The 144,179-nt window shown below is 36.9% G+C and overlaps 1 protein-coding gene across 4 annotated transcripts; it reads right to left on the reverse strand.

Annotated features, from left to right (window-relative positions):
- Positions 1 to 47,688: 47,688 nt before the first annotated feature.
- SLC27A6 (solute carrier family 27 member 6) lies at positions 47,689 to 119,871 on the reverse strand. 4 transcript variants are annotated; one of them, XM_030926738.1, is made up of 11 exons: positions 119,307 to 119,871; positions 118,387 to 119,130; positions 102,776 to 102,979; positions 99,306 to 99,464; positions 97,892 to 98,016; positions 72,495 to 72,689; positions 64,577 to 64,667; positions 54,598 to 54,796; positions 53,517 to 53,614; positions 51,639 to 51,769; positions 47,689 to 48,219 (listed from the first exon to the last, which is right to left on the reverse strand). In XM_030926738.1, exons 2-11 carry the CDS (start codon positions 118,865 to 118,867, stop codon positions 48,043 to 48,045), a joined length of 1,860 nt encoding a protein of 619 aa, XP_030782598.1. In that variant the 5' UTR covers positions 118,868 to 119,130; positions 119,307 to 119,871; the 3' UTR covers positions 47,689 to 48,042. The 4 variants fall into 4 exon arrangements, with proteins under 4 accessions (XP_030782598.1, XP_030782600.1, XP_030782599.1 ...); XM_030926740.1 differs by having other exon boundaries at positions 119,644 to 119,827; XM_030926739.1 differs by having other exon boundaries at positions 119,312 to 119,554.
- Positions 119,872 to 144,179: the final 24,308 nt, after the last annotated feature.

Consider the following 144,179-nt stretch of genomic DNA (forward strand, 5'->3'; position numbering starts at 1 on the left):
TGAACTGCCAAATGAAATATTATCTTTACTTTCCTCATCAGAATAACCTATCCAAAACCAAGTTCTGTAATCAGACACAGGTTTCTTGGAAATACACAGTTAGTGGTCCTCAAGCTGTTCTAGTTTGTGGTACCTCATAGTGTGAAATTTGGCCATTGTCTTGGAACACTAATAGCAAACACTTTTATAATGCTTAGGATATTACAGTGTGGGTCTAAGTATTTGTATTAGTTTTTCCTGTGGCTGCTGTAACATATTACCACCAACTGGGTGACTTAAAACAACAGAAATTTATTCTTTCTCAGTTCTGGAGGCCAGAAGTCCAAAATAAATACCACTGAGCCAAAATTAAGATGCAGAGCTCTGCTCTCTCTGGAGGTTCTCAAAGATAATTCATTCCTTGCCTCTTCTGGGTTCTGGTGGCTACCAGAATTCCTTCATTTATGATCACATCACTTTTTATCTGAGTCCATCTTCACACTACCTTTGTCTATATCTGCCTGTGGTCAAATCTCCCTCTGTTCCCTCTTATATGAATACATATGATTGCATTTAGGGTCCACCCGAATAACCCCCCCCCCATCTAAAGATCTATAACTTAATCATATCGGTAAAGACTGTTTTTAACATAAAAAGTAACACTTATAGTTTCAGGATTCAGGAATTAGGACCAGATATCTTTAGGAGCTATAATTCAGCCTACTATGGTATTTTATGCATATAACTCACTTAATCACACAGCAATTGAGTTATATATTGTGATTATTGTCATTTACTGATGAGAAAACTGGGGCAGAGAGAGATTATACAACTTACTGAAGATCCACTAATTACTAAGCAGACTTGTCTGGATTTGAACCCAGTAAATTTTTTTTTTTTTTTTTTTGAGACGGAGTCTCGCTCTGTCGCCCAGGCTGGAATGCAGTGGCCGGATCTCAGCTCACTGCAAGCTCCGCCTCCCGGGTTTACGCCATTCTCCTGCCTCAGCCTCCCAAGTAGCTGGGACTACAGGCGCCCGCCAACTCGCCCGGCTAGTTTTTTGTATTTTTAGTAGAGACGGGGTTTCGCCGTGTTAGCTAGGTTGGTCTCGATCTGCTGACCTCGCAATCCACCCGTCTCGGCCTCCCAAAGTGCTGGGATTACAGGCTTGAGCCACCGCGCCCGGCCGAACCCAGTAAATTTTTGACCTTAAAAATTTGCTATCACCAGAAGTAAGTGAAAAAATAATTCATATTGGAGAATTCCCCAGACACACTGTGTCAAGATAGAAGTCAAATGACAAGAGGTTTCTCCTTTAAAGGCAGTCTTCCTAGGTTATGGAATTTCCCCACTTTCTCATCTTTGGCAGGACTCCTTGTTTCATCGTGTACTTTATCATCTTATACATACACAATCAGTTTAAGTGCAGGGCTTTTAGAGTAATATGAGAAAAGTATGCTGTACAAACTGTATGCAGCTGAGATATTTTCTGAACTAATGAATTCTTAATCTATCAAAATAATGCCATGTTTGAGTTGGAAATAAGCAGCATCCAAACCTTTCTAGATATTCCTTTTTTTTTTTTTTTTTTAAACACAGACCATTCTAAAACAGCTTGCTAGTCTCCTGTACTCTCAATAACCCAGCTATTTATAGCTTCTTCTGCAACCCCTAGATCCCAGGAAAGGGTTTTGTAAACTAAACATCCGTGGACTCAAACTTGTCAAATTCCTAGCAGGCAACCCCATAAATTTTGGACTAAGAAGACATAAAGTCCCTGCCCCTTATTATATTTGATCTGCTTTTTGCTCAAGTCAAAGATATACTCACTTTGAGCTTTAACCCAGAAGCAATATCCATCACTACCCCTGGCCCACTGATAAAAACTCATCATACACCTACCTACCTGTAAGAGAGGCTGGGAATGTAGTCTAGGTATATGTCCTAAAACAAGAGAAACTGAGCTTTTGCTGATTAACTAACAACCTCTCCCATATAGCACCTTCAAAAGAAATATGCCTGAATATTATACCACAAACATAGTAGAGAGATAATGTAGACCCAGTACTGAGACCACACAATCTTCAGGGACACACAGGTAGACTCAGATTTGAATGCTGTCTCTAGCCCTTACAAACTGAGGCTCCTAGCCAAGTTACAAATTGTCTCATCTTACAGTTCAGATAATTAACTCTCAAGGGGACTTGGTGAAGATTAAATAAAATAGTGTGTTTAAAGTACTTATTGAAGTACTCATTCATGTAATCATTTAATAAATAATTACTATTATTATTACTAATTTAAAGTTTTATATACAACTTGTTGCGGGAAGTCAGGGACCCCAAATGGAGGGAGCAGCGTAAGTTGTGGCAGAAGAACATAAATTGTGAAGATTTCATGGACATTTATTAGTTACCCAAATTAATACTTTTATAATTTCTTACACCTGTCTTTACTGTAATCTCTGAACATAAATTGTGAAGATTTCACGGACACTTATCACTTCCCCCATCAATACCCTTGTGTTTTCCTATGCTTGTCTTTACTTTAATCTCTTAATCCCGTCATCTTCTTCATAAACTGAGGAGGATGAATGTTGCCTCAGGACCCTGTGATTGTGTCAACTGCTCAAATTGCTTGTAGAGCATGTGTGTTTGAACAATATGAAATCTGGGCATCTTAAAAAAATAACAGGATAACAGCGATGTTCAGGGAACAACAGAGGTAACTTTGAACTGGCCGCCGGTGAGCCTGACGGAAGAGAGCTATATTTCTCCTCTTTCATAAGCAAATAGGAGAAAGATCGCTAAATTGTTTTTCTCAGCAAGGAACATCCATGAGAAAGAGAATGCGCCTTGAGGGTAGGCCTATAAATGGCCCCTTAAGAAGCGTGCCATCTTTTATAGTCGAAGCAGAAGGGATGAAATAAGCCCCTGTAGCACCGGTCTCCTGTAGCACTCCCAGGTTTATTAGGCGGAGGAAAATTCTCGCCTAATAAATTGTGGTCAGACAGGTTGTCTGCTCTCAAACCCTGTTTCCTGATAAGATGTTGTCAATGACAATGGGTGCCCGAAACTTCATTAGCAATTTTAATTTCACTTCATCCAGTGGTCCTGTGATCTCGCCCTGCCTCCATTTGCTTTGTGATATTTTGTTACCTTGTGAAGCATGTGATCTCTGTGACCCACACCCTATTCGTGCACTCCCTCCCCTTTTGAAAATCGCTAATAAAAACTTGCTGGTTTTACGGCTCAGGGAATATCACGGATCCTTCTGCCATGTGATGTCTCCCCTGGACACCCAGTTTTAAATTTCTCTCTTGTGCTCTTTCTCTTTATTTCTCAACCCAGCCGAGACACTTAGGAAATAGAAAAGAACCTAAGTTAAACATCGGGAGCGGGTACTCCCGATACAACTGTATCTATTACAGATCTTCCTGTTGAACCAGAGCAACCTAAATATATGAGTAAATTAATCATGGTATATGCATTCAGTAGAATAGACTACAGGCATTTAAAAGTTATTATTACAAAGGCTACATAATACTACTGAAAAGTGTTTATAAAATGTTTTAAATTTTAAAAGTAGAAGACATTTGGAAAAATGATACATTTAAATAGGTTAAAAAATTTTTTGTCACTATAATGTATGAGTTTTTTACTTTTGACTTTTTTATGTTTTTGAATTTTTAGTGACTATTTTACTGTTGGGCTTTTTTTCCTTTTACCTAAAACTTTAATAAAATATTACAGATATCATTGAAATTCCTTTTACAATCCTAAATAATACTACTCATCAATTTCACAGAAAACCATTTCTTGAGTTTGCATATGTCTTTCCTGACTAGGTATTTTACTGTTTATGCAAGTATGTTTACATAAAATATAACATTTAGATTTTTTAAAATTATATGAATGGTATCCACTCTTGCTTTGTTTTTTTTTCCATGAAATATTATGTGTCTAATATATATCTGCAGTGATTCTCTAGATCTAGCTTCTTTATTTTAACAGTTCCATAGTAATTCATTGAATGATTATACTATAATCCATTCATTCATCACCATAGTTGGATGTTAAGGGGTTTCCAATTTTTTGCTATCCCAAAGAAACATTGCAAGTAACATTCTTTTAAATATCTTCTAATGAACATATGTGATAGATTCCCTAGCATATATTATCAGAAGCAAAATTTCTAGGTCATAGGACATGGTAATACTGAGGTTTATTAAATATAGGCAAATCACTCTCTTACTGAATCATTTTCCTCTAGGAATATAAGATCCAATTTTCCATAGCTTTTTGCCAGTTCTTTTAAGTGCCCCCCACCTTTTCCTTCTGCCAATCCTATGTTTAATGATCTCTTTCTACGGTTTTAATTTTCCTTTCACTGATCAATTATGAGGTTTTCATTTTACATTTTTTAATTTTTTATATGTTTACTGGACATTTAGATTTCATATTCTCTTAACTGTTTAATCCTTTCTTATTTGTATTTAACTTTAACTCTGATTTGCAGGGTTCTGTATGTTATAAATATCTCAAATGCCATTGTCTATATTGTGGCCTTGATAAATTGTTTAACAAATAAAGTTAAAAATTAAACGAATATTTGTTTACCCTGGTGGGAAATTATAATTATTTCCAAGTTGTTTTTATTGTTACTAATACATGTGGTTCACTAAAGGCATTGCTGAGGGCAAATGCATATTCCACGCAAATCAAAGAGACAAGCGACAGAACCACTTGCAGTTCACTTTTCCTGCAGCTAAAGACAACAGACTCTAAACATGTGGCCAACTGTCGAGGATTTTCATGCTGCTCATCCAGGCTTAAATATCTGCTAATTTAGATGATGGCTGCAGTCCATTAGTTCATAGTATTTACAACAAAAACATATGTCCAGTACTTGGAAGGACAGTCATTAGCTAATGTGAGTCATTTACGGATGACATAGAGATAATTCATATTGTCAGTATGAATTCGTATTGAGTATTTGACATCTACTAGTGTTGACCTTAAGAATAGATGTTGATAGTTATTTATGTATTGACCATTAAGGTTCTCTTCAAAAGTCAACTCACCCATCACCCAGTTATGAGGTACAGACTGAAACAAACACTACAGCTTTAAGGAAATTGGAGAGACATGAGAAAAAGAAGATGGAAAGAGTCAGAAAGGACTAGGAGGACAGAGATTGGGCAAATTAAAGTCCAGAGGTACTAGGTCATATTGCAGTAACAAATAATCCCTAATAATAATGGCTTAACCCAACAAAATTGTTTTGTTGCTTATGTCATAAGGTCTCTGCCCAATGTAGTTACTCAGGAGCTAGACCCTACTGAACACCAGAACTTCCTCCTCAAATTGATATACAGTTGACTCTTGAACGATGTAGGGGTTAGGAGCACCAACTCTTACACAGTCAAAAAATTCAAGTATAAATTTTGACTCTCCCAAAAGTAAACTAATAGCCTACTGTTGACAAGAAGGCTTACTGTAATATAGTCAATTAATGCGTATTTTGTATGCTACATATGTACAATCTACTATATTCTTACAATAAAGCCAGACAAAAGACAATATTAAGAAAATCACAGAAGAGAAAATATATTTACTATTCATTAAGCAGAAGTGGATTATTCTAAAACTCTTCCTCCTCGATGTCTTCACATTGAGTAGGCTAAGGAGGAAGAGAGAGGATTGATCTTGCTGTCTCAGGGGTGTTAGAAGTAAAAGAAAATACATGTATAAATTGACTGGCACAGTTCAAACTTGTGTTGTTCAGGGTCAACTGTATATCATTTCTGATCACATTTGGTTGTCTAAGGCAAGTCTCATGGCCACTGGAAACTTCAGGGAGAATTGATGTGCCTGGAAAGAGGTATACTGGAAATACTTGATAAACAGCATAGTGACTACCAGCAGGCACTATTCTGATTACCAGATATTGGTTCAATTGGTTCACACTCTGTTCCATACACAGAATATATCTATTCCCACCCCAAGAAAGACAACCCCAAAATCACACTCAGTCATAGCTCAGTATTGTGGACCACTGTGTTAAATTTATCAGCCTCTGCCTCAAGTTTGGATGTGGCAACTTTTGATATGGAGACTTAACAACAAAAAAAGACAAGTTAACTTCCAATGCGCGCGCGCGCACGCACACACACACACACACACACACACACACGTGAGTATAGCAGAAACAGACAACCATACGGTGGGAAGCAGCAGAAGACCAGTTCAGGAAGTTAAGAACTGCTGCAAACTGCCAATTCAGAGTTTTTTTTCTGTGAGCCTTCCCAGTGAGCAGGATCAGGAGGCTACCTGGTACTTCCTTCACTGATCCTAAAATAGGCATAGGATGATACCTGGAAAAGACAGATACAAGGAGCTCCCCAACTCAGTGCTTTGTCAAATTAACCCAACAAATTAAAAACCGTATGTACCATGAAAAGGCAGATAGGCGCTAGAATATGACACAGTTTACTTTTTAGCCTAGACTCGTCTTTCATTTTCTAGATCTGCAAATTAAATTCCCTTGTGGACTAATTTATACTCCGACTCCTTTAGCAAATGTAGTTCTCATCTATTTTCTCCTCATCTTCTTCCTGCCTGTGCAATTGGCAGCCCATGAGCTCATTTGGACTGAAGTCTAATATCTGTGCTTCTGGCATCTAGTTTGTTTTGTCCCAACAGAGCCTTCCTTTTACAGAAAATAGATTTATGAAAACAAAGGGACATTTATTTTAACATAGAAAATGTTGGTTAAAGGCAAATACCTAATATCACAACTGTTTTCAATAACTGTGACACAGTGGCTGAAAAATAAATTCTAAATGAGAGAGCACGGGGTATTTTTCAAGATGTAGATTATACTGTTCTTCAACAGGAATAACATCAAGAAATGATGGGACAATCTAAAGAGAAATACAGAATGCCACACACCAAAGGGAGTAGCCCTTGAAAAGAAAGGCGTGGGGAACTTTTAAATCGAACCAAGTAAAGGAAGCGCCCCCTTGCTATCGAAGTGTAGTTTGCGCACCAGCGGTGTGGGCATCATCTGATGGTTTGGGAGAAAGCTGACTTTTGGGTCCTGAAATTTACAGAACCAGAGTCTGTGTATTAACAATATCATCTGCTGATCTGTCTGTGTTAATGTTTGTATTTATCTAAATTGCAAATATTGAAAGTTAAAAAATAGAAAAATATAATTTGTTCAGATATTCTTGCACTCTGAAAGCATCACAGTCCTGACAAGTAATTAGTTTCAGTAACCAGTAATTATTAAAATCAAATAGCCTCTTTTGTACTGAAAATAATGTGGAATATTATTGCCAAGAAAAAGTTTATGTGAATGGCAAAGCATTTAATATAAAATTTGAGAAAATTAATTTAGCCAGAAAAATGCCTTATCATTTATATTTACATATATCTGTACATGTACAAAGATATAGAAAATGCAATATAAATAAAACTTGTAACCTTTGTCATATAAGCATCTTCATACAATAAAGGATATTTAGATACAGAGAAGTTATCCAAGGTTATAAAATTTGTTAAGTGGCAGAATATAGAATAGAATTTAGTTCCCCCAGCCATAATCTTACATTATATTTGAGACAAATATTTTTATTAAGATTGATTCCAACATATTCCATGATGAATTTTAAATAAGAGTTGTGTTACAGCTTGAATGGTATGAGTTTTATTCTCATGTTCTACAATTTTAAAATTAATAACAAATTTTAATCTTGTAATTAAATATTTTTTATAATTTATAATAATATGTTCTAAATATTTTATGTTGTTTTATCATTATGGACTTACTCTTCCACTTTCCAAACAAAATGGGAGGGTAATTAATTTAAATATTAAGGCTTTAACTCAGAAAAATTTTTATTTCACTGAAGGTTGTCACAAAGTTTAAAATGTGAAAGCTTTTCTCATACGTGATTGGGTTTTAATCTATTCAGTTTTGATAATGGAAACCATAAAACATATGAAGTGTTTAAAACTATTTTATTAAATATTTCTCATGTGTCATTCACTTGTCCCATACTTTTTTGTATTCATAAATGTGAAGCTATCTTTGGATATCATCTTTTCTTTTTGTTTAAAAGATTAATATATATTAGCTTCAAATATTTCTATGAATAAATAATAACTTTTTGTTTAGATCTATGAAGACTTTAAAAATAAAGTAGGAAACAAAAATATATTTGTTAAAACATCCAAAATTGCATGAATATCATGATTATAATATTAAAACATTCATGCACAAAGGGTGAAATGCAAAAATAAAAAGGCTATTTTACTAATATAAGGTTATAACTTTTTGTCATTCTCGTTATTCACTTAGGATTATATATTTTTTCAATAAAAAGTGAGCTCTCTCTGTCTCTTTTTAAACATATCATTATATGTATATATACACACAGGAAAAGTGCTTTCTAATAATATGCTGTGGCATGAATTTTCATCTTAATGATAACTTTAAAGAAATACAAGATCTTAATTTTAACTGAATTAGAGATATTAATCTTTTCCTTCATATTAATAGCCAGTGTTTGGGTTCTCTTTAAAATTTTTCAAATCCTTAGTTCATGAAGATATTATATCATTTAAGAACCTTATTGGCCGGGCGCGGTGGCTCAAGCCTGTAATCCCAGCACTTTGGGAGGCCGAGACGGGCGGATCATGAGGTCAGGAGATCGAGACCATCCTGGCTAATACGGTGAAACCCCGTCTCTACTAAAAAATACAAAAAACTAGCCGGGCGACGAGGCGGGCGCCTGTAGTCCCAGCTACTCGGGAGGCTGAGACAGGAGAATGGCGTGAACCCGGGAGGCGGAGCTTGCAGTGAGCTGAGAGCCGACCACTGCACTCCAGCCTGGGTGGCAGAGCAAGACTCCGTCTCAAAAAAAAAAAAAAAAAGAACCTTATTGACCTTTACATTTAGATTTGCAATCAATTTGTAACTTCTGATTACGGCTTATGGTATTAAAACATATTTTTATTCTTTTTCCATATGAATATTCAATTTTCCCAGCATAACATTTCGCAATCAATGTCATTTCCTCACCATTCTCCAGTGCTTCTTTTCTCACAAATCAAATGTCCATATGTGCCCAGGTATATTTCTGCGTTTCCAAGCCTCATCATTGTTCTATTTAGCTGTCTTTACATTATTATGACAATATCCTAATTATTATAGCTGTATATTATCTTTAATTATAGATTGAATCTACTCAATAGAAGAATATTTATGTTTACAATTTCTTTATCCATTTCTGTAAGTTGTATTTTTCTAGAAATTCTAACATACATTTAACTGAAGTCCCAGAAGGAGAAAAAGAAAATGAGAAAGAAAAATATTTGAAAAGATAACAGCAAAAACTTTACCAAAACTAATGAAAGACTTCTTTCTTCATTCAGTCCATAGATTTAAGCAACTGAAACTTATTTCAAGGTAAAATTCATGTTAGAGGAAGATAAATGGGTAGAAGGTAAAAGAAGTCACAAAATTTAGAAAAAGAACAACAAAGAGGCAGGATATATAGAAAGCGAATACCAAGATTCTAGGCTTTAACACAGACACTATTGATTTAGTTATAAACTCAAATACTAGTTACATTAAATGTAAATGTACTAACTGCTAGAATTGGGATTTCTTTTAGAAGTTCTCAGCTGACTTAAAGCTATTGTATTGTCTCTGCAAGAGCTGATTCATTTCCAGTTTACCCTTCTTCCTAGAATGTAATCTTTTGAACCCTAATCTAAAGCATTGTGGATTTAAAAGGGTCCCCACCATTGATGGGCTATGGAGTCCAACTTTTGTCTCATGTGTCAAAAATTATTTCAGCAGTGCTGCTGAGCTTCCCTGGCACCGCTTCTGGGGTGATCGAAGGGGCCTGGGCCAAAGCAGCCCCAGATGCCATTCCTGAATTTCTGCTTTCTTGTTTGGTAATTCATTACTACCTTGTTAAGATGCTGATCAGGTCAAGTAAATTTTTTAGAACATTTTATGCAGGTTTTCTAGGTTTTCTTTCAGTGGGAAGACTGTCCTAATTATCTAGTTTGCTGCTAACAGTTAAGGGAATTCCTCTCTCTCTCTCTTTTTAACCTGGCATAAAGGCTCTCATTTCACCTCTTTCAAACCACACTAAAATGGTTTCTTCAATTCTTAAACTTCTTAAAAATAATAGTGTAAAAATCTCATTAAAGTCAGAGAATCTCTTAATTCAATCATCAGTATTATATTTAATATTTGCAGACTTTGACATTCTTGAGCACTTATTTTATTGACATATTTTGAGCACTTATTTTTAACATTTACAAGTCAAGAGTTTAGTGGATTTATTCTGTACATTCTCCAGGACCCAATTTCATCAATATTAAAATGGGCACATGTCTTATACAAGGATGTTTAATATCAGCTTCTTTTAACTTAGCTAACCCTAAGCAAAAATATAATAATAATAGATAAAATATTAGCAATTTGCAGCAAGTGGACTCCAACTACTTATAATCTGAAAAGAGCACCAAGAAGCTGAAAGGAAGTGCAGAAATGAAGGTGAATATGTAGAGAAGACAAATTCCACTTTTTCTCAGTTTTCCTAAGATCTATTGTTGCTCTTTGGATCTGCTCTCAAATAGTTGGCAGTTTAGCTAGTATGCAAATAATGTTGAATTGTAGGCTCATTTGACATTTCCTTCCCATCTAAGTTTCATAAGTTGTTATGCTTGGTTATTCTTGATAATGAAAACAGAGCCAGATGGTAACAGGCTCTGTGAGACATATACCATAACTTAAATGTTCTTAAGGGAGTTAGTCTTACATAATTCAAAGGATTTTGGTTGCTTTTCTTAGTGTGAATAAAAAATGTGCAGTCAGAGACGAGAGGGACTCAGTTACTTTAATACCACAAACTTTGCTTAATGCAATTCTGTTTGGAAACTATGGAGTAGGAAAGATTTTCAGGCAAAAATCAAAGTTCCTGATGACTACTGAATAAAGACTGTGATTAGCAAGGTAGTGAATAATGTTGAAAAACAATAATTAATGAAGGAAGATAATTAAGAGATATTTTAAGGTCTTATGTGAAAAGCAAAGAACAGTTTCTGACTTGAATGATTAGGTGTATGGATAATGATGACATTTGCTATTATCAGAAATACAGTAGGCTGAAATCCTGAGATCTTTTAATCTTTAAGAAATGAATTAAAAAAGAGGGGTAAAGGCCTTTGAGATAAAACAGAGGAGAACTGGAAGAAAGTTATTACCGAGAAGTCAAGACATTAGAGTTTCAAGAAAAATAAGTGCTCAAAATGTCAAATGAAGTCTGTATATCTAAACAGAAAATACTGAAAAGCCGTTGGATTTAACAATATGTTTATCATTAAGAACTTCTAGAGAGAAATTTTAACATCACTATGGCATCAAAATACAAGATTTCAGTGAGTTAAGATGCAGAGGAAGTAAGGAACTGGAAGTAACAAGGGCATAGAAGACTTTGGTAGCTATAAAAGGATGCAAAGTCAAGGGAGGGCTATTTTTTTCCCCAGAAGGAGCTAAATTTGGAGATGAAGGTAGACCTAGGGGACTTGGAGGATAAATATAATGGAAAAAGTTTATAATTGATAGAAAAAATACCAAGTGAGAAAGAGGACTCTTGATAGAAAGCAATGAGAGTGGTTGGCCATGAAACTGTAGTACATTTTAACAACAGAAGGTAGGCAAAAGTCGTTTAATACAGGTACACATAAATATGTACAGAAGGTTAGCTGTGTACATGAGGCACTATCATACCCTAAACTATGCAAGATACATTGATTAAGCAACACTTGGAAATATCAGTTGAGGTTGATTTATAATATAAATGTTATAAACAAGAGAAATAAAGTAATTTTAATAGTCATCCACATAATGAATACTTAAATTAATTTGTGAACAAATTTAACAAGATTTTAAGGAAAGAATCTATGCATGATTGAGCTTGATTATGTTATGAGACGAAAGGGAGTTCTGAAGTTCCAGAAAGGCTATATTCTCATCAGTAAGACTGCCCTTAGACTTCAAGGACATCCAGTCTATCAACCAAAGCAAATGTTAGTGGTAATTATAGGGTGAATATGTGAGATGGCAAAAGCAAAAAAGGAGGGCATTCCCAAAAGTGTGATACAAAATAACAGCTGAGAAAAGGGGTTTTGAGGTATTAACTACAATTCATGGCATCTGGTAATCTCTAGTATTTACACTGGTCTTTGGAATTTAGATTAAAATCACACATCATTGTTTGCTTGGTTTACACATTAACACAGCATCCTGTCCCATTTAGCACTTGTCATATGGTGATCCTAGATTTTGGCATACCTGGATGAACCTTAAAACTAAGAAAGATAGTGCTAGAGTTGAGTAAATATGTTGAGTTAGAATAGCTAAGAAATTTTTGAATTGAAGTAACTATGTCCTTTGGTGTTTGCTTTAAATCACCCCCAGCCAATATATTTTGCCTTAATCTAATTTGACTTTGATGAACATACTTGGTATTATAAACTTGGCTGTTAAGACTATAGTAAATTAGCTAAGGCTGAACTATTGACCCATGATGAAAATACAGGGAAGAGGCCTAGGAGGCTCATAAACCCCTAGAAGCTTTCTCACAGCCTCCTGATAGTCTCCAGGTTAGAAGCCTATGCCCTAGAAAGAAATACATTTTCTTCAGCCACAAATGATCAGGAAAGGATTGCACTTATCGTTTTTAAAGGAGAAAAAATAAGAAAAAGAAAAATCAAGTTATTTTCTCCTTTTTCTGTTAACTTGCTTTGCCTTCATTCTTTCCCCTTTCCATCTCCCTCCCACTTTGGGAAAATTAACCGCTAATTTAACTATTGTTTTCTGAACACAGAAATCTATGCAATATGCTCTATTGGCAGATAGAGAGGTCAGTGGTTCTCAAACTTTGGAATTAGAAACACTAGAAGGGCTTATTAAAATACAGATTACTGAGCTCTGTCCCCAGAGTTTCCAGTTCTGTAGGTAGGTCTGGAGTGGAGCCTGAGAACTGCATTTTTAACAAGTTCCCAGGGGATGCTGATGCTGCTGGTGCAGAATCACCCCTGAGAAGTGTTTCATAGCTCTAGGTAGCTGCTCAAAATACTCTTTCCCTTGCATGTTACTTAAGAAACTGATTGCTTCCCCCCACCATCTCACTGCTTCCTAGATTCAATGAAAATTCAGGCCTGTATTAAAATCCCAGAGCCCTCCCAAATAGTTATGTGCCTCAGGAAATTCTCTGACCTTCAGGGAATCTTGTGGAAATTAAATAAGAACCTGTTGAGTTAAATGGCTACCAAGGTGACTCGCTGCAAATCCAGAAGTCCACTGGTTACTAACACAGTGCCAATAGGAGTCAGAAAAATAGCCTAAACCAGAGCATCTCCCGTTGCTATGGGAGTTAAGTGTGTATCACTTGGACACCTAAGCAAGCCCTAAAAAACCTCATCTGTAGTCTGGAATTTGAGAGTCTTCAGTTTTTTACCCCTGGATGTGTTATCTCCCCTCTATTTACTTATATTTGTCATTGAAATATCATTTCCCCATATGGTTGCAATTTTCCTGATAATCTGCAATTTTACAGATTACTTATATTTACATGTAAGTATTATTTATTTTGTTGTTGAAATGTTTCCTCCTACCATTGCAATTTTAACAATAAACTTCAATTTTACAAATTACTTAATAAAATTAAATAAACCTGAATCAGAAATTAAATAAACCAGAATTAGAATCGTTGTTCTAATTGTGTAGTTCTTAACCTTTTTTTAAGCCCTCCCTGGACTTATTTTGGGAAACTGTGGAAAGCTACAGATACTTTCCCCAGGTAAACGCACACAATTTGTTGGGGAAGCAGAGATCTCCTGAGGGATCTATTTTCCAAATTAAGAACTCCATGCTGTAGGTTCTTCGTATTGCTTGCTTCCTAGTGAGTGAGCCGTCTCACAATCCTATGATATGAAGCACCATTTCCAAGAAGATTTAAGAAACATGAGGTAGGCCCCTACTGACCTGACATAGACCTTGGCGTCTATATTAGTTTTAACTGTTGTGGTGAATTCTCACAAACTAAATGGCTTAAAAACAACACAAACTTATTATCTTACAGCTCTGAATGTCTGTGGAACTGCATTCCTTCTGCAGGCTCTAGGGGAAGAAGCTGTTCCTTGCCTTTCCAGCTTCTAGGGGCCACTTGCATTGTTTGACACAGGGCACCGGCCTCCATCTTCATGGCCAACAGCCTAGCATCTTCTAATCTCTCTGCTTTTATCTTTATATTCCCCTTTTTTTCTGAGACGGAGTCTCCCTCTGTCACCCAGGCTGGAGTGCGGTGGCCGGATCTCGGCTCACTGCAAGCTCGGCCTCCCGGGTTTATGCCATTCTCCTGCCTCAGCCTCCAGAGTAGCTGGGACTACAGGCACCCGCCACCTCGCCCGGCTAGTTTTTTTGTATTTTTTAGTAGAGACGGGGTTTCACCGTGTTAGCCAGGATGGTCTCGATCTCCTGACCTCGTGATCCGCCCACCTCGGCCTCCCAAAGTGCTGGGATTACAGGCTTGAGCCACCGCGCCCAGCCTGCTATGTCATTTTAAAAAGAATTTTAGGTTTATATAACCTGGAGGGATTAATCACATCGCAATTATAGGAAAAGAACTAACTTTTAAAGTCAACAAAATCAGTGTACAATAATCTCTCTGAATTATTAAATCTGCTTATACAAATGTATTAGCAAAAAATGCATTACAGTAGTTTGTTTATTATCATCCAGGTCATGCATGTTAAGGCTGTGACCCATCTGCTTTTCAAATATTCAAACATCGCCATCAGCACATTTGAAAAGAGTTTATTTTTTCTTTCAATTTTTTATGTTCTTCCCAAACATCTCTCACTCTGAACTATAATCACTTATAGAATTTATATTCTGTTATTTTTAAACAAACTTTCAGTATACTGCAATTTTAAACTGTAATAAGAGTGTTCTATTATTAAGTGAGGTGTTTTAAAAATTAATTTTTAAGCCAATCCACGTGCACATGATACTCCAAATTAACTCAATATTTTCCACAAATCAGGTTCAAATCCCTTTTTCATTATTAGACTTCAGATACACACATATTCTTAAAATTCTGAATTTGATAAATAAGTAGGCAGACACTATTTGAGTTAAAAGTTTTACAACAAAGAAGTAATTAATTCCTATCCTGCAGCAAAGTAAACATGGGAGAAGATGAGAAAACCTAAGTAGTGACTAGTGAGTGTATCAGGTCACGAAGGTGCACAGGAGATGAAATTAGTCCTTGTTTACTATGATAACTTCATGCTGGCATCTGCTGAAATCTACCTCATCATATTATCCCATCTAGCCTACATCACTTGCAGCTCAGTCTCCTCCCCATCCTTAAAGCTTTTTGTTCCAATTGTTTCATTACAGCAATGCCTCTCTAGAGAGCCTGGAAAAATACTCCAAGACTGTACTCCCAAGCCATACTGGTACAAAAATAATGCTCCCAGGCTTTCTCAGACCCTTTTTGCTCAGACCTGCCACAGGCAACTCCTGCCCACACTGTATATACCATGTTGGATGCAGGGACCCTTGGGATCTTGCTGTTGTCCAAGGATTTACTTGAACTTCTGTTCAAAACTTCCATCCTCTAATTAGGGTTTCTGTTCTTCTTTTCCCTGGCATTTGGCCTGAGATTTCAGCCAGGGCACAGAACCTTGTCTCTGGGAATCACGCCAACAGCTAACCCTATTGTATCCACCCATTTTCAGTCTGGCAAACTTGAATATTATCTACTGAGACAGAAAACACTGGCTGTGACAGACTTTGCGGCTTAAGCTTCTGAAGCTCATAAACTAAGTACTGACTTTTTTCTGTGTTCTGCCATAATTAATAAGCCTACCTGGAGGTAATCGATACTTCTTGCCCTACCTGCTTAAGGGGTGTTGAGGACGGAAGAGAAGGGGGTCATTCCTGGGATAACTGGGCGAGAAATACAAGTGTGAAATCTTATTCTCAAATTCATATAGACAAGGAAAAGGCAAGTATAAGAGTGAATATATGTAGGGGAAGCTCTTTAAATGATGTGGAATTCTTGAAATTAGGTGAATTGTGAAGCGAAAATGTCTCTACTTAAGAAAGCAATGAAATCAACAATTCACAAGTTTTAATTTGTGAGTGATTCTAAGTAGCGTGGTGAAATCTCATGCCGTCCCACTCTGTCCTACTCTGGGAGTGAATCCTCCCTTTGTTCAGCATCTCCGCGCTGTAGAGACCACTCACCTGTTAGTAGTCACATAGTAGCCCCGTGGGTTATCAGATCAACTGTGGTGGTAGCTCAGTGGTCGGCTTCAGGTATTAGAGAGCAAAAATATTCAGGTTAGAATAAAAACTTATCTGCACAGGTGAGAGACAGAAATGTGAATATTAACCAGTTATTTTGTGTATGTGTAATTTTATTGAATTTTTTCTTGATGTAAGTTAAATTTTAGATTTTTAAAATATTATGAGGAACGAAATGTGCTGAGGCAGAAAATAATTCACACCTTTACAGCTTGCTCTTTTCTAGTCACAGTGGTTGAAAGTTTAAACCTCAGGAAAAAATGCACAAAAATAATTAAAAATGGATAACTCATCCTCATCACCCTTTCCTTATTGAAGGCCTTCAATCCTAAACCTCAGATGTTGCTAAATAATATGAGTGGAACTTCTCATTCTCTCTTTCATTAAATTTATATTTTTGAATTTTTGTTGAAGTAATAATATTGCTTTTGCTAGACAACTGTATTTTCAAAGTAAATATTATTCTATATGGTAACAGGAAAAGAATTCAGGCACCTGCCCATGAAGGTGTGGTGTTTTCCTGGTGTAAGTAATTAATAATACAGAGAATTAAACTCTATGAGGGGAGTTGTATATTAACAAGGCAGGAGGCATACAGTAGTTCCCCTTTAGCCCCAGTTTTGCTTTCTGAGATTTCAGTAACCTGCAGTCAACCATAGTCTGAAAATCTTTTTTTTTTTTTTTTTTTTTTTTTTTTTTGAGACGGAGTCTCGCTCTGTCGCCCAGGCTGGAGTGCCGTGGCCGGATCTCAGCTCACTGCAAGCTCCGCCTCCCAGGTTTACGCCATTCTCCTGCCTCAGCCTCCCGAGTAACTGGGACTACAGGCGCCGCCACCTCGCCCGGCTAGTTTTTTTGTATTTTTTTTAGTAGAGACGGGGTTTCACCGTGTTAGCCAGGACGGTCTCGATCTCCTGACCTCGTGATCTACCCGTCTCGGCCTCCCAAAGTGCTGGGATTACAGGCTTGAGCCACCGCGCCCGGCCCATAGTCTGAAAATCTTAAATGAAAAATTCCAGAAACAAGCAATTCACAAGTTTTAACTTGTGCGTGATTCTCAGTAGCATGATGAAATCTCATGCCATCCCACTCCGTCCTGCTCTGGGTGTGAATCCCCCTCTGTTCAGCATCTCCACGCTGTAGAAAACACCCACCTGTTAGTCACTTCTCAGTCCTGTGGGTTATTAGATCAATTGTGGTGGTATCTCAGTGGTTGGCTTTAGGTGATCCTCAATTTACTTAAAAAGGCTCAAAGCCCAAGAGTAGTGATACTGGCAATTCAGATATGTCAAAGAGAAGTGATAAAATATCTTTTTTTTTTTTTTTTGAGACGGAGCCTTGCTCTGTCGCCCAGGCTGGAGTGCGGTGGCCCAATCTCAGCTCACTGCAAGCTCCGCCTCCCGGGTTTACGCCATTCTCCTGCCTCAGCCTCCCAAGTAGCTGGGACTACAGTAGGCGCCCGCCACCTCGCCCGGCTAGTTTTTTGTATTTTTTTTTTAGTAGAAACGGGGTTTCACCGTGTTAGCCAGGATGGTCTCCATCTCCTGACCTCGTGATCTGCCCGTCTCGGCCTCTCAAAGTGCTGGGATTACAGGCTTGAGCCACCGTGCCGGGCCGATAAAATATCTTTTAAAAGCTGAAAATTCTCAATAAGGAAAGAAAAATATATGCTGAAGTTGCTAAAATCTATAGTAAGAGGGAGTCTTTCATTCATAACATTGTAAAGAAAAAAAAAATTCATGCTAGTTTTGCTGTCACACCTCAAGCTCCAAATGTTATGGCCACAGTGCATGATAAGTGTTTAGATAAGATGAAAAAGGCATTAAATTTGTAGGTGTAAGACATGAACAGAAACATGTTTGACTACATATGCTGCACTAAAAAGCCTAGAAAGCATTGAGCCTGTAAGACTTAAGCAACAGATTCCCTTGAAATGAGGGAAGCAAGGCATTTACTGCAAGTAAAAGATACTTGGATTTAAGCATGGGTTTGGACTGAAAAATATAAAATTGACTGGAAAGGTGATATCTGCCAGTGAAGAAACTGGTACTACATTTCCAGCAGAGTTGAAGAAGCTGTGTAAGGGGAAAGGAAGCCATCCAAAGCAAATCTCCAACTGTAGTGAAACCACACTGTTCTGGAAGAAGATGCTCAATAGAACCTAAATACATAAAAGTGCAAAGGAGGCTCCAGGGAATCACATGAAAGGACAGATCAACTGTGGTACTAAGTGGAAATGTAGGACATATGATAAAATCAGGCACAGTGTAGAAAGTGTTCTCAAAAACAAAAATTAATGGCCCCTGTTATGGCTACACAATAAGAAAACATAGGTGACAGCCATCTAGTTTATGAGATGGTTCTACCACTGTTTCATCCCAGGAGTGAACAAATACTTGGAAGAGGAAAGGTTGGCATTTCAAATCTTATTAATAATAGACAATTCACCTGGCCATCCTGAATCTCTCTGCCTTGAAAATGAAAATGTTGAGATTGACCTTATCCCTCTAAATACAACCTAACTGCTTCAGCCCCTTAACCAAGGCATGACTTGGTTTGTCAAGGTCACATTTACCCACCTGGTATTTGACTTTTAATAGATCAGCAATTGATGCAGACTATAATCTGGATATAATTTAAGGTTGGATAGCATTCACTATTTCTGATGAAAAAACATTCATCAAAGTTGCAATGGATGAATTAAAACCAGAAGCTGTAAATGCCTGCTGGAAGAACTTACAGAATAACATCATAGTCATGAATGATTTCAAAGGTTTTCTGGGAATGTATAGAGAAATTAAGAAAATCATTCATGTAGCAGTTGTTTGAGCTTTATGTATATTCTGATTATTAATTCCTTGTCAGGTGGATAGTTTTCAAATATTTTATCCCATTCTGTGGGTTGTCTCTTCACTTTTTCGTTTCCTTTGCTGTTCAGAAGCTTTTAAAGTTGATGTGATGCTATTTGTTCATTTTTGCTTTGGCAGCCTGTGTTTATAAGGTATTACTCAAGAAATATTTGGCCCATTGAATATCCTGGAGAATTTCCCCAAAGCCTTCTTCTAGTAGTTTCATGTGTTACATTTAAATCTTTAATCCATTTTGATTTGATTTTTGTATATGGTGAGAGAGACAGAAATCTAGTTCCATTTTCCTACATATGTATATCCAGTTTTCCCAGCACCCTTTACTGAAGAGACCGTCCTTTCCCAAATGAATGTTCTTGGCACCTTTGTTGAAAATGAGTTCACTGTCAGTATATGGATTTGTTTCTGGGTTCTCTATTTTGTTCCATTGGTCTGTTTTATGCCAGTACCATGCTGTTCTGGTTACTATGGCTCTGTAGTACAATTTGAAGTCAGGTAATGTGATTCCCGTAGTTTCATTCTTTTTGCTAAGGACGGCTTTGTCTATTCTGAGTCTTTTATGGTTCCACATAAATTTTAGGATTTTTTTTCTATTTCTGTGAAACATGTTATTCATATTTTGTTGGGGATTGCACTGAGTCTGTAGATTGCTTTGGGTGATATGGACATTATAACAAAATTAATTCTTCCTGTATAAGAACTTGGAATGTTGTTCTATTATTGTGTGTGTTCCCCTTCAGTTTCTTGCATCAACATTTTATTGTTTTCATTGTAGAGATCTTTCACTTCTTTGTTAAGCTTATTCCTTGGTATTTTATTTTATTTTTAGCTATAATAAATGGATTACTTTCTTGATTTCTTTTTCAGATTGTTTGTTGCCGAAGTAAAAATGCTGCTCATTTTTGTATATTGATTTTGTATCCTGCAACTTTACTTAATTTGTTTATCAGTTATAATAGTTTTTGATGGAGTATTTAGGTTTTTTCAATAAGATTACATAATCTGTAAAAAAGGATAATTTAACTTCTTCTTTTCCAATTCAGATGCCCTTTATTTCCTTTTTTTTTTTTTTTTTTTTTTTTTTGTGGTCTGATTGCTATAGCTAAGATGTCCAGTACTATGTTGAATAATAGTGATGAAAGTGAGTATCCTTGTCATGTTCCAGATCTAAGAAGAAAGGCTTTCAGTTTTGCCATATCCAGTATGACACTAGATATGGGTCTGCATATATGGTTTTTATTGTGTTGAAGTCTGTTCCTTCTATATCCATTTTTTGAGGGTTTTTTGGTCATGAAGGGATGTTGAATTTTGTGAAATGCTTTTCAGCATCAATTGAAATGATCATATGGTTTCTGTCCTTCATTCCGTCAATATGATATGTCAAAATGATTGATTTGTGTATCTTGAACCATTCTTGCATCCCTGGGATAAAACTGACTTTGTCCTGATGAATGATCTTTTTAATGTAATGTTGAATTTGGTGTGCTAATGTTTTGTTGAGAATTTTTACATCAATATTCATCAGGGATATTGGCCTGTAGTTTTCTTGCTTTGATGTGTCTTTGCGTGATTTTGGTATCAGGGTAATATTGACCTTGTAGAATGAGTTTGGAAGTATTCCCTCCTCCTTTATTTTTTAGACTAGTTTTGAGTATACTTGGTATTAGTTCTTAAGTCTTTGGGAAAATGCTGCAGTGAAGCCATCAGTTCCCAGAACTTTCTTTGCTGAGAGACATTTTATTAGGGCTTCAATCTTACTGTTATTGATCTGTGCAGGTTTTGGATTTCTTCATGGTTCAATCCTGGTAGGTTATGTGTGCCTAGGAATTTATTCACTTCTTCTAGGTTTTCTAATCTATTGAGATATAGTTGCTCACAGTATCCTGTAATGATCTTTTAAATTTCTGTGGTCTGAGTTGTAATGTCTCCTTTTTCTTCTCTGATTTTATATATTTCAGACTTCTCTCTTTTTTACTTGGTCTGGCTACTGGCTTGTCAATTTGGTTTATCATTTTTAAAAAACAACTTTTTATTTTGTTGATTTTTTGTCTTGTTTTCTTCATTTCAATTTTAATTCTGCTCTGATCTTTGTGATTTCTTTTCTTCTATTAATTTCAGATTTGGTTTTCTCTTGCTTTTCCTTTTCTTTAAGATGTACTTTTAGGTTATTCAATTAAAATTGTTTAGCTTTTTTATATAGATGCTTATCGCTGTAAACTTTCCTTTTAATAGTGCTTTCACTATTTTCCAAAGGTTTCGATATGTTATGTTTCCATTATCATTTGTTTCAAGAAAATGTTTAATTTTCTTCTTAACTTTTTCATTGACCCACGGGGCATTCAGGAGCATATTGCTTAATTTCCATGTGCTTGTACAGTCTCCAAAATTCCTCTTATTATTGATTCTAGTTTTATTCCATTGTGATCAGAGAAGATATTTCATATATTCTCATTTTTTTTGAATTTCTTAAGACTTGTTTTGTGTGCTACCATATGATCAATCCTTGAGAATGATCCATGTGCTGAGGGAAAGAATGTATGTATATTCTGCAGCTCTTGGATGAAATGTTCTGTAAATATCTATTAGGTCCATTTGATCTACAGTGCATATTTAAGTCCAGTGTTTGTTGCTTTTGTGTCTGTAAGATCTGCCGGATACTGAAAGTAGGGTGTTGAAGTCTCCAGCTATTATCTTATTCTGATCCATATATCTCTTTAGCTGTAATAATATTTGCTTTATATACATGGGTTCTTCAGTGTTGGGTGAAGATATATTTATAATTGTTATATCCTCTTGCTGAATGATGGCATTCTTTGTCTTTTTATGCAGTTTTTATCTTGAAATCTATTTTGTCTTACGTAAGTATAGCTACTTTTTCTCTTTTTTAATTTCCATTTTCATGGAATATCTTTCCATCTCTTCATTTTCAGTCTGTGGGTGTCTTTATAGGTGAAATATGTTTCTTATAGGCAACAGATCATTGGGTTCTTTCTTTTTAATTCATTCAGCCATTTTGTGTCTTTTGATTGGAGAGTTTAGTCCATTTACATTCAATGTTATCATTGATGAATAAGAACTTACTCCTGGCCGGGTGCAGTGGCTCATGCCTGTAATCCCAGCATTTCAGGAGGCTGAAGCGGGTGGATCATGAGGTCAGGAGATTGAGACCATCCTGGCTAACATGGTGAAACCCCATCTCTACTAAAAATACAAAAAATTAGCTGGGCGTGGTGGCATGCACCTGTAGTCCCAGCTACTTGGGAAGCCGAGGCAGGAGAATCGTTTGAACCTGGGAGGTGGAGGTTGTAGTGAGCCAATATTGTACCACTGCACTCTAGCCTGGGTGACAGAGCAAGACTCCATCTCAAAAAAAGAAAAAAAAAAAAAAAAGAAAAGAAAAGAAGAAAAGAAAAAAAAGAACCTACACCTGCCATTTTGTTATTTGTTTTCTGCTTGTTTTATGGTCGTCTCTTCATTCTTTTTTTACTTCCTTTTTTTTTAGTAAAGGTTATTTTCTTAGGTTTTAATTTCTTGCTTTTTATTTTTTGTGTATCTGTTGTATTTTTTTTATTTAAGGTTACCATGAGGATTGCAAATAATATCTTATAACCCATTATATTAAACTAATGACAACTTAACACTGATTTCATAAGCAAAAAAGCACAAAAATAAAACTAATAACAAATCTACACTTTAACTTTGTCTCCCCACTTTCAATGTTTTATTCTTTCAGTTTATATCTTATTTTAATGTCTATTTGTAGTTGTTATTTTTGATTGGTTCATTGTTTATTCTTCCTACTCAAGGAATGAGTAGTTCATACACCATAACTATCAAGCTATAATATTGAATGTTTTTCTGTATACTTACTATTACTGGTGAGTTTTGCAGCTTCAGATGATTTCTTACTGTTCATTATTGTATTTTTCTTTCATATTGAATAACTCCCTTTAGCATTTCCAGTAGTACAGGTCTGGCGTTAATGGATTCCCTCAGTTTTTGTTTGTCTAGAAAATCTTCATTTCTCCTTCATGTTTGACATGAAAGCCACAAGACAAAATCTTTTCCACTCTTCCCTCCCCTTTCTGCAAGCAAGGAAGTCTCTCCCCATGGCCACCACAACCTCAGGCCCATAATTAGTACTGCCTGGCTACTGATGATGTTCACTCAAGGCCCAAGGGCTCTTTAGTCAGCTTGCAGTGTATGCTTCCAGGCTTGGGACTCTCTACTCAGGGCAGTGAGCTCCCCTGTGGGCCAGGACATGTCCAGAAATGACATCCAAGAGCCAAGGCCTGGAATTGGAGACCCCAAGAGTCTACTTTGTGCTCTTCCCCACTGTGGTCAAGCTGGTACCTAAGCTACAAGACAAAGTAGCCTTTACTTTTTCCTCTCCTTTTCTCAAGCAGGAGTTTCTCACAGCCACCACAGTTGGGAATTTTCTGGGTCGCACCTGAAACCAGCCCACCTCTGAGTCTTACCAAGGCCCAGAGTAAGTACTGTCTGGCTACCACTGCTCACTATTCAGGGTCCAAGGGCTCTTTACTCAGCAGGTGATGAATCCTACCAGGATTAGGCCCTTCCCTTCAAGGCAGCAGGTTCCCTTCTGGCCCAAGGTGTGTCTAGAAATGTTTTCTGAGAGGTAGGGCTTCGAATGGGAGTCTCAGGACTCTGCCCATTGTCCTATCCTACTGTGGCTGAGTTGGTATCCAAGTTACAAGACAAAGTCCTCTTTACTCTTCCCTCTCTTCTCCTCAAGCAGAGGGAAGGTGTCTTTCCTGGAGTTGCAAACTGTGCTGCCTGGGGTTGAGGGAAGGGTAGTACAAGCACTCCCTCGACTGCCCAGCTGATATCTCATTAGGTCACATGCCCCCTATGTTCACTGCCTCCAAGCCCAGCACCCCCACCTGGACCTGGCCAGGAATTGCAGTCCTTGTGGCCTAGGTTGCCTTTCAAGTTTATTCAGGGTCCCAGAGCACTTTAGCCCATGGTAGTGAGGCTTGCCGGAACTCAGGTTTCGACTGCGGGATGGGTGATTCTACTCTGCCTAGGGCTAGTATAAGTATTCCCTCCACGGGTGTTGGCTGAATTCTGCCAGGTGTCACTTTTCGCCATGATGTCAGAACTGAGTTCCAATGCAAAGTCTCATAGTCACTGTGCTCTCCCTTCCCCAAATGCACAGGTTCTCTCTCTGCCCCATGTGGCCACTGCCACATGGAGGAGTGGTGGCATCAACAATTCAAGACTGTCTTTCCTACCCCCTTCAGTGCCTCTTTCAGTGATATAAGTTAAAATCAGGTACTGTGACCACTCACCTGATTTTTGCTTCTTATAAAGGTGCTTTATTATGTAGATAGTTGTTCAATTTGGTGTTCCTGTGGGGAGGATGATCAGTGAATGGTTCTATTTGACCATCTTGCTCCACCTCCTCTTCTCATTTTCATTCTTAATAAGTCACTAGTGAAGAGAATACCAAGACCAACAAGTTTTACCCTTCAAGTGAAGGTCAATTACACAAACTTTATTGTTCCTTATTAATGGAAGAGGGTAAAATCATCATTATCATTATCACTGCCGCCACTTAAGATAGGCTTAGGAAATTAAACAAATTGGGTCTTCATTACGTTTTTGTTTTGTTTTGTTTTGTTTTTTGGAGTTAGAGACTCTTACCCTTGTATCTTGCCACTCACACTCCAGTGAACTATTCCATCAGCAAGGAGCTTCAAGGAGTATCTTTCTAAATTTCCTTCTTTTTTTTGTTTTGAGACAGAGCTTTGCTCTTGTTGCCCAGGCTGGAGTGCAATGGCATGATCTCGGCTCACCATGACCTCCACCTCCCTGGGTTCAAGCAATTCTCCTACTTCAGCCTTCCAAATAGCTGGAATTCAGGCGTGCATCACCACACCTGCCTAATTTTGTATTTTTAATAGAGACAGGATTTCTCCATGTTGATCAGGCTCATCTTGAACTCCTGACCTCAGGTGGTCCGCCCGTCTCAGCCTCCCAAAATGCTGGGATTACAGGCATGAGTCACTGTGCCCAGCCTCTAAATTTCTTATGTCCAACTCATTTCTTCTCTTCTCATGTTCCTTCTTCAACCCTTTCCCAACCAAGCACATTCCCTCTTCCTGGAGTCTGCTAAGTAAAAGTAAATAAATGTTATATACGCTATTCATTCCCGTATTAACTTGCTGATTGTTGGATATGGAATTTAGATAGGTTTGTAATGAATAATACTGAGGAATATAATTTGTTTTGTTAATTATGATAATTGCTATAATATATTGATTAATAAAATTTGAGAACTCATCCCTTCAGGAATGTTATTCTCCACTATAATTACATTTTTATGGGAAAGTAAATGTATCTTTCATCATTTCTGCTGCTATAAAGTCAATTATTGTCCAAATAAGTCAATGGCTGTAAATTTAAGTATTATTTTTCTAAATTAATGTGTCCATTGATCCATTCAATTGAAATGACATTGCACAATGTAACCCTGAGATTAGAAAAATGGGCATCTCTATTTTTGCAAAATGAAGGCTAAAAACAATTTTTATGTTCTGTAGATAAATGCAACAAACTTTTGAGCATATTCAGGGCCTTTATATCTTTTGTTAATTTCATCGTTACAATATTTTTTAAGGTAGACTTACAATCTGTATTTTACAGATGAAGAAAACAAGGCTCAGAGAGGTAACTTGTTAAGGTCACCCAGCTGGTAAAAAGGCAAAGCTGTGATGACAGAGAACAGAGAAATCTTGACTCCAGTTTCACTTTATTTATGAAGTCTATGACTTGAAACAACTTATGAGTTTAAATAGGAACTCATAATTGCTAGACATCAGATAAAGTCAAGGTGCCAGTGAATCTAATTAGCAGAAATTATTAATTAAAAGAAAATATTTGCTACAGTGTTAAACTTATGCATCTGCAATGTGGGCCAGTAGACAGATGGCACTGTTTGACCAGAAAAATCTTTAAAAAAGTAAAAAAAAAAAAAAAAAAAAAAAAATCACTATCAATAATAATCAAGAACAATTTCTATTGTTTATTTTTAGTTTATAGAATATGTTCAAATGATAGCTCTCCTACGTGAAGACAATATATTTTTCAAAAGTGCCCAATATATAAGTAGATAAAATTAAAATTCCAATTATACAGACAAGCTTAGGTAACATATACTTTTTCAAAAAGGTATCTCTAACTTTAGCCAATTTAATTTCTGTTTAATGTAGCCTCCTAACTTTCATTTGGTGCTGATGACTTTAAATCAAAATCATACACATTGAACAAATACTTGAATATTAATATGCAGAACATATATGCAGAATCACTAAATGCTTACTATACCCTTGAACCATGGGGGAAGGATGGCCAAGTAAAAGAACATCCATGGATTGAGAGGCCACAGATATACAAAGACAGAAGACTGGAATGACCCACACGGGTAATGATTTAGAGTTGGAGTCCTAAATCTGAACTAATATTTAGCTTAACATAAATATATATGATTACACACAAAAAAATTCACAGATACGTGTATATATATAGGTTAATATACCAGGTATATTTCCTTGATCTGTCAGCCAGCTGGCAGGGCCTAGAAGCAACAAAACACCAGTAACATCCCAGTCCTTAGATTCTTCTATTCTCCAATAAAAGGAAAGAGGAATGGCTGATGGCCGGACTGAGGCAAGTAGTAAGCAAGTTGAGCCTAGAGTATCTCTTGTAGTGCCAGAAAGTAAACCTGAAAACCTTAGAGAAGGGGATGGATTTACTGAGCTGTCATAAAAACATTTATTAACTGTTGACCCTCTGAAATCATGTTCATACTGCAGTACATTAAACAGATTCACAGGATTTTTTTAGAGGGGGGGAATTTTTTTAAAATAAACTTTTTATTTTAGGATACTTTTATATTTACAGGAAAATTGGGTCATATAGAGAGCACCCATATATATGTCCAACACCCAGTTTCCCCTATTATTATATCTTAAATTAGGGTGATATATTTGTGAAAATTAATGAGCAATATTACTATATTATTATTATTTATTCAATTTTCCTTAGTTTTTACCTAATGTCCTTTCCTGATCCAGAACCCTATTCAGGACATCATATTACATTTAGTTACCATTTTTTTGTTTTTCCTGACCTTGGTGGTTTTCAGGAGTGCTGGTCAGGTATTTTGTAGAATGTTCTCAATTAGGATTTGTCTGATGTTTTCTCTCAATAAGACTTGGGTTATCTATGGGTTGTGCACACAGTCTTTTTTTAGTCCAGTGTCGATAAGTAACATTTCCTATAAAGCATGTGAGAAACCTGATTTATTACTTTGTTCTTTTATATAATATATATAGAACTTCCCCCAATTTTCTGAAAAGCAGTTGATTTCTTTTAATGCAAAGTCCATTTGATCCAAATGTCTTTTCACGCTTTCATATAGCACACAATCAGATCATAATAGCTTCAAATAATGTTCTCATTTTTTATTTAAATAGGCTACAAAGTTAAGGAAAGAGAAAAATCAGATACTTTGATGTTGATAAAAAGCATTTGATCATTTATAGACTTCCTTTGTAAGTATAATAGCTTGGCTTGCTTTTTAATCATGAAAATATTTGACTAATGCAAATTTATGAAAATAGGTTTCATCATTATCTTTCATTTAAGCCAGTTAGATCACATTTCTCCCTTATTGGGTTTCTGTGGTAACATCAAAAAAGAAGTGTTTTTTTGTTTGTTAAACTTAGTCTAACAGGAATTTGTTCATTACACTTTTGCATTTTTGGCATAAGCTTTCATGTATCATCTTCAATATTTTTAGCTTGTTTGAACAATAATATTATATATGGTCTGAATACTGCTACTCTTAATGCATTGATATTTTAATTTTCCACAATTTTTAAAACCTATGTGTGTAGAAAATGACATATTTTTGGCTCAGACATCCACTTATAAGTAATAGTACATTCAATAAATAGCACAAAGTAGAATCACAGTGAAAAAGATAGCACGAGTTCCCTGATTATTTGCATTTCCAATCTGTTAGCATAACGTTATTATACGACCTGCCCTTCACTGGTATGTGTCCTGTGTTCTCATCCATCATGCACACTGTGGCTTATAAAATCTCTTGACTGCTCCTCCCATCCCAGTCCTAATTTACAAACAGAGAGAAAGAGGCAAAATATCTGTCAATTCTAAGAGATCCACCTTGTGCATCATACCAGAAGTTCCAAGAAGTACAAGTGATTGATAGATGATCCTCTGAGTATCTATCTGTAAAGATTCATTCAGGCAATTTTTCCTGTATGTTAAGAATTAAGTTACCCTCTGGGGAATTTAAATTTTACTTCTTTTTTTTTTTTTTTTTTTTTTTTTGAGGCGGAGTCTCGCTCTGTCGCACGGACTGGAGTGCAGTGGCCAGATCTCAGCTCACTGCAAGCTTCGCCTCCCGGGTTTACGCCATTCTCCTGCCTCAGCCTCCCGAGTAGCTGGGTCTACAGGCGCCACCACCTCGCCCGGCTAGTTTTTTGTATTTTAGTAGAGACGGGGTTTCACCGTGTTAGCCAGGATGGTCTCGATCTCCTGACCTCGTGATCCGCCCGTCTCGGCCTCCCAAAGTGCTGGGATTACAGGCTTGAGCCACCGCGCCCGGCCTAAATTTTACTTCTAACCACAATTAATCTAATTTCCATTTTGAAAAGCAAGAGAACAACAGTTAATTTTGACCTTCTTTCTCCTAACCATTTCCATGGACATTAGGTCTCAGTTCTTGAGAGCGTGCGAAAGACATTTGAGGAAAGATAGCCTTGAGTTACCAGCCATGCAACAGTCTCTGAAACAGTCATTGTTTTATTTAGTTCCCAAATATCCACACAGTTAGCCACTGAAATGCTCCTCATTTCCAGCCTCCAGGCCTCTTGAAGTCCAATGTCCTTCTCACTGATTTACTGCCAACATTGGAGTCGTAGTATTCATTTTGTTTCTTAAATATTTTTTATCACTTCTCACGTGTCTCTCCTTTGCTAAGACTGGAAAAACTCTTCTCTAGATGAAAGTCCCATTCTTCTTGAACTCCTCTTTTCTACATTCTCCTAAGGACATTACTTATCTTAAAAATTAAAATTGGAAAGTCACCTTTCCCCCCTTTTTTTTGTCCTGGCAACTTGGATTTTGGCAGGAATTCCATTTCTCATATTCTTCTCCTCTCCCTCATCTTCACACTGCTTAAAGGAGCATTTGGGGAAGCCAATCAGTATTTCTTATTCTTGCTGCCCCCTCCCCTGAAGAACTGCACAATAACCCCTTTTTGACTGAAGAGCCTGGGTCCCCATGAAGAAGGATCCTGTAATACTTGGGCAATTATATAGAGTAGTAAATTCCTATTCTCCTCAGAGACCTATGGCCATTACCTTATGGGGAAAGAATACCCAAAGTTTTTTTAGGACTGTTGAATCAAGGACTGATTTTAATGTACTGAGAAGTGCCGTAAATCATGGCCCATGTGTTGGAATAGGAGTAAGTAAGAATCAGCAGTTAAAGTGATTATTGGCTTCCCAGTGGCTCAGATGGGTTCACAGACATACCCTGTGGTCATTTCCCCAGTTCTAAAACATACAATAGGAATGAATATATCAAACAAGTGGCACAAACCATATAGTGCTTTCTTCACCTAAAGAGTAAGATCAATAGTACTAGGAAAATACAAGTAGAAACCCTTGAATTCTGTGTCCTCAGCTTAAGATATACATCAAAATTAAATTTGATTTTTACATCCCCGGAGGAATGACAGAGATTTGTACCACCCTCAGAGACTTAAAGGGTAGGAGTCTCGATCACACCCCCAAACAATTTATCAGTTTGGTGCCTGCATAAACTAGAGCGATCATAGTGGATGACAGTAGCTTACTTGTAGTTTTGATCACGTATCATCCTACAGAATGATCAAAAAAATGTCAACTATGTTGGAAGCCTTGCTTCCATTTGTTACATTAACTTTAGAAGGTAGAAGTTTCAATCTTTGTAGAAATTCTACAAAGATTCAAGGGCCTCACGTATCAGTGAAGTTTTTAGAGGTACAGAAGCCCAGTTGTAAGGAATGTCCTATTGAGATATTCTCTCCAAAGTAAAGGACAAGTTACTGTTTTTTGTAACTCTTACCACTAAGAAAATAGTAAAACATGTAGGAAGTCTCCTAGGGTTTTGGGAGCAATTGCACAATTTCACACTCGTGAATATTGCTTTGACCCATTTATCAGGTAGTACAAAAGACTTTTGGGTTTTTTATGGGTCTTAGAGAAAAAAAGGGATTTGCAGCAGATGTAGGCCAAAGTCTGAGCAGCTGTGAAGCTGGCATCATATCTGCAATACTTTATGATTCAAGAAATATCTTTAATGCCTGAAGTTTTCCATTTAACAATATATTTGGGAGATCTTTCCAAATTAATATACAGAGAGTTGCTTAATTTTTATTGTAGTTTTGATGCATGTCTCATAATTTATTTAAGCAGCCACTATTAATGCACTCATGGATTATTTCCAAGATTGTGCTATTACACATCATGGTGGAATTAATGACCTTGTAAATATTTCTTTTATAAATACAGATGCATCTATTGAATATATTCCCAGAAATGAGAATGCTGGGTCAAAGACACATGGTATTATAGTGCTGATAGATATTGCTAAACTGACTTCCATACAGTTAGATAATTCTGTTCCCACGAGCAATGTATGAGACCATCTGATTCCCCATTTCCTTGATAAGTGTGATTTCAATAAGTATTTATCTTACAATAAATAAAGTTGGACTTTTTTACACCCCTAGGGATTATTTTGTCTACGTTCATGCCTTTTCCCCATTTTTCTACAGTGTTACTGATCTTTTTTTTTTTTTTTGAGACGGAGTCTTGCTCTGCCGCCCGGGCTGGAGTGCAGTGGCCAGATCTCAGCTCACTGCAAGCTCCGCCTCCCGGGTTCACGCCATTCTCCTGCCTCAGCCTCCCAAGTAGCTGGGACTACAGGCGCCCGCTACGTCGCCCGGCTAGTTTTTTGTATTTTTAGTAGAGACGGGGTTTCACCATGTTAGCCAGGATGGTCTCGATCTCCTGACCTCGTGATCCGCCCGTCTCGGCCTCCCAAAGTGCTGGGATTACAGGCTTCAGCCACCGCGCCCGGCCACTGATCTTTTACTAAACAAGACAGAAGAGATTTGCATTTAAGAAATTACCCCTTATCTGTGATGTTAATTGCAGATATTTCCCCCAGTTTTTCATTTGTCATTTGACTGTATTTCTGTCATAGTTACCATTTGGTTGTATTGCTCTAGCAAGGTTAATGAGTGATCCAAAAAGCTGCTTGTCTTAAGTGGGTCCCAGAGCAAGAGAAGGCTCTGCAACAAGTCTAGGCTTCTGTGCAAGCTGCTCTGCCAGCAGATCATTGTGCCTTATGATCCAGTATGTCCAGTGGTACTTGAAACATCAGGGGCATGTAGGAATGCTATTTGGAGCCTTTGGCAGGTCCCTATGGTTGAATTACAGGCCTGCTGCTAAGTGTTAGTAGAAAATGCACACTTGATCATTGGCCACCAAGTTACCATGTGACCTGAGCTTCCTATCATGAACAAGGTGTTATCTCACCCATCAAGCCATATGGGCAACCACAGCAGCACTCCATCATTAAATAGAAGTGATATATACGTTATCAGGCCCTAAGCAAACTCTGAAAACACAAGTAATTTGTATAAAGAAAGAGCCTGAATGTACATGGTCCTGACTCCTGCTACACTGCCTTCTCTCTCCCACTCTGCACTCTCAGCTTCATGGATAGTTACCTATTAGTTGACAGAGAAAGAGAAAACGTCAGCCTGGCTTATAGATGGTTCTGCAAGTACCATCCAAAAGTGGATATCTGGAATTTAGGGGCTGTACTCAATGGTTTTGCTTGATGGTCAAGGACTAAGGAACATTATTAGAAAATTGATGACAAAGAAATTTAAAAAGAGGTATACAGATGGATCATTCTGAATGGTCATGAAGCCACTCTGAATGGTCAATAAACATTCTGAAAGGTCAAGATGTTTGTGTTCTACATAAATGCTTATCAGGGGTAAATTCAGCAGAGGAGTATTTTAATAATCAAGTGGATATTGTGACCTGATCTCTGGCTACCAGTCATCCTCTTTCCCAGCCACTCATTCTCATAAACGAAGTGGCCATGGTGGCAGGGATAAAAATTATGTATGAGATAAGCGATATAAACTTCTATTTACCGAGGCCAACCTGTCTACAGCCATCACTGAGTACCCAATCTGCCAGAAGCAGAGACCAACACTGAGGCCCAACATGGCACTATTCCCCAGGCTGATTAGCCAGCTACCTGGTCACAAGTTGATTACATTAGTTCACTTCTTTCAAGGAAGGGGTAGCATTTTGTCCTTACTGGAATAGATACTCTCAATACAGATTTGTCTTCCCTACATATAATGCTTCTGCCAAAATTATCACCTGTTTATTTATAGAATGCCTTATCTATCATCATGGTATTCCACAATGTATTGCTTTGACCAAGAAACTCACTTCACAGACAGAGGCAAGGCAAAAGGCCTAGATTCATGGAATTCATTGTTCTTATCATGTTCCTCACTATCCTGAAGCAGCTGGATTGATAGGACAGTGCAATATCCGATATTTGAAGAAACAGTGATACTGCCAGCTAGGTGACAATACTTTGCAGGACTGGGGCAGAGTTCTCCAGATGGGTGTATATTATCTAAGTCAGTGTACAATATCTTTCTGTCATAGCTGGGATTCATGAATCAGGAACCAATGAATGGAAATGAGAGTGGCACCACTCATCATTACCACAGTGACCTACTAGCAAAGATTTTTCTTCCTGTTCCCACAGTTTTATGTTCTGCTGGCCAAAAGGTCTTAGCTCCAGAAGAAGGTGTGCTTCCATCAGGCGATATCACAATAATCGTATTATACTGGAAGTTAAGACTGCTACCTGGCCACTTGGGCTCCTCATGCCTTTGAGTCAACAGACCAAGAAGGGATTTATGGTGTTGGCTGAATACATTGTTTTTTTTTTTTTGTTTATTTTGTGTGTGTGTGTATGTGTGTGTATAATATCTTTTGTTTTCTTTCTTCTCTTGTTCTCTATATAATGTATAAGATGTATTAACCTTATGTCAGTACTTAAGCATTGCTAATTATATAGTATTTATATTATGGGATATAATAAAAAGAGTTAATATCACTCAAATTCTTTATCTTCTCTTCTGGGAAAGGAGTCTGTGCTTTTTCTGTTGTATGCAGGATAACTGTATCATGTCAGGTGGTATTATGACCTTGTTATTGTATTTATTTGAAAATTAGGTATGGGTTAAGGAGTGGATTTAGGTACCAAGTTAATAAAAGGTAAACTTGTGTTGGTTAATTTTACCATGTCAATTTGACTGGGCTAAGGAATATCTAGACAACTGGTAAAACATTATAACTGGGTGTGCTATGATAATGTTTCTAGAAGAAATTAGCATTTGAATTAGTAGACAGAGTAAAGAGTATCGGCCCTCACAAATGAAGGTGGGCATCCATCAATCCATTGCAAGTCCAAGTAGAATAAAAAGATGAAGGAAGGGCAAATTTCTCTCTTTCTTCTTGAGGCAGGACATCTATTTTCTCCTTTTGTATATTATAGCGTCTGGTTCTCAGACCTTAGGATTCCTGGACTTAGAACAGCACCCCCAAACTCCCACTCCTGGAGTACTTACGCTTTCAGACATGGACTGGGATTTACAACATTGGCTCCTCTGGGTCTCAAGGCTGAATTGCATCATTGGCTATCCCCCTTGTTCTGCACCTGGCAGATGGCATACTGTGGGACTTTTCAGCCTTCATAATCACATGACCCCATTTCCATAAGTTTCCTATTTATCTGTTTCTCTCTCTCTCTCTCTCCCTCCTATTGGTTCCATTCCTCTCTCTCCCTCTCTCCTATTCGTTCCATTTATGTGGAGAACCCTGATCAATATAATGTGATTTCAGTCTTCTTAAATTGAGTAACATTTGTTTTGTGATATAACATGTGATCTATCCCGAAGAATGTTTTATATACACTTGAGAAGAATGTATATTTTCCTGTTGAGTGAAAGATCTATGTATGTCTGTCAGGCCCATTTGGTTTGTAGTGTTGTTCTGCTGCTTCTTTGTTAATTGTTTTTCCTGGATGTTCTGTCCTTTGCTGAAAACGGGGTAATTGAAATATTCTATCGTTGTATTGCTATCACTTTCTCCTTTTAGATCTGTTAGTATTCCTTTATATAGTTGGGTATTCTGATGTTGGGTGCATAGATATTTACAATCGCTATATTTTCCTGTTGAATTTACCTTTTTATCATTACATAATGATGCTGTTTGTCTCTAGGGACAGTTTCAACTTTAAATCTACTTGTCTGATAAACATATAGCCACTCCTGCATTATTTTGATTATCATTTGCATGGAATATCTTTTATTTCTTTACTTTCATTTTGTTTTTTAATTTAAAGTGAATTTCTTGTAAAGAACATATAATTTGAACTTGCTTTTCATCCATTCAGTCACTCTACATCTTTTGATTGGGAAGTTTAATCCAATTACACTTAAAGTAATAACTGATAGGGAAGGATTTACTATTGCCATTCTGTGAACTCTTTTGGTTTGTCTTGTAATTTTTTGATTTGCTTTTTCTCTTATTGTCTTTGTGTTTTATTGCTTTTTTGTATTTATAAGTTTTAATTCTTCCTTTTCCTTTGTGTAATGTCTATAGTTTTTTATGGTTAACATGGAGGTTACATGTGATATCTTTTAGTTATAACAGCCTAAGCAGATAACAGCTTCACCTGCATGCACGAAGTGTACACTTTTACCTCTTCTGACTCCCAAAAATGCTATTGATATCACAATTTACATCTATTTATCTAGTGCACCCATTAACATAATTTAGTTATAGTTATTTTTAACACTTGTTTTTAAACTTTTATACTAGAATTAAAAGCAATTTACCTACCATCATTATAGTAGTATTATCTATATATTTATCTTTGCCAATGAGTTTCACACTTTCCTATGCTCTTCTTTTGCTGTTTAGGGTCCTTTCATTTCAACTTGAAGAACTTTGTTTAGTATTTCTTGTAAGGTAAGTCTAGTGGTGGTAAAATTCCTCAGCTTTTGTTTGTCTGCAAAAGTCTTTATCTCCTCATTTTTGAAGGACAGGTTTTCCCCACACAGTATTCTTGGTTCGCAGTTTTCTTCCTTCAATACTTTGAATATATTCTTCCACTCTCTTTTGGTCTGCAAAGTTTCTACTGGGAATAAAAAACCACTCATTGTCTTATTGGGGTTTCCTTGTACATGATAAGTCAGTTTTCTTCTTGCTGCTTTCAGAATTCTTTGTTTTTAACTTTTGAAAATTTGATTATAATGTGTCTTGGTGTGGGGCTCTTTGGTGTCATCTTATTTGGTGTTTTGTCTGGGGCCTTCCTGGATATGGATGTTTATTTCTGTACCTAGTTTTGGGAGGTTTCCAGCCACTATTCATTTGAATAAACTTTTTCTCCTTTTCTTCATTTTCTTCTAACAGTCTCATAACAAATATACTGTTTGGCTTGATCGTGTCCCCTAAGTTCCTGAAGCTATCCTCATTTTTTATTCTTTTTCTTTTTGTGCCTATAACAGGATGATTTCAACGACCTGTATGTATTTGAGTTCACTGATCCTTTCTTGTGCTTGATATAGTATGCTTTTGAACCCTTCTACTAAAATTTTCAGTGCAGTTAATCGTATTTTTTAGTTCTATGATTTCTGTTTGGTATTTCTAAATATTTCCTATTTCTTTGTATCACCTGGAAAAGTTGTGGTGCTAGATGTGTGGCCCAGCTTTTTTCTGTCCTGAGGGAGAAGCTGAAAGTGGGAGTTTATTGCTGGCTGGCTCTGCACTGAGCTGAGAAAGGGAGCTGTGACAAATGCCTGCATGCTCATTCAGATTGCATGCACTTTCAAAACATTGCCTTGTTCTCTGTCTCCCCACCAGCATAGCAAATGCTGGGCCCTATCAGTTTACAAAGACAGGCAGATTAGAGGCCAGTCCCTCAGAGAGCAGCCAGAAAAGTTGAGTGGGTGGTATAGATGTATGGTCCAACTATTTCCAGGGAGAAGCTGGAGGCTTGTTTTTATTGCTGAAGGAAGCTGGAAAAGAGAAGCCAAGGAAGTGAGCACATGCCCATTCAAGTGCCCAGAGGACTAGTGATTGCCTGCCCTCTCAGCTCCCAGATGAAAGCTAGTTAGAAGCCAGATGCTCAAACAGCTTCTGGAAAAGTTGGAAGTTTAGAGGTACAGTCTACCTTTTCAGAGAGGAGCTGAAAGCTGGGCTTTATTGCCTGCTAAGTCTGCACTGAGCTGGAGAAAGAGGTGTGGGAAGTGCTTGCACACCTGTTTGAAACTGCCATTTTGTTCTCTGTGGTCCTGGGGAGGTAGTGAATACTTGAGTTTTATTCACTCATTCCCCATCAGCTTCCTGAGTTAGTCAAGTCAGGGGCTAGTACCTCGGGACCCTTCACTCCTTGGGGCAAAGCTGGGAAATGGAGGTTCCTTCCACATTGTATGCTACTGTGTTAGGGGTAGGGTTAATGATAAGACTATCTCAGTTTTTCTTGCCTGTTTTGATGTATTTTCTAAGTTGTCTAGTGTGCAGGAATCCCTCAAGTAGTTGCTGGATCTTTCTCAGAGGGTATTGATCCAAGTGTAACTGTTTATTTGGTATGTCTGTGGGTAGAGAGAGAGAGAGTCCTGAGCCTCGTATTCTGCCATCCTGCTGACATTTAGAAATAATTCTTGAGAGAGGGAGAGAAGATGAGTTTTGAAACATAAATTATGAGCATGCCCATTTTTTTTTGTTGTTGTTTTTTTTTTGAGACGGAGTCTTGCTCTGTTGCCCAGGTTGAAGTGCAGTGGGGCAATCTCAGCTCACTGCAAGCTCTGCCTCCCGGGTTCATGCCATCCTCCTGCCTCAACCTCCCAAGTAGCTGGGACTATAGGACTCCCGCCACCACACCCTGCTATTTTTTTGTATTTTTAGTAGAGACGGAGTTTCACTGTGTTAGCCAGGATGATCTCGATCTCCTGACCTCGTGATCTGTCCGCCTCGGCCTCTCAAAGTGCTGAGATTACAGGCGTGAGCCACCGTGCCCGGCCGAGCATGCCTTTTGATAACAAAAAGACATTCATTTCATGGCAAAAAGAATAAAGGTAATTGGCATATATATGTAAGTTGTTTAGGATATTATGAAAATGATGGTGTCCCCATCTGATGACTTGTATATTCTCAATTAAGAACAAGGAGAGCCATCAGCTGAACATAGTGAGGTAGGTGGGAAATGAAAGATTGGAAAAGCATGGGAAAGTATGTTGTAGTCAAAGTGGAAAAAACCTGAGATGATTAGATGGAGATTGGTATTGGCTGATCATATGAATTAGGGTGAGAAGAAAACTGTGGACCCTTTGATGAGCTTGTCAGAAAATGAGGTGTAAGGACCAAGAGGCGAGTACATTGCAGCAAAATGGCAGGGCACTCATAGGTGCAGGAAGCATAATAGTCTAGAAGGGACCATGAGGTACAAGGAACACACCACCTCTTGACAACAATATATGGTGTACAAGAGTTAGAGCCTCCACTTTAGTGGAATTAAATGGTATCCTCCAGCGACAGCAAGGCTTTTTTTTCTTTTCTTTCTTTTTTTTTTTTTTTTTTTTTTTTTTTTTTTGAGACGGAGCTTCACTTTTGTTGCCCAGGCTGGATTGCAATGGCATGATCTTGACTCACTGCAACCTCGTCCTCCTGGGTTTGAGCAATTCTCCTATCTTAGGCTCCCAAGTAGCTGGGATTACAGGTGTCTGCTATCATGCCAGGCTAATTTTTTTTTTTTTTTTTTTTTTTTTAGTTTTAGTAGAGACGGGGTTTCACCATGTTGGCCAGGCTGATCTCGAACTCCTGTCCTCAAGTGATCTGCCTGCCTCGGCCTCCCAAAGTGCTGGGATTGCAAGCGTGAGCCACCGTGCCCAGCCAGAAAGGTTTCTAATAAGGTAACTAGTTGGAAGGATGGCTTTGGGAATACACTGAAGATTTATAAGGAATTTGATGTACTTAGTCAGGTCTGGGGTTGCAAGAGGGCCCAGAGGAAAATCTGCGAGGCAGAGACAGAGAATGAGAATAAAGAAGTAGAATATTATACATGACAAGAATTCAAAATCCTTGTTAAAAATACAAGTTCCCAAGGGCTTACACGCAAGAGTTTCTGATTTAGTACATCTGGGTGACAACCAGGAGTATGCATTTAAAAAAATATCACAAAAGTTTGGTTTTGCATTCTAGCCTTGAGAAACATTTATGTTTTGTTGGATGCTGGGGAGGAAGGTAATAAAGACTTCATGTAGTGATTTTATGGGGAAGGAAGAGCTATCACTGTTTACAAGGTTAGGTGTGTTGAACTGAGAAACAGTTATTCATTCACATTTTCAAGTCTTTCACCTCATTGTTGAAATGTGACATAGTACACAGATAGTAATCATGAAGATATGATTCTATCTCTAAAAGGATTACAGTCAAATAGTTTACATAGATTAAATGTCAAGCTACATTAACTCAAGAAACCAATATTCTGAATAAGGAAAAGCACTGCAAGAAGTTCATAAAATAAACTCTACTGACATTTTTAGTGCTGTATTTTAGCTTTGATTTTAATTTACTGAAGACATTGCTCCAAGTTTCTTTGTATAAAAGCCACAGTTCCAGTAATAAATCCCTTCACTAGTAAAACAGCAACAGATATAACATGACTTCAAAGAAAGATCATCTTGAATGTGGTTCAAACTTGGCTTTTGCTATACATGTTAAAATTGACACACAAATTTATGGCAATTTGGGGTGAATCAATAGCTAGAGTATTTTTCCTCATAAATTAACTCTCATGTATAAGATTTGTTAAAAATATCAGATGTTTTGTAGTCTCCTTTTTTTTTTTTTTTTTTTTTGAGACGGAGTCTTGCTCTGTTGCCCAGGCTGGAGTGCAGTGGCGCGATCTCGGCTCACTGCAAGCTCCACCTCCTGGGTTCAAGCCATTCTCCTACCTCAGCCTCCGGAGTAGCTGGGACTACAGGCGCCTGCCACCTCGCCCGGCTAGTTTTTTGTATTTTTTAGTAGAGACGGGGTTTCACCGTTTTAGTCAGGATGGTCTCGATCTCCTGACCTCCTGATCCGCCCGTCTCGGCCTCCCAAAGTGCTGGGATTACAGGCTTGAGCCACCGTGCCCGGCCCTGTAGTCTCCTTTTTAATGGTCTTAAAATAATTCATCTAAGTATGTCAAACAGTGGTGAAATCTGTAGTAAAATGAAATATAGCAACAGAGATAATATCAACTTAATATTTATTTCTACTGAGAAATGGTTGAGTATCTTAAATTCCCTCCTATTAATATAATACCTCTTAATCAATTTCTTGCTTTCTGCTTTATATTTTTCTTAAAGAAAGCAATTTATTTGACTTTTCTAATTGTCTTAAAAGAGCACATAAGCAGAATACAGCAATTTTTAAATTCAAATAATACAAAGAGTATAGACTAAAAAGTAACAAGTCACCTATACTCCATCCAACTCCACACTTCTTAATTAAAATTGTTTAAATTGTCTTTACAAATACTTCTAATTCTCAATGTATTTTTAACAAATAAATAATAAGTACTCTGTACTCTTTTTTTTCCTCCCCTTTGGGATACAGCATGGGTATTATTCCACATCAGTATATGCTGAGATGTCAGTCACTGTAATAATTGCAGAGCATAACAAAGTATTGATTTTATCAATTTTTATTTAACTTTTTTTAGGTTGTCTCCAAATACTATTATTAATAAATGCTATCCTTAATTGAACATATTTTGACATAAATCCTGGCTCACTATCGAAAGTGATTTTTTTTTTTTCTTTACTCCTACAAATAGAATTGTTGGCTGGGTGCAGTGGCTCATGCCTGTAACCCCAGCACTTTGAGAGTTCACGGCAGGCAGGTCGCTTAAGGGCAGGAGTTCGAGACCAGTCTGGCCAACATGGCAAAACTCCATCTCTACTAAAAATACAAACATTAGCTGGTGTGATGGTGCATTCCCATAATCCCAGCTACTAGGGTGGCTGAAGCACAAGTATCACCTGAATCTGGGAGGCAGAGGTTGCAGTGAACTGAGACGGGCCACTGCAATGCAGCCTTTCTGTCTCATAAAACACACACACAAAAATCAAACAAACAAAAACCCTTTCAATTAGAATTGATGAGTCAAAGTTATCTGTGTTTTATGTTCTCGTAGATACTGTTTTCCAGAACACTTACACTCATTTATACTGCACCCATTTACATTCCATCAACAATGCCTATAAAAGTCCTATTTTTTATATATTGTCAGATATAGATAGATATATTATCTTTATTTCAAATTGAAATTTCCTAATTTAGTCATGAGTTTTAAGATTTGTTTTCTGTTGCTGAATAAGTATCTGTTATTTTCCATTGGATTTACCATTCTTTATGTTTATGGTTGCCATGTGTATTTCATCTATGGTAAGTTTAAACCAAGAAGACAATGTTATGAATTTTGCTTTAAATAGTTATATACTTCTGTTAAATTGAGAGAAATAAAATAATATTTTCTATTTACCCACATATTTACCATTTCTAATAACTATTTATGTCTTCCTGAAGAGATAGGTTTCCATCTGTTTTTTTTTTTTTTTTAGTCTAAACAGCCTCCTTTAGCATTTCTTTAGACAGGACTCCTAGCTATGAATTCTTGTAGATATCTTTTATCTGAAGCTGTCTTTATTTTACTTTTATTGTTGAAGGATATTTTCATTGCCTGTAGGATTCTGCTTTGACAGTTTTATGTTTATCTAGGATCTTAAAGATATTGCTCCGTTTTCTTCTGTCCATCCTACCTTTGATGAAAAGTCAGACATATTTCAAACTGTTATTCCATTATGTAATTTTTTTTCTGACTCCTTTCAAGAATTTGTTTTAAACTTTATTTGCCAGCAGTTTGATTTTAATGCCCTTGGTATGGTTTTCTTTGCACTTTTTCAATTTTAGGTCTGCTGAGTATCTTCGTAAGTTTGGGCTTCTGTAACAAAATACCATAGACTGGGTGGCTTAAACAACAAATATTCCTTTTTCACAATTTTGTAGGCTGGGATGGATAGAAATAATAGAATAGATGTATCCTATTTGTTAGGATAGGACCTTTTTTCTGGTTTACAAATGGTTACTTTCTTACTGTATCCTCACATGCTTGAAATTACTTTAAATATTATATCTATTACTTGTTTTTTTAAATATTTCCCATTTGAATTCTACTTTATAAGAAGTAAATGCCATGACTCCTGCTTTTTGTCATTGTGGTTATCACTAGTTGATATATAATTTAGCTCTTTTCTATTTATTAGGTTTATTGTAATGGTAATGCAGCTGTATTTATAGAGCAAATCTTGCTCTCTTTTTTTACCCACATTCTAATTATTTTTTAATTCAAGAAATTTTTCCACTATAAATGTAAATTTGTGATGGGAAAACCTTTATATAATAATGAAGGTCATTAAATAAATGTTTCCTCTCATACATTTCTTAAATTGTTCAGGTGATATATTTTATCATAAAAATACTTCTAAAGTATATGATATAAAAGTGTAAATGAAAGAGAATTTAAACTTTTACATCGTATACTTTAGAAGTATTTTTATAATAAAAGTATTTATATTACCTGAATAATTTAAAATTTACTTCCTTCATCTTCCTTCCATTTCTTTACAACTCTCCACATTTCTCAATGCCTAAATACAACTTTCTTCACTAGAGATAAACACTGTTATTAGTATAATATTTTTCAGATACTTTTCTATGTATTTATACATGCATATATAAAATAGTTTTATAGAATGTTTACATAACTTTATCTTATTGTATGAATTGTTCAGCAATATGAATTTTTAAATTTATAGTATGGCTTTATGAATCAGTATATGTTAGCTCACCTTATTATGATCACATAATATTCTACCATATGACTGTATTGACATTTATTTTTCTTTCTTCTGATGTATAATTTTTTTATTAAAAGAGATAAAGATTCATTAAGACTCTTTGTGCACATGCGTACAATGTATTAAAGGTATTACATGTTCTCTAGAAGTAGAATGCCATGTCGGATGGTATACACTTTTAGCATTTTAATAAGTACTGCCATATTGCTTTCCAGAATGGCTGTACTTATTTATACCCTCAACTGAAGTACTGGTAAGCTAAAATTTCCCCACGTTGCCTGTTCTCACATTTTTCTCATTAAAAGTATTTTGCCTTTATATTTGTAAGTGTTCTTTATATCCTATAAATGTAACAACTATTCTCCCTAGTTTCTAGCTCTTTAAAAACTTTAATCTTTATTGTCTTGTCTTAAAGAAGTTTTTAAATTAATGACATATTATTTTTATGTCATGAATTATTTTGTCTGATGCTAGAAGTTTTCTGTAAGTAAGAAAAAGGCAAGAAAATTCATGGCCTCAATTTTCTACAATTAAGTATCCTGATAATTAATAATCAGGATACTCTGTAATTACACAGAGGTCCCATCTTTGTTTTTATGTGTGTTTACTGTGTGGTTGGAGTTCTTTTTCCATTGAAGTAGTTATTCACTGCACATAACTTTGATGTTTTGTTTCCCCACTCTTCTCTCGTGGTTTCTTTGCTAAGCTAAACTCACCTGTTTTATATTTTTTAGTAATACTTTTAAGAAAGTCTCGTTCTGTCACCCAGGCTGGGGTTCAGTGGTACAAACATAGATCACTGCAGCCTTGACCTCCTGGGCCCAGCCTCCTGAGTAGCTGGTGCTACAGGCACTTGCCACCATGCCCAGCTTTATTTATTTATTTATTTATTTAGTAAAAACAGGGGTCTCACTATGTTACTCAAGCTGGTCTTAAGCTCCTGGGCTCATGCGATTCCATTTAACCTCCCTAAGGCCTGAGTTTACAGCTGAGCCACTGTACCTATCCCCAACCCTCCATTTTCAAATGGATTGTTCTCTCTGTAACATTTTGTCTTTCATTGCAACAGATTTGGCAGGAGGAGGAGTTTACCCATATATCCAATGGGGTGATATATGTATGCCTACTTCACTATCATGATCAAATCTCCAAAGTTTTTAAAGAGTAAGAAATAAGAAACATGTTCACTCAGATTCATGGTACTTAAGGAACACTTACAAATTAAAACGATGTAAATAAAGGCAAAATCATTTTTAGTGGGAAAGGCAAAAAAACAGGCAAATCACAGATATAAAAATAAATGTCTATTCATTTATGAATATGTTTCAATAAAGGAAATTAATCCATTCTAATTTATATATTGGTATATGAGTATGCTTACATGTATTTTTTCTATTTACTATTTTTTGTTGTTTCTCTTTCAAAATTCCTAGTTTTTTACAGAATTATATGTCTCATAAAATTTGACATTTTATTTCTATGCTATTTGTAGTTAACCTCTACATTTTAAAAAATGTTTTAACTTTATGACATGATTTCTCAGCATTTACAAAATTAAACTCTCTACAACTTCTATTCCAATCAAAGCAATCTTTTTAGCATATGAGAGACTGCATGAAGCAAGGAAAACTTTCCTTTTGGTTGTACATGGAACTGGGTTTATGGGCACAGGGGGTTCTTGCTGGGCAATCTTCCCCCTCTTAATTCAGCTCCCCAATGCCCTCCTATGGAAGATACCTCACCATATTAAGAGTCACTTCTGTGGTTCTAGCTTGAAGGGAATACTGGAGCCTGGTGCTTCCAGCTTGAGATAAGCACAATTGTGCTCATTAGATTATCCTTATAATAAATTTCCCCATTAACTACTCACAAAATTGTCCAAACTTGTAGCCCTTTTTGTTTTTGATCTTGATGATAATTCCATGGTTCTATTCTAGTCTACCCTTTCCCAGTATGATGAGTGGTTTAGACAGATCTGTTGGATTTTATCAAGTTATCCCTTTTATATATCTTCCAAAAAATCCTAAGTGCTCTGAGCTTACCAGTTTTCCTGATCTGCTGTTTCCTATATTTATATTTCTTCAATCATCTTAATGTGGGTTTAAGACAAAGGAGATATCAGTGCTTGCATTTAGTCAGTCACCTTTCTTTGATTGGAAGTAAACACTTAAATATACCAGAACAAAAACTGAAAACACTTTTTTTATTATTATTATAAGTTATGGGGTACATGTACACAGCGTGCAGTTTTGTTACATAGGTATACGCGTGCCATGGTGGTTCGCAACACTCATTAACCCATCTCCTACATCAGGTATTTCTCCTAATGCTATCCCTTCCCTAGGCCCCCACCTCCTAACAGGCCCTGGTGTATGATGTTCCCCTCCCTGCGTCCATGTGTTCTCATTGTTCACCTCCCGCTTATGAGTGAGAATTTGAGGTGTTTGGTTTTCTGTTCTTGTGTTAGTTTGCAGAGAATGATGGTTTCCAGCTTTATCCATGTCCCTGCAAAGGACATGAACTCATCCTTTTATGACTGCATAGTATTCCATGGTGTATATGTGCCACATTTTCTGTATCCAGTCAGTCTCACTGATGGACATTTGGGTTGGTTCCAAGTCTTGCTATTGTGAATAGTGCCACAATAAACAAACATGTGTTATGTGTCTTCATAGCACAATGATTTATAATCCTTTGGGTATATACCCAGTAATGGGATGGCTGGGTCAAATGGTATTTCTAGTTCTAGATCCTTGAGGAATCACCACACTGTCTTCCACTATGGTTGAACTAATTTACACTCCCACCAACAGTGTAAAAGCATTCTTGTTTCTCCACATCCTCTCCAGCATCTGTTGTTTCCTCACTTTTTAATGATCACCATTCTAACTGGCATGAGATGGTATCTCATTGTGGTTTTGATATGCATTTCTCTAATGAACAGTGATGAGATTTTCATTCGTTTGTTGGTTGCATAAATCTCTTCTTTTGAGAAGTATCTCTTCATATCCTTCGCCCACTTTTTGATGGGGTTGTTTTTTTCTTGTAAGTTTGCTTAAGTTCTTTGTAGATTATTATTATTTATTAGCCCTTTGTCAGATGGATAGACTGCAAAACTTTTCTCCCATTCTAGGTTGCCTGTTCACTCTGATGGTAGTTCCTTTTGCTGTGCAGAAACTATTTAGTTTAATTAGATCCCATGTGTCAATTTTGGCTTTTGTTGCCATTTATTTTAGTGTTTTAGACATGAAGTCTTTGCCCATGCCTATGTCCTGAATGGTATTGCCTAGGTTTTCTTCTAGGATTTTTATTGTTTTAGGTCTTACATTTAAGTCTTTAATTCATCTTGACTTAATTTTTGTATAAGGGGTAAGGAAGGGGTCCAGTTTCAGTTTTATGCATATAGCTAGCCAGTTTTCCTAACACTATTTATTAAATAGGGAATCTTTTCCCCAATACTTGTTGTGTCAGGTTTGTCAAAGGTCAGATGGTTGTATATGTGTGGTGTTAGTTCTGAGGCCTCTGTTCTGTTCCATTGGTCTATATATCTGTTTTGGTACCAGTACCATGCTGTTTTGGTTACTGTAGTCTTAGAGTAGAGTTTGAAGAGCAAATAAATTCAAAAGTTAGCAGAAGCAAGAAATAACTGAGATCAGAGCAGAACTGAAGGAGATAGAGACACAAAAACACCCTTCAAAAAAGCCAATGAATACAGGAGCTGGTTTTTTGAAAAATTAAACAAAATAGACTGCAACCCAGACTAATGAAGAATTAAAGAGAGAAGAATCAAATAGATGCAATAACAAAACGATAAAGGGATATCTCCACTGATCCCACAGAAATACAAACTACCAACAGAGAATACTATAAACACCTCTATGCAAATAAACTAGAAAATCTAGAAGAAATGGATAAATTCCTGGACACACACACCCTCCCAAGCCTAAACCAGGAAGAAGTCGAATCTCTAAATAGACCAATATCAGGCTCTAAAATTGAGGCAATAATTAATAGCTTACCTAAGAAAAAATGTCCAGGACCAGACGGATTCACAGCTGAATTTTACCAGAGGTACAGACAGGAGCTCGTATCAATTCTTCTGAAACTACTCCAAACAATAGAAAAAGAGGTAGTCCTCTCTAACTCATTTTATGAGGCCAGCATCATCCTGATACCAAAACCTGGCAGAGACACAGCAACAAAAAAGAAAATCTCAGGCCATTATCCCTGATGAGCATTGATGCAAAAATCCTCAATAAAATACTGGCGAACTGAATCCAGCAACATATCAAAAAGCTTACTCACCACAATCAAGTCGGCTTCATCCCTGGGATGCAAGGCTGGTTCAACATACACAAATCAATAAACATAATCCATCACATAAACAGAACCAATGACAAAAACCACATGATTATCTCAATAGATGCAGAAAAGGCCTTCAACAAAATTCAACAGCATTTCATGCTAAAAACTCTCAATAAACTAGGTATTGAGGGAATGTATCTCAAAATAATGAGAGCTATTTATGACAAACCCACAACCAATATCATACTGAATGGGCAAAAACTGGAAGCATTCCCTTTGAAAATCGGCACAAGGCAAGGATGTCCTCTCTCACCACTCCTATTCAACATAGTGTTGGAAGTTCTGGCCAGGGCAATCAGGCAAGAGAAAGGAATAAAGGTATTCAAATAGAAAAAGAAGAAGTCAAATTGTCCCTGTTTGCAGATGACATGACTGTATATTTAGAAAACCCCACCATCTAGCCCAAAATCTCCTTAAGCTGATAAGCAACTTCAGCAGTCTCAGGACAAAAAAATCAATGTGCAAAAATCACAAGCATTCCTATACACCAATGACAGACAAACAGCCAAATCATGAGTGAACTCCCATTCACAATTGCTACAGATAGAATAAAATACCTAGGAATACAACTTACAAGGGATGTGAAGGACCTCTTCAAGGAGAACTACAAACCACTGCTCAAGGAAATAAGAGAAGACACCAAATAAATAGAAAAACATGACATGCTTATGGATAGGAAGACTCAATATCATGAAAATGGCCATCATGCCCAAAGTAATTTATAGATTCAATGCCATCCCCATCAAGCCACCATTGACTTTCTTCACAGAATTGGAAAAATCTACTTTAAGCTTCATATGGAACCAAAAAAGAGCCCACATAGCCAAGACAATCCTAAGCAAAAAGAACAAAGCTGGAGGTATCATGCTACCTGACTTCAAACAATACTGAAAACACATTTTTAATCTAAATTATGTTATTGGGTTATAGGATGAGACACATAAAATTAAAATATTTCAGAAAAATTTGATCTTTTATTCAAAATTAGTAACTTTACATATTAGAAAGTATATTTTTAGTGATTGTCCAAACTGCTAGCCACCATTTATTATTTAAACCCTTTAATATTACGGCAAATATTTAGTTATGCACTGAATCTCCAAATAGGCAAAAAGAATAATCAACTAAAGTTTATATCATTTAAAAGAAAAAATCATTATGCAACTAAAACAATTCTCTCTCATATTAAGGAAACATAGCACATGCCTAAATAATGTTAGCTCCTTTTCCCCATTTCATAGTAAAGAATCATACAGTCTCCTCTCACTCTTCCTAAGAAAGCATATGAAAGTTCTAGATATAAAAATCTTAAAGTTTTATCTCCCCTAACATTATTTGATCATAAAGTTCCCTGGTCAGTGGAACATAAGACTTTTTCAAGTTATCCATGAAGTAAAGTGGTTCAGAAATTTTCAGTGGATTAAATCCTTCTTCCACCAACCGATACTTCAATAGTTTGAATGTTCCTGTTGCTTCCATTTTTTCCTGTAAAGCAATTACCAGGATGAGTAGAATCATTTAATAACTATAATATACTAATATAGAGTTAATACTATAGAGTTAATATTATAGACCATAATATTAAATTATAACATTTTATATCTAGTGATCTCTGTATTTTCTACTAATAATTTAACACTAGAAATAAAAAAGTATTCTAGAATATTAAAATATTTGATTTACCTGTAAACTTTACTCAAATATAAACTCATTCAACATATAAGAATTATGAACATAATCATTAAACAGATTATAATTATGTCTAAAACACATAGGTTATCTCTTCAATTCAATGCCAATATAATATTATGTATAGAGAATGCTGTAAGATGCTGAGGAGATAAAAGCCACAAAAGACAGCAATTTCTACTACAAGCACACACAAATCTATTATAAAAAGCAGAATACTATAAGAGCTAGATGGGGTACAGAATGTTCTAAAACATGGCTTAAATTTACCCAGAGGGGTTACTTGAATGCTGTAAAACTTGAGGTATCTCAATGAATTTCCAAGGTCCTCACAGGATATCTTGTTTTCAAGAGAAACTCAGTGACATCTGTTAGTCACCACTCACAAACTACTAGCTCAAGGTTCACAGTTTCAGTAGTAATTTGTAATACATTCAATGATGTCATTATCTTTGCAAATTTGGGTTTTTGGTAGTTGCTGGGATAAAAAGCAAGTACAGCCAAAAATCATCGTGGAACATGAAATCAGACTGTCCCTGTCCAATCCAATCTAATTCCAAGGTCTGAAGAACTGTGCAGTGCCCAACTTACATCTCCTTAATACGTGACTATAGTTATTTGAAAATGAAATGAAAGCATTTATTTATTTATATGGATTATTTTTCAGGTGGCTACTCATTTGTTAGACCTAAATACTTACTGTTTTTCCTTAACTAGTGAATAAACACATGTTTAGGTATTTGCTTTGACCCAAGAGTGCTATGAGACATTAAAGATGCCATGAGTCTAGAAAGTTTAAGAATCTGTTTCAAGGTGTTTAAAGGAGATAAGAGTGTATCTCTTTGTGGGAATCTCAGGTATGGATAAACGGTCTGTTTAAGTGAGATGACATGTAGAGACCCATACAACATTCTATGAGTAGCTTGGCCATTTTTATTTATCCTTTTGGACTATTTGAGTCAACTTCACTTTGAACCCCCTTCCCTGATCTCCCTTCCCTCCTCTATCTCCCCTGATCCAACAGTGTCATCACAGCTAGATATGGCTATACAAGCACATATATCCTTTTACTCTTCTCTTAAAAATCAGCAGCTCACGGTATTTATACAATTTAATGTTCTGCCATTTTTAAGCTTAATACTATACAAAGTATATTTTCCTGGGTCCTGTAATTTTCTTCAAAATAGAACTTAGAAAATTGTTTTATAAGGTCTCATTTAATTGTCATATTTTAATTAACTTTGCCCTTATTCATGAACTTTTAGAGAATATAAAAATTATATAGTCCCTTGAGAAATGTATGCATATATAACATTTATACATCTTTGATTACTTCCTAAGATGTATTTTGACTAAGTCAAAATATATGCAAACTGTTAAGAGTGTGATCATATATTACCAAATTGTTTTCTAGAGAGGTTATAACAATTTGTGTTTCCATGAGTAGAAAGAAAGGACCAAGCTCATTTTATCCCAGCCACACTGAATATGATAACATTTCACTTTTTTGTGACTTACTGGCAAAAAGAGTTCTATTTTTTAATTTGTGCTAAATAGATTTGTAATACAATCCTTGTTTGACTCATTTTATCAGAAGTAACGTTTACTTTTGCATTCCTTTTATGAGATCATTTATTACTAACATTCACTTATTAAACAAATATTTGACTGCTGTCAAGCTTTATTTCTAGCTATAGCAAATACTTGAATAAACATAACAGTCATAATCCATGTTATTTTTAGGTGTTTAAAGATCCTAAAATGCTTTCTAAATTTGTGCAAGGCTGATCTAATCTTCCAAAGTAGTCTTGTGCTAAAATATTTTTTCCATTTAATTAAAGTGAATTTTATGTTGCCCTGGAAAAAAATTCTTAAAATATTATTTGTCCTATCAACTTTCTACTCAATCAAAATACATTACTTATGGGGTGGGCTGAGGATGAGGAGGGACGAGAGGCAGCTTGGTATGGTTGTAAAAGGACAACATGAGGGAAACTTGTGATTTTGAAATTGTTCATATCTTTACTGTGGTCATGAATGCGTGAAGTTGCACAGGTGATAAAACTGTATAGAAAATATACACACACAAATGAGTGTAAGTAAAGCAGGAGAATTTTTAATAAGATGGGTGGATTATGTTGACATCCTGGTTGTAACAGATCTGCAAAATGTTATCCTTGGGGGAAACCAGGTGAAGGATATACAAGTTCTCTCTTATTATTTCTTACAACTGCATGTGAATCTACAACTATCTCAAAAAATTTCATTGAAAATATATTACTTCTGCTTTATATTTACTTACCTTTAGTGTTTCAGAGGGTCGTTGTTAAAATAATCTGAGACAATGTGAAAACTCAAAATAAAAAAGGCAAATGAAATATGTATTATGATAGTTCAGAGGATGTGTCCCATTGAATAAGCAGTGACTTGGCTGCAGTGATTGCTTGGCAAATACTATAAACCTGAATATGATACAGGCTATTGCTCCACTAGGGGTCTAATAGTGAAATAACAAATGTATTCAGAAAAAAAAAAATATCTGTGTGGTTGGACGTTAAGAGATGATGAGTACTAATTTGGGGAAATTATATTTGATGCAAAATATTAAATAAACGAATGGTTGAATAAATAAGTAAAGTTACCCAGTAGTTAAGGAAATTTGTTTTCTTTTTACTGTACTTATGCCAGTAACCTAACAAGAGATTAAGTCCTCATCCCAAAATAAATAAACTCAGAATTTCTCACATGGGGAAGGTCCAGGTGATGGGGAATTTGCACAGAACAGCAATAAAAATTAAAAGCAGGATTGCCTAAAGCCAGATGCCTTTATGTTCTGCACACATCTTGCCATCTCTTTGATGTCTCCTTAATGGAGCCTAATTCTAGGCGCATAGCACCAAATGTTTTCACAAGATATAAGTAAGCTGTGGTTTTGGATTGCCACTGTCACTGGGACCATCATTTTGCTCTGAGGTCCTGACTGAAGAGGAAGAGAGCAATTCTATAATTAGGACAAAGACAGGTAAGCCCTAGCATTTCACCATGTCCCCTTTATAATTAGGCTTCAAACATGGCATCGATCTGCATCAACTCCACATGCCACGCCTCTCACATAACTCACATGTTATCCAAAGGATACAATATTACTTTGCAATTAAACTACCTCCTTGTTTCCTGGTCTTATATTTAATAGTAAACTGCACCACTAAAATTACCTGAATTCTTAAAAATCGTGGACAAGCATAAGCTGGTAAAGATGTTACAACTTGTTCATAAACTTTTTCCAAATCTAAAGATTTATTTGGTTTTAAAATAATGGAAGCCATTCCTGCTCTTCCTTCATAACCTGAAAAAAAAGTTTGAAATAGAGCCATTTTTAAGTACCAAATAAACTTTAAAAGATAATTCTGTACATGCTAATTGGCACACATGGAGACATTAAATCTATTTCAGTAATAATAAGACAACAGTAGCATAAACAAGTCTGTATCCTTCCCTGAACATATGATTTACCCCCTAGAAACATTTAAGGACAGGGAAGACCAGAGTCTATCTCTAATTGCCTATACTACAGAAATGAAATACATGGAATGGGCAACACTATAAATTACAATGAATTTGCATCCCACCACCACTAAAACAAATATTAAGAAAGAAAACATTTATTAAAAGGCAACTATATTCCAGCAGAAATATATATCCTAAGCTTTAATGTAAAATATGAAGGGCATATTTTATTTATTTATTTTATTTTATTTTTTTGAGAGGAAGTTTCGCTCTGTCCCCCAGGCTGGAGTGCAGTGGCGCGATCTTGGCTCACTGCAAGCTCTGCGTCCGGGGGTTCGTGCCATTCTCCTGCCTCAGCCTTCCCAGTAGCTGGGACTATAGGCGCCCGCGACCATGCCTGGCTAATTTTTGCATTTTTAGTAGAGACGGGGTTTCACTGTGTTAGCCAGGATGGTCTCGATCACCTGACCTTGTGATCCGCCCGCCTTGGCCTCCCAAAGTGCTGAGATTGCAGGTGTGAGCCACCGCCCCAGCTAAAGGGCATATTTTTAAGGAACTAGAAACTCGTATTTCCATAATTAATTCCACAAATCATTTAATGATTATCATGCCACCTGTGGATCTTGACAGGGGTCAGAATGTCCTGGAATCTTTCTCCAACACTCGGTGGCTATTTATTAAGTAATTATTCCCTTCTTCTGCTCTCCTATCCAAACACTCACATCCCTGATCTCCCTGTACCTAAAAGCATTTGCTGAAAAATGGAGAATGGCTGTCTTATGACTTCAAATTGGTCACTTTTCTGTGACATTTTCAACATCATGAGACAATCCTCATATGCATAAATATAAGGATAATGAGTCCAAATTTAAAAGTAATTTTTATAAAGAACTATCTTAACTAAAAGTCAGTATTTTTAAACATTTAAAGTAGAACATGTTCTTGTTTAGTGGTATGTACAAACACTAGTCATAAAAAGAAAAATAATAGACTAATAAAAAGCTGTAACTGCCGGGCGCGGTGGCTCAAGCCTGTAATCCCAGCACTTTGGGAGGCCGAGACGGGCGGATCACGAGGTCAGGAGATCGAGACCATCCTGGCTAACACGGTGAAACCCCGTCTCTACTAAAAATACAAAAAAACTAGCCGGGCGAGGTGGCGGGCGCCTGTAGTCCCAGCTACTCCGGAGGCTGAGGCAGGAGAATGGCGTAAACCCGGGAGGCGGAGCTTGCAGTGAGCTGAGATCCGGCCACTGCACTCTAGCCCGGGCAACAGAGCAAGACTCCGTCTCAAAAAAAAAAAAAAAAAAAAAGCTGTAACTAATTCCAAGCAGTGAGTCATTGATCAGAGTTTTCAAGCTTTGCTTAAAAATACACACAGGCATTAAAATTCAGTTGGTACCTTTCCCATGAAGTGACCATGAACTTTGTTAGCTTGGTCAAGGGCATTACTTGTCAAGGCAGTAATAAAATCTTTATCGTAATACACAAAAATCAAAATGTTGAATTAGCAAGACTATTGCAAAACTATAGAATAGTGGAAATTCTATTCTAAGAATCTTTCCCAAATCTGAAATATATTTATACCTGATATAGCCACACCATAGACGTTTGCTTCCTGTATGAAATCCAACATTCCAATAACATCAACAACCTCAGCGGTTGAGACATTTTCTCCTTTCCATCTAAATGAAAAAAATCAAATTCCAGTTAGTGAACCTGTATTTGAAAAACCAGGTACCCAGTTTTAGTTTCAGTGCCTTGTATTTGGCTCTGTGCAAGCACCTACTGACCAACATAACTGTAGTTTCAAGCTGAAAGGCATTTCTAAGAAAGCACTCTGTTGGTATTTCAACAAAATCAGCATTGGTCTTTTAGTTAAAATTACTTTATATCTCATTGTATAAATTATCTTCTACGTTTTATGATATACATAAAAATCAAATAATTATAAGGATTATCATTACAAAAATATTATTTTGTAAAATAACAATGAAGTTCAAAACATTTCTTTTCTCTGGTGATAAGAATTGAAAGTAAAGCTCTAGTTGCCTTTTAATACACTGACCCACTTTAGTTTCTAGGTGTTAACCCCTTTGGCTCCTTTAATGCTTTTGAATGAATATTTTGCTTTAATTGAAATAATTTTATATAAAGTGAGCTTATAACATGGTACAAGAAGGCAAGGATGTAAGAAGTTACTTATTCAAGCGTTCATTCAAGTCATTGGACTAGTAAAGCAAAATAATTTCATAGACCTAAAATAATCTTAGAGAATTACAAAAGGAAATGTGCAAAAGGGGATTTTTGCTGTTTCACAATTTTTATCATTAGGCCAAGAATTAGACTACAGTTGACCAAACTTGGTTTTTTTTTTTTTAACCCTACCATTTATATTTTACATCTGTCTGCCAGCTTTATTTCCTTAAAAAGGAGCTCACTGATTTGTTCTAAACTGATTCAATAAAATAATTATAAAATTTTACAACAAAATTTAACTTGTGGTTCAGTCTAGAGACAGACGGCCAATAAATGTTTTAATGAGGAGACATGGAGATAAAAGGGCTCTGTCTGCCCTGAAGGCTAAAGCATATGTGGTCTCTGATGTTTCTATAGAAGCATGGTTCACAGTTATAGAACAAGCTGTGCATCCCAAGACATTTCATACCTGAAAGTGTCTCCAGTACGGTCCCAAAAATAAAGGAAATTGTCCTGATTCTGGACTATCAAGTCTCCGGTGTTAAGGTAAACATCTCCTTTCTTAAAAACATCACAAAGCAATTTGTCTTTTGTGTGCTTGTAAGGCCCAGCATAGCCAAAGAAGGGATTTTTTGCATGTACTCGAGAAATGAGAAGTCCAGGTTCTCCTGAAAGAAAGAACGACATTTTTGCAGCCATTCGATCAAAACTATTGTTACACACATCATGCATGTATCTATATTATATCTGGCCAGCACAACCAATGCTGCTTATCTCAGCTTCCTCTGAACCTACTTCTGTATTTGACATCATTTACACTTGGTGCCTATATCTAGCACATCCTTTCATAGATTACTAAAAATACAAATTACTTTGGAAAAACTAATAAAAAGGAATTGAATGGAAAGAAAAGGCTCATTAGATTTCTTATACTTCCCAGGTGGATAGACCAATGGCTACTTTTGTTTTGGATTATGTAGATGTTACCACAGATAATATTGACATTCATGATATAAATAACAACAGTAGTAATAGTGTTTATAACATAATGATAGAATTTTCTTTATTGGGCATTTACCATGAGCCCTTTGCAAATGTCACCTTGCTTATTCTGCATAGAAATCCTTTGATATAATCCTTATTTTACCAGCAAGGAACTAGGACCCAAAGGGGTACAGTAGCTGCTATGCTCAGAGAGATAAATGGAACTAGAACACAAATTTAACTTTTTATGACTTTGTGTGTCAAGGTTTCTGTATAATACTATCTCATCCAATACACAAATACATTTTATTATAATAAAATGGTTTATTCCTCTGGTATGCTATTCTGGAAATCTTTGATGGGAAAGAGATGAGCCATTGAAAAGATTTCCTATTCCATGATACTTACTAGTTTCAGTTATGTTTAGACACATTATCTGAAATGATTTTCCAATCAAACTTATTCAAATTAATTAAGATTTTCCTCAGCAATCTGCAAGGTAAAAGCTACTTCTAAGAGAAGGCAAAAGGAAAAAGGACAGCAGCAATCACTGCTCTGGAAGTCTTCAAGGCTATTGTCTACTTGCTATGCCTGCTATAAAGAAATGCAGTGTTCATGTGACTAGATGAAGTTGGAGTCCAGCAAACTATAATACAGAGTGATTTCTGTCTTTTAAATGCTCTTAAAAAAATAAGTCTCACTCTGTGACCCAGGCTGGAGTGCAGTGGCATGATCATGGCCCACCACAGCCTTATCTTACCAGACTCAACCGATTCTTCCACCTCAACTTCCCAAGTAGCGGGGTTGCAGGGCACGCCACCAGGCCCAACTAATTTTGACATTTTTTTGGAAACACAAGGTCTCACCAGGTTGCCCAGTTGATCTAGAACTCTTGGGCTTAAGCAATTCTCCCACCTCAGCCTCCAAAAGTATTGGGATTACTGGCATGAGCCACCAGACCCAGTCAACAGTCTTTACTCGACTCCCATTTCTCCCACTCCTGGTCATTCTGGCTTTCAAGGGCACATAGGTCACTGGCCAAAGCAAATCTTCTCTGCTCCAGCAGAGTCTGATAGCATCATCATCATCATCATCGTCGTCATCATTCCCAACACCATCATATCAGCATCATCACCATCATTATCATCACCGCTATTATACCTATTGAGCACTTTTTGGGTAATGGTCACTATTCTGAGTGTTTTACATATGTAATCCATTTAATTCTCATCACAAACCTACAAGAAAGGCCCTGATAATATCTTCATTTTAAGGTGAAAAAATTGAGGCATAAAAAAAGGAATTTGCCCAATGTCATACAGCTGTCAAATGCAGGAATCAGAGTGTGTATATATATACATACACATATATGTATATATACACATATATATATGTGTGTGTGTGTATATATATACATACACATATATGTATATATACACATATATATATATATATATATGTGTGTGTGTGTATATATATATATATCTCCATCCAGGAACATCTGACTCCAAAGCCTCACCTCTGTGATATATTCTGTCACTCTACATTCCCTATATTTCAGAATTTTTCAGGACTCTTACATCTCCCTTAAAATGTATGTTCTTTGGTTTTTTCTTTTTCTTTTTCAGGATACAGGTGACAGTTTCTTTTCTGATAAACTAATTGTTGCAAATGTTTAAATAGGTCACAGTGTATTTACATCTTTCTTGTTGGGCATAATTTACATTGTGAAGACACAATGCCTTAATGGAAAAAATATTGAGTAGCTCATAATGAGAATCCAAAATAGAAAAACAGATATTTGGGGTCAACCAGCTTTTTAAGAAAACCTGAGGTTGCATAAGCACAGTTCTGGGATTCAAGTTTTAATATCAGATATTATTGTAATTGTAAGAAATAGAACAGTAGAAAAGAGTGCTTAAGTTCTTTGCACTTTCCACAGAAATTCCATGGCCAGTGTCTATAGAATAGAATTGGAGAAACATTTGATAAAAGCCAGTAGACTTGAAATTCAGAGATTCGGGAGATTTGTTTTTTAATAGACAAAGTTTGCAGTTTTTTTTTTTTTTTTTTTTTTTTAGTCTTTCAGCTACCAGAAAATAAAAACAGGTTTGCCACCTTGTCTTCACATTTGAAGTAAAGATTTAGGAAGTCACTTCTGGAGGGGCAGAGCAAGATGGCCGAATAGGAACAGCTCCAGTCTCCAACTCACAGCACGAGCGACACAGAAGACCAGTGATTTCTGCATTTTCAACTGAGGTATTGGGTTCATCTCACTAGGGAGTGCCGGAAAATCGGGGCTGGTCAGCTGCTACAGCCCGACCAGCAAGAGCTGAAGCAGGGCGAGGCATCGCCTCACCTGGGAAGCTCAAGGGGGAAGGGAATCCCTTTTTCTAGCCAGGGGAACTGAGACACACAACACCTGGAAAATCAGGTAACTCCCACCCTAATACTGCACTTTAAGCAAACGGGAACACCAGGAGATTATATCCCACACCTGGCCGGGAGGGTCCCACGCCCATGGAGCCTCCCTCGTTGCTAGCACAGCAGTCTGCAATCTAACCGCAAGGCAGCAGCGAGGCTGGGGGAGGGGCGCCCACCATTGCTGAGGCTTAAGTAGGTAAACAAAGCCTCTGGGAAGCTCGAACTGGGTGGAGCTCACAGCAGCTCAAGGAAGCCTGCCTGTCTCTGTAGACTCCACCTCTGGGGACAGGGCACAGCTAAACCACAACAACAACAACAACAACAAAAGCAGCAAAAACCTCTGCAGACGCAAACGACTCTGTCTGACAGCTTAGAAGAGAGCAGTGGATCTCCCAACATGGAGGTTGAGATCTAAGAACGGACAGACTGCCTGCTCAAGTGGGTCCCTGACCCCTGAGTAGCCTAACTGGGAGACATCCCCCACTAGGGGCAGACTGACACCCCACACCTCACAGGGTGGAGTACACCCCTGAGAGGAAGCTTCCAAAGTAAGAATCAGACAGGTACACTCGCTGTTCAGCAATATTCTATCTTCTGCAGCCTCTGCTGCTGATACCCAGGCAAACAGGGTCTGGAGTGGACCTCAAGCAATCTCCAACAAACCTATAGCTGAGGGTCCTGACTGTTAGAAGGAAAAATAACAAACAGGAAGGACACCTACACCAAAACCCCATCAGTACGTCACCATCATCAACAACCAGAGGCAGATAAAACCACAAAGATGGGGAAAAAGCAGGGCAGAAAAGCTGGAAATTCAAAAAATAAGAGTGCATCTCCCCCTGCAAAGGAGCGCAGCTCATCGCCAGCAACGGATCAAAGCTGGACAGAGAATGATTTTGACGAGATGAGAGAAGAAGGCTTCAGTCCATCAAACATCTCAGAGCTAAAGGAGGAATTACGTACCCAGCGCCAAGAAACTAAAAATCTTGAAAAAAGAGTGGAAGAATTGATAACTAGAATAATTAAGGCAGAGAAGGTCATAAACGAAATGACAGAGATGAAAACCATGACACAAGAAATACGTGACAAATGCACAAGCTTCAGTAACCGACTCAATCAACTGGAAGAAAGAGTATCAGCGATTGAGGATCAAATGAATGAAATGAAGCAAGAAGAGAAACCAAAAGAAAAAAGAAGAAAAAGAAATGAACAAAGCCTGCAAGAAGTATGGGATTATGTAAAAAGACCAAATCTACGTCTGATTGGGGTGCCTGAAAGTGAGGGGGAAAATGGAACCAAGTTGGAAAACACGCTTCAGGATATCATCCAGGAGAACTTCCCCAACCTAGTAGGGCAAGCCAACATTCAAATTCAGGAAATACAGAGAACGCCACAAAGATACTCCTCAAGAAGAGCAACTCCAAGACACATAATTGCCAGATTCACCAAAGTTGAAATGAAGGAAAAAATCTTAAGGGCAGCCAGAGAGAAAGGTCGGGTTACCCACAAAGGGAAGCCCATCAGACTAACAGCAGATCTCTCGGCAGAAACTCTACAAGCCAGAAGAGAGTGGGGGCCAATATTCAACATTCTTAAAGAAAAGAATTTTAAACCCAGAATTTCATATCCAGCCAAACCAAGTTTCATCAGTGAAGGAGAAATAAAATCCTTTACAGATAAGCAAATGCTTAGAGATTTTGTCACCACCAGGCCTGCCTTACAAGAGACCCTGAAGGAAGCACTAAACATGGAAAGGAACAACTGGTACCAGCCATTGCAAAAACATGCCAAAATGTAAAGAACATAGAGGCTAGGAAGAAACTGCATCAACTAACGAGCAAAATAACCAGTTAATATCATAATGGCAGGATCAAGTCCACACATAACAATATTCACCTTAAATGTAAATGGACTAAATGGTCCAATTAAAAGACACAGACTGGCAAACTGGATAAAGAGTCAAGACCCATCAGTCTGCTGTATTCAGGAGACCCATCTCACATGCAGAGACATACATAGGCTCAAAATAAAGGGATGGAGGAAGATCTACCAAGCAAATGGAGAACAAAAAAAGCAGGGGTTGCAATCCTAGTCTCTGATAAAACAGACTTTAAACCATCAAAGATCAAAAGAGACAAAGAAGACCATTACATAATGGTAAAGGGATCAATTCAAAAGGAAGAGCTAACTATCCTAAATATATATGCATCCAATACAGGAGCACCCAGATTCATAAAGCAAGTCCTTAGAGACTTACAAAGAGACTTAGACTCCCATACAATAATAATGGGAGACTTCAACACTCCACTGTCAACATTAGACAGACCAACGAGACAGAAAGTTAACAAAGATATCCAGGAATTGAACTCATCTCTGCAGCAAGCAGACCTAATAGACATCTATAGAACTCTCCACCCTAAATCAACAGAATATACATTCTTCTCAGCACCACATCACACTTATTCCAAAATTGACCACATAATTGGAAGTAAAGCACTCCTCAGCAAATGTAAAAGAACAGAAATGATAACAAACTGTCTCTCAGACCACAGTGCAATCAAACTAGAACTCAGGACTAAGAAACTCAATCAAAACCGCTCAACTACATGGAAACTGAACAACCTGCTCCTGAATGACTACTGGGTACATAACGACATGAAGGCAGAAATAAAGATGTTCTTTGAAACCAATGAGAACAAAGATACAACATACCAGAATCTCTGGGACACTTTTAAAGCAGTGTGTAGAGGGAAATTTATAGCACTAAATGCCCACAAGAGAAAGCTGGAAAGATCTAAAATGGACACTCTAGCATCACAATTAAAAGAACTAGAGAAGCAAGAGCAAACACATTCAAAAGCTAGCAGAAGGCAAGAAATAACTAAGATCAGAGCCGAACTGAAGGAGACAGAGACACAAAAAACCCTCCAAAAAATCAATGAATCCAGGAGTTGGTTTTTTGAAAAGATCAACAAAATTGACAGACCGCTAGCAAGACTAATAAAGAAGAAAAGAGAGAAGAATCAAACAGACGCAATAAAAAATGATAAAGGGGATATCACCACCGACCCCACAGAAATACAAACTACCATCAAAGAATACTATAAACACCTCTACGCAAATCAACTAGAAAATCTAGAAGAAATGGATAATTTCCTGGACACTTATACTCTTCCAAGACTAAACCAGGAAGAAGTTGAATCCCTGAATAGACCAATAGCAGGCTCTGAAATTGAGGCAATAGTTAATAGCCTACCAACCAAAAAAAGTCCAGGACCAGATGGATTCACAGCTGAATTCTACCAGAGGTACAAGGAGGAGCTGGTACCATTCCTTTTGAAACTATTCCAATCAATAGAAAAAGAGGGAATCCTCCCTAACTCATTTTATGAGGCCAACATCATCCTGATACCAAAGCCTGGCAGAGACACAACAAAAAAAGAGAAGTTTAGACCAATATCCCTGATGAACATCGATGGAAAAATCCTCAATAAAATACTGGCAAACCGGATTCAGCAGCACATCCAAAAGCTTTTCCACCATGATCAAGTGGGCTTCATCCCTGGGATGCAAGGCTGGTTCAACATTCGCAAATCAATAAAAGTAATCCAGCATATAAACAGAACCAAAGACAAGAACCACATGATTATCTCAATAGATGCAGAAAAGGCCTTTGACAAAATTCAACAGCCCTTCATGCTAAAAACGCTCAATAAATTCGGTATTGATGGAACGTACCTCAAAAGAATAAGAGCTATTTATGACAAACCCACAGCCAATATCATACTGAATGGGCAAAAACTGGAAAAATTCCCTTTGAAAACTGGCACAAGACAGGGATGCCCTCTCTCTCCACTCCTATTCAACATAGTCTTGGAAGTTCTGGCTAGGGCAATCAGGCAAGAGAAAGAAATAAAGGGTATTCAGTTAGGAAAAGAAGAAGTCAATTGTCCCTGTTTGCAGATGACATGATTGTATATTTAGAAAACCCCATCGTCTCAGCCCAAAATCTCCTTAAGCTGATAAGCAACTTCAGCAAAGTCTCAGGATACAAAATTAATGTGCAAAAATCACAAGCATTCTTATACACCAGTAACAGACAAACAGAGAGCCAAATCATGAATGAACTTCCATTCACAATTGCTTCAAAGAGAATAAAATACCTAGGAATCCAACTTACAAGGGATGTAAAGGACCTCTTCAAGGAGAACTACAAACCACTGCTCAGTGAAATAAAAGAGGACACAAACAAATGGAAGAACATACCATGCTCATGGATAGGAAGAATCAATATCGTGAAAATGGCCATACTGCCCAAGGTTATTTATAGATTCAATGCCATCCCCATCAAGCTACCAATGAGTTTCTTCACAGAATTGGAAAAAACTGCTTTAAAGTTCATATGGAACCAAAAAAGAGCCCGCATTTCCAAGACAATCCTAAGTCAAAAGAACAAAGTTGGAGGCATCACGCTACCTGACTTTAAACTATACTACAAGGCTACAGTAACCAAAACAGCATGGTACTGGTACCAAAACAGAGCTATAGACCAATGGAACAGAACAGAGTCCTCAGAAATAATACCACACATCTACAGCCATCTGATCTTTGACAAACCTGAGAAAAACAAGAAATGGGGAAAGGATTCCCTATTTAATAAATGGTGCTGGGAAAATTGGCTAGCCCTAAGTGGAAAGCTGAAACTGGATCATTTCCTTACTCCTTATACGAAAATTGATTCAAGATGGATTAGAGACTTAAATGTTAGACCTAGTACCATAAAAACCCTAGAAGAAAACCTAGGTAGTACCATTCAGGACATAGGCATGGGCAAGGACTTCATGTCTAAAACACCAAAAGCAACGGCAGCAAAAGCCAAAATTGACAATTGGCATCTAATTAAACTAAAGAGCTTCTGCACAGCAAAAGAAACTACCATCAGGGTGAACAAGCAACCTACAGAATGGGAGAAAATTTTTGCAATCTACTCATCTGACAAAGGGCTAATATCCAGAACCTACAAAGAACTCAAACAAATTTACAAGAAAAAAACAAACAACCCCATCAAAAAGTGGGGAAAGGATATGAACAGACATTTCTCAAAAGAAGACATTCATACAGCCAACAGACACATGAAAAAATGCTCATCATCACTGGCCATCAGAGCAATGCAAATCAAAACCACAATGAGATACCATCTCACACCAGTTAGAATGGCAATCATTAAAAAGTCAGGAAACAACAGGTGCTGGAGAGGATGTGGAGAAATAGGAACACTTTTACACTGTTGGTGGGATTGTAAACTAGTTCAACCATTATGGAAAACAGTATGGCAATTCCTCAAGGATCTAGAACTAGAAGTACCATATGATCCAGCCATCCCATTACTGGGTATATACCCAAAGGATTATAAATCATGCTGCTATAAAGACACATGCACATGTATGTTTATTGCGGCACTATTCACAATAGCAAAGACTTGGAATCAACCCAAATGTCCATCTGTGACAGACTGGATTAAGAAAATGTGGCACATACACACCATGGAATACTATGCAGCCATAAAAAAGGATGAGTTTCTGTCCTTTGTAGGGACATGGATGCAGCTGGAAACCATCATTCTTAGCAAACTATCACAAGAAGAGAAAACCAAACACCGCATGTTCTCACTCATAGGTGGGAACTGAACAATGAGATCACTTGGACTCGGGAAGGGGAACATCACACACCGGGGCCTATCACGGGGAGGGGATAGGAGGGAGGGATTGCATTGGGAGTTATACCTGATGTAAATGATGAGTTGATGAGTGCTGACGAGTTGATGGGTGCAGCACACCAACATGGCACAAGTATACATATGTAACAAACCTGCACGTTATGCACATGTACCCTAGAACTTAAAGTATAATAATAATAAATAAAATAAAATAAAAATAAACCTAAAAAAAAAAAAGGAAGTCACTTCTGAAATGTAGTTTCAACATATTTTAAGGCAATAAAAATTAATTTTGGCCTGATTTATTCATACTGGATCTCTAAACAATTCTAAGTGCACATCTCTACATTTTATTTTCTAATTTGATTATATGCAGCAGCAAGTTAATTGAGGTACTTGCTTTCGTGAAAATTTCTAACCTAAAATTGTAAGAAAGTCTACCTTGGTAGAGAATGGAAGGGAGTTAGAGGGAGAAGCTGGGGAGAGGAAAGTAACAAGCCACATACCAGGTCCCTCAGGAATATATATACATCCCCTTTAATTGTCCTCACTGAATAAATATTGTCACTTCTACTTTACATATGAAGAAAATAAGACTTAGATGGGTTAAGTAATCTGTCCAAAGTTGCACAATTTCTAAGTGTCAGGGACCATGTTTAAATCCAGGTTGGCCTGACTTTACACTATATCTAGAATGATAAAATAATTCACTAGTTTCTATATTATAGTTTGGCAATATAGGATATTAGACATTTGCCACTGTTCATACTACAAGTGGTAGATTAAGAACAGTATGAGCCAAATAGTTACCACTTTTTTATTTTAATAATTTACCATCTGAGTGATCCCTCTGGGGCTCTTAACATCTAAGTAAAATTGTTCCACCTGCATTAAAATTCCAAAGTTAAATTACACAGTGGACCCAGTCATCCTCTCCTTTTGAAATTCACTAATAATCACAGCGGGCCCTCCATATCTGTGATTCCACATCTGTGAATTCAATCAACCTTGGATAGAAAATATTTGGGGAAAAAAGATAAAATAATACAATAATAAAAATAATACAAATAAAAAATACCATATGACCCTGTTTATATAGCGTTTACATTGTATTGGGTATTATAAGTAACCTGTTTAAAGTATACAGGAAGATGTGCATACCTCATAGGCAAATACTGTATCATTTTATATAAGGAACAAGCATCCATGAATTTTGGTGTCTACCCAGGGTCCTAGAACCAATCCCCCAAGGATACCAAGGGATATCTGTATATGGTAGATCAGAAACTTTGCTTGAGAAGATGTCTTCAAATAGAAGTCTTACCTTTTTTCACATGAATACACCAACCCTGTTCATTTCTCATGGGTTCATCTTTCTGAAAGTCATACTTTATTAAGTCAAAAGTGGAAAGAAGCTGCAAAACAAAAAAAATCAAATAGAAACAAGCATTTAGTTACTTGTGCAATGACATCTACTGTAGTAGACTATGCTAATTGAAATAAATATTGGAATATGGATTTATTAAAACAACTTTTACTGAAGACAAATTAAATATTTAAAACTCAAAACTAAAGGTATTAGTAAACAGCAGTCCTTTACTGGCATTTACTTTCATTTCTTTTGTGGTACACTTTACTTAGCAAAACACTACTAATTTTAATCAAGATACTGAAACAATCCAGGCATTCAATTAATAGTCTGTTAACTGTCCGTAAAAGGACCATTTTCCGCAGCCATTTATTTAAAGTAGCCCTGGAAGTGAAAAGTTTTCATAGAACTAAAATGTAAGCTATATTAATGTAAGAATGGTATTGTTTATTTTTTCTTCACAGTATCTAAAAAAACAAACAAAAAAAGCCAAAACACATCAAATGCCTAAAAAGTATGTTTACTTGACAGCCACTTTGTCCTTTTCCTGTAAGCCTTTCCCCTGAGCCTTTCACTTTAATGCTCCTAAACTAACATTCAGTGCTTCTCCACACTCTTTGGTACGAGATGATAAATTTATTAGAAAACACCCATCACATCAGGAACCAAAAATTGGATGTCTCCTCTCATCCCCAAATGTTTTCAGTTACTCTGCTCCTGTCATATCCATATTATCATGTCATGCAGGCTCATTTGTCCACTAAATTCCCACCCTGGGAGAGAACTGCAGACTGGTTTAGTCCAATCTCCTCCTATTTTTTTTTTTTTTTTTTTTTTTTGAGACACTTGTCTCACTCTGTCACCCAGGCTGCAGTGCAGTGATGAGATCTCATCTCACTGCAACCTCTGCCTCCCAGGCTCAAGCAATCCTACCACCTTAGTCCCCCATGCAGCTGGGCTTACAGGCGTGAGCCACTTCACCCAGCCCTCCTCATTTTTATTCTATAAGAAAACTGAGGTTCTACTCAGCAATTAAGCAAGCTCAGTTAGAAAATGGTAAACTAACACGAATGTAGTAAAATGAAGTGAAATAAAATCATAATAAGGAAAGATGAGTGGGGGAAAGCAGGAGAAGAGAAATGAACAAATATAGAACAGATATAGAACAAAGATGAATGGGGGGAAAGCAGGAGAAAATGAACAAATACAGAACAAATAAGTGGGAAAAGATAAGATGATTGAGATAGATGCAATAGTATTATTTATCATCAAAGATTAAATACAAATACTTCTGGTTCTTAGCATTAGTAAAATAAGCATGTAACTTGAATCACAACTCATTATTTGAATTAAAATATAAATGAGAGCAATGAACATTGATTGGGCACTAACTATATGCGGGGCACTGTTTAATGTAATCATCAAAACATCCTATGAGATAGAAATTAATATTATCCTATTTTAGGATTAGAGCCAATGAAAGAGGCAACAAAGCAAATATATTGTTATTCTAGATATAAAGACTGTCTATTAAAATACGAACTTGCATCTTGTTGGTCTTTGTCTGTCATTGGGATAACAGGATATTGGCCACTTGCCTAATGGCTAGAGAAAGAAAGAGTCCAGAAATTCCAGAACTGCCTTTGTCATCTTGGCCAAACAAGAACAGACCGCTGTCCATTACTTATTCGTTTTTCTCCTATTTTAACATGTTTTGTTTCTTGGAAAATTTGCCCAGTGACCTGTGACGTCAGCTTTAGTGTTATTTCTTTTAGATTAATTGGGCAACCACGTGCGTGGGTGAGATTCATTCCACAGCAAATTACTGTTTAGTGTGTTTGTTATCAAAAAAAGGAGACTTGATGGTCAGAAATTGAATAATTTCATAATTCAAATAAAATTAAATATATCACAGCATTTTCTAGAAGTACCCTGGAGCAGAGGATTAATGCTCAGCTAGAAAGATTTCTTTCTTTCTTTTTTTTTTTTTTGAGATGGAGTCTGGCTGTGTCGCCCAGGCTGGAGTGCAGTGGCACGATCTCGGCTCACTGCAAGCTCCGCCTCCCGGGTTCCCGCCATTCTCCCGCCTCAGCCTCCAAGTAGCTGGGACTACAGGCGCCCGCCACCACGCCCAGCTAATTTTTTGTATTTTTAGTAGAGACGGGGTTTCACCGTGTTAGCCAAGATGGTCTCGATCTCCTGACCTCGTGATCCGCCCGCCTCGGCCTCCCAAAGTGCTGGGATTACAGGCTTGAGCCACCGCGCCCGGCCTTCAGCTAGAAATATTTCTATTCTCCTTCCTGCCTTCAGGAGGTCCTCATGATATCACAAAAATGGCTACATTATAATACAAATTGAAAAAATAGATGCCACACCTTAAAATCCCCCAAATGTACATGTTTATGTATGTGTGTATGTGTACAGGTCTGGAGCACAGCTGCAGGGGGTCCCATTCATAGCAAAACTGTGCAATGAACACACACCTATGTGACTGTACACATTGGCCCTGGGAGGTTTTATCCATACCACCTATCTTTGCAGATTCAGATTTGTAAATTTATGAGTTGGAAAAGGAACACAAAGTTAATTTCCTTCGTTAATACACGAGGAAACTCTGAACCGAGAGAAGTAACTTGTCCAAGTCACAAAGTGAAATAATGGTAGAGTCGAGAATAGAGTTATCAGTCCCTGTGTAGTAAAGAATTTAACTTTGCCCCCAAAAGAGGTCCCAGCTTCTGGGAGGTGACCTCTAAGTCCTTAGAATGTCATTCTTAATAGGAGTGCATTTTTTTTTTTTTTGTCTAAGACCTCTGGGCAACTACATGGCAACAGTATGATTTAGAATGGGGTCTCTGAGGCACATGAACAATGTGAGGTAGGCCGGGGGCTTTGCATCACCCAGCTTGACCTCCTAAGGGGCAGAGATGGAGGTAAGCCATGTGAGCAGTCAACCTGAATTACACAACCAAGCCCCCAGAAAGACTGGACGTCAAGGCTCCCGTGAGCTTCCCCAGTTGGCACCAGTTTGTGCGTATTTTTACACAATTCCAGGAAAGTAATGCTGTTCTGACTCCACAACACAGCATATCTGGAAGCTTCACCCTTGGTACCCTCCTGGATTCTGCCTTACATATGACATCCCTGGGATGATTATAATCTAGATCCTTTAGATGTGATAAGCTGAGTTTTGTGAGTCCTTTTAGCGAATTATCAAACCTGAGAGTGGTCTTAGGGACTCCTGAAATTGCAACTGATGTCAGAAATGAGTGGTCTTGTGGGGACTGTTCTCTTATTTTGAAGTTGTCTAACTTTTCTTATCCCTAAAAGATGCCTACTTTTACAGCAATAAAACAACTTATGAAAATGGTTAAAGAAATGAGCCATTTTATTAATCTCATATATTATTTTTAAATTTAGGTTTAGATGGTATTTAAATTTTAAATTCCATTGTATCTATGGATTTGCCAATATGACAGATAGGAGAATTACCATTTCTTCCTTTCCTGCCTCCCAACTCCCATTTTTGTTAGTGTTATAATTATTTTTACATTGTCAGGTTTTATTCCATGTATAAAAAATTCAGAGTGGTTCAATCTTCTATATGTGAATTGACTTAATGTTCACCATTAGGCATTTTAACTGAAGGTCATTCTTACATTTCTAAGTTATGGTTTATCTTCAAGTTGGCCATTATTTTTCATTCAGTGAATTTTACAAAGAAATATTGCATCCCTATAAATATGAGGGTATTATAGATTCTGATTTCTTAAAACTTTGAGAAAACATCTTAGAAAAATTCTTACATGAAGTCAACTCTTTCCTTGTTTCCTAACCTTGAGTGTTTTATTTTGAGAATGCCTGAGATGTCTCCCACCCTCACCTGCGCTACATTTTGCTCATCCTTTGCTTTTCCTACCTCAAAATCTTAAGGTTCTTTTTGTTTCATAATTTCACCAGGATATATTTTTCTTATAATTATTCTGCCCCATATAGTGTACTCTTTTGCTAAAGATTCAAGTTTTTACCTTAAGGAAATGTTCTTCTAGTAGGGTAGAAATAATTATTTTTTTCTTTTATCTGTTCTTTTCTGCAGGAACACCAGTTAAGGATGTATCAGATCATTGTCTATGTTTTCAAAATCCTTTTTCTTCATTTTTAAATTATGATTTGCTTGCTCTTTTTACTGTGTTTGTGGGACTTCCTAATTCCGCTCATCTTTCTCCCTAACAACATGTTATTCCTTTTGATTTTAAGTTCTTTTATGTGATGCTCACTTGTGTACTATTTACGTTTTTTCCTCTATTTTTTTCTCTGAGCTGAGCACGCTCACTTTTTAGTTCATTTTGTTGATTTATGTTTGTCCTTGATCCTTTTTCTTTTCTGAGCTCTTATTTTTAAAGAGAATATTATTGCAGTTTTTCAAGCCTGTGAGAAATTGTTTCTCTAAACATTTCCTGGTCGTTTTGGAAAACTTACTATCTTGATGTGCATTCATTTTTTTTTCCAGCTGCCTTTTAGTTTTTATTCATTTTCTGTTTTTTTTTTTCTGAGCTTTATTTCATCTGTGCATAAAATGGGCATTCATTGTTTTCAGCTGCCTTTTATTTAGATTCATTTTCTCCCTTTTTTCAAGCTTTATCTTTGTATTTTATGTTTGTCGCTTCCTATTTTCCCCAGGTGAAAATACTGCAGAAAAAGAGAAGGCAGTTCATAATTCTATTTGAGTTTGTCTCTCAAATAAGTTGTCACTAAATTTTTTATATTGTTTGCCTTGGGAGAATATGTGGGACAATATTTCTTCAGTTTTATGCATTAAAATAGTGTAGCACATAAAGACAATGGGTTATAGGAACTCTGTTGCTGCCTTATATTTCTCCTTCACTTGTAACATTTTATTTCTGGAGGCTGCTTCCCTCCCAGATAATAAGCATGAGCCTCCATTAGGCTAGCATTTCTGAGAGACACTTATCAAATCTCCTCACTTAATTATGAGAAAATCATTGAACCAAATTTTTCTAATTACCCGCTATCTAAGTAAACAATATGTGAATAAAATGATAAAAGGCAGACTAGAAGATACGTAGTATTAGGCACAACTTTGTTTTTTCATTGCCAAACTGAAAAAGAAAACTAAAATGAGTTGAAAAACAGAGGTTTTCCAAATAAATTGAAGACAATCATGACTTTTTACATGATTGGCATTATTACAGTTGACAGAAAATTTAAAGAATTACAAAATTATAATAAAGTCAGTAATATAAAATACAAATCATCATACCCTTGTTGGTTGCTTTAGAGTGACTCAGCTTCACAAAGGGGCTCAATATCAGTACCAAATTTGTAAAGGAACCAGTGCAATGAATTGAGAAAATTAACTGTAAGGAATGTAAAACTCAGTAAAATCAGCACTTACTTCCCCCAAAATGCTTTTGTTCAGAATAAAGTGCATTTCTGAGATGTCAACTATACCCTCAAAATCCCAAAAGAATGCATTATAAAAATAGTTCGCATCTTCTTTAGGTTTAGAGCATTACTGTTATTTACACTAGCTTTGAATGGGCAACTAGATTGAAAAAGTGAGCTGCTATGGCATGAAAAACACATGTCTGCCAATTACTTCCAGATACTGAAAAAATCACCACGGATTAGAAAAGCAAATACTTTGTTGATTCCAGGTGTTCTTTGAGGTATGGCAGTTTATTATACAGAAAACTTTACCTATAAAGCTGAAGCAGTTAGGGATGAAAGTGATAAAAATGCACCAAAGTTCACATTATGGGATTCTTAAAGATCTCTTCAAAAGCAGCTCTAAATATGGCTTGAGTAGGGTGCTCTGGAAATCTCAAAAACAATGATATAGGATAGTGCTACTTTCAGAGAACAGGTGAGGCCACTAAGGAAACACACCTGAAGGGAGACATTATCAAACAAAGACTTTCCTCATACATGTATGCCTGTAGGAAGTACTTTTGTTCTTGCACTGTTATGTCAGGTTTAGGAGTCAGAAAGTGAGTTGGGAAGTTTTTTCTCCTTCTGCATTATCTGGAAGAGTTTGTAGGAGAGGAATCATTTGCTCTTGAATATTCACTATCCTGAGTGGGAAAGCTATCTGAAACTAAGGGAAGATGTTGGAGTATGAATTTATTTCATTTAGTGTGATAAAATAATTCTTGACTCAACTCTAGTAAGTTGTACATTTCTAGAAATTTATGCAATTCATCTAATAATTTCAAGTTTATTGATATGAACTTATTCAACATATCCTCTTTTACTGTCTTAATGTCTAAAGTATCAGCAGCAATGTTCCCTTTTCCATTCCTGATGTTATTTCTGCCTTCTATCAATCAGATTCGATTTCCTTACTTTTTAAAAATTATATTTCTATTTATTTTTATATTCCTCACCAAATATTTTTTCTATGTCATTAATTTCTGCTCTTTATTATGTCCTTCCTTTTATTTCCTTTGAGTTTATTTTAGTTGTCCTTTTAAAAGTTAACTTACAGAGATGGTTACTGAGCTCCATCCAATTTTCAGCTATTCTTGGCTAAGTGCACAAGTTCTTCCATGTAAGATTTTCATTATGATGTAGCTCACAGTATCTTCTAATTTCTATTATGATTTTTTCTTTGATGAATGGAAATTTAGAAATGTTTTATTTCCAAATATATAGGAGGTTATCTAGTTGTCTTTTACAAAAATTATTTCTACCAACAATTAAACTGTTTTCAGAGAACATAATTTCAATATATTCAATCCTTTGAAATTTGTTGGAATTACCTAACTGGCCCAGGAACTTCTGTACATGTTTCAAAAGTGCTTGAATAAAATAGACACACTGCAGTTGTTAGATGCAGGGTTTTCATATGTCAATTAGCAGTTTATTATTATAGAAGATTATTGAAGATTTATTTTCTCTTGCAGCTATATCAGTTTTGCTTTATAAAGGCTGAGACTGCTATGTTTGTTTTTGCCTTTATTCTTGAAAAATTATTGTTGAATATAAGTTCCAGTTTGACAGTTATTTTTTCCAAGCCAGTGGAAGGTAAATGTCCACTGTCTTTTGTGTTTTGTGGTTGCTATTGAGAAATCAGCTGTCAATCTTCTCCTCCTAAAAAGTTGATTTATTTGGCTACTTTTAAGATTGTAGTGGTATCTTAATGTAGTTTAAAAATTATTAAAAGCCTGTATAGATTTGAGTGGTATAAACGTTGAAAGATAAGTAGAGATAGTGGAATAAAAACACTCAAGGAAAATGGAAAGAGTCAAATTAACATATATCAGGGCCTATGCTTGCTATTTATAAATTACATCATTAAATTTGGAAACTGAACAAGAAAAGGCATCATTATGGTGATATGAGAGAGAAAACACGGAAGATAACTGAGGCTCACAAAATCTATACCACCGTCTCTCACACTGAGGCCACTACTCTATTTCTAGAAATTCTCAAAAAAAAAAAAAAAAAAAGGTGATAATATTTACAATTTACAAGCACAATATCCAAGAGAGCTGGCAGATCTCAATGTTCTTATTTAGTTATTCATTTTTTATTTATTCATTTATTTATTTATTTATTTTGCTCAGGCTGGAGTGCAGCTGCGCGATCTCCGCTCGCTGTAAGCACCGCCTCCCGGGTTCACGCCATTCTTCCGCCTCAGCCTCCCGAGTAGCTGGGACTACAGGTGCCTGCCACCATGCCTGGCTAATTTTGTTTTTGTATTTTTAGTAGAGTCGGGGTTTCACCGTGTTAGCTAGGATGGTCTTTATCTCCTGACCTCATGATCAGCCCACCTCGGCCTCCCAAAGTGCTGGAATTAGGCGTGAGCCACCGTGCCAATGTATTTCTTTAATAAGGAAAATGCTGTACTTACTTTGTGAAAGAAATTTGCTCTCCCAATTGCTCCAATTTTCCCAGTGTAGTTAATGAAAGATACGTTTGATTCAGTAGCTGCATAAAGTTCACACACCTTTATATTTCCAAATCTGTCTAAAAATTCTCTCCATACATCACTCCGCATACCGTTTCCAATTGCCAAACGCACCTTATGATCCCTTTCTCCTTCTCTCTGTTAGAGGAAAATGTAATTAATTCCAGTTTCCAATTGTTTCTTTCATTATTATTATTTAAATGAAAAATGTCACAGAAGTAAACTGCATTGTGCAATAATAGAAGGGAAGTTAAAATATGTGTGTAAGTCTATTGCAGAACTGTGTCCAAATTCTAATGAAAGTAACATCACACACCGGGGCCCATCACGGGGAAGGGGGAGGGGGGAGGGATTGCATTGGGGAGTTATACATGATATAAATGATGAATTGATAGGTGCTGACGAGTTGATGGGGGCAGCACACCAACATGGCACAAATATACATATGTAACAAACCTGCACATTACGCACATGTACCCTAGAACTTAAAGTATAATAAAAAAATGAAAAAAAAAAAAAAGAAAGTAACACTGGCCAAGAATAACACAGTTTGTGTTTTTCCATATCTGGGAACAGCTCATTTTAAATTTCAGATCACTAAAGGCTTTTTTGAGCAAATGTCATGAAAGGAAGAAAGCATTTTTCAGGAAGAAAAACAGCATTACTTTGATAATATTATGAAACATACTTAAGTTTGGATGTCCAGGCTTAGCAGTAATTAGCTATATAATTCTGAACAAGATATTAACTCCTAACTCTGATTCTCAGTTTATTCATCTATTTTAAGAAAGATAATAATACCTGTCTTCCTTATACACTGTGGTGTATAGTTAATACACAGTGCATAACATAGTAAACAATAATTTGAGGCCATAGAATCAAAGTAACATTTGACTTGTAAATATTATGGCAACTGTATGTGACTATTATTTTAGAATATTCTCACATTTTTACTTTTTGTTCATATTTTAGAATTAAAGGAAGATATAGGATTCTATTTTGTTCTACATTCAACAAGTAATGTTTTAACTAACATGCACTTTTACACTCACCTAAAATTAGAGTAAGAATATATTATCAGTGTAGTCACAATAAATCCATTATTTGCTCTGATTACCTCCATCATTACCAAAAAATGCAAAATAACAAGATGTAATAATAAATCAGCAACAACAATAAAATAGAGAAATTGGCTTCTTTGGTACCTATAATGTAAAATGATCAATGGATCACATTATTCATTTCAGTTTCTTCTCTAAACACCATTTAAATGGTTTTAAAGGGAATATTTTAATCTATGAATTTTCAAGAATATACAGAAGTGAGTTGAGAGGTAATTTTGGAAACTGAAAAGTGAAGAGGTAAAAGGACATGTGATTGAGCAGAATGGATAAGGCTGAAATCTAAGCCTCCAGGTTAGCACCCAACAAAGGCTCCTGAAAGTGTCAAGCAAACATCAAAAAGAATGAGGAAAGCAGAAAGCCTAGTAGGAAATTTGTTTAAGAAGCAGTTGTATAACTAAATATCTAAATACAGACAAAGCATCTGGGAGTCTGCCCTTGCTACACATTGGCCAAAGACTGGAAAGTTCTCTCTGGAGATGTCTAACAGACACCAGTTTGGGCTGAGGAACTTACTGTGAAAATTAATTTTACAAAATAGAGTCCTTCACATCATACCCAACTAAAATGGATTCGGAGGCCATGGAGAAAGGCACCGAGGTCATGCATGCCTGTTCCAGAAACTGTTTCTGTAATTCAAAAGCAAAAGCACAAAGACCTACTGTAACTCTAAGTCTTACCTGGTAATTGTTGACACTCATCAATCAGAACTCGCCAGCTCCCATAAGACACTGCCAGTACCAGTGAAACTTCCTTCAAAAGAGCTTATGTAACTTTGCTTGTTTTCCCAATAAAACCCCAGCCGTTCCTTTTGTTCTTCAGACACACCTAGAGGCTACGCTGTTCTATGTGTCCCAAATTGCAATTTTTTTGTTTCCAGATAATCTCTTTGCTTAGAGATGCATCTCTATGAAATTTTTATTTCAAGTTAACATTACAGAAAACAGAAGGGTTAAATGAAAGTCTACATACTAAAAGATGAGATCACTAAACTCTTCTCCTGCTCTGGTATCAGAATTCCGACACCCCAAATCATATACCAGAGCAGGAAACTGTTCAGTTACTATCAAGGAAACTGGTCAGTCCAAGAGAAAAGATACTGACTTCTGGAAGTATCTCAATAAAATGGCTGGATCCTCACTTAATCACCCTAGAATCTGAGCCTTTTGCTGACAAATCCCAGCTATGTGCCATCAGGTATTTAGTGCCTCACACAAAGTACGTGTCAAAAATACCTACAAGTGGAGCCCTATAGAATAATAAAATGAATGGAGAAGAGGCAATTCTGAAGAGATTTTAACTGAGAATTTTCCAAAAGTGATAGAAAGACGTGAATCCATGAACAAAAAAACAAAACAAAACAGAAAAACTAAAACCTCAGACAGAGTAAATACCAGGGAAATACAGTTAGACATTTTCTGGCAAAATTGCTAAGAAGAAAAAGTATATAAAAATTAGAGTAACAAAGAGGGAGAATTTTAAAAGCAGGCAGAAAGAAATAGAAACATCGTTTCCAAAGGGGTAACATGAATATTTATGGTTGACATTTCAGCAATGACCATAAGCCTGGAAGACAATATGATAATATTTAAAGCTAGTACAAGAAAATAATTGTCAACCTAGCATTCTATATTCAGCTAAAGAATTATTCAAAACTAAAGGAAAAACATGTTTTCAGACAAATAAAAATGGAATATTTTGTTTTTAGTACAATGGTACAGATGGAACACTAAAGGGAGTTCTTAGCACCAAAGAAAACAATATTATACAGGAGCAAAGAAACAAAAAGCAGGAAGGAATGAAGAGGACCAGAAAAGAGAAGTGTTACAAAGTTCTTGCATTGTAAAGAAGTGGAAAATATGCTATTTGAAGATAGAATGTAGTAAGTTAAGAATTAATCTTGTATCCTTCTAGGTAATTACTCAAAGACAAATACTTCAATAAATAAAACAAGAAACATTCCTGGAGGTAAAGAGGGATAGTTAATAATAATAAAAGGGTCAATTCACTGTATGGATAGCAACCTTAAATTTCTATTTACCTAAGAATGTAGTCAAATATATAAAGCAAAAATTGACAGAGCTAAAATAGACTGAGATATTTTTAACTTATCTCTCTACTGATAGAATAAGCAGGAAAAAACATAAGAATATGCAAGTTTAAAGAAAACTAGCCAACTTGACCTAATGTATGTATACAGAACAGTATAACAAGTCACTGAAGAATACACATTTTTTTAAGTGCCCATGAAACATTTATCAAACTAGATCAATCATTTGTTGAGTTTTACAGCAAGTGTCAGCCAAATTCAAAGCATTAAGCTTCATTCAAACTATGTTCTCTGACCACAATAAAATTAAACCATAGATCAATTACAAAAAGAAAACTAGAAAATCTCCAAATGTTTGCTTAATAATGATAATACAAGTTTAAACAACCCATGGGTAAAAGAAAAAAATTACAATGGCAATTTAAAAAAATATTTTGAACTGTATAAGAAAAATAAGACAGAATAAAAATTATGCTATGCAGCAAAAGCAATACATTAAAAATACATATTTTATATTATAAAAAGTATATATGTATAAATAATTTTATATACTTATATAAAGTATATATATACTTATATATATAAGTATACGTATACTTATATATATAAGTATACTTATAAGTATACGTATACTTATATAATGTATGTATGTGCATATATTTGTATCGAACTATAATATATGTATGTATATGTATATTTATGTAACCATATATAGATATATCTATATGCATATCTTTTCAAGGGTATTTGTGTGGCAAACAGGCTTGGAAGCTAGAGATGGTTTTTGGGTCACAGAGAAAATTTATTTACCTTCCATGATAGTAAAGTCTCCCTCATCTTCTGGTAGAAAATTTGTTTATATACAAGAAGATTTACTTGCATATCTTTATTAACTCTTTCTCAGATATAAAGAAAGGACAGGCTTATCAGCAGCCCCTTAAATGACTCGGAAGCTCCTAAGGGCAGTGTTCTCAGCTGAGGCACAGACCTATGTCACAGATGTAGCATCCACCTAGGCCCACCTCTGCATTCCCCATAGGATGTGTGGGGAGAGGGAACTGTTGTGAACTTGAGATGTGAACAGAAGGTTATGATGCTTTCTGTGCTGTATAAATCCATTTGAGTTCATTCTTTCCTTACTAACCAGTTTTATGGAAATATGGTGAGCCAATCAAGCAGCTATGGTGTTGCTTACGGACTGCTTGAATGATTGACAAAGTGTTGAGCAGGTACTTCTCAAAGAATATCTCCAAGCATCCAGTAAGTATATGAGAATATGCTCAACATCATTCATCATCAGAGAACTACAAATCAAGACACCATGAAGTAGCAACAAACATTTACAAACATTGTGATTTCTTCTTTAGCACTATAAATTTTCCAACAGGTGTTGGCAAGGGCATGGAACAATTGGGACTCTCATAGACCATGGGTAGGAGTGCCTATTACTGTTGCCACTTTGATTAGCAATATCTACTAATGCTGAAATATGCATATAATACAACCTATCCCTTCCACTCCTAATTACCAACAGAAATATGTAAATACATCTGCCAAAAGACACATATAAGAATGTTCCTAGCATCATTAATCATATTAAGTCTCAATTGAAAGCAATCCAAATCCATCAATAGTAAAATAGATATTTTTTAAGTGTTGTGTTGTAGTAACATAATGGAATAGTCTTCTATTAGTTTTCCATTGCTGTCCTACAAATTTTCACAAACTTGGGCCCTTCAAACAATGCCGAGTTACTATCTTACAATGTCTGTAGGTCAGAAGTCCACATCAACTTCACTGGATTGTGTGATTCAGGACTCACAAAACTGAAATGAAAGTGTTTACTGGCTAGGGTCTTATTAGGAGACTCTTGGAAGTATCTGCTTCCAAGCTCAGGCAGGTTCTTGACAGAATCAAGTTCCTGGAGGGCGTAGGACTAAGACTCTCTTTTCTCTGCTGGCTATCAGCTGGGGGCTGCCCTTAGATCATAGAGGCCTCTCTCTAGTTCTTCCACATAGGCTTCTATATATAAGAACAACAAATGACACGTTGAGTACCTGTCATCTTCCAAATCTCCAGCTTCCCCTATGCTGAGTCTCCCTTGCTTGCAGTCAGAGAAAATCATCTGCTTTAAATTAGTCTCATATGATTATATTGTATCCACCCGGATAATCTTCCTGTTTTAAGTTCTGTAACTATAATCACATCTGCAAAATCCCTTTTGCCAATGTTTCTACTGCACACATATTCACACATTCCAGGAATTAGGGTATGAACATATTTGAAGGGGCCATATTTTTTTTTTTTTTTTTTTGCCTGCCATAACTCTAAAGCGATGAGAAAAAATGAACTACTGCTATACCTCAAAACAAAGATTAATCTCATTGACACAGTGCTGAATCAAAGAAGCAAGGTCAAAAGAACGCATATATATAATTTCATTTAGATTCTGTTTTTGAGAAACAAGCAAAACTAATTTATACTGGGAGAAATCAGAATGTTGTTCACATTTGGGAGGACAGTGACTCACTGATTCAGCATATTACGAGGGATGCCTTCAAAAAATACAATTTATTAAAAACACACAATATGTTATTAAATCTTACTAAGAAATGTTAGCTCCAGGCACAGTGGCTCATGTCCGTAATCCCGATATATTCGGAGGCTGAGGCAGGTGGATTGCCTGAGCTCAGGAGTTAGAGACCAGCCTGGGCAACAAGGTGAAACCCCATTTCTACTAAAAAATACAAAAAATTAGCCTGGCATGGTGGCGTGCGCCTGTAGTCCCAGCTACTCAGGAGGCTGGGGCAGGAGAATGCTTGAACCCAGGAGGCAGAGGTTGCAGTGAGCCGAGATCGTGCCACTGCGCTCCAGGCTGGGCGACAGAGTTACACACATACACACAAAGAAATGTTAGCTATGATGGGAGTTTGAGATGGATTTGTGATAGACATTAGAAAGCTAAATTTAAAATATAAAAATGAGACAACTATTATTTATAAGGAATAAAAGGAAAAAAGTTGTAATGAAATAAATACAGTATGTCTCAGCTATGAATAAAACTTATATATTGTCACTTCTTTACAATAATTTAAAAACTGGTTATAAAAATAGTTTTAAACTATCATAATTTTATTGGTGTCACAGAGAAAGAACAAATATATGTGTGTGGATAGTGAGTATGTGAGGAGGAAGCCAGGTAGATGACAATTAAAACTGAAAAATCAAGAAATAGTAGAATACATACTTTACTGAGAAATATGGAGATAAATAATAACTAAAAATGTCCTAGAAGAATTAAAGATGCTTACTTCTAGAGACCAAGTACTGATAATGCAGAGATATTTCTTACTCTAAGAGTACTATTTCATTTTTATAACTGTGTAAAAGTACTGTTTTGATTTTTAAAAATTCAATTGAGGCTGGGCAGGGTGGCTCATGCCTCAGCACTTTGGGAGGCTGAGGCGGGTGGATCACCTGAGGTCAGGAGTTCGAGACCAGCTTGGCCAATATGGAGAAACACTGCCTCCACCAAGAATACAAAAATTAGTTGGGCATGGCGGTGGGTACCCATAGTCCCAGCTACTCAGGAGGCTGAGTCAGGAGAATTGCTTGAACCCAGGAGGAGGAGGTTGCAGTGACCCAAGATTGCACCACTGCACTCCAGCCTGGGTGACAGAGTGACTCCATCTCAAAAAAAAAAAAAAAAAAAAAAAAGAAAGAAAATAATAAGATAGCCAAAACTGTGGAATTATGTGAAACACCACCCTCACCTGTTGATTTTCTTGGACCTACATAAATGAGGTTTAAGGTAATTATTCTGCAAATGGAGAAAAGACTCCATCTGCAGCTCCTTTCAAGACAGAGGGTTCTTTTCTCCCAGTAAATACAACCCACAGCAGTTCTGTTCTGGTTCCCGCCTCCTATGGGCATGGCAGATTTTGCCTGCCTGGCGTGGAACTAGCTCTTGGATTTTCCACTGCCATTTTCCCACATCAAACAGCAGCATTGCAAATCTGAGGATTTATTTTGCTTGAGCAGAGAACAATCTTTTATATAGTATAATGCTTGGAAGCTTTTCAGGTATGAGATGAGTTTTAGCAAGTATTATTATTTATAAAATGCCTTGGCATTCTCTGAAATCCAACATGAAGGTGGTTTATAAACCAAATTCCACAGGCTTTAACTTGTGTGGGCTATAGCTATTAAGCTTGCTAAATAAAACCAATCATCCTAAGAAATTTAGTTGATACAGAGAATCAAATTTTCAAAACTAGGATCAAGACTTTTGTCCCAAAATATCAAATTCATTTCTCTGATGTCCAAGATCTCTTTTAAAAAATTTTTATTTCCTTTAAAGAAAACCCAGAAGATCATGCTTTGAAAGGTATGAGGAAAGATCAATTGATCTATTGTTTAGTGTTATGTGGGAAAAGAAAATGTGTATTTCTTTTGATGTTGAAATATACATACATCATAGAACATTTAGAGAATACAGAAAAATAAAAAATGAAATAATATGTAATCTCACTATATGAATATTATGTTACATATCTATATATACATTAAAAGTTATAATCACCATAATATGGCCATATATTCTAATTTATTAATAAATTCTGGACATTCTAAATTATTTATCATTCAAATATATGATGTTCCATGCTCATATGATTATCATATAATTATACCACAATTTACCTCTTTATCACCTGTTTTTGAATTGCTACGTTGTTCTTAAATGTTCATCATTATAGACAGTAGAGTGAATATCTTATCTATAAATTTTTGCATCTCATTAGGACAGATCCCTGGAAGAAGCCAATAGTTGTAAATATTTTTATGCCTTTGTTACCAAATTGTTGGCTAACAAGGACATTCCTATTTATATCTTATTGAGGAGACGGAGATGGATACCTCTTCAATGAAGAATTCTTAGAAATATGACATTTCATTTCATTTAAAATAACAATTTGATAAGAAAATATATTGTATTTAATTTCTTTTTCTTTGTTTTTAACCAAGTTGAATGCTTGTCATTTAATAGTATATTAAGAAGATTGACACTTTTAAAGATAATTACAAGCATTTGTTTCTTTTAATTTGATTTTTATTTTTAACATTATATTCTTTTGTTTTGTTTTGTTTTGTTTTGTTTTTTAAGACTGAGTCTCGCTCTGTCGCACAGGCTGGAGTGCAGTAGCATGATCTCAGCTCATTGCAACCTCTGCCTCCCGGGTTTAAGCAATTCTCTGCTCCAGCCTCCCGACTAGCTGGGATTACAGGCACATGCCACCATGCCTGGCTAATTTTTGTACTTTTGTATTTTTAGTAGAGACGGGGTTTCACCATCTTGGCCAGGCTGGTCCTGAACTCCTGACCTTGTGATCTACCCGCCTCAGTCTCCCAAAGTGCTGGGATTATAGGCGGACTGTACCCAGCCATATTCAATGTTTTTAATAATTAAATAGATCATTCTCTGTTCTTATTAATATTGCTACTAAATATGTGATTTAAATTTTTCTTTCCCATTATATAAGCAAAAAATTCTATATATTATTTTCTTCTTATCTTCTTTACATTTACCTATTACATTCATCTAGAATTAACTTTATGACAAGGATGTAACATTTTTTACTCTATATGATGATGGTCAATTCAGATTTCATGAAAGTTTAATTTTAAATCTATTCAACTGCACTTTAGATAAGATTTACAAATAAAAGGTCTTCAATTAATAAAAGTCTAAAATTTTACAAACATCTTTACGCTGACTCAGTAAGCACACATACACAAAATACTTTAAAACAATTTTCTAAAATCTTGTTTTAAATGGTAGTTAAGAATCTAAACATAACACTTACGAAATAGTAAAACATAAATGACATAGTTTACATAAAATATGTGATATAAATTAGTGTTGCTATTTTATGTATTATCGAGATATTTCTTGAAAGTTACCAGTAACATGTTTTAGGTTTTTGTTTTCTTGATTCAAATTATGAGCATGGAATTATATGTAAATGAAAATAATATGATTCCTTTATTTATAATAATAATGAAAATTATATGAAACCCTGTAGAAAGCCCAAAAGTTATCTATATTTTTGGCACACACACACACACACACACACATACACTCATGCACATATACATAAATGAAAGGTAGGAGAGAAAAAAGCTTTAAAAAACGAGTGTGCACAGGAATGAAAATTTTACCTATATGGAATACATAATAAGATATTATCATAAAGTCTAAATTGGGTCTTGGCAAACTACAGGCTACAGGGGCCAAATCTGAGCCACGTCCTGTTTTTACAAATAATGTTTTATTAAAACACAACCAGACCTATTTATGGTTCATCTATGGCTGCTTTTGAGATACATAGGTGGAATTAAATAGTTGTGAGAAAGACAGTATAACCCACAAAGTCTAAAATATTTACTCACTTGGTTGGTGCTTTACAGAAAAACTTGCTGAACCCTTTCCTAAATGATAAAAAGTCCAAATAGCAAAAACTTCTTAGTATTAAAACAAGTTAAGCACCATCTGGTTAACTGGACAATACATTGGTGCTACAAATATTGGTTTATAAAGTTTCCTTGTCCAGATTCCCATGTGTTTTCCATTTATGTTTCCTTCTCAGGAAAGGGCTTTATCCCATTAGAAATAACTGGGAGTTAATATTTGTAGTGGGGAAAATAGCCTAGTCAAAGCATTCAAAAGCATGACTTCCTATACACATTGGGCATATTGGTAGGTGGACAAATTATTGGTCAGGTGAGCCTTTTAAAAAAAAAAAAACCAACTGTTTATGTTGTGAAACTCTATTGGTGAACCCTGGAAGAAGACTAGAAGCCAGGGGAGGGCATCAAGGAGAGACTGATGATGGAACAATAACCTGCCCCCACCTGGCATGATGGGTGGAAAGTTAGTGGGGTCAGGGATAGCACCTGAAGTAGTTCAGGCAAAAGATGATGAGGGTGATGATGATGAGAACCTAGGTTGTAGTCAAGGAAATAGAACAGCAGGCTCAGCAGAATGACAACCATTGAAAGAGAAAAATCATCAAGATCAGCAAAGAGAGTCTTAAAAAGTGACCCTGGACTATCTAAACATAGAGATGAGGGCCTGATGGTTGTTAATTATATCCGGTTTTATATTGGTCAGTTTTGAGATACTGTGAAATTAGTGGTACATCACCTAAAATACAACCAAATCTTGATAATATCCATCTGTAATTTTTCAAACTCCTCTTCTCAGTCCATAAATCCCCTTACAGCTTCTTTAGAATAAATCTCAATTTCTTTCTATTCTTCTTGAGATATGAGATTGCTACCTAAATATCACTGAATATCTAAGCTATATTGGGATAGGAATGAGAGGGCATGCATAAATATAATGAGTACAATTAAATAAATGAATACACAAACACACACACACAAGTGAAAGGTGTGAAGTGACAGAGAGAGAGCGTGAAAGACTGATGAAAAGCAGGAAAGACAGAGAGTGAAAGTGAAAGAGAGAGAGAGACTTAGAGAGAAAGAAAGCAAGAGAGACTCACAGAGCAAGAGAAAAAGGTGAGAGACAGAGCCAGACAGAGTCAGAGCTAGGGAGCAAGGGGAGAAAGGGCAGGCAAGAGCGAGAATATGAATGAACAAAACAGAAAAAAACACAGAGAGTCAAACTGACATTATAGAAACCTAAACACAGTGTGACACACACAGAGACAGAGGGACTCACACTGTGAGAGGAACATAGAGAGCCACTCACACACATTCATGTAGCGATCCAAATATGAACCTGAATGAGACAATCCCTCAAGTTAAGTCCTGAGTGGCTAACTGGGCCTAAACATAAAATAGAACCAATGAGCTGTTTTTTGACTAGAGGTCACACACGTTCTCTGAGTTCTCAGAAAGGTCACATATATCTGCTTAACTTTGAGTCTGAGGTTTTTTTTTTTGTTTTTTTTTTTTGTTTTTTGTTTTTTTTTTTTTTTTTTGAGACAGGATCTCACTGTGTCACCCAGGCTGGAGTACAGTGGGGCAATCTCGGCTCACTGCAGCCTCAACCTCTCATGCTCAAGCAATCCTCCCACCTCACCTTCCCAAGTAACTGAGACTACAGGCATGCACCACCACACCTAGCTAATTTTTTACTTTTGTAGAGATGAGGTCCCACTATGTTGCATAGGCTGGTCTTGAACCCCTGGGCTCAAGCAATCCTCCTGCCTCAGCCTCCCAAGTAACTGGGACTACAAGCATGTGCCACCATGCCTACCTAATTTTTTACCTTTGTAGAGACAGGGTCTCACTATATTGCCCAGGCTGGTCTTGAACTCCTGGGCTCAAGTGATCCTCCCACCTTAAACTCCCAAAGTGTTGGGGTTATAGGCATGAGCTACTGCACTGGTCTACTGTTAAGGCTTTCATAGCTGACTCTTATTGCTCATTTTTCCTGAACCAACCAATAAGCTGTGGCTTGAATTGATCAATCAAAACTCAGCTACATCAACCAATCAAAACTCAGCAAGTTTGAGTATTTCATTTGCATAAATGGACATGATTGGAAACCTGAGCAGAACTGTTGGTATAAAAACTCAACCTTCCCTTTGTTCTCTGGAATGTACCTAAGTTTCACAGCAAAGGCTGTATCTTCCAGTCTGCAAACTGTTCACACTGGAATAAAGTCACTTTCTTTCAAATTCCTTTTCACAGAACTTTTATTTTAAAAATTAGACAAATTCACAGAGACAGAGAGAAACTCACACTCTAAGAGAGAAAAATGCAGAGACAGAGATGTATGCACACAGATTCTCTCTTGCTCTCTCTCTCTCTCGTACACACACACACACACGCAGAGATCAAAAAAGAAAGACACGAACTAGACATACAGAGGCATATACAAAGAAAGACATAGTGAGAGGCAAACACGCCAAAGCACACAAATAAGAAGACTTGGGTACACGTATAAATAAAGGCACTGAGACCCACAGATACTCAAAAACCGAAGTAGAGAAAGAGCAAGAAAGAGGACAAATTCAGAGAATGGAGGACAGGAGCAAAACCCATGTGGGCTGCTAGGTCAGGGGAAACAGAGAGAACGTGCTTGAGTCCCCATATCAAACTATTGTATTGTCTCGTGTTAATCACCACAATAACCCTATAAAGTAAGAAGCATTTTTCTCATTTTGCATAGGGAGAAATGAAGTTCAGATCCAAGGTCACATAAGATACAGACATAATTTGAACTCATTAAAATGTAAGCTCTATAAAGGCAGGGATTGTTGTCTGCTCTGTCCTCTGCTGTACCCCATTACTTACAGCATGGCCTGCAATAGGACCTGCTACATAAGAAGTGTTCACAACATATTTATGCAAGGAAAGAAGGAAGGAAGGGAGGGAGGAACGAACGAATGAGGGAAGGAACAAGAGAGGGAAGGAACAAGATGGGGAAGGATGGAGGGAGTGGGGAGGAAAACAGCTTTAAAAAGCCTCAAAAGCCCATTCTCTATTTACCCATCCTGTTCCCATGGCTTCAGTAATAGGAAGTCATCAAAACATGAGTTTCTAATTCAGTGGTTTTGTTCTTTACTCATGAAGCTGGAAAAGTATTGGAATATTTCAGTTTTATTTGTCAGATGCTTATATGTTTGCATACACACATTGAGTAAGCCACATTCAAACATGTAGAAAATGCTTATTTCATCTTCAACTACTTAAAATTCCTTTTAAAATTTAAAAGAGAACTTGCTTAGTGGCCCGGAGCTTTTAATATAGACATCCCAAGGTCTTGGATTTCAATACATATTTCCCTGTAGCATTCAGAATCATTCATCAAATTGATGTGATGATACCAATAAAGGAGTCATATCGACTCGAACCAAAACTCTGGTTTCTTCAAAAGGTTCTTTGAGAGATGTTTTCCCAGCAGTGTCTGCTGAGCTGCTGCACAGTGAGTTGAATTGTAGGTACCTCCTACAAGGTCAAGAATTTATTTATTCATTTCCCGAAATACTCAGGCCTCTAACAATGCCCTCCTAAAAACAAAGCCTCTTTCTTCTAAAACGTGGTTACTCCTACTCAGAGAATCTCTAACATACTCAGGCTGAATACCCTCTTTATATGCCTAAGAAAAGTGAACCTCTCAAGCTCTGTTTAAATACAGGTAATTTTATATCAACTTTAATTTTTTCATGAAACAAAAGAATGTTTGTTGATAGGTGAAGAGACAGGAAAGCAACAAATTCATAGTGAAAACGAAGAAGCAAATCATTTCTGCCTTCAGCCTTAAATAACTAACCATTTAATGCATAAAAGCATGGTCTAACTCCTAAAAGATCATCTAAAATAGAAACATACGTTAGGGATTATAAGACTTATTTTTCCTAAAACCTACTCACAATTATACATATACATGTGTCACACCACCACACCTTATGTAATAATAAGAAAGACAATACATTCCAACAGTTTGCTTTCTTCACAGACACTCCAATATTATACACTGAAACAATATGGACACCAAGGCAAATGGCTATTGCAGAGTCAGTAGGAAGTAACACTAAATGTGAACAGGATGTCAGAGAACTGGGGCAGAAAACAGACATAAAAGAGATCAGACTTTCTTTTATTGAAGCAGGAAAGGAGTGGTGAGGGGAGAGAGTATGGACTTCTTTTAAGAAAGGATTTGGTAGCATTTAAAATGAGTGGCCTACAAGGTCAAGACAGCACAGGTTCCAGCTGCCCCTGAAAATCTTTTCAATGCTGCCGTTAACTCAAGCCTGAGTTTGGGTAGGCCATGGTTTCAGAGATGACAGCCATCAGTTTAACAAAGATTTTAAGTCACAAAAGATAGTTTGAAAAGACTTCTGTGATATCAAGTGTTACAGCACAAAGCAGGCTTATTTCAAACTCCTAATTTTCCAGACATAATAGTACAGGGATAGGAACTGCCACTTACAGACTACTTACTCTGAATAGCTGCTTTCTATCCTGCAGCACATGGGAGAACAGTGGAGGGAAAGCAAATGCCTCAGACCCAGAACATTCAAAGGCACCTTGTAGAGAAAGACCAGCTCCAACAGTCTGCACAACTTGGCTCTAACTTGAATAAGTGTGTTAACTCACCTAAGAAAAGGATGTGTAGATGTGAAGGGAGGCTGATTTTTCCTAGAAACTCAGAAAAACTGTCACCTGAGCTACAACTACCAGCGCTCATTAATGAAAAGCTCTGAAAAGTGCACAGGCCCATTAGCAAGGTAATTTCCGCAGTGACCTGAATGCATCAGAGTCCCAACTTCCTGCCTGCAATGATGGAAACTTTGATTTATCCAAATTCCCTTGTTGGACTTTGTCTCCTCCAGAAACACCAACGTTCTGTAGAATTCAGCTTTCCTTGCAGGTCTGAGACTAGGGAAAGATTATGTTGGTCATGAGCACACAAGTATCCCAGCAACTGGACTTGTTCTATTTGCTACTCTCTTTTGTTTAAATATTAAGAAATGTTGAGGATCTACTATGTGTCCGGCACCATTCTAGGCACTAAGGATATAATAATACATAATGGAACTTATGTAATAGTGGAGGGAAGAAGATTGAGAATAAAGAGATTATATATAAAATATGTAATGGAATTATAAGCTCTAGGAAGAAAAATAAAGCAGTGAAAGAAGCCACTTTCAAGAACAAGACAGACCTCATAATCCAGTGTCCATCTGCATTCTTCATGCATGACTGCTCACAGCTTTCACACCACATCACTATCCTTTCCTCTTCAGCAAGATGATGAGAATACCCAGTGCTCCTTCTTTGGGCACCAGTGGTATGTGCAGATCAACATATGCAGGCATCAAGTCCAGGAACTTTCACCCTAGTGATGCTCCTTTATCACATAGAAGTTGAACCAGTCTTTTCCCCTGCTCTCCAGCCATTTTTGGACATGCTTGGAACTCTTCGCTACTCTCCTCAGAAGGGTCTGTCAGTAATTAACCTTTTTGTATTCTCTTGATGCACGTATAACATCAGTTTACTCAAACTTTGGGTAGGGAGCCCATCAAGTTGGTAGGGTGACCACAACAGACATTAGTGGAGCTTGAGGTCAGAGAAGCCCACTCTGGGAGGTATTTGATGGGTTAGGGAGTGACCTATACAATATCTAGGGGAGGAACAGTCCAAGGGAGGAGAGTCCTGGTGTAGTGAAGGAAAGGAAAGGAGGCAGATAGGCTGGAGTCAACAAGGAATAATGTGGGGAGCTGGGGGGTCAGGGAGATCACGGCAGAAAGAAACATCCCATAGAGCCATGCAGGCGATGCTGAAGACATCTGGATTTTCTTCCAAGTAAAACCATCAGAGGGATTTGAGTAGTAATTTCATGTACCAATTTATATTTTAACAGAATCATTCCAACTGCTATGGCAAGAATAGAATTTAGAGGTCAAGAGCGGAGTTAAGAAGAGGCTATTGCAAAAGTTTCTAGAGGAAGGAAGCACTTACATCTAAATAACAGTGTAATTTGTAAGGTGAGGTTTGATTGTGGATACAGCTAAAGGTAGAATCTGAAAGATTTGCTCATGGATTGGATAGGACGTGTGAGAGAAAGAGAAAGCTTCAAGGAAGATTCCTAATTTTTTGGTTTTGTTGTGTTTTGTTTTTTGGTTTTTGTTTTGGTTTGGTTTGGTTTTTGATTGATCACCTGGAAGAATGGAGTTGCCATTAACTAAGGCAGTCAAGATGGAGACAAAGATTACATTTTGATGGAGCGGGGATGTAAAAAGTTGGACTTTGGCTATTTTTGAGGTAAGATGTCAGATTTCTCAGTGGACACGTCAGGTAGGAATCTAGATATAAAAAACTAGAAATCAAGGGAGAAGACAGGATTGGAGATACCAATTTGAGAGTTAAGTTGTAGACGGTATTTGCAACCAGGAGCCTAACCATGGAGTGACAATAGAGTGAAAAGAGTAAAGGTTTGAGAGTGAGTCTGGGGCATGCCAACATTTAATCAAGAAGATCAAGGAAGGTCCAGCAATGAGGAGATTTTGAAGTCATAAACTGGCATTCTTGAGCCTGGTTTACATGAGTCCAATCTAAAGACATGTACTGATAAATTGAGTCCTGGTCCTGGAAGGCTGAAGACTACATCTTCAGTTTTGGCATATTCACTATGATAATTAAAAAATCTTGTGGGGCTTCTTCCAGAGAGCACCCCCTATTGTAGTCAACCTGTTTCTATTTGAGTTGACTCATTAATCATCCTATCACTTCTGGATGTAATTGTTATTACATTCCTTATATAGATGAAAGAATAAGAACTAGCCCAAGATCACAAAACTTGTAAGACATGGTTGTTGGTTAGGCTTAAATTTCAGGCTCCCCAACTCCAAGAGGCAAACCAATTAATGCAATGAATTGCCTTATGTCACATGGCAAATTAATAGAAAAGTTGTAATCAAATCCTTGATCTTCTCAATTCATTGTGTTTTCCCCCCACTGGGAATAAATGATGTGATCATGGAGAATTCTAGTAGTTTATCATTTGCTGAATATTCTCGTATTTCCTGATAAGCCCTCACTGCAGAGCAAAGATTAACCATTCCTGACCTTCACTTTATGTGTCCATAGCAAGAGAGTTCAGGAATAGACAATTTAAGGAATAGGCAATGTAGAAAATAGCAAATGAATACTCAAAGAAATAATCCTGGACATAAGTTTTTAAATGTTAAATTAATATCAAATGTGGGAAATCCTACTAACATACCACATCTACAATAAGAATACAGAATCTAAGAGGAGACATGCATAATATTTTTAGGGTTTCTGGTTTTTTTAGTCTTTTTGTGACAAGTCACTATAAAATTGTTAATATTTTATTATTAAAGTTTTATTTTAAAATAATCATGATCTATTTATACGGAATTTTACAATCAGTATTATATAATTTTTATTAGTCAAAGACCAATTAGTTTTCAATACCTACACAATTACTCTAATTTCATAAATACATTCTACAAAATTACTCTAATTTTGTAAATACATTCATGTAAAACATTACTAATTTTTTTTTTGAGACGAGGTCTTGCTGTGTCACCCAAGCTGCTGGAGGGCAGTGATGAAATCATAGCTCACTGCAGCTTCAAACTTCTGGGCGCAAATAATCCTGCCACCTCAGCCTCCCCTGTAGCATGGACTGCTACTGGCATACATCCCCACCCCTGGCTTTTTTTTTTTTCTTTTTGTAGAGATGGGATTCTCACTGTGTTGTCCAAATTGGTCTCAAACTTCTGGCCTCAAGCAATCTTCCTGCCTTGGTTTCCCAAAGTGCTGGGATTACAGGCATGAGCCACTGCACTCAAACTACCTTTTGTTTAAAATCCTTCCATTTGTATTTGGCTTCCTCATTTACAGTTTTTCACATATATCTCATAACTGGATTATGAGAATCAAGGGTCAATTAGAAGAAGTAGGTATTGTTACTTATTTTATATAGAGAGAAGAATTATGGCTTAAAGAAGAGAAGTGAGCAACTGAAAGTCAAACAACAGGAGCTTGAAACTGAGCCTATGTCATTAGATTCCATAGCCAATGCACTGTCAGATGGATTCCTACATAGAGCTAAATTTCTTGGGAAATTTTACAAAGAAGGGATATATGTATCCTCAATGGAATTAGCATAAATGGCATAAAGGACAGATAGAAAAAGACATGTATATTTTACATGCACTGCTACCTATGAAATGTGAATCATTAGCTATTAAAATTAGCACTTATAAAAAGCCTTTAATATATACACATGGTTCTAAAACACCCAAAAATATTCACAAATTCCTGTGTAATTCCACTAGCATTTAGGCTGCTAACAGCTATTTATGTTATCCCCTTGTATTTCTACATTTACAGTTTCTAAGCAGAAAAGAGTTTCTGGCACCTTACCAACTTTTCTAAATGCTTTTGTATCTATTATGAAAATGTAAATATATCTTTGACTTATTTAAGGAAAATTGGGTTTTAAAAGAGAGATTACTTTCTCAACCATATAATAATATGCTTCAAATACTTAGGGAATGAAATAATAAAAAATACATAAATATCTTTAAGTAACTAGATCTTGCAGGCAAAATCGATTGTTTTGAAAGCTACAGAGAATTGTGATGAAACTATGTCAGAACATCTTGATAACAATTAAAGTTTACATTAATTTTAAAATGCTATTTTAAAAAGTTACTAAAATATGGTGGGAAAAGTTTTCCAAAAGTTAATACTTTAATAGATTACATCTTTTATAGGACACGAAAAGGAGGAAACATGATAAGACACTCATAGAAACTAAGAAAATGAAAATATGATGAAAGAGCAAATGTTTTTAATATTCCCATTTTCAATAGAGAAAAAAGAATACATAGAATGCACTTAACCAGGCACAATTGCCAAGATTTTAGCCTATGACTGTCTTTGGTCCCACTCAAAAAGTAACTGGCAAAACAAATGAACAAACAAACAAGTTCAAGACACCAAGATCAAGTTAGCATCATTCGATCTCTCCTATTGGAATTTTATTCTCTGGCACTACTGAATCTTCTTCATTCCCATATCATATCTAGATATGACAAAGAAAACTCTTGAAGGAATGATAGATTCTTTTGGAGAAAAGAAAGCAGGTTTCCTTTCAAACTGAAACACTCTCACACTGCCACAAATTGCTTCTTGTGTTACAAAATTTTCATCTTGTCAGCCTCAGAAAAACAAAACAAAATAATAATTTTAAAAAACCTGTAAACTCTTAGGGGCTCACTGCAGGATTGTCTAAGCATTACTCATGAAAAATTTAACACAATTTGTATAGTTTAAAAATGAATAAAAATATTTATTGAATACACCGGTACTTTAAAATACCTCCCTTTTTATAATGGGAGACAAGTATAAGACATTTTGTCAAATTTCAATATTCTTTACCAAAAGTATTCAGAATCATAAAGATGTTTTCTGGCTCCCAGGGAATTTCTTAGCTTTTAAGAAAACAAAACAAGGGAAAGGGATGTAATTTTTAGAAAATACATTACTAATAAGTATAGACTATGCCTTGAGAATATCAAAATGTGGGTGTTCTACATTGACATATAAAGATAAATCACATAGCCTAAATGTCAAACTACAAATAGTAGCTTGAAAAATAAGCATCATACATGCATCACACTGTAGGTCCTCGCTTTGTTAATTAGGTCCTGTTTATTGTACTATTTGAGCTTCAGATTCCTACATCCAATTGCTTATTTAACTTCTTCGTCTGGATGCCTAATATATCAAACTTAACAGATCTAAAAAATTAATTTTAATTCCTTGAATCTCAGTTTTCTTTATCTCAGAAAATAGTTCATAATTTTCCTAGATGTTTGAGCCAAAACCTGGGACTTATCCTCGATTCTACCCATTCCTTCACTTCCTATCCTTGATCTAACAAGTCTTGTTAGCTTTCCTTCAAAATAGATCCCAAACTGGTATATATTTTTTCCCAGTTTTTCCTTCATCTTTTTTCAACTACTCTGATGGGAATAAAATCCAAGTTTCTCCTCCAGGATTACAAAGATTCAATTCCTACAAGATCTTGTCAATGGATTTCCCGGCACACCCTCCTTCTCTTCAAACATTCAGGTGGTGTTTTCTGTGGGTCTCTTCCTTTTTAGTTTCTTCTGTCATGACTACCACCTCCCAGCTTTTCTGTGCCTGGATCCCACTTGTCATATCAGGTCCTCAGCTCATAGATTACTATTTTTGTGAAGTCTTTTCTGACCACCCAGTCTAACTGGCAATGTCCTACTCCCACAGCCCATCATTCTCCATCACCGCATCCTGTTTTGTTTCTTTATAACACTTGTCATTGTCTGTAATTACTTTTCCTCTGTGTTTGCTGGGTTTATTTTCTCTCTCCCTCATCAAAGAGAGTATAAATTCCATGAGAGAAGCAGTTTGATTTGTCCTGCGTGTCCCTGTATATCTAATCCTACAATATCACTTGAATGAATGAATGAATGAATGAGTAAATGAATATGTTATATATATGGTCCTATCCCTAGATATATCCCTAGATACAGCTAACTGTTGACTGTGTTAGGAAGAATTATTTATATAAGACAAACTCTGCCGCAAGAATCCCCAGGAGGATCACTGATGTCTACAGTTCCAACACATTCCTCACCAATCAATACTAAAGACAACATTAATATTAATACAGAACTAGACCCAATCAGATTGTAGGATGGTGCTTTAGTAACCTAGAAAACTTGGTAGATTAAAAGTGAAGGAGAGCTGCTTTTCTAGTCTCAGGGGAAGAGAAGAACAACTTCATCTCACCATGACTAACAGGAATCAGTCTCTTTTTCTGGATAATGCTGCTGCCAGCAGTTTTAAAGAAGTACATCTAATATTTATGCCAAAATAACTTTTGTAATTGGAGTTTCAAAAAAGAAAAGCAGTGAGGGATGGGGTGCATGTTTGAGAGACGGGAATGGATAAATGCTTCTGGCCAGAGAAAACCAACCCTAGAGAGTCTTTGTGCAACTACACATAAACATTCAACTCACACTGTGACTTCTGCCTGCAGGTAAATTTCCTTTGGAATATGCTACTTACCCTGAGATTGTCAACAAATCTGAATCTGTTTTAAAAACACATGGTTTTGCTTTCTTTTAAATAACTGTCTGTGGGGCTTCAAACCATGGCTTATGAGACATTCCATTTTAATTCTTTGAAGGTGAGGACCAGGACCATGTCATGTGTTCATTCTCTGGCTCTACCTGAATCCACCCATGTGCTGGCTGTGCAGCAGAAACTGCCCCTTCCTTTCAAGGGAATGTTATTGAAAGGAATATTGGACAGCAAAAATGTAAGATCTCCTTGAAGGGAAAAGATGTCATAATAGAATGACTTTCTCCTTTTCCTAATTTTTAATGCCAAGAACAGCTTGTACTCATTTTGTGTGAGGTCAACAAAGGGGATTAGCTAGTACAATGCTTCTCTGCTTAAAAAAATTGTTAAGTTTTCCTTTGGGTAAAGCTAAATGTATTTCCTTCTTTCTTCCTCAGTTTGCATTCAGGTAAGCATTTGCAGATTATTTCATAAACATCATTTTTTCTTCAAAGAGATTTAGTCAAAAATTAAAATTAAAAATTAAATTATTATTATTTTTTGAGTCAGAGTCTTGCTCTGTCACCCAGGCTGGAGTACAGTGGCACAATCTCGGCTCACGCAACCTCCACCTCATGGGTTTAAGCAATTCTCCTGCCTCAGCCTCCTGGGTAGCTGGGATTACAGGTAGTTGCCACCATGCCCGGCTAATTTTTGTATTTTTAGTTGAGATCGTTTCCCCATATTGTATTTTTGTATTTAAATAATAATAATTTTGTATTTTTAGTAGAGATGGTTTCCCCATATTGACCAGGCTGACCTCAAACTCCTGACGTCAAGTGATCTGCCCACCTTGGCCTCCCAAAGTGCTGGGATTACAGGCATGAACCACCATGCCCACCCCTAAAAATTAAATTAATTAAAAAGCAATCAGGTATTCTGTTTTCAATTCTCAGTTCTCTCTAATTCTCTGAAGCTATAATCTTTTCTCCAAATCAGTACAATACAGATTCAGAGAGTTAAAAAGAATATTTCATTTCATTAAAAAATGTAAAGGAAAACACTGAGAAAAGATTTGTAACCAATATGAAAAACTACTAATACCTTTATTATATGAAGTGGGAGTTCAAATGGATAAGGTAAAACATTATGTACCAAAGAAATAAATGAGTACAAGACACAAAAGAGACTTTTTTTTTTTTTTTTTTGAGACGGAGTCTCGCTCTATCGCCCAGGCTGGAGTGCAGTGGCTGGATCTCAGCTCACTGCAAGCTCCGCCTCCCAGGTTTACGCCATTCTCCTGCCTCAGCCTCCTGAGTAGCTGGGACTACAGGCGCCCGCCACCTCGCCCGGCTAGTTTTTTTGTATTTTTTAGTAGAGACGGGGTTTCACCGTGTTCGCCAGGATGGTCTTGGTCTCCTGACCTCATGATCCGCCCGTCTCGGCCTCCCAAAGTGCTGGGATTACAGGCTTGAGCAACCGCGCCCGGCCAAAAGAGACATTTTTAAAAGGGAAATATAGCTGGAAAACTGTCCCGCCTTGCCAGCAATCTTAACAGAGCACATTAATATATGTTTGTTTCTAGTCTATACAATTATAAACAAAAGTAAATACTCAAATTTACTTCTCTAATTAAAAACCACTGAGGCATCCTTTGTTCAAACAAAGTATTATTGAGGTGCTCAGGAAGTTGGGTTTAATTCATGATATTTGAAAGGGTGGGCCTTGGAAATTGGCCTGCTTTTACTCTGACTCACCATGTTTCAGGAACTTTTGAGGGAGCTTAAAAGAGCTTCTAATTTTCCAAGAAACACAACTGGAAAACCACTATTTTTAATAACACCCAGTACTGACAGACACTGTGCAACAGGCATACTCCTACAATGTGCATGAGATTCTAAATCACTTCAACCACTTTGAACAGCAATTTAGAAATATTTTCTAAAAATCGCAGAAGCATCCATATACTTTGGCTATTTACATTCACTTCTGAAAACCTAAATTAGCTCAATTGCGTGAAGACACTAAATGCAGCATTATTTAAGTTGGTAAATTTTAGAAATAAGTAAATCCATGTATTCAACCATTTGATAAATATTTACTGAGCAATGACATTACACAAACTAATGTCACCATTAATGGATGACAGGAAACAGGAATGGTGGAGCATGTGGTTTAGAAAACAGATGAGCTTCACTAGATAGCACCTACTGTATTCTGTACTAAAGTCATGAAATCTCATCTGAAGGTGACCTTAATCTTACTGGAGGGCATTAATTCCCCAAATTAACCTACTCCAGATATCACATTACCAAAAAGTACAACGAAAACTAGAAGAGAAAATATGTGAGGTTGTGGCATTCTAAGTGTATTACTGGGGTTCTTTAGGTTAAGACTACATCCCTTATCTGAAGTAAGGTCTCCTTGAAGAGAAAAAAATTCAAAAAATGTAAAACAATTATCTGGAACTCTTTGTCTTTGCTATGAATCTATGGAATCTACAGTTATTTGAAGCACTCCAGACAAAAAATGAGTAAGAATGGCTTCTGCCACACGGAGGTGGGTCAGAAGCTCGACTGGAGGCTTCTCCTTGGTAAACTCCAAGCTCAAAATAAATCAAAGCAATTTGTACATCAGATTATCCAATTTCACATTTTTGTGTGTGTCCATCTTCCCTACGTAATCTCGTATCTTTAAAAAGTCTTATTTAAATGCCTCCAACCTAGTGTCAGCTGTGCTCTGGGTAACTGAAAAATTACATGTCCAGATAAGAGAAGAAGAGAAGATATCCCAGCACACCATTCATGCCTTAAGTAGGTGTGATGATGGCAGAGGTGATAAGTGAGAGATCCTCTAGTCTAGGAAAGGTGGATCTCAAAGACCAAGGTTCTGTTGCCCCACCCCACGCAGGGCAATATCCTACTCTACTGTCATTCTTGAAGGGGCTGATGTGGATTTTATTTGTAAAATAATCAGATAACTAAAGATGAATTATTTATAATAATAAATAATACAATAATATAATTAAAGAATTAAAAAAATTTGATTAAAGAAAGTCACTTCTTTATAGTCTCAAGAATATTTAGAAAATCATAAAGTTAAAGAAGAAGCATTTAGAGATACAAATGAAACGAGGAAACAGAAAATAACTTCTGAGGGCAAAAAAACAAATGAACCGATAAAGATAAACTTCAGGCTATTGCAACTGTCTCTGCTTATCTATTTTTCAGATGGTGGCAGTTGATCAAAAGAATGTGGAAATGACTTCTTCAGGTAAGGAGACAAGTGCAAATCAAAGCAATATGAGGGCTTTTTTTTTTAATTTAAAGTAAAACAAAAAAAATCCTAATATAATCACTTACTCAAAAGAAAAAATAGAAAATAAATTATAATCAGAGTCAGTGGTCAGTGGTTATTTTTTTAAAGAACAGCATTTTAAAAGATTATTTTAACCTTAGAATAATTGCTTTCTGTAAACATAGCATGAATCTAATTTCATAATCTGCTGCATGTTATGTTTATAGAAATTTTAATTAATCTAAACACAAAGTCTTTGGGTCTGTCCTATCTTGCTACAGTACAAAGCACATTAGTACATTCTTGGATAGCTCTCTGTTTATTTTCTTTCACTTGTCTTATTTTATCTTGGGGTATTGCATACATCTTTGTAAGTCAGCTAAACTATGTTCTGAAAGAAGGTGAGAGATAGGACTAGCTGTATTTCCTAAGCTAAGAATTCCTAAGCCTAGCTGGGGAAGGTGACTGCACCCACCTTTAAACATGGGGCTTGTAACTCAGCTCACACCTGACCAAGCAAGTAGTAAAGAGAGCTCACTAAAATACCAATTAGGCTAAAAGCAGGCGGTAAAGAAATAGTCAATCATCTATTGCCTGAGAGCACGGGGGAGGGATAAAGATCTGGATAAAATCCCAGGCATTCAAGCTGGCAGTGGCAACCTGCTTTGGGTCCCCTCTTATATGGGAGCTCTGTTTCACTCTATTAAATCTTGCAACTGCACACTCTTCTGGTCCGCGTTTATTCCGACTCAAACTGAGTTTTCGCTCACCATCCACCACTGGTGATCGCCGCTGTCGCAGACCCGCTGCTGACTTCTACCCCTCTGGATCCAGCAAGGTGTCTGCTGTGCTTCTAATCTAGCAAGGTGCCCATTGCCCGCTCCCCATCGGGCTAGAGGCTCACCATTGTTTCTGCGCTGCTAAGTGCCCGGGTTTGTCCTAATTGAGCTGAACACTAGTCGCTGGGTTCCACGGTTCTCTTCCATGACCCATGGCTTCTAATAGAGCTATAACACCCACTGCATGGCCCAAAGTTCCATTCCTTGGAATTTGTGAGGCCAAGAACCCCAGGTGAGAGAACACAAGGCTTGCCACCATCTTGGGAGCGGCCTGCCACCATCTTGGGAGCTCTAAGAACAAAGACCCACCAGTAACAAAGGTAGAGTATAAACAAAGAAATAAAAATAACTTTTTCTATCTCAATACTTATTCTTTCTGACATATTTTTTTCTGATAATGATTACACTTACCTTAGATTGTTTGCAAAGGTAGCGACAAAGTTCTCCAATATACTGAAACACAGTCACATCATACTTCTTGCAGTCATTCCAAAACTGGCTTGCTGAGAATTTCTTCTTTAACACACAAGTGGCACCTATAAGAAAAGACAAAAACAGGCACTAGCGAAAAACATTCAAGAGCAGAATGAACATAAAACATAAATTATGTTTGTCTAGAACATGTTTGCTCATTTTAAAACTTTAATAACTCGTCATGAGTAATTTGTATCAAACTCATTTGGAAACACTGATTTTATTGTCCAAAAACTCTGTTAAAAATATTGTAATTCTATATTTTTTAATTCTATCTTTTATTCTCTATTTTTGTAATTCTATATGCTTTTTGCAATACACAGGACAAAAGCAACAGTCAAAATAAGTAAAAGAGTTAAAGTATTAGAGCAACGCTATTGATAAGAGTCATCCTTCTTCATAGAAGCCAAGAATATTCACTTACTTTTGAACTTGAATGTATACATATTATTCATTTTTAAAACTTTAAAGCAGTCTCAACATATCTTGAAGTCAACTGTTAGTAAGGTTGAATTTGCAAGATAGTGCTAACAAAAAAGTTCTTAAATGACTGCAAAACCTAGTTTTCACAACAATGTATGTCCAGTGAAGATTTTAATGTCTTGACCTTCATCTTTATTTATGGTGGATACTGATAATATTGTAAATATTCTATTCTAAAAATTACAGCATTTTAGACAAATACAAGTAGCAAATGATCTCCACTGTTTGTATATTATGTGACGTCTAAAAACTGACACATAATCTTGCATGTTTATGAATGGAATCTACTGAGTCACGAGTTCTACCAACTAATTTATTGAGTGTCTATGGCAGATTGTTTGCAAAGATGGCCTCAGCAATTTATTCATGGCTCTTACTTTTGCAATGTAAATTTGCTCCTTCTCCCTTCAAGAGGTGGCTTCTATTTCTCCTGGAATCTTGAATCTAGGCTGGCCCATGACTTGCTCTGATCAATGGAATGAAAGTGAAATAACCTATGTGACTTTCAAGACTAGGCGTTAAGATTCATGCAGCTTCCATACTCACTCCCTTGGAACATTTCTACTGCCATTTGAGGAATCTGGGGGTAGATTGTTTGAGGGTGAGTGATCACAAGGAGGGAGAAGCCCAGCCAATAGCCAGCTCCAACTACATGGCCAAATCCTCAGAAAACTGTTCTTTTCACCTCAGGAAAACACTGAATATGCCATAAAACTGTGTGGTTTTTTTAAAACAAATATTGTGTTATAATAAAATAATATGCATATAATCACTCTAAATTCTACTGATAAAGCTTCAAATGTTAATAAACACTTGTTCCAATTATTAGGCATTTTGAAAACTTATCAAAAAGGAAATAAAGCCTTACCCAACTCAACACATCCAGAAATTCCCAGGATAGCTGCTGAACTATGATACAGAGGAAGGGTTATATAAACAATGTCATCAGCAGTACAACCAAAAGCCCACAGGACAGCAGAACCCCTTAAAACCTGCAGCTGACTAATCACAGCTGCTTTTGGTAGACCTGGAAGAAAAGAAAAGAATGGGAAACATATATACACACACATACATATACATATGTATACATATTCATATAACTAGAAAGGAAGTAATAGGAAGATGATGCTGATAACAACTACACTAGCAATTGACACAAAATATATCACAGTCTATCTGCTTTGTAAAAGAGGCCATTCTGACTCTAGCAACGCTCCTTTGACAGGTTGCTAAGTAGGACTGTATCTCAAACACTATGTAATTTTATAGTTGGCCTTTCTGGATAGATCTAAGATTCCAGAAATTAATTACAGTGGTAGCGCACATTTGGTTTCAGTAGCTGTCTGATAAAGAGTATTTGGGAGGTAAGTTTTTGTGAGTCCTCATGTGTCTGAATATATCTTTTTTTTTCCACCCATACACTTGAATGGCTGCTTGTAAAGAATTGTAGGTAAGAAATTATTTTTATGCAGGACTTTGATGGCATTGCTCTGTAATCTTCTGACTTCCATTATATATGTTGAGCAATTATCAGTCTTTCCGATTTCTTATGCTTTGAATGCAACATGGTATTTCTATTATTTCATTTTTGGAATCTTCTATTAGTTTTCAGTAGTCTATAATATCATGATGACTTGTACCAGGACCAGTCTCATCTATCCATTTCGCTGGGAAATTTGTAGACCTTTTCAGTCTAACAACTCAGGTCTTATAGGTCTAGATAGTTTTGAATTTGAAAAAAAAAAAAAAAAAATTCATACCCCCTTCTTCTTGTTCCTTCATTATTTCTGGGTTTTTTTTTTTTCCCCCATTGCTTTTTTTTGTTACATTTATTTGTGTGTTCATCTTGTCATCTTTAGAACTCTTGATTTTTTTAAAATAGCCCTCCTGGACAGAATCACTAATTTCCTAATCTTGTCTATCCTATTTTTCTTCTCTTACCTTTTGCTTTACTTTTTGAGAGATTTATTTTCCAACACTTGTGTTCTCTGAATATTCCTCTTTTTGTAGTATGCTATTTTTATATTATTGACCTTTTTGTCCGCATCTTTCAGAATATTAGCAATAACAATTTTTTGAAAATTTCTCCTCTCTATCTTGTCAGTTTTCTTCAACATCCTTTTTATCTTTGGTTTGTATTGGTCTCAATCCAATCTAGAATATATTCAGGAGGATTTTTTCAAATATCTGGAGACTATTGACTATCAGTTTATGTTTAAAAGTGCAGACACAAAAACACAAAATAAACAAGCAAAATATTAGCTAGAATCTCTGTGCCTGAAGAACACGTATTTACTAGTTGGTTTCACTGTCCAGAACATTCTGTTGGGGGAATCCATCATGTCAGTGTCTTTCAATTTTTACATGTGGGCTATTCAGATTCCTCAGACAAGAATCTTAATGATTAAAACAGTCAAGTATTAAAAGAAGTTACATATATTAAAGAGAACTTATATATATATATATATATATATATATATATATATATATATATATATATACACACACACACACACATATACATATACACATATTTACAGAGAGGGAGACTTTCTCTTATATCCCCTACTTTTTAAACACCTGTTCTTCCTGGTATTTTCAGAAGTTCATCTTTTCCAGAGAATACGCTTCAGGACTTCTATCAGGCTGGAAGAAGCAATCCAGGACTACAGTTCCTTCTTAAACAAACTTCCCATAAAATTTCCACATTTATTTTCTACTCTTTGAGGTACCTGGTACCCAATTTCTGAGCCTTTCTGGGGTTTGGTGGGGGCAAATGAGTTTTCTTCAAGGCTTTACCATAAGCTTCAGCTTCTTGGGTCTGTGGTGTCTGCCACCACACTCAGTCATCATCTCCTTTTCTAAAATTTTGTAGCTGTCATCTCTAGTTCCATTCTTTTGTCCTAAGGGACTGTGTATCTGCTCAATCTGCCAACTTCTAGACCTGTAATTATTCAGTAGATCTGATTAGGTAGCCTGAAGAATCTCAGAGAGAAGCTCCCTGAGTCTGGACAGAGTAGCCACATACATATTTAGCAGTTTTCAGTTCATTTATCAAAACTGTTCTAATCATAGTAAAAAAAAAAAAAAAACACACACACACACATCCTATTCTCCAGTCTAAAAGGGATTACAATTAGGAACTGAATAGATTTTTAAAATGTAAGAAAAATTTTACTATGCAATAGTTGCTCACAACCTATGCACAAGAAATAAGTAACAGAATACTCTTAATATGTCTAAGTCAAATCACCGATCATCTTCAAACTAATAATGAAAGCCCATTTAGGCTACCATTAATACCACTCAGTATTTCCTAGAAATCAATTAAGTTTAACATATCTTTTGAATTCTCTTTCTCTTCTTTCTTAAGACTGAGTCTCACTCTGTTGCCCAGGCTGGAGTGCAGTGGTGCAATCAGCTCACTGTAATCCTGAACTTCTGGGATAGAATGATTCTCCTGCCTCAGCCTCCTGAGTAGCTGGTATTACAGGTGTATGCCACCACACCTGGCTATTTTTTTAAAATTTTTTGTAGATATGGGGGTCTCACTATGTTGCCCAGGCTGGTCTCAAACACTTGGCCTCAAGTAATCCTCCTGCCTTGGCCTCCAAAGTATATGATTATAGGTGTGAGTCACTGTGCCAGGCCCTTCTTTGAATTCTCAGGCAGTTTTGCTATTCTTTGTTATTGCTATTATTTACTTAAAATAAAGTTTATTTACTTGATTTCATTTTTTATCTTAGTCCGAACTTGCAATGCCTTCAAGATTTCCTGTTTGCCATATAATTCAATTACCCTAACCAAAATCAGGAGAGCCAGTGACAGGTGCTTAAATTGCAGGTATACCTGGATTATGCTTAGGATTTAATAATTTACACAAGAATATAGAGAACTGTTTTCAAGTGTATTAAAACACTTTTTAAATCCAAAAGAATCAGTAGATACTATTTAAACTAATTTCTTCATTTTAGATATCACAAATTTGAGGATCAGAGAAGCTAACAAAGATCTTGCCCAAAAAGTCAAGTATCATACACTGAGCAAAGAGACTGGATCAGGGTGTTCGGACACTGCCGTGCCCTTTGTACTACCAAACTTTAAGCAAATATTGTCAAATGGGACAAACGCCAAGTGAACAAGATGACTTTTCAAGTAGAAGTTAAAATAATTAACTTTCCATTCAAGTTGGAAAGTTCTAGCATCTGAGATCCTTACATCTTCTTGCAAGCATGCGTTCTCAGATGGTTGGTCACTACCCATGGTAGAAATTTGCCCAACACCATTGCTTTGCAAATTTGTCACATTCATTTTAGCCTTCAGAAGAATTGATCATACCTGTTGTTCCAGAGGTAAAAATGTAAAGACAAGTAGACTTGAGGAGTGAGACAACATGGCGGCTGCGTGGCACGGGCTCATCAGATGAGGTGCTCAGTTTTTCTTTGAGTGAAATTATGCCTTGTGGAACTGAATCTTTCATCCCCCAAACACTGATATTTTCTGAGAGGCTTGGAAGGATTTCTTCTACAGTTCCAAGCAAATCTAAAAGCCAAAGGGTTGGGAAGAGGTAAGCAAACCTTAAATCTCAAACCATTCACTTTGGAGTTGTTTTGTGTATTTAAACAGGGATCAAATGTAAATAAAATGCTGATTTCTTTCTCATGTTGGATAAGTAATATCACAGCCATTTTATGATTCTGTTTCAACAGGACCAACTGAAAGGGAAATTTAGTTATTGCCTGACAGACCAATGCAAGCAGTCCAATTCAGACTGAATTTAAGAGACTCTATTATTAAAATTATGGGTTTTCCCCTGCCAATTTTTTTTTTTTTTTTTTTTTTTTTTTTTTTTTTTTTTTTTTTTTTTTGAGGCGGAGTCTCGCTCTGTCGCCCAGACTGGAGTGCAGTGGCTCAATCTCCGCTCACTGCAAGCTCCGCCTCCCGGGTTCACGCCATTCTCCTGCCTCAGCCTCCCGAGTAGCTGGGACTACAGGCGCCCGCCACCTCGCCCGGCTAGTTTTTTTGTATTTTTAGTAGAGACGGGGTTTCACCATGTTAGCCAGGATGGTCTCGATCTCCTGACCTCGTGATCCGCCCGTCTCGGCCTCCCAAAGTCCCCTGCCAATTTTTAAATAAAACTATTTAAAACTCTGTCTGAATCTAAATTCAGGATACTGCACTGAACATTTTCCTTGAAGTACAACTCGGTAGCTAGTTATTCCAAAAAGCTGTCTGTAGGTTACTCTTCAGTTTCACTGTAATGCAAAACATTTGGGGGAATCTCCTGACGGCTCTGAAATTACATGATCATTGTGGTTTAGAAATCATTCCAAAGCCAAAAGTTAAGTGAGTGGGTACTCCAAAATGGAGGAGGCTGGGAGAGAGAGGCGAAGATTGAGAAATCACCTACTGGGTACAATGTTTACAATTCACACTTTGGGTGATGGGCACATCAGAAGCCCAAATCTCACCATTAAGAAATATATCACCTGACTTCAAACTATACTACAAGGTTACAGTAACCAAAACAGCATGGTACTGGTACCAAAACAGAGATATAGACCAATAGAACAGAACAGAGTCCTCAGAAATAATACCACACATCTACAGCGATCTGGTCTTTGACAAACCTGAGAAAAACAAGAAATGGGGAAAGGATTCCCTATTTAATAAATGGTGCTGGGAAAATTGGCTAGCCATTAAGTAGAAAGCTGAAACTGGATCCTTTCCTTACTCCTTATACGAAAATTAATTCAAGATGGATAAGAGACTTAAATGTTAGACCTAATACCATAAAAACTCTAGAAGAAAACCTAGGCAGTACCATTCAGGACATAGGCATGGGCAAGGACTTCATGTCTAAAACACCAAAAGCAACGGCAACAAAAGCCAAAATTGAAAGTGGGATCTAATTAAACTAAAGAGCTTCTGCACAGCAAAAGAAACTACCATCAGAGTGAACAGGCAACCTACAGAATGGGAGAAAATTTTTGCAATCTACTCATCTGACAAAGGGCTAATATCCAGAACCTACAAAGAACTCATACAAATTTACAAGAAAAAAGCAAACAACCCCATCAAAAAGTGGGCAAAGGATATGAACAGACATTTCTCAAAAGAAGACAGTCATACAGCCAACAGACACATGAAAAAATGCTCATCATCACTGGCTATCAGAGAAATGCAAATCAAAACCATAATGAGATACCATCTCACACCAGTTAGAATGGCAATCATTAAAAAGTCAGGAAACAACAGGTGCTGGAGAGGATGTGGAGAAATAGGAACACTTTTACACTGTTGGTGGGATTGTAAACTAGTTCAACCATTATGGAAAACAGTATGGCGATTCCTCAAGGATCTAGAACTAGAAGTACCATATGACCCAGCCATCCCATTACTGGGTATATACCCAAAGGATTATAAATCATGCTGCTATGAAGACACATGCACACATATGTTTATTGCGGCACTATTCACAATAGCAAAGACTTGGAATCAACCCAAATGTCCATCAGTGACAGACGGGTTTAAGAAAATGTGGCACATATACACCATGGAATATTATGCAGCCATAAAAAAGGATGAGTTTCTGTCCTTTGTAGGGACATGGATGCAGCTGGAAACCATCATTCTCAGCAAAATATCACAAGAACAGAAAACCAAACACTGCATGTTCTCACTCATAGGTGGGAACTGAACAATGAGATCACTTGGACTCAGGAAGGGGAACATCACACACCGGGGCCTATCATGGGGAGGGGGTAGAGGGGAGGGATTGCATTGGGAGTTATACCTGATGTAAATGATGAGTTGATTGGTGCTGACGAGTTGATGGGTGCAGCACACCAACATGGCACAAGTATACATATGTAACAAACCTGCACGTTATGCACATGTACCCTAGAACTTAAAGTATAATAATAATAAAAAAAAGAAATATATCTATTTAATAATCCTGCACATGTACCCTTTGAATCCATAAAAATAAAAACTAAAATTAAAATTAAAAGCAATTAATTTGTACTAGGTACATGTCAAACAAATTTTAAGTTAAGTGAGGAGATTTAGAGATTTTCTCTGGATCACGTTAATTAAAGATAAAAGCCTTTGAAAGCAAAAGGGGCAAAAGAATGCCTTCCAGAAAAGGCAGTGAGACCCATGGTGCAAGGGAGGGTGTGACTGGCAGGCAAGAGTGGACCCTCCATCAGCAACTGTAGGATGCAAGGCCTGGGCAAAACCAAAGTCGACCAGATAAGAAGGAAGAGGAGAAAAGCCTAAGGAATTGGTGTCTTCAGGCCTGAAGGACTTAAGAATCCTGGCAAGGTCAAGGGCCTGGGTAGCAATTCAAGGTTCAGAAAGAAAAAGGGTCAAGTTTCTTAGGAAGGATCCGCTACAAGGATAACAAAGGAGCAGCTGTTGAGGTAAGACTATGTTGAGTTAATCTGTGAAACTGAACCAGACCTTCTTGATTTGCCCATTAACCCAGGAAAAAAGTATCATCTGTTCAAGAGGGGAGTAGTGGTGGAAAACAAGAGAGACAGAAGGTGGGAATGGGTCCTTGATAAGGAAATAATTAAGCACTGAGGTACCCAACACTCTATGGGATACAAAAGAAACAATGTCATCATTCCTATACAGCCTTTTGTGTAAGCAAGTGAAGCATCATTTTTTTCTCCAGAGTAGAGAGGCATGCAATTATTTATATTATTTAAATTCTTTTTAAATTAACCACTCCCTTACTTTAGCATGGATCTCTGACATGAAGTTCAACTTTTATATTCTACATGGCAACTCTGATTTTATTTCCTTATTTCTATAATATGCTATACATTCAGAAGGTCCAAGGGATTTCTGAGTGCTATATAGGTTATCTTAAAATCTATATTAATATCCTTGGGGATATTAAACAGTAGTACCCCACTGGCCTTTTGGAGGTAATGCAAGGAAAGTCAAACATTACTGGCAACTACCAGAAGCTAAGAGACAAGAAAAAAATCTTGGATACTTCTGTGGGATCTTGACCCTGCTGACACCTTTATTTTGGACGTCTAGCCCCCAGAACTGTGAGAAAATAATTTTCACTTGTTTTAAGTCACCAAGTTTGTGATACGTCATTATAGCAGCCTTAGGAAACTCATACATCAAGCTCACAAGTTGGTGGATGGTAGAATTAGTAATCTAACCATAGGCTAATTAACTCTAAAAGTATAAAATTACCTCATAAAAGAAATAAATGGAGAAAAAGAAAAAATAATGGTGCTAAATGTAAAACAGATCCAGATCAGCCAGGCCTGGTGGCTCATGCCTGTAATTCCAGTTCTTTGGGAGGCCGAGGCAGGTGGATCACCTGAGGTCAGGAGTTCGAGACCAGCCTGGCCAACATGGTGAAACCCCATCTCTACTAAGAATACAAACAAATTAGCCAGGCATGCTGGTGGGTGCCTGTAATCCCATCTACTTAGGAGACTGAGGCAGGAGAATGGCTTGAACCCAAGAGGAGGAGGTTGCAGTGAGCTGAGATCGCGCCATTGTACTCCAGCCTGTGCAACAAGAGCAAAACTCTGTCTCAAAAAAAAAAAAAAAAAAAAAAAAAAAAAGACCCAGATCAGAATGCTCAAGTTCTGTACATGAAAATATGGACCTTTACACCTAAAGTAACTATATATTTTCCTAATTTTTAAGGAAAATTTTAAAAATAATCACAAGATATATTCTGCTTTGAGTTTGAATTCAGAGTTCTGCATTACACATTTCGTTGGAAACATAAATCAGTATCTGGTTCCCTCAAGAGGCCAACTGTCAGTCATTGGGTTAGTTCTACTATAATGCAATACATTGGGGGAAAACTCTTGATTTACTGTCATGAAATCTGTAACCCAGATTGATCACAAAGAAGCAGCAAGAGAAATATGTCAAGTGGGACTAAGCAGTTTATAAATAAAACCTGTATGAAAGTAGAAGGCAACACAGAAATAAGGAAGTTGATATGTAGCAGAAAGTGGGGTTCATAGCCTGAAGATGTCTTATTAATTTTTATTTCTATAACAAAGCTAAGTAAAATGTAAGAATCCAGGAAAATGCCTAGTTCTACTTAACACACCTATCATGCTGCTGTATACAGATTGCTTTGGCAAGATGTCAAAAACCACCAAGGATGATGGGAGGAGCGACAATTCAGAAACATGAAAATGCTGTATAAGCAAAGGGTCTAGACTTTATTTTTTAATGTTAGTTCTAGATTTTGTTGTAATGACTTTTTCTCAGGTTTTGAACTTGTAAGTACAAATCTCTGAACTGACTCATTTTATTACTTTAATTTCAAAAAATCTCATCTGGAATGAGAAATTTCCAGCACAAACTTTTATATGTTCTTACTGATATGTATGTCTAAATTGGGAAAATAAGTGCCGAGAAAGTTAAAATATGATTAAGTGTGGTTCCAAATCTTTGTTGGAATTGTAGAGCCCAAAGAAACTAAGTATTTACCAAGAGTGATACTTTTTACAGCAAGGAAAAAGGAAGTGAGAAGGTTCCTAGGAATCAGAGGAGATACAATGTCATTTCTTTCATAAGGTAAAATTAATTTTATTTAGGTGAAATGCTTAGAATTCTCAAACAGAATTTAGTGTAACCAAATTATTTCTTCAAGAGTGGTAGGAAATGTGGGTGAGGATAGAGAAAGCTAAAATAAAACTTTGAAAAGTCATGTAGGGGATAAAAAATCATTATCACTGCCAGTCTTTCTTAATAAAATGAAATCTTGGCCAGGCATGATGGCTCATGCCTATAATCCCAGCACCTTGGGAGGGTGAGGCAGGTGGATCACCTGAGATCAGGAGTTGAAGAACAGCCTGGCCAACATGGTGAAACCCTGTCTCTACCAAAATTACAAAAATTAGCTGGATGTGGTGCTGGGCACCTGTAATCCCAGCTACTAGGGAGACTGAGGCAGGAGAACCGCTTGAGCCTGGGAGGCGGAGGTTGCATTGAGCCAAGATCATGCCACTGCACTCCAGCTTAGGGGACAGAGTGAGACTGCGTCTTAAAATATATATATATATATATTTTTTTCATGTCCTTTAACAGTAAATTCTGAATATTGTCTTGACACAAAATAGCATTTGTTTAAATACTTTAAGGAAATGACTTTGTCTCATGAGGATTAATGCTTCAGTGAAATGTATTACCATTGATACCTGTAGAATTGTAAGCATCTCAAAAGAATGATGTATGTTCTCCTCCATCCTTCTGTTCACTCTACCTGGCCACATACCATAGGTGCTAGATAGATCACTGGTTACAGAAACTGAACTTTGTACCATTTTGATCGTACACTACTGCAAGAAAATGAGACAGCTGGATTTTCTGGTTTTTTTTTTTTTTTTTTTTTTTTTTTGAGATGGAGTCTCCCTCTGTGCTCCAAACTCGAGTGCAGTGCCACAATCTCGGCTCACTACAACCTCTGCTGCCCAGGTTCAAGCAATTCTCCTGCCTCAGCCTCCCAAGTAGCTGGGATTACAGGTGCCTGCCACCACACCTTGCTAAATTTTGTATTTTTAGTAGAGACGGGGTTTTCACAATGTTGGCCAGGCTGATCTCGAGCTCCTGACTTCAGGTGATTCATCCACCTTGGCCTCCCAAAGTGCTGGGATTATAGACATGAGCCACTGCGCCCAGCCTGACAGCTGGATTTTCTATGACCTTTAACAAAGTCTACATTGTAGGCATAATTTCTATTTTTTTTTTTTTTTTTTTGAGGTGGAGTCTTGCTCTGTCGCCCAGGCTGGAGTGCAGTGGCCAGATCTCAGCTCACTGCAAGCTCCGCCTCCCGGGTTCCCGCCATTCTCCTGCCTCAGCCTCCCAAGTAGCTGGGACTACAGGCGCCCGCCACCTCGCCCGGCTAGTTTTTTGTATTTTTAGTAGAGACGGGGTTTCACTGTGTTCGCCAGGATGGTCTCGATCTCCTGACCTTGTGATCCGCCCGTCTCGGCCTCCCAAAGTGCTGGGATTACAGGCTTGAGCCACCGCGCCCGGCCCATAATTTCTATTTTCAAAGAAGCATGTTCATTCAAAACTTACATATTTTTTTCCTCCCACATGCAGTGTACTTTATTAGGTGGGGTTGCAAGTACAAAAATGTTAATTATAATCCCTGTAAAAAATCCTTTAGCATTTATTTTACAAACTGATTTCTTGTTTCTTCATCAACATTAGATCTTATTCACATCTTCAAGACTGCAAAATATATGGGTAAAAATTTTATATATCCCTCTAATATGCCATTAGTATGAGTTATATTATTTATGCTGCACTAAAAACTATATTATTCTACATAAAACAAGCTAATACTTTCAAAGATATGGGATGGGAATTGATTGATTATAGCTGTTAATACATTGGTAAGCATTTCAACTTTAAACTTTTAGGCACTAATAAACCTAATATGAAATTGAGCTACAAATGGTTAACTTTAGCTTTCCATACTGCAAAGCAACATTAGAATTCAAAGTGAAATTAGAGATCTTGCCACATGCTTATAGTTACCATCCTATTGTGTAGAGCAGTTCAACAGGCTTGTCACATGATGCACGGGTAGCTATGGTTTCTAAGAAAATTGATGCTTAAATGAACAATGTCTTCAAACAATTCATATTGAGCTATAGATATTAATACTTCATATAAGGTCCAAAAATTCACTTTATCATGACTAATATGTCAGCTATTTATACAAATATTAGTTTATTAATAATCATACTAACTCTAGGGAGTATGTTTTATCTTCATTTTAAGGAGACTGAATATAAGGAATTTGAAGGCAATTGAACATTAGAAAAAACTCACTGACCTGCGTAAGTTAATACATGATAGAGTTTGTGTTTTCATTCAAATGTACTAGACTTCGAAATCTATCCTGTTAACTTTAAGACCTATACTACTACATTGCCATTCATTACATGTATCTTTAAAATCAGTTATCTAAATATGATTTATTAAATAATTCTTCTCTTTTCTTGGTAACTCAGGCTGTTTCCCTCAATTCTCTGTCTAGTTTTGTGATATTATAATTTTCAATAAGTATAGCTTTAAAATATCTTTATAGAGCTGGTAGTATTAGTAATTTCTCATTAAACATTATTTCAAAAAATTATTTCCCTATTTCACCCATTTTTCAACACAAAGCTTGCAATTAGGTTGTCAAAAACCCATTGTTCTGATACAGTTTAGAAGTTAAGCTATTTGACTTGTTTTTCCTGTTAGTGGATATTATATGTGCTTTAACAACAATACTCAAAGAACGCTGGAGAAAATGGCTTATTTGACTTAGTTTTCAAACTGTATCATTTGTGAAGTTAAAAATAATTTTAGATTGCTTTTGCTATATCATATCTTTCCTCTTGATATAAAATAAAAACTAATAATAGTGTTAGAAAAATATATCAAAATACATATTTGGACAGCTTGCAATACACTGCTGTTGAAATCAACATCTGAAAGTCATGTTAACCTGATTAAATAATTTTATTCGAACACAAGCTGATTAAACTTCTATTCCTCTTGGATTTTTCATGTATTGCTTGCCAAGATAATTTAAAGATTTGTGAATCAAATTGCTTATGCATCAATCATGTTATATTCAGTTCTGACAAAAATAAATTATTTTTCCTTAAAAATATAAGGATTCAACATGAAGTGTTGGCTTTATTATTTGTTTATGGGAGCAGGAACTGGAACCTGTGAGAAGGGAGTGAAGAACAAGAAAAGTTAACACCTGGAATACAGGAAAATTGCCCAAGAATGGGTTCCAACTTACACTGTGGACCCCACCGGCTTAAAAACAAAAACATACAGTTTCAGGAAAACACTGGAATTCTGGATTGATTCCCTAGAGTATAGGATTTTTAGCCAGAGAGTCTGGATTCAAACAGCACTTCTGACACTTGCTAGTTGTGTGACCTTGGACAAGTCGCTTCATTTATCTGAGTCTCCCTCTCCTCTTTTGAAAAGTGATTCCATACAACTTATACAGTTGTCGAGATAATTAAATGAAATATATAAACCATTCATTATGGTGCCTGACCCAGAATTAGTCCTCCTTAAATGGTGTCTGCAGGGGTTGTTGTTGTTATTACTACTACTGTTGGTTGTTTGATGATGATGATGATGATGATGATGATGACATACAATGAGCTCAAGCTCATTAAATAGAAAGTTGAAGGCTGAAAAGAGGAGATCATAGACCCTGGAAGGGAGAGAAACAGATTGGGAACCCAGGTCCTTAAATGGGAGAAGTGCTTCTAGTGATTCTGACGTGTTTTGTTTCCAAGTCAGACCATGCTCTTCCTCTTCCTACCCAAAATAACCAGGCAGGGTGAGCTGGGGCTCACTTAACATAGCAAAGTTCTCAAGGAGTGAGATATAAAATTGATGAATAACAGAAGCACAAATCTTTCTATTGCAATAACATATTTTTCTCTGACATGATTTAACTGGCCTGAATATATGCACACAAGTTTCTAAGTGGGTTTATGTGTTTTCACTCTCAGTTGCTCCCACATTTTTGAGGGGAGCAGATGGAATATTATTATAACATAATTTATACATTATATTATAACCAAAATTACACAAAAAAAGAAAAAGTCAAACACTTAATTTGATGGTATTTCGAACACATCACCTGTTGTCAATGAATAATTATTACTGAAATGGCACAGGAAGGCATATTGCATCTGGCTTGCTATTTTTCAGTAAGAAAGGGGTGAAATTAGAAGAGTAAATGCAGACGAAAGCCATCTACAGACAGACTCATTAGTAAGTAAATGATATATATATTTATATATGTTATATATAAATACATATATAAATACACATACAATATATATATACACACATTTTATATATATATATATATATATATTTAAAAGGCAGTGAATACTAAGGTAGTATTTCTGCAAGACTCGGACCCCATCAGGGCTATTTCCCTCATGACCTCTTAGTTATTAACAGTAGAAGAACCCTCTTCTTTTTGGCCAGAGAAGAGCTAGTGACCTCACTCCAAACCTGTATCTGAGAGCATTCCAACCTTGGCCACTGAGGGCTAGGAAGTAGTTATGGATGTACTGCTACTGGAGAGGAAAAGAAAGCTGTTTAAAGTCAACTCACTAGGGTTGTGTAACACACTATGTGGGTTTCCCTCCATACAACAAATCTCAAATGAAGAGACCTGGGCAAAAGTGACTTCTTACTATGGGTGGCTGTCTCTGCCATTATGTAGTTAAAAATAATGATTGCATCCATTTGTTGGATATACTTTATGATTCTGGTATTCTGTAGGGTTCTTTACATTTAATTCACACAAGACCCAATGATAATCATTGATCAAACCTATGTGATATAGCCTACTACACACCTAGGCTGTACGATATAGCCTACTGCTCTGCTCCTAGGCTACAAACCTGTACACCATATTACTGTGCTGAAAACATTGCAGGCAATTCTAACACAATAATACGTGTTTGTGTATTTAAATATATCTGAACCTAGAAAAGGTACAATAAACATAGAGAATTATAATCTTATGGGACCGTCATCACATATGCATTCTATTGCTGGCTTTATAATGATTTTGCCTTCTATTTTTAAGTTATACCTCCTGGAACTGTGTATTCAGGCATTTCCATGTAGCTTCAAATAACAGTGTAGTTTGAAAGAGAACCTTAAACATATTGTTTTGGTACATTTTAGAAAAATTCTGTTTTTCATAAGTTATATAGAACCAATTCCAAACAGGTTTCTTAGGCCACGCCAGATAATGTGCACTGTGATAGGTGAAGTTTCCATCATGGCTGGTATCTGATAACTGTCTTTAGGAATAAGCCAAAGGAAAAGGTTTCAGCTAAACCACCAGGTAAATGCTATTATTGTTATTGTCACTAGCAAAAATAAGTTGCCATGTACTCAAGGCTAACTAAAAGGTACTCTCAGTGGTTTGGGGAGACACAGGATTTTTACTTCTTATGAAGAGAAATCTGAAATGCTTCAAAATATGTTGAACCACAAAATAATATCAAATCTAATTTGAAAGAGTTCAGGGTAATTGAATATTTTTTTAAAGGTCTCTATTTATAATTATAATGATTTAACATGTGGTGTATTAAGAAAGGATGGAGAATAAAATATATACTATATGCAAGTAAATCAGAAACCTTGTGGGTGCCTACTATGTCTAAAGCACTTTGTACCTTTTGGGAGTGATGATTAGTAACACTGACATCAACACAACAAGGAAATCCCAACCATATCACCACCCTCGAAACCACTTACCAAATGAACAGTAGAGTGGACAACTTTTTGCAAAAATATGCAAAGTAAATTAAAAGTTAGCAAGTGTTCATGTGTATCTCATAGTTTTTATTATGCCATTCATTCACTCATTCATTCAGGTAATGAATATTTGTTGAATATCTCCTTTGTGATAAGTCCTGAAAATTTAGCAGTGAACAAAACAAATTTCCTCAGTTCAAGAATTTACAGCCTACCGCACAACTAGATGGAAACTGAACAACCTGCTCCTGAATGACTACTGGGTACATAACGACATGAAGGCAGAAATAAAGATGTTCTTTGAAACCAATGAGAACAAAGACACAACATACCAGAATCTCTGGGACACATTTAATGCAGTGTGTAGAGGGAAATTTTTAGCACTAAATGCCCACAAGAGAAAGCAGGAAAGATCTAAAAATGACACCCTAACATCACAATTAAAAGAACTAGAGAAGCAAGAGCAAACACATTCAAAAGCTAGCAGAAGGCAAGAAATAACTAAGATCAGAGCAGAACAGAATGAGATAGAGACACAAAAAACTCTTCAAAAAATAAATGAATCCAGGAGCTGGTTTTTTGAAAAGATCAACAAAATTGATAGACCGCTAGCAAGACTAATAAAGAAGAAAAGAAACAAGATTCAAATAGATGCAATAAAAAATGATAAAGTGGATATAACCACCAATCCCACAGAAACATAAACTACCATCAGAGAATACTATAAACACCTCTATGCAAATAAACTGGAAAATCTAGAAGAAATGGATAAATTCCTGGACACATATACCCTTCCAAGAGTGAACCAGGAAGAAGTTGAATCTCTGAATAGATCTATAACAGCCTCTGAAATTGATGCAATAATTAATAGCCTACCAACCAAAAAAAGTGCAGAACAAGATGGGTTCACAACCAAATTCTACCAGAGGTAGAAAGAGGAGTTGGTACCATTCCTTTCGAAACTATTCCAATCAATAGAAAAAGATGAAATCCTCCCTAACTCATGAGGCCAGCATCATCCTCATACCAAAGCATGGCAGAGACACAACAGAAAAAGAGAATTTTAGATCAATACTCCTGATGAACATCGATGCAAACATCCTCAATGAAATACTGGCAAACATCCAGCAGCATATCAAAAAGCTTATCCAACATGATCAAGTTGGCTTCATCCCTTCGATGCAAGGCTGGTTCAACACATGCAAATCAATAAACTTAATCCATCATATAAACAGAACCGAAGACAAAAACCACATGAATATCTCAATAGATGCAGAAAAGCCTTCAAAAAAATTAAACAGCCCTTCATGCTAAAAACTCTCAATACATTAGGTATTAATGGGACGTATCTCAAAATAGTAAGAACTATTTATGACAAACCCATAGCCAATATCATACTGAATGGGCAAAAACTGGAAGCATTCCCTTTGAAAACTGGCACAAGACAGGGATGCCCTCTCTCACCCCTCCTATTCAGTGTAGTGCTGGAAATCCTGGTAAGGGCAATCAGGCAGGAGAAAGAAATAAAGGGTATTCAATTAGGAAAAGAGGAAGTCAAATTGTCCCTGTTTGAAGATGACATGATTGTATATTTAGAAAACCCCATCATCTCAGCCCAAAATCTCCTTAAGATGATAAGCAACTTCAGCAAAGTCTCAGGATACAAAATCAATGGGCAAAAATCACAAGCATTCCTATACACCAATAACAGACAGAGAGCCAAATCATGAGTGAACTCCCATTCACAATTGTTTCAAAGAGAATAAAACACCTAGGAATTCAACTAACAAGGGATGTGAAGGACCCCTTCAAGGAGAACGACAAACCACTGCTCAATGAAATAAAAGAGGACACAAACAAATGGAAGGACATTCCATGCTCATGGATAGGAAGAATCAATATCGTGAAAATAGCCATACTGCCCAAGGTAATTTATAGATTCAATGCCATCCCTATCAAGCTACCAATGACTTTCATCACAGAATTGGATAAAACTACTTTAAAGTTCACATGGAGCCAAAAAAAAAAAAAGCCCACATTGCCAAGACAATCCTAAGCAAAAAGAACAAAGCTGGAGGCATCATGCTGCCTGACTTCAAACTATAATACAGGGCTATAGCAACCAAAACAGCATGATATTAGTACCAAAACAGAAAGATAGACCAATGGAACAAAACAGAGACCTCAGAAATAATAACACACATCTACCATCATCTGATCTTTGAAAAACCTGACAAAAACAAGAAGTGGGGAAAGGATTCCCTATTTAATTAATAGTGCTGGGAAAACTGGCTAGCCATATGTAGAAAGCTGAAACTGGATCTCTTCCTTACACCTTATACAAAAATTAACTCAAGGTGGATAAAGACTTAAATGTTAGACCTAAAACCATAAAAACCCTAGAAGAAAACCTAGGCAATATCATTCAGGACATAGGCATGGGTAAGGACTTCATGACTAAAACACCAAAAGCAATGGCAACAAAAGCCAAAATTGACAAATGAGATCTAATTAAACTAAAGAGCTTCTGCACAGCAAAAGAAACTACCATCAGAGTGAACAGGCAACCTACAGAATGGGGGAAAATTTTTACAATCTACCCATCTGACAAATGGCTAATATCTAGAATCTACAAAGAACTTAAACAAATTTACAAGAAAAAAATCAAACAACTCCATCAAAAAGTGGCAAAGGATATGAACAGACATTTCTCAAATGAAGACATGTATGCAACCAACAGACACATGAAAAAATGCTCATCATCCCTGGCCCTCAGAGAAATGCAAATCAAAAGCACAATGAGATCCCATCTCACACCAGTTAGAATGGCTAAAAAGTCAGGAAACAGGTGCTGGAGAGGATGTGGAGAAACAGGAACACTTTTACACTGTTGGTGAGACTGTAAACTAGTTCAACCATTGTGGAAGACAGTGTGGTGATTCCTCAAGGATCTAGAAATAGAAATACTATTTGACCCAGCCATCCCATTACTGGGTATATACCCAAAGGATTCTAAATCATGCTGCTATAAAGACACATGCACACATATGTTTATTGCGGCACTATTCACAATAGCAAAGACTTGGAATCAACCCAAATGTCCATCAATGATAGACTGCATTAAAAAAATGTGGCACATGTGCACCATGGAATACTATGCAGCCATTAAAAATGATGAGTTCATGTCCTTTGTAGGGACATGGATGAAGCTGGAAACCATCATTCTGAGCAAACTATCACAAGGACAGAAAACCAAACACCGCATGTTCTCACTCATAGGTTGGAATTGAACAATGAGAACACTTGACCACAGAGTGGGAGCATCACACACTGGGGCCTGTCATTGGGTTGGGGGCAGGGGGAGGGATAGCATTAGGAGATATACCTAATGTAAATGACGAGTTAATGGGTGCAGCACACCAACATCGCACATGTATACATATGTAATAAACCTGTACGTTGTGCACCTGTACCCTATATATAAATAAGAAAAAGTAAACATTAGCCACTTTATCAGACCACAAGTTGAACTGAAAAGAACGAGGAAGAGTGATAGCCTTAAAGGGCTAGCCCATTTTCCGTATACTGCCTAACTCATTTTTGTTTGATATATAAATATTATATGATAAAGGTTATTTGAAAAGTTCTATACCTTAGAGATCACCAGTGTGTAAATATATTTTTCCATATTGTTCTGTGAGTTTAAAAACTTTATACAAGATATTGGTATGTATCTATTAATCTAAAATACTTAAATATTTTCATTATGATCCTTGCAATTGATCTTCCTCTTTCTGCACCTTCCTTCCCCATTGAAGAAGAATCTGCATCTACCATTTAGATTACACCAAATAAGTATCATTTTTCATATTTCAATTCTATTTCATTAAGCAACCGATCTTCCTAGGTTCTTTCCTAATTAGCCACTAAACCCCAGGCTTTTCTTTACAGTTAAGTGTAAATATGTGTAGCGTAAGATGTCCTAACTCCAAGGTAGGGGGAGGAGGAAGGGTACAACTTAGTGAAAAAAAGAAAAAGATGCACGCATGGATCAGAAGAAGAAATAGAAAGGGTCCTAGAGTCTGCCAAGAGCCCACCTTCTGGCTCACAGGTGGGAGCACAACCTTGCTAGGCAAGTCCTAGCTTGCAGACACTATAAAATAGGAGCAGACATGAAGAAAGGAATTCATGTACTTTCCATTAAACATATCTCTTCTGCAAATGTAGTCATCCCTGATAAAGTACAATTAGAGGTAGGTAGGTGTGTCACAATGAAGTCAGATAACTTTCCTATTCATCATTTTGTCAGAGCTGATAAAATTTAGAACTGACCAAGTTCTCTCTGTGTGTTCGTGCACTCACTGAAGGTACCAATAGCAGTAAAACTGTCCCTGTCTCAAAATGGTAGGAAGCAGAGATTTCATAAAAGTTTTCTGAAACCGCGTGCCTGAAAGGAGGAGACAGGTGTTAAACTAGCATAGAATTGTAAAACTATTTTGTACTCTTAACATGCACACTTCACTCACCCAAAATATTAGTTATGAATTATCCTAAAGAAAAAAAAAAAAGGTAGGAAAGCAGGTGGGTTGCCATTCTGTATAAGCAGACCACACCCCATACTCTACCTGCGCCCACCACTAGGGCTCTAGGCCCACAGGTGCGGATGCAATTCAGGAGGGAGTTGGAGCGAATGTTGGAGTTAAGAAAGGCCACCACGCAGCCCAGCTTGGCGAGGCCGAACCACACGTGAACGAAGTCCGGCTCATTGCTCATCAGTAGAGCCACGGTGTCCCCCTTTTTCAGAGAGGAATGGTTCAGGAAAACATGGGCCACTCTGCTACTCCTTTTGTCTACATCCTGATAGGTGTAGATGTCACCCTCATAGATGATGAAAGGTTTCCGAGGTTGTCTTTTGGCATGACTCAAGAATTTATCCAGCACAGTCACCAGCTTCCCTCGCTTTTCGTACTTCTTCAGCCGAATTATAATGAGCACCACCTTCACCAGGAATAAGAAGTCATCCCAAAAGTAAGGGAACAGGAGTTTCTGCACGAAGTGCAGGACGACCATTCCAGCCCCTAGAACTGTTAGCCATGACAGAAGCATGAGGGCCACGGGGCCAGAAGGCAGCTCTGATCTCAGCCCCACCAGCGTCCTTCTCTTCCAGGCACAGCTCTCCGCGGAGACCGCCGGTCCTCACTACTCAGGGCTTACACCTGAAGTTCTTGTCAGCTTTTCCGGGGCGGGACGGGGTGGGGAGGAATCCTGAGAAACAGAACCAGAGCTTTGCACTGAAAAGGTCGCCCCAAGTGGTGCTGAAGATTAATCTTGGGTCACTGGGCGGCTGGAGAGCAGGGAGCCTCCGACTTCTGCGAGAAACCAACACAGCCACCCTTAGGGGTCTCGGAATCTACAACCCCAGCGCTGCGCCCTCGCCTCCCAACCGCGACAGCGGCCCGTGCTCTGCGGGTTCTCCAGGACTTTCCAACCCTCTTCTCTGTGAGGGCTGGGCCAGTCCTCCCTGATTCTGCGACCCTAAACAAACCTCACCACCCTCAGAAGAAGGTCCAGCGACAGAAGCTTTTCTCCTCTCAGGTAGTCTTTCCCGCGATCTTGAGCTGGAGGCTGAATTCCAGCCGAGAAAAGCTGGGGTGACGATGACTGAGAAGCGCAGTGATTTACAGTGTCTACGCACCAGAAACCGCGAGGGGCTCAAGACCACGCCTCGGCCCGTAGCCGCAGGGCCAGCGAGTTTCAGGACTCCTGAGCGCTGCCCGCGTCCAGCCACGCCCAGCCCCGCCCAGTCCCTGGGATGCAACGGGTTCCGGAGAACTGCTCCTAGGTGACCCAAGCGCCCACTCGAAGGGGCTGCCCCTACCTACCCCAGCCGCAGCTCGCACTCGGAGTGTCGTTAGGCTGGCCTAGTGTATCTCTCCTCCGAATCGCGGCAGGAGTGTTGCTCCCCTCTTTCGGCCTCCAGGCTCAGGGCCAACTACTTCCCCTGGAGTGCCGCAGCTGGAACTGCCTGGGCGCCTCCGCCAGCTGGTCCCTGGGCGCGCGTCTGGAGAAGTGTGTCGCGCCGACCTGCTCACACCCCAGGGAGGAGGCCCGCGACTGGCGTCTCTGGCGGGGAGGAATGTGACAGTCCCGTGGGGGGAAACCTAGGGATCTGGAAGGCTTGGGGTCACAGGAGAACCAGGGTTGCTGGAATTGGGCGGCGCGGGGGCCCTGGCGAAGCTGGTAAGGTAGAACAGTGTCGCACAAAAGGTCATCCACTGAACCAATTAATAACTAGAGAATGGAAAGAAAAGAACAAACACCAAAAAACTACAGAGAGAGCGAGCGAGCGGCAGGGAGGGAGGGAGGGAAGGAATATTTATGAACTGGACAGATCCAATAATTTTTGTAAGAAAGGAATATTTGGACACATCACAAAATTGTACTGTTCTTTACAAAAAGTATTTTTGGAAAGCATATTGATAGGTTGGTTTTTACATTTATATTAGAACTCTGTCGTTAGAGGGCCAAGACAGTGCATTTTACAAAATCTGGCAACAATATTGATTGAGAGCGTCAGTCAATATTCATATTTAAAAATAAAACGAAATTTATAATGCCATTTTCAGTCCTTAAAAATAACAGGAATCCCCCCTCCCCGAGACAGATCATTTAAAGAATTATGTCTTCAAACTAAGGATTCTAAAGGGAGTGGGAAGGTGGAGTGGAGAAGTAACAAGTTAGTGAAATGGATAACAAAATTTTATACGAAGATGAAATTTTACTAAAGATAAAAAAACTAAAGAACATTTCATTACACGTATTTTTTCTAGCAGACACCATCATCCTAGCTGTCTGCTTTTAAGTGAATATAAATGGTTAATTGCATGTGTTAAAATAATTAAGGATGGCCTCAGCTTGTCACGTGTTTCTCCCTTCTGCCTTATGTTCTGCAGATGGATTCTGGCCAACCTCAGATTCTGCTAGTGGGACTGTGAACTAGTTCAGCCATTGTGGAAGACAGTGTGGTGATTCCTCAAGGATCTAGAACTAGAAATACTATTTGACCCAGCCATCCCATTACTGGGTATATACCCAGAGGATTCTAAATCATGCTGCTATAAAGACACATGCACACGTGTGTTTATTGTGGCACTATTCACAATAGCAAAGACTTGGAACCAACCCAAATGTCCATCAATGATAGACTGGATTAAGAAAATGTGGCACATATACACCATGCAATACTATGCAGACATAAAAAAGGATGAGTTCATGTCCTTTGTAGGGACATGGATGAAGCTGGAAACCATGATTCAGAGCAAACTATCACAAGGACAGAAAACCAAACACTGCATGTTCTCAATCATAGGTGGGAATTGAACACAGGGTGGGGAACATCACACACCGGGGCCTGTCATGGGGTGGGGAGGGGGGAAGGGATAGCATTAGGAGATATACCTAATGTAAATGTCGAGTTGATGGGTGCAGCACACCAACATGGCACATGTATACATATGTAACAAACCTGCACATTGTGCACATGTACTCTAGAACTTAAAGTATAATAAAAAAAATGAGGTGTGCTGTTTGAGAATTGGGGGCTGTTAACATTACTACAAGTCTGACACATCAAATGCTTCTTAAAATATAAAAATTTTATAGCACCAAATAAGTGGTCCTATAATGATAGACTTAAGAACAATTTCCAAACAAATGAAATATTTAACTATCATTTCTACCACTCATTACAAACTATGCCTAGAAATTTACGGCAGTCAGGACCCTGCCAAGAAGATATTTTACTCACATATTTTATTCATTTTGTTTCAACAGCTGTCTTATGTCCAGATACTTCCAGTTATGACAATTCCCCTTTCTCGATGTTGGCAAAATTCACTCTTTGGAAAAGATATTTATGTAAATAAATAAATGAGGACACTGCGTCCTCAAGCCAGCTTCCTTTCTATTTTATAAGCCACCTACATGGAGGAAGCTCATTTGATCATTAGTGAGGTAAATCAAAGAAACTCTGGCAACTGTTGTTAGGAATTAACAATGCTCCAGTGTTGCAGTGAGTCGTTCCATGTGCTCCCACTCTTGGATTTCTCAAAAGGTCTAAGATTTAGTCTTGAGGGTGTACGAGGGGAGAGTGGGAATTCTGAGATGTACAGTGGAAACCTCACCTGAATATATTCTGAAATTTTACAGCACTGAATTTTTTAAAAATGTTTTTTCAATGACTTGATTATAATAATGATCTTTCCCTGGGTAGGCAGTTGGTTTAGCACTGGTGGCCCACGGCTGGCACCACTCTACCAACTGGAGGTTTCCACTTATGAACTCAAGGCAGCTGCTTCAGCTCTCGCTCTCTCCTGGCCATCAGGAAGGGAAAATGGGCCCAGGAAAGTCATAGCCAATTGCTGTTTCTTTGTTTCAATTTTAATTTTTAACTTTTCATTAAATAAAAAATGTGAAATATACATAATGGTAGAAACAATGAAATATTGACCCACCCCCTCAACATGCTCATCACATAACTTTAATGATTGTTAGTATTATATTCAAATTGTCGTATCCGTTTATTTTTAGATATTTTAAATAAATTGCAGACCACATGGCATTTCTCCCTCAAAATATCTCAGGGTGCATCTCTGACAAAAAGACATTTTCCTACCTAATCACAATACCATGATCAATCCTGATAAAATTAATAATTCTTTAATACCTTCTAATATTTAGTTCACATTTAATTTTTTTCATAATGTATTATAGAGTTTGTTTGTCTAAACTAGAATCAATTTCCTATCACAACCTCTTTATATTTGTCAGAGATTTACTTGTTAGAACAGATCTTGTAGAGTGTCCCACCTTCTGCATTGGTCTGACTGCTTCTCCCTGCTCTCGTTTAATGTGTTACTCTGTCCCCTAATTACCCCTGAAATATGCTAAGTCTAATTACCATGTTTAATTTCATGTAAACTGATAATTAGACTTACAGTCTTCATGAAACTCAGGTTAAACGTTTTGGCAAGGATACTTCATAGGTGATGCTATGTACTTTATGTCATATTACATCAGGATAAACCTAATATCTGCTTGTTGTGAATTGGACAACACATTGCTATTGATGATGACACCTGACTACAGGTTTCAGGTGGTCACGTTTGATTATGTTTTTCCTCTTTCAGTGTGCTGCCGCACAAGTACCAGGAAGGGGTACTTGGACCCTCTGTGAATGTTCAGTTTTCTATCAATCTTTCACTCAATTATTTTAGTATCCATTAGTGATTGCCCATTGATTGCCTGAATCAATTATTTCATAGAGTTGAAAAATGATCCTACTAGCTGACATTTATCTCCAAAAACAGCTTTATTTTATTAACAAGAATCATGTGATTATTCTGAAATACAGTTCTTATAATAAAATGAGTGGAAGAGTCAATTCTTTCCTCAACAATCAACTTGCAAGGTGAAGACTTCCTGCAATACTTGTCTCTGTAATCGACAAGTGCTTTTTAATGTTGTTTTTACTATAATATTCTAAATATGTAAAACATTAAGTTTAAAATATATATATCTTTTACACATACATATACACTCAGAAAATTTGGCTTTTTTCTTAACCCTTTTACCCTTATTGCCAGTGCATTTATAGTAGTAATTTTTGCTTTCAGTTCACTCTTCCAATATTTCTTTCTGCAAATACAAGAAATACATATTTATATTTTTCCCTTTTTTATTTTACAAAACATAGCTTGCTGTATACAGTGATCTGCCCCTTGCTTTTTTCACTTAAAGGAACCTGGTGATCACAAGCTATCATTATGCAGGCAGCCTCTTCATTTTAGATATGGTTGCATATACTTCACTGTGGGATAATATAATAACTTATTCAACTCCCTCCCTACTGACAGACATTTAGGCTTGCTTCCATTTTTTTGCCATTACAAATAGTGTTACAATGAATGAGTCTGTACATGTTACACACTTTTCTAGCTGTAACTTTAGGATAGCTTCTTAGAAACGGGACTGCTGAGTCAAAGGGTAAACATATCTGTGAATTTTCTGGATCTTGACAATTTCCCCTTTGTATTGGTTGTACCATTGGCATGTACTGCATTGGTGTATGAGAATACTGGGCAAGTGAAAAAGAAGTCTCTAATAAGACTACATTTCAATAAGGAAAAGTAGGAAATACTAGGAAATATATAAGATGTTCTCACAAATAGGTACAAGTTAACTAAAGTTATCTATTGCAAAAGTTTTTATTCTATATCCTAAGGCCATTGTTTAAGTATTTCATGCCTATAGAATGTAAATTTTGTTTTATTTGACATGAAATTACATAATTCAAAATCCATATCAGTTTTATGCTCCTTACAGTACTAAATTTCCTGTTTATATTATATAGCAAATTAGGAAAACACATTTAAAGCAAAAGCTAAACTAAACAAATAGACCTTCTCAGAGATGAGAGATATGGTAAGCAATATGGCCTCAAAATCCAGACCACACACTTCAAAGATATGTTGTTCTCCAAACTATTATAATAATGTATGTCCTGACTTGCTTTAGGAGGCACACACATTTTGGCTCATTAAATCAATAAAGTTCATGAGCTGCCTTATATAATATCAAATGAAAACCTAATGGTTACACACAAGGAATGTCTGATGTTTTCAACAAGAAAAACTTGTCAACTCTTTACAATTAACTTCTGAACTCACAGAAAGATTCCAAAAGGCGTAATCTGGACTATTTTCAATCTGTTACTCCATCACAGCTATAGGTCTTGAAGAAACAGTCAATGCCAGATCTTGTGGCCCTGTTTGAACAACCTGAAAACTGAAATAGACTTGTGATTTGCACCTATCTCTAAAAATTAGAGTATAAGGGACACATCTTCTATCAATAACATTCCAGAAGAAACTCAGGCTAGAGGACTTAAAGGGAAGGTTAGAAGCACAGTTAGAACTGGCTGCTGTCATCTGGGCACATCATTGGTCAAAGGTGAGATACCTGAGTGCCTCTTGAAACTCAGGACTATTTTTGAAAAGGTTCTAGAGGAAATCCTAATTAATTCAGTCACATTTTACCAGGAAAGCTTATTTCTGGCATTCTACCTGTGCCTTGGCATGATATTGGTGAACTACTGGTGATATTAAGCATACAAAATCTGAGCTTCAGGGTCACCTGATGATGTCCACCTGACATAATGACTCACACTCTACAGAACATACCTGTCTGACCAGGTGGACCAAATAATTTTCTGTATCTGTTCTTGGCCCCAAGCACTCTAAGATCTGATCTCAGTGTACCTACATATTGATCTTCCTACTCAGATTAAACAAGATTGCCCAATTCAACCTCCTGCTATAAATCATCACCAGCAATGTACACTCACATCTTCCCATCCTCTGTCTTCCAAGATTACACAAAACTAAGAATCCTAATTTATATTCTTCTCTTAGTGAACCTCTTTCAAAAATTCCACATACTTATATAGATCTATGCAGTACCCACTTTCAAGTAAATGCAAAGAACACTGCAAGCTGAGTGGTACCTCTGGTGCTGTATTACCTAGCCTATCATTCACTTCTTTGGAACACATTTGCTACGTTGTAATTCTCTCCAGGCATTTAGTCGGTAGGCTTTCTTCACTACAACAGCTTTTATTCCTCTCATTATCATTGTGGCTATTTCCAATAGCAGGCTAGGATTTACAGAAGGTGCATGACAAATAAAAAGATACAAAACTAGAGCCATAGGCACAGCTTCTTCAGGTCCCTACATATCAGAAAGCCTAGGCAGTCATAAGCTACAGCTCTCATTTCTCCAATATTATTCTACTTGGACCTTCCACTAAAGCAAAAAGAGGTTCTGTGGCTGATGCTCAGGGTCCAAGCTAATACCGCTAGGAAACATTTACCTGAAACTTCTTTCCCCTTCTTCCCAAATTTGAACCCTGGCATTATCATCCCCTCCTATTTCTGGCCCACAGAATCTCTGCTACTTGCACCTCCCTCTTCATCAGCCTCAATATGAAGAGTAAAGAACTGGGAGATATGGCATGATAACCCTGTTCTAACATAACCACAATGGCCAGTTACATTATCATGGGGGGAATCGAAGGAATGTGCGTCTGTCTTTGGCATATTATAGTTCCTTGACTTCACTGAGCCAACCATCTTTCTTTAGCATAAAAGGACCTATTGGAAGATAAATGGAGCAATGTTACCTGATATTTTAATTACTCTTAGCCCTCCTGTGAGAGAAATATCACTGCTGGGACCCATTTTTGGGATTTTCTACTAGAAGTGCTGCAGGTGTCAACATCTGTAAATTGGAATATCCCAATCTTTCAACTTTTGCAGCTGGTCATCCCCTACTGACTTTCAGGCTTGATTGATGTTTAAATTACCATGGTGCCAAAGAGCTATTTGAGGAATGACAAATGCGTCAGAATTTAATTCATGAAAAGATAATTTACTGAACTATTGAGCACATTGTTAACGCTTTAGTTTTACTTTAGCATCTCTCTGTATTGCTACTCATAACTCAGGGCTGCCCTTGTATCTTTCAGAGGTAGTCAAACACTAAAATGGGTATAAGACAATTAACTGGGCAGTGCTGCTACCAGAGGCAGGGAAGGGGTAGACTCAAATGCAGGACAGAAAGTTTAAGGGGCAGTCTACCCTTTGAATATAAAGCAGGAAGGAGAGCACAGAGACAAGGGTATATGGTGGAGCAGAAGATGTAGAAGGTAGGGAACCCATTTAGCAAAATGGAAACTTTCCAAATATCCCATTTTTCATCACGGGCATGATGTTTCACATATTTTCTCATGTTGAATTAGGAGAAGGGTGAGATAAGTTTACAGATTATGTAGACTCATTGTGGAGGGAGGATAAGAAAGGGATTGACAAGTCTTCGCAAGGATTTTTTTTTCATCAAAACTTCTTAATTATTTAACAATGCATTTCAGGATTATTAGATGAGCTCAACAGGTTTTAGAAGATAGAATAAAGGGGTTGAAATAGACAAATTACTTCTTTACTATGATTTCTGATTTATTTAAAGCAACAGGTTTGAGGGTAATCTATCCACTTACTATCTCACTTGTTTCAGTAGTTTATTTTCTGCTTTTAGCAAAGCTGGAAGATTGTTTTCTGATGTGCTCTCATCATTCTGTCACCCAGGTTGGAGTGCAGTGCCAAGATCTCAGCCTCTACTTCCCTGGGCTCAGGTGATCCTCCTACCTCAGCCTCCTGAATAGCTGGGACTATAGGCGTGGATCACCATACCTGGCTAGTTTTTGTATTTTTTGTATTTTTGTAGAGATAGGGTTTTACCATGTTTCCCAGGTTGGTCTCAAACTCCCGGATTCAAGAGATGCACCCACCTCGGCCTCCCAAAGTGCTAGGATTACAAGCATGAGTCACTGCACCCAGCCCTGTTTGGCTTCTTTGCAGACCTGGATTGCAGAAGATTTTGGAGAAAAATTTACACTTTTTTACTAGATCGAAAATAGAGATTCATCAACATACACATACAGGAGTATCTACCACAGAGGCATTCACAGTAGTATATAGATTACTTTTGTTTGTTTGTTTGTTTTAAACTTATGACAAGGTAAATAAATCAGAATTAGCACATATAGGCATGTATGTATATTTTAATAGTTAATATCTAATAAGAAAGATTACTAACAAAATTTAAGTGTTCGTTACTAAATTTTGTATAAATGTTCTGTTTTTTTAAACAACTTTATTGAGATGTTTTATATATATACTATAATAATATAAAAACTATACACATTGTAAGTGTATAGTTTTGATATATGTACATGCATATGAACCAATCACCACAATGGATATATCCATCACCTCCTGAAGTTTCCTCACTTTATAATCCCTCTCTGCCACATCTGTGCCACATCTGTTCCACCCTGTTCCTCAGCAAATCCTGACAGTGCTTTCTGTCACTATAGATCAGTTCGCATGTTCTAGATTTCCATATAAATGAGTCACATAACATGCATTCCTCTTTTTTATTTGGTCTGGCTTCTTTGGTTCAGCACATTTTTAGATTCATCTATGTTGTAACTGTAGAAAGAGTTTATTTCTTTATGTTGATAAGTCATATTCCATTGAATGAACACACCATAATTTGTCTGTCTATTCACCTTTCAACGGGCATTTGAATCATTTCCCAGTTTGCCTATTACACATAAAGTTGCTATGGACAGACGCGGTGCCACACGCCTGTAATTGCAGCACTTTGGGAGGCCAAGGCAGGCAGATCACTTGAGGTCAGGAGTTCGAGACCAGCCTGACCAACATAGTGAAACCCTGTCTCATTAAAAATACAAAAATTAGTAGGACATGGTGGTGGGTGCCTGTAATCCCAGCAACTTGGGAGACTGAGGCATGAGGATCCCTTGAACCCAGGAGGCAGAAGTTGCAGTGAGCCGAGATTGAGCCACTGCACTCCAGCCTTGGCGACAGAGTGAGACTCCATCTCAAAAATCAATAACAACCACACACACAAAAATAAAGTTGCTATGAATATTACAGTACATATCTTTGCCTAGGCATGTGCCTTTGATTTACTTGGATAAATACCTGAGGGTAGAATGGCTGGGTTATAGGGTAAGGTTATATATAACTTTTGAAGAAACTTCCAAAATGTTTTCCAAAGTGTTCAGTTTTTCAGTCCCACCATCAGTTCTAGTTGCTCCACTTCACCAACACTTGGAATGTTAATTCTTTTTCACTTGAGACACTCTAATATCTGTGTTGTAATATCTAGTTGAGCTGTCAATTTTTGTTTTCCTAATGAGTAATAATCTTGAGCTACTTTTCCAGTGCATATTTACTATCACATATCCTCCTTGGTGAATGTCTGCTTAAATCATTGATCTATTTTTGTATTGGGGTTTTATGGTTTTCTTATTGAGTTTTGAGAGTTTTTGAAAATACATTGGATAATAGTTGTTGGGGCTCAGAAAACAATATCCCAAAATGAAGCCCTCCAAACAGCCTCAGAAGCAAAAGTTTTTCTTCGACCTTTCCCTTCCCTCCTGTCTCTCAGCTCCATTTTCCCCCAAGGCTAGCCATCGAAACTAGAATCTCCCTCTTCACGAAGGCAGTTTATAGAAACCAGAACTCCTTTACCTTACAGCCAGCCATAAAACCTAAAATTATTACTCTAATGTTCCCTTCATGTTTCTGTGTAAGAACTGGCCATAAAGAAATTATCTGGCTTAACTTGTTTGACTGTAGAGCCTAAACCCCATTCCAGAGAAGGTTCTGTCCCATACCCCGAAGGAAGGAATGCTGCACAGAGAGGCCAAGAAAAATCTAGACAGACAGGATTGACTGGGTTTCCCCACTCAGTCCGTTAGCATTACATCATACCTGTTTTGTTTAATCATATTTCTACATGGTTGTTCATACTTTGTTCAACCTAAGTATAAAAATGAACAGTTCCCCTGTATCTTTGGGCCTTCATTCTGAAGGCTCCTGTATATACACATTAAATAGATTTGTATGCTTTTTGTTTTTTTTCCTTAAGAGATGGAGTCTCACTCTGCTGCCCAGGTTGAAGTAGAGTGGCACTATTATAACTCACTGCAGCCCCAATTTCCTGGGCTCAAGCCATCCTCTCACCTCACCCTCCTCAGTAGCTGAGATTGCAGATGCAAATGACCACACCTGGCTAATATGCACCTTTTCTCCAGTTAATCTGCCTTTGCAAGTAGATTTTTCAGTAAATCTTCAGAGGGCCCTCCCTGGCCCCTAGAAAGTCCTTTATCAACATGTGATTTGCAAATATTTTCTCCAAGTCTGTGGCTTTTAAAAAAAAATTCTCTTATGATTGTCTTTCAAAGGACAGAAGTTCTTCATTTTAATTTTTATTTATTAAGTATTTTTTCTTTTATGGCTCATGCTTTTTATATCCTGTTTAAGAGGACTTTGTCTACACAAAAGTCACAGGTTTTCTCTTATGCTTTTTTCTAGAAGACTAATAGTTTTAGGTCTTACATTTTTATCTAGTATCCATTTTGAGTTAATTTTTATATGGTACAAGGTATGGATGTAACTTTTTTTGCATATGGATATCTAATTTGTTCAGCACCATTTGTTGCAAAGCTCTACATTCTACAAAGAATTTCTTTTGCAATTTTGTAAAAACTCAGTTGTTCATACATTTTTGGTTCTATCTTTGTGCTATTTTGTTCCATTGATCTGTCTGCCTGTACATCATTTTTTCAGTGTCCCCATTTCTCAAGCTTTCTAATAAGTCTTGAAATTAGGTATCATTAGTCGTTCAATGTTAATTTTATTTTTTAAAGGTTTTTATATGGTGTGTGTCCTTTGCATTTTCATTTTCATTTTAGAATCATTTTGTCAATTTCTACCAAAAAAAAACCTAGAAAAATTTTTATTCAGAATGCATTTGATCTATAAATCAATTATGGAAGAATTTACATCTTGCCAATGTTAATCTTTCAATCCAGGAACACAATATATCTCTCATTTATTCAGTTATCTTTAATTTCTATCAATAATTTTTGTAGTTTTTAGTGTACCTATATTTGGTCCAGGTTTTGTCAAAGTGATACATAAGTATTTCATATTCTTGATACTAATATAAGCAATGTTTTAAAAAATTCAATATTTGATTTTTCTTTGCTAGTACAAAAAATAATTGATTTCTCTAAGTTGTTCTTGTATCCTAGAACTGTTGCTAACTTCACTTATTAACTATATTAACTTTTTTTGCGCACGCCGCAGGACTTTTAATGTACATGATCATGCCACTAATAAATAAGATTTACTCCTTCATTTCAAATTTGAATGCTTTTATTATTTCGGTTTTTTTTCTTAATGTGTTAGCAAAAACTTCCAGTACAATGTTGAATACAACTGATGAGAGTGGACACCCATGCCTTATTCCTGATATTAGGGAGATAGCATTCAATCTGTCACCATTAAGTGTAATGTTAAATGTAGATTTTTTAATAGGTACTTTGAATCACATTGAGGAAGTTCTTATTAATATCTAGTTTGATGAGAGTTTTTATTTGGAACAGATGTTGGGTTTTATTACGAGATTTTCTTTTCTGCATCTGTTAAGATGATCATATGACATTTCTTTTTCAGTCTAAAAATACTGTGGATCGACTGTGGTGGATCACACCTATGCCAACACTTTGGGAGGTTGAGGCAGGCAGATTGCTTGAGCCCAGAAGTTCAAGACCAGTCTTTGCAACATAATGAGAACCTCATCTCTACAAAATATACAAAAAAAAAAAAAAAAAAAGAGTTGGGTGGTGGGAAAAAAAGTTGGGTGGTGGTGCACACCTATAATTGCAGTAGAGGCTGAGATGGGAAGATCACTTGAGCTAGAGAGGCAGAGGTTGCAGTGAGCTGGGATTGTACCACTGCACTCCAGCCTGGGTGACACAGTGAGATCCTGTCTCAAAAAAAAAAAAAAAAAAAAAAAGTAAATTATATTCATTAATTTTCAAGGATAAAAACCAACCTTGCACTCATAAGATAAACATCACTTTGTCTGGATATATTACTCTTTTTATATATTATTCGATTTTATTTGGTAACATTCTGTTAGGCCTTTTTTTTTTTTTTTTTTTAACCTTTGTCCATGAACAATATTGGTCTCTTCTTTCTTTCCTTGAAGTGTTTTCATCTGGTTTTGGTATTAGGGTAATACTTCCCTCATAGAAAGAGTTAGAAAGAATGATTTCCTCTACAATTTTCTGGAGGAATTTTTGTAGACTAGGTATTATTTTCTTCCTTAAATGGTAAAATTAATCAGGGAAATGATGTTGGCCTGGAGTTTTATTTGTCAGAAGTTCTATAAGTACATGTCCAATGTCTTTAATATATATAAGGTTATTTACATGATCTATTTCTTCTTCAGTGTGCTTTAGTAATTTTTTAAATGAATTTATCCATTTTATTTAAAGCGTCTAAATTTTTGGCATAAAGTTGTTGATAGTATTATCTGCTGTCACAGGCAGAATAATGGCCCAACAATTTGCCCACTTTTGGGCATTCAGAAACTCAGAACCTATGAATATGTTACTTTAAATGGAAAAAAAAGCACTTGTGGATAAGGTTAAGGATCTGGGGATAGGGAGATTATTCTGGATTATCCAGGTGGAACCAATGTAATCTATCTCACTGTTTCTTTTACATGAAAGAGGGATACAAGAAAGCTACATTCATCAAGAGATTTAAAGACACCACACTGTTTGTGACCAGCCTGACCAACATGGAGAAATCCGTCTCTACTAAAAATACAAAAAATTAGCCAGGTTTGGTGACACATGCCTGTAATTTATTTTGTCTGTTAGTTGAAGCAGTTTCTTCCTAGCATTGATGGTCTTTCCAATTTGGCATGTTTTTGCAGTGGCTGGTACCAGTTGTTCCTTTCCATGTTTAGTGCTTCCTTCATCTAGTAAGGCAGGCCTGGTGGTGACAAAATCTCTCAGCATTTGCTTGTCTGTAAAGGATTTTATTTCTCCTTCACTTGTGAAGCTTAGTTTGGCTGGATATGAAATTCTGGGTTGAAAATTATTTTCTTTAAGAATGTTGAATATTGGCCCCCCTCGCTAATGGCTTGTAGAGTTTCTGCCAAGAGATCTGCTGTAAGACTGATGGGCTTCCCTTTGTGGGGTAGCTCACTTTGTGGGTAACTCGACCTTTCTCTTTGGCTGCCCTTAACATTTTTTCCTTAATTTCAACCTTGGTGAATCTGACAATTACATGTCTTGGCGGTGCTCTTCTTGAGGAGTATCTTTGTGTCATTCTCTGTATTTCCTGAATGTGAATGTTGGTCTGCCTTGCTAGGTAGGGAAAGTTCTCCTGGATAATATCCTGAAGAGTGTTTTCCAACTTGGTTCCATTCTCCCTGTCACTTTCAGGTACACTAATCAAATGAAGATTTGGTGTTTTCACGTAGTCCCATATTTCTTGGAGGCTTTGTTTGTTTTTTACTCTTTTTTCTCTAAACTTCTCCTCTCACTTTATTTTATTAATTTGATCTTCAATCACTGATACCCTTTCTTCCACTTGATCGAATCAGCTATTGAAGTTTGCACATGCATCATGTACTTCTCGTGAAATGAACTAAATGCCCAAAAGAGAAAGCATGAAAGATCTAAAATTGCTACCCTAAGATCACAATTAAAAGAATTAGAGAAGCAAGAGCATTCACATTCAAAAGCTAGCAGAAGGCAAGAAATAACTAATATCAGAGCAGAACTGAAGGAGATGGAGACTGAAAAAACCCTTCAAAAAAATCAATGAATCCATGAATCGGTTTTTTGAAAAGATCAGCAAAATTGATAGACTACTAGCAAGACTAATAAAGAAGAAAAGAGAGAAGAATCAAATAGATGCTATAAAAAATGAAAAAGGGGATATCACCACTGATCCCACAGAAATATAAACTACCATCAGAGAATACTATAAACAATTCTATGCAAATAAACTAGAAAATCTAGAAGAAATGGAAACATTCCTGGACAAATACACCCTCCCAAGACTAAACCAGGAAGAAGTTGAATCTCTGAATAGACCAATAACAGGCTCTGAAATTGAGGCAATAATTAATAGCCTACCAACCAAAAGGAGTGCAGGACCAGATGGGTTGACAACCAAATTCTACCAGAGGTCCAAAGAGGAGCTGGTACCATTCCTTCTGAAACTATTCCAATCAATAGAAAAAGAGGGAATCCTCCCTAACTCATTTTATGAGGCCAGCATCATCCTGATACCAAAGCCTGGCAGAGACACAACAAAAAAAGAGAATTTTAGACCAATATCCCTGATGAACATCAATGTGAAAATCCTCAATAAAATACTGGCAAACCAAATCCAGCAGCACATCAAAACACTTGTCCACCATGATCAAGTGGGCTTCATGCCTAGGATGGTTCAACATACACAAATCAATAAACGTAATCAGTCACATAAACAGAACCAATGAAAAATACCACATGATTATCTCAAGGTTACAGAAAAGGCCTTTGATGAAATTAAACAGCTCTTCATGCTAAAAACTCTGAATAAACTAGGCATCGATAGAACATATCTCAAAATAATAAGAGCTATTCATGACAAACTCATAGACAATATCATACTGAATGGGCAAAAACTGGAAGCATTCCCTTTGAAAACTGGCGTAAGACAGGGATGCCCTCTCTCACCACTCCTATTCAACATAGTGTTGGAAGTTCTGGCCAGGGCAATCAGGCAGGAGAAAGAAATAAATGGTAGTCAATTAGGAAAAGAGGTAGTCAAATTGTTCCTGTTTGCAGATGACTTGATTGTATATTTAGAAAACCCCATCATCTCAGCCCAAAATCTCCTTAAGAAGATAAGCAACTTCAGCGAAGTCTCAGGATACAAAATCAATGTTGAAAAATCACAAGTATTCCTATACACCAATAGCAGACAAACAGAGAGTGAAATTATGAGTGAACTCGCATTCACAATTGCTTCAAAGAGAATAAAATACCTAGGAATCCAATTTACAAGGGATGTGAAGGACCTCTTCAAGAGGAACTACAAACCACTTCTCAATGAAATATAAGAGGACACAAACAAATGGAAGAACATTCCATGCTCATGGATAGGAAGAATCAATATCGTGAAAATGGCTATACTGCCCAAGGTAATTTATAGATTCAATGCCATCCCCATCAAGCTACCAATGACTTTCTTCGCAGAATTGGAAAAAAGCTACGTTAAAGTTCATATGGAACCAAAAAACAGCCTGCATTGCCAAGACAATCCTAAGCAAAAAGAACAAAGCTGGAGGCATCATGCTAAATAACTTCAAAGTATACTACAAGGCTACAGTAACCAAAACAGCATGGTACTGGTACCAAAACAGAGACATAGACAAATGGAACAGAACAGAGTCCTCAGAAATAATACCACACATCTACACCCATCTGATCTTTGACAAACCTAACAGAAACAAGAAATGGGGAAAGGAGTCCTATTTAATAAATGGTGCTGTGAAAACTGGCTAGTCATATGTGGAAAGCTGAAACTGGACCCCTTCCTTACACCTTATACAAAAATTAATTCGAGATGGATTAAAGACTTAAATGTTAGACCTAAAACCATAAAACCCCTAGAAGAGAACCTAGGCAATATCATTCAGGACATAGGCATGGGCAAGGACTTCAGGACAAAACAGCAAAAGCAATGGCAACAAAAGCCAAAACTGACAAATGGATCTAATTAAACTAAAGAGCTTCTGCACAGCAAAAGAAACTACCATCAGAGTGAACAGGCAACCTAAAGAATGGGAGAAAATTTTTACAATCTACCCATCTGACAAACGGCTAATATCCAGAATCCACAAAGAACTTAAACAAATTTATAAGAAAAAATCAAACAACCCCATCAAAAAGTGGGCAAAGGATATGATCAGACACTTCTCAAAAGAAGACATTTATGCAGCCAACAGACACATGAAAATATGCTCATTATCACTGGTCATCAGAGAAATGCAAATCAAAACCACAATGAGATACTGTCTCATGCCAGTTAGAATGGTGATCATTAAAAAGTCAGGAAACAACAGATGCTGGAGAGGATGTGGAGAAATAGGAGTACTTTTACACTATTGGTGGGAGTGTAAACTAGTTCAACCATTGTGGAAGACAGTGTGGTGATTCCTCAAGGATCTAGAACTAGAAATACCATTTGACCCAGCCATCCCATTACTGGGTATATACCCAGAGGATTCTAAATCATGCTGCTATAAAGACACATGCACACATATGTTCATTGTGGCATTATTCACAATAGCAAAGACTTGAAACCAACCCAAATGCCCATCAATGATGGACTTGATTAAGAAAATGTGGCATGTGGCCGGGCGCGGTGGCTTAAGCCTGTAATCCCAGCACTTTGGGAGGCCGAGAAGGGTGGATCACAAGGTCAGGAGATCGAGACTATCCTGGCTAACACGGTGAAACCCCGTCTCTACTAAAAAATACAAAAAACTAGCCGGGCGTGGTGGCGGGCGCCTGTAGTCCCAGCTACTCGGGAGGCTGAGGCAGGAGAATGGCATGAACCCAGGAGGCAGAGCTTGCAGTGAGCTGAAGTGAGCTGAGATCCGGCCACTGCACTCCAGCCCGGGCCGCAGAGCGAGACTCTATCTCACAAAAAAAAAAAAAAAAAAAAAAAAAAAAAAAAAAAAGAAAGAAAGAAAGAAAGAAAATGTGGCATGTATACACCATGGAATTCTATGCAGCCATAAAAAAGGATGAGTTCATGTCCTTTGTAGGGACATGGATGAAGCTGGAAACCATCATTCTGAGTAAACTACCACAAGGACAGAAAACCAAACACTGCATGTTCTCAATCATATGTGGGAATTGAACAATGAGAACACTTGGACACAGGGCAGGGAACATCACACATGAGGGCCTGTCGTGGGGTGGGGGGCAGGGAGAAGAATAGCACTAGGAGAAATACCTAATGTATATGATGAGTTAATGGGTGCAGCAAACTAATGTGGCACGTGTACACCTATGTAACAAACCTGCACGTTTTGCACATGTGCCCTAGAACTTCAAGTATTTAAAAAAATTTAGCCAAAGGAAATGAGAATAAATTTGTGTTGTGTTCAATCACTGAGTGAGTGATAATCTATTAATTTCTTACAATGGCAGTAGGAAAATAATACACCTATTAGCCGTTTTAACATCTGCAGAATCTGTATTCATATAACTTCTCCATGATATTAGTAATTTATTTCTTCTATTTCTTTTCCCAATGAATCTGTCTACAAAATTATCCATTGCATTGATCTCTTCAAAAAACAAACAAACAAACAAACAAACAAACAAACAAACTTTTAGGCCAGGTTAGTGGCTCACACCTATAATCCCAGAACCTTGGGAAGTCAAGGTAGGAGTATTATTTTGAGACCTGGAGCCTGGGCAACATAGCAAGACCTTGTCTCTGCAAAAAAATTTAAAAAATTAGCCAGGCATGGTGGTATGCTCCAGCTATTCAGGAGACTGAGGTAGGAAGATTGCTTGAGCCCAGGAGCTGGAAGTTACAGTGAGCCATGACAGTACCATTGCAACAGAGTGAAAAAAAATAAACACAAAGTTTTAGTTTCATCGACTCTGTTTTTCTGTCTTACTGAATTTCCCTCTGATGTTTATTTCCTTTATTTTGCTTATTTTGAATTTAATTTGGTCTTTTTTTCTCTTTTCCCAAAGTGTAACTCCAATGCTTTGATTTTCTCTGAATATTGCTTTAGGTGCATCTCACAAATTTTGAAATGTTTTGCCTTTAATTTTATTGTGTTCAAAATACTTTATGATTTCCTTTTTGTGTCTTCTTTATGAGTATATAAATAACTCGAGATATTTATAAAGGTGTTATTTAGTTTATAAATATTTGCAGATTTCCCAGATATATTTTGCTTATTGATTTACAATTTAATTCTATTATAGTCAGAGAACATACTGCTTTGGATTTGAATCATTTGAAATGTATTGAGACTTGTTTTATGACCCAGAATATGGTCTTTAAATGTTCCAAAGGTGCTTAAAAACAATGTGTTTTCTTCTCTTGGTAGGTGGAATGTTCTGTAAATGTCAGTTAGGTCAATTTGGTTGATAGTGCCAAACAAATTTTCTATAGCATTACTGATTTTCTGACTAATTGCTCTATAAAATGTATTAATACATGATATGTTCTATTAATTTATTGAAAGAGGGTTATTGACATCTATATTTGACTATATTTGTGTACTTATTGCTCCTAAAATTTCTATCAATTTTGCTTTGTGTATTCCAAATCTCTGTTGTTAGATGCATAAACATTGAGAATTATGTTCTCTTGAATAATTTATACTTTTGTCATTATTAAATCACCTGGTAATGTTTTTTCTTCTTAAATCCATTATGTCTGGTATTAAGAGAAACATTAATAACATTTATCTTTCATGTATTTACTTAACATGCTCAATCTGTCTTATAGTTTCTTGAACCTATGGAATCAATTACATTCATTGTTTAGCCATTCTTTACTTATTCCATCACAAATATAATTTCTGTGTCAATTTCTTTCTTTTTATTTTTAGACAGAATCTCACCCTGCCACCCAGGCTGGAGTGCAGTGGCATGATCATAGAGCATTGCAGCCTCTATCTCCCAGGCTCAAGCAATCCTCCTGCCTCAGCTCCCAAAGTAGCTGGGACTACAGGCACCCACCACCACACCACGCTATTTTTCTTAATTTTTATTTTTACTAGAGACAAGATCTCACTACATAGCCCAGGCTGGTCTTGATTTCCTGAAATCAAGCAATCCTCCCGCCTTGGTATCCCAAAGTGTTGGGATTACAGGTGTTAGCACCGTGCCCTGTCCCATGTCAATTTCAATGGCTTGGTTTATCTCCTCAAAATGGGTCCTATTTTCCTTTTTTTTTTTTTTTAACATACCTGGTAATTTTTGATTGGATGCTACATATTGTCAATTTGTGCTAGCTATATTTGTATTCCTTTAAATAAATATTGACCCATTTTTTGTGATACAACTAAGAAGCATGGATACAGTTTGATCCCTCTGAGATCTATGTTTAAGCTTCATTGGGAAGAAAAAGAGTGATGATTGGTGTAGGACTAATGTAGCCCTAATACTGAGGTAAAATCTTTCTGACTCTTCTACCAGTGTCCTGTGAATGACAGGGTCTTCCACTCTGTATTGTTAGAATAAAAAATATTTCTCACCCTGTGTGTTCCATCTTATCCTTTTGATTGGCTCTTCCCCCACCCTTGGCTACTTATACTCACATGCATGCACTGATCTGAATTCAGCTGAAGATTCAAATAGCACTCTCTACAGATTTAGAGATTTCTCTGGGTGGCTCTCTCCTCTGATACTATGCCTTGCAACCTCTAGCTTTGTTGATCTCTCTGGACTCTAAGATATATCTCCTCATCTCATACAAAACTGCCAGATCCTACCCAGTTCTCTCTCCCTGTACTGTGTCCTGAAACTCTCTCCAGTTAGTAAACTGGGGCTGCTGGAGGGTCACCTCATTTTTTTCCTATCTTTCTGGGATCACTGTTCTTTATTGCTATATCTCCAATGCCCTAAAAACCATTTTTTTCTTACAATTTTTTCCAGTTTTTAACTTGCTTCAGGCATGAGATTTAATCGAACTCTGTTAGTCCAGCTTTACCAGAGCAGTAGACTTCATGCCCAGGATTTCCTTATCACTATAAATTAGACATATTCTTATCTTTCTGTCAAAATTGTTTTTATTGCTTTCAAGAAGTACCCAACATCCTGTGTTCTCCAGCAAAGTCCTGAAACACAGAAATGATTAGCTAATTAATTCTTGGTCTATAGGAAGATTAGCACTTGCATTATATATTGTAGTAAAATTACAAAAGATTTTCAGTATTCTTTTCTTGCAGAACAAAGAGAATACTGCAATTATAAATTTAGTTTTGAATGAATAGGAAATCTAACAAAAAGCTATGCCAGGAAATTATGCAGTGAAAATCTTATTATTGAGTCTAATATAGCAAGATTATTTTCATAACTACCTATAGTTCTGCTCCATTTTGCAATATAATTATTTAGCATATGTGGTAAAATTTATTTTTCTTACTGTCACTTTTTGAAATATCATTTCATGAAAATTCTTCTACATATGTATACATTTATTTTTATCTTTACGCTACTGTATCATCTATGCTGCCTCTATTATTTAATGGAGAGACAGTTATATATAAAGTAGAAACCTAACCTCACTAACCTCTATGCTCTTTCCTGGTAAATGAAATATAAAACTCCCACAAGAGGAAGTTGTGAAGATTTAAGGAGTTAATATGTAAGAATAGACTTTGTAAAATGTAAAGTGTTTGTGAAAAATCAGAAATGTTGTTAATGCAGATAAAAGCCCATTAGCTTTTTCATAGTGTTTAAATCTATTTATTATATATGAGTCTATTTATTAAATATGGAATCTGTAGGTTTGTCATTATGTTACCCTTTTTTCCTCTCTCCTTCCTAAATAGTTATAAATATATTAAGTAACATGAAATACTATGTCATTAAGTAATTTGTTTTTGTTTACTATATATTATTTAACTTCCTATCTAAATACGAATGTTCTTATTTGCAAATATGTCATCATGATAAAGTAATTTAATTGAACATATTTAGTCAACTCTAATGGTAATTCTGTGACTAAGAGCCATCTTAGCTGAAGTAGCAATATTGTATGTTTCACTCAGATGCATTTCATCCTATATTGGGAAAAGAGCTATGCTTTTTTTTTTTTTTTTTGAGGCAGAGTCTCACTCTGTTATCCAAGCTGGAGTTCACTGGTATGATTTTGGTTCACTGCCATGTCCACCTCTCAGGTGCAAGTGACTCTCACGCCTCAGCCTCGCAAGTAGCTGGAATTACAGGCATGCGCCACCATGCCCAGCTAATTTTTGTATTTTTAATAGAGACAGGATTTCACCATGTTGCCCAGGCTTGAACTCCTGACCTCAGGTGATCCACCTACCTCAGCCTCCCAAAGTGCTGGGATAACAGACCTGAGCCACTGTGCCCAGTGACTCTTCTTGAAGAGGATAGAGACGGTAGAGAGGAAGAGAGGATAACTTCTTGCAGAAATGCAGCGGGATAATTTAGGAATCAGAGAGACTGAGGGTTTGAGGAGGATATATATTATTATTTAGGTGCCCCAACCCAGTCGGATTAACATCCAAAGGACTGAGCCTCAAACAAAGAGTCAGGTTACCTTTGAAACATTTCGTGGAGCAGGGGGAGATCTGTGCAGGGGGGAAGCATATTTACAGAAGTGAGAAACAAAGACAGTCATTCAGTTGAGACGTATTATGTTATTTCTTACTTTTCAAGGAAAAACATGTTTTACGACTTGAGTTTATCTGCCTAGTGACCTTGCAGCTGCACAGCTAGAGAAACAGGGTCTTCTAAATGCCTGGGAAAGGGAGAGATAAGGCTCACTAACCACAGACAAAAAAATCAGGCAGTTAATTTTTAAAGGACTCCACCTCTCTTTATTTCTCAGAGGGAATTGGGTTTTTTTTACATATAACTGAGTTTTTGCTTACACATTCTTTAACTTCTTTTAATTCTTGTTTAATTCTAAGAGCATTAGTAAGATAAATTTGATATTGGTAGATCATTTTGCTTAGCAAGTGAAGATGTTTCCAAATAAGTCTTTTTTTCTTTTATTATTTTTTCAAGATGGGGTCTCACTATGTTGCCAAATCTGGTCAAACTTCTAAGCTCAAGCAGTCCTCCCACCTTAGCCTCCCAGAGTGTTGGGCCACCGTGCCCGGCTCGTCTTTATCCTCTATGAGGAAGAAATCCACATCTATCAGGATGTGTATTGGGAACAGGCCCCCAAATCTGGCCATAAACTGGCCCCAAAACTGCCATAAACAAAATAACTGCAGCACTATGACGTGCTCGTGATGGCCTTGACGCCCATGCTGGAAGGCTATCAGTTTACCAGAATGAGGGCAAGGAACACCTGGCCCACCCGGGGGGAAACCACGTAAGGTGTTCTTAAACCACAAACAATAGCATGAGCGATCTGTGCCTTAAGGACATGTTCATGCTGCAGATGACTAGCCAGAGCCCATCCTTTTATTTTGGCCCATCTCTTTATTTCCCGTAAGGAATACTTTTAGTAAATCTTATGACTGGCTTGCTGTCAACAAATACGTGGGTAAATCTCTGTTCAAGGCTCTCAGCTCTGAAGGCTGTCAGATCCCCGATTTCCCACTCCACAGTCAATATTTCTGTGTGTGTGTCTTTAATTGGTTAGGGTCTCCACAACAGAGCTGGTCTAGGCAGATGTGGATACAGGCACAATCAGTTTGGCCATGTCTTGCTGTATTAGGCAACCCTTAAGGAGAGGGACACAGCTTCTCTGCCACTGAGCAATATATCAGATTTCATACATGTGTGGTTTGGTTGGTCAACTTCAACCATGTGAGACTCCTCATACCAATGCTCAATCCAATTTCTGCTTACAGTGTCCTCACCAAAGCAGTGTCAACATGTTGGTGTTGGATGATGGTAAGTCTTATTTAATATATACTGATGGTATGCTTACTGGTTTTTATTCCCATACAAATGTGTTAAATATTTCATTCATTTATTTAATGAATATATTCAGTACCTATTATATACCAAATACTAACGGATTCTAGGGATACAGCATGAAATAGCACAGTCCCCTTTCTCAGAAAGGGAGGTGGACATGGGACTATCAGTATGATAGTTTATATAATGAAGGAATGAACAAAATGTATTGAGCAGCTAAAGAAAAGAATTCTTGAGTTTCTTGGAAAAGTCAGATAACTTTTTCTAAAGGAAGTGACATTTGAAATGAACTTTTAAAATCAAAGAATAAAAGTGAGCCAGGTTTAGGAGTTTCATGTGGGTTTCACCTGGGCTTGATGTGGTACAGCAACGTAACTTGGTCTGTTTGCATTTTACTTTAACCATCTACCACCAAAGATTATGGTGGACATTAAATGAAATAATATTGATAAAGAACACTGCATGCACATCATAAGCTTTTAGTAAATATGATATATTCTTGCTTTCTGTGCTGTTTAATAAAAGATATTTACTCATTCTAGGTATTAAGGTGACATAATCTGGCTCAGAACTCATAGATGAAGAAAAGCAGAGCCAGTAAGGCTGGTCAGCCACAGCCACCCAGGTAATTAATCACCTGAAATCATTACCAAGGTTAACTTCTGACTCTTCCAAAAATTAATTCACTTCAGTTTTCATTTTTTTTAACTATAAACATGTTAATATTTCAAGGTTACCATGCCTTAATAAGGTAGCACTTAGAAATTTATAATAAAATGAGTAACATATTAAAAATCTTCACATTGTTTTGACTATGATAACCCTTCAAATTATTATTATTATTACTATTAGAGATAGGGTGTCTCTGTTACTTAGGCTGGAGTGCAGTGGTATGATCACAGCTTACTGTAATGTTGAACTCCTGGGCTCAAGCAATCCTCCCACTTCAGTCTCCCGAGTAGCTAGGACTATGGCTGTGTGCCACCATGCCCAGCTAATTCAATAATCTTAAAATCAATTAGATAAAAGATTAAAACTGTCTCTTCTTACTTTAAAAATTGTAAGTATTTTCCCCTTTCTTCTTCATAATGTAAATATTTGTGAGAATAAGTTTATCTGTCCCTTCCGGAAGCTAACTTTAGTAGCCATATTCTTATGATGGTCATACAGGGATAAAATCACCCAACAATACATTTCTCAGAATGAACTCCCATTGGTAAGTGACACATGACTATGTTTGGCCCATGAACAAGAAATATTTTTTCCAACATATTAATACTTCATTGGATAAACTAGATGATGCCCCAAAGATCCTATTCCTTCATATCTCAGAATTCAGCATATGTAGGCAGTCCAGCCTTAATCATGTTCAACTCTGAAATCACAGGCAATACCTGTTAATCATGTATTCATATTGTTTAAAACCTCTACTGCTCAAGAATTTATGTGAATAATATCTGGGCCTTACATCTATTTGTCAATATCACAGTGCAAGCAAAGAGAAGCAAAATTTCTAAAATTGTATTTTTAAATGAAAATTTATGAGCTTAATGCTGGCAAATATCACATTTTCAAATTTTTCTAAGTATTAAAACTGATATTTATATTCATATTATATTTTTACTAATTGTATCTACATGCTCACTGGGTGAGCTAAATTAATCAGTTTAAATGAAATTATTTAGACTGATTTTTACTAGTCAGCAGTAAAAACTTTTTTTTTTTGCATTTTTGTTAACTGACTAGTATTTTATGCTTGTTTCACTTGATATTTCATAAGTCTTTATTTGCCACAAGAACACAGTTGTGCTCACTTAACTTCAAAGCATTTATAAGGAATCACCACATTTACACGTGGGTGTTCATCCAGGGCAGATTTGGGCAACTGGTGACATTTTAAGTATGAGTTAAAGTTTTCATCATATCTTTATTGGAGTCATATACAAAATATTTAGTCTGAAAACTCTTGTGCAATGAAGACAGTTGAAATGTCAAAACATAATATTCTAAAGAGGAAAACAATGGAATTTAATGAGCACTTGTCCCAACAAACCTACCTCTTTGCATTTGAAGATCATTTGCTATGGCCTATTGATGAGAAGCTGTGCAGAAATTAAGGCACCATCTGGATGAATCAACTAGGAGAATTTACACTGGCCATCTAGCTCATTACTGGAAAGAATTAAACTAGATCTCACAGTCTATTAACAAATATTAAATAATATTGATAATAATAAAGATACT

This window comes from Rhinopithecus roxellana, chromosome 3 (assembly GCF_007565055.1).
Source record: "Rhinopithecus roxellana isolate Shanxi Qingling chromosome 3, ASM756505v1, whole genome shotgun sequence".
NCBI classification, from domain to species: Eukaryota; Metazoa; Chordata; class Mammalia; order Primates; family Cercopithecidae; genus Rhinopithecus; species Rhinopithecus roxellana.

Excerpts from the sequence above, each read along its gene's own strand:
- SLC27A6 (XM_030926738.1), bottom strand. The coding sequence starts at position 118,867 with ATGCTTCTGTCATGGCTAACAGTTCTAGGGGCTGGAATGGTCGTCCTG. Across the intron at positions 98,017-99,305 it reads TTCTGGATGTGTTGAGTTGG|GTGCCACTTGTGTGTTAAAG; the intron begins GTAAGGCTTTAT and ends CTTTTCTTATAG. Across the intron at positions 53,615-54,597 it reads CGTACTGGAGACACTTTCAG|ATGGAAAGGAGAAAATGTCT; the intron begins GTATGAAATGTC and ends TTTTTCATTTAG.